The following is a 109,574-nucleotide window of genomic DNA, read 5'->3' as shown; positions in this document are numbered from 1 at the left end:
GTCAGCGTTCACTCGTTCTAACTAGTGAGTCTCGGCTCAACAGAGTCACTTCCAATGAAGTTTATTAAGCTTTACTTAAGAAATATTCACTTTTATTTAAATATAAAAATAAATCTTTCATCAAACCGAATCATATTCGCAAAGATGAAAACAGCTTTATTAACAATCCCGGCAAGTATTGGACAATATTACTGTACAATAATAAATTTACTTCCGCTAATACGATCGGAGTGCATCCACTTATAGAATCATCTTGCAACTAGGTACTTCTTTGCATTATTTCAAGGGAACTAAAGTCCAATAGAATTTAACAAAGCTCTCAGTTTGAACTTGAAGTATATTACCAGCTAAGCGAACTCGTTATCCTCTTAAGCCCTTATTACTTTAAGCCTTGAATAAATACAAGATTTTATATCTGTACTCAGTGTATAAATATATAGGAAAGTTTTCTTTATTTATTCTTGTAATCAAAATTAAAAAAGCTACGGTCTAAATATGATCGCCTGGCGCCTGCAATGGTGATATGAATGCTTCCAGCATTTCCCCTTTGAATCGCAATTCCGATCCCTTGGAAAAATGAACCAGCCCTGTCAATAGTGGAGGTAATAATAAGGGATGTATAATTTTTTTTTCAAAGTTTTTGCGCTTTAACTCCCTTAGCACATAGGGCGGAATTCATTCATTTCATGAAGGTTTCTGTACTAGAGACTGTACTAGAAATGAATTAAGCATTTTGTACCAGTTTGAGGATAAGTAAGCCAGTGTAATTACAACTACAAGTATATCACCTTAGTTCCAAATGTTGGTGGTACATTGGTGATCTAAGGAGTGGTTAATATTTCTGATAGCGCCAATGTCTATTGGCGATGGTGTTACCATCAGGTGGCAAACTTGCCCATCCACCTTACTATTTAAAAAAAAATCTTAACCTAAATAATTCTTATGTAACATAAATACTTCGCATGTTGTTCCTTTTTTCAACCCAAAAATGTTACAAATAGTACTAGAAATATATAAGAGATTCCAACAATGGCGTAAATTATATTTTAACAAGATACATTGTCAGTCTACCTGAAACACTTCCCCACATTTGATTCAACACTTATGTAAATATAACATTGAAAACGCAAATACTTTATAGTTAAATCAACGAGGGTATTGTTGTATTCACAAAATGTTTGTTGTATTGACAACATTGTTGTTGGAAATATAGAATAGTTTAAAATATTTATTTATAACGAATTGCGTATAATTTCTTATATATAGAGAAAATATATTTTTCTTTCCTAATATAATATTATTCTAACTGTATAAAATTTGAATGTCATGTCGATTTTTCTAAAAAGTATATACATTTCGACCCGATCATGTAAAGTGACGTTACAAGGTGCTAATAAGAAAATGCTGTATCATTTTTTTACAAGCTTTTATTCAACCTGCAATGTTTGTTAGTGTGCGTCAAATCTTGTAATCTAAATTAGAACTACTTCCTCTACTACGGGGTTGAAATTTTACATGTTGGGTCAATTCCGGTGACACCCTATTGTTATGGTAAGCATGACCTTATTCTACACCCAGAATTGGCTTCAAACGAAGGAAATCCTGAACTGTCAGAAGCGTAGTTTAAAAGGTTTTTTTTTTTAATAATTTAATTAATACATATTTCATTATTAAAAAAATAAAGAAATACAATGAAAATTAAATTAATTCACTAATAAGTAATAAAATAATTAGAACATAATATGAAAATATATATATATTTTGATTTTTATGTGTTTTTTTTCGAATATTTTCAAACACAAATTTAACGAACTCTATATATTATTATTAATTTTATGAAATGAATAACGATATTAAAATGTAAATAACTGCTTCGTTGGCCTAGTGCCTAAAACTTGAACTAAAACCCCGGATGCGGCCCATAAAAAGTTATTGGGTTTTTTGTCAAGAAATTCTTTGTAGCAGCCTATCACTTCCGTGCCTCGGAAAGGACGTATTCTTAGGCCCCGAAACTCTTCCGTTGTACCAGTCGTCCACTCTTTATCATAAATAAAAATAAGGGAACAAAAAGTGCACTTGTGCGTCTCTCCTGTGCATTGTACATGTCCTACGCATTTGACTAATCCCCGATTGATCAGTCCTCGTGTCCTACATCGGTCAGGACCCAAGAGATCATCGCGGAAATATTTATAGTTAATATTGACATAATATTTGGTAAACAATTAAATATCAACAGTTGCCCTATTGAGCCAAGGTGAAACAGTGATCAAACACGTGACTTATATCCGACGATTGCTAGTTCAAAGTAGAGCTTGCCCTGGGGCAAGTTCTACTTAAATTTCATGTATTTAATTTGTGTTTATAATTTATGTCGTGCTCGACAGTAAAGTAAAATAACGTGAACAAGCCACATGTGTATCCACCACCCGCATTGGAGCGTGGTGAAATGATCTCTAAAACGTTCTCCTCAAAAAGGATGTAGGCCTTAGCCTAGCAGTGGGATATTAACAGGCTGTAGCCTACTTGCCCTTTACAAATTAATTTTTTTGAATTAAGATGATATTTTGGACATTAAGTCGTAACTAATATAATAATCGAGTGTGTTTATTACACGTTGTCGGAAGTTCAGGAAAGGAAGTAGGGTACCGAACACATTCCCTACCAACAACCCTCCCCCCATAAGCTAGCAAAGCATCGGGTGGAAACTAGTTTCGAATATTTTAAAAAGTTAGCAATTCCCTTGCTCTAATTTATACTAAATATGGTTTTTATTATACCTATATGTATAAGGAAATATTTGTTTAATTGAATATAATCTGCTTTAAATCGCTTGTTTCTTTTCGATACTATAAAGCGTTACCTTGGAATCATATTAGCCTGGCAACACGTGCGTCGATGCCCAAACAAGATTAGTCATAATAATTCATAAACATATTCATATTATATTACTCCAAAATATTGTTTTAAATTATTTGTTTCTCTAAAGAATTCGAATTCATAAGCCGAGATGGCCTAGTGGTTAGAACGCGTGCATCTTAACCGATGATCGTGGGTTCAAACCCGGGCAAGCACCACTGAATTTTCATGTGCTTAATTTGTGTTTATAATTCATCTCGTGCTTGACGGTGAAGGAAAACATCGTGAGGAAACCTGCATGTGCCTAATTTCATTGAAATTATGCCACATGTGTATTCTACCAACCCGCATTGGAGCAGCGTGGTGGAATAAGCTCCAAACCTTCTTCTCAAAAGGGAGGGGAGGCCTTAGCCCAGCAGTGGGACATTAACAGGCTGTTACTATAAAGAATTCGATATGATGGAGTTGATCACATAAAGATTACATAGCAAGCAGCTTCAAGTTTATTACATGATTTCTTAATCGTCGGTATAACTATTAAACTAGTTACACAAACATTTACTTGTTGATCGGGCTTCGTTTACATCAATTAAAAGAGATGAACGAGTGCGTGAATATGATGCCTCGTGCGCAAAGAAAACTATTGGATACGAATTCGTCGTTTGACATAGTTAAAAGTCGTAGAAACTTCGAAACTCACTAGAGCTACGATATGTAGATAAAACTAACATAGACAAAATTAGTAATAAATATAAAAACGTATGAGAATAAAACATTTACATATATATCCGATATATTATTTACCATATTTATAAATCCAGCTACTCAATCACAAATGACGCGAGCCGCATTTGCGTGAGAGCTGTCTGATTTTTGCGAAAAAAATTAATGGTGAGGAAATATATTTAAGGTTGATATAGGGAGAGAAATGAATATATACGGCATTTATATATACTCCCTCACATCGCTACCACCAAGCATCAATACTTAGTATTATTGTGTTCCGGTTTGAAGGTTGAGTGAGCCAGTGTAACTAACGACAAAAGAGACATAACATCTTAGTTCCCAAGGTTGGTGGAGAATTGGGAATTTAAGGAATGGTTAAAATTTCTTATAGCGCTAATTTATATAAAGGTCACCACTTACCATCAGGCGGCTTGCCAGTCTGACTACCTAATACAATAAATAAAAAATTAAAATCATACGAGATAAGTTTATCTCTTGATCAGATTCTTATGATGAGTGTAAGTTGTACAAAAAAGTTGATATTTAACGTTTATGATTACTCCACTCCTGAGGGTCGAAGCTAGAAGGTCGAGCTATTAAACCTTCCACTATAAACATGCTATATAACACATAACTATATCTTTAACAGACTCGTAGTTACTAAGATAAGCGCATTAGTAATATAAGCTTCATAATGTATAGCCGTGTGTTTTTCTGTGCCTCTACTTTTTTTTATAGAATAGGTAGGCGGACGAGCGAATGGGCCACCCGATGCTAAGTGGACACCAACGACCATAGACATTGGCATTGTAAGAAATGTTAACCATCGCTTACATCGCCAATGCGCCACTAACCTTGGGAACTAAGATGTTATGTCCCTTGTGCCTGTAATTACACTGGCTCACTCACCCTTCAAACCGGAACACATCAATACCAAGTATTGCTGTTTTGCTGTAGAATATCTGATGAGTGGGTGGTACCTACCCAGACAAGCTTGCACAAAGCCCTACCACCAGTCCTGCTTACTTGTAAGTAAAATTTCGTAATAATCGATGAAGTAGTTAAGATGTGAAAGCGGAACAAACAAACACATATTCGCATTTGTAACATAAGGATTAAAGTGCAAGGATATTGTGTAAAACTAAGTCAGGTTGTAATGTATAATATTAGATGTGATACGAATTATTATTAAATATTACTGGAGAGTATCTGTCATTTTTTATATTAATTAATAATAATGTATATTTTTAATCTGGCAACAAGAACATTGACAAGATATTTTTTATTGCGGGAATTATTTTTACGAGCATTGCGGATTGCGTGTTGAGATCTAGTTCCTACAATTGTAAGCGACTTAAAAAAATACAATTTTGATAAAGAATTCGATCATTTTATACTAATTTTTAATAATTTAGATATTTTGGTACATTTGCCTTTAATTTTATCGTTCGTTCGTTATGTAATAAATAGTATTTACCTATCTACATAATTTTATAGGAGACAGACTATCAACACACACCTTAAACTATAATAATAGAAATTTGATATTCTGAAGCGACTATTGTTTGGTAATGAGAAAGCGCACCAAAAATGATTTAGCATTTTTTTTATTTATAGTTTTGAGGAATCCTCATTCGTCAACTTGTACAAAATCTCAAATTCAATTAATAAATCAAATTGAATTAATAAATATAATTTGTACAAATTTCATAAATCGACATTAAAATAATTTGTTTTTATATTTCGAAAAATCATTTATTTAATCATAAGATTCATACAAATTCAGACAAATCATAAGAGTGAATAACCTATGGAGTTATAATTTTTATTGTTATATATAGGTATGTAAAAGGTCAATACTTTTATGAAACACCGTAGTACAAAACTTTATTATATTTATGCTATATCATATATTTAGACACGTAAATATTTAAAATAAGTTATTTAAAAATCAAATTAAATAAAAGTATTATAACTTTATCTATATCAAGACTATATCAAGACATTTACAAGGCATGTAGTTGTTTTATATATTCTATATCGAGCAATAAAAACAACATTGTTCTATATTTAAAATAACTATAACCATAATGGCAGTAAATGCTGTATATTTTAGCAGTCTTCTATATTAATTATATTTAAATTATTTTAATTTTATTTAATCCTGTAACACGAGGATCCCGATTCAGTAAGAAAGCCTACTTTAATAGGTATGTATAATTTGTTTCGTATACATACAAATAATACAAGTATTTTTAAGTTTGTTCGATTTTTTTTTAATAATAATTAATTATAATCTACGGCGACGGGTCATTCATCCCACCTCACCTCGCATATGAATTTAATTAAATTAATATTAATTAAATATTCATGTATATATAATTAATCTATTTAAATATTATGTTAAAAAAACATTCATAAATCAATCATATTACCTCAATACAAAAGTATACAGGTATATATATATAATGAAAAAGTAATATTTGTTGCAGTATTAGTATTTTTTATATACCTGTTTTCTTTAAGCAGTCGATATGTCCCGGTGGTTTGAACACTTGAATCTTAATCGATGATTGCGGGTTCAAACTCAGGCACAACTGAATTTTCATGCGCTTTATAAAACCTTGTTAAATTTATACTTGGCGGTAAAAAAAAACATAGTGAAGAAACCTGCGTGTGTAATTCCACTGAAATTCTGCCACATGTGTATCCAGTCGGCATTGGAGCAGCGTGTTGGAATGAGCTCCAAATCTACTCATCGAAAGGTAGAAAAGCCTTAGCCCAGCAGTGGGATAATTACAGGTGTTACTTTTTTATTATTATATTGCTGGTTAAGGGTATTGAGTTTGTTTGCCGGGTTTTCGTTTTTTTTTTAATTATTTTTTATTTTGTTAAAATTTCAATTACAGTTACAGTTTATCTAGGTACCAAAGATATTAAAATTATAATTAATATATTAAATGTTAAGTTAAGTTAAAAAAAATAAGTATATTTTATTGTAATTTAAATCCAAAGAGGTTAAACGAAATACTTAAAATAGAAGACCAAGTAAAACCACAAAAGTTCAAATGCCGTCTGTCGTTTCTTTTTTTTTAAAGTTTAATTAATCTCTACCTTCAGAGAAAGATTAAATTCTTTTTACTAGCGATCTTTTTTTTTATTATAACCCTTTGGAAAATTTTCAAGTTTTCATTAAAAATAGCAATAAGTTAGGAATCATATTTTGAAACATGTTTTAAAATAGTTTTTGAAATATTTTTTAACCTTAAATTGAATTCAGTGATTTGTAAAAAGTTTGGTATAATTAAAAAAAAAAAACATGAAAATGCTAGTACCTGTTTGAATATGTCAATAATAATTTATGCATTTCATAAATCGAAACAAAATACATAAAGGTAAATTTTAAAGATATATTAGCAAAATAATTGTACTTAATTAAATATACATTAATTGTACGTTTTTGAATTATCAAAAAACTTACCTGCAAACAAAGATTCCCTTTTTGGTTATCAAAATAAAAACGCGTTTAATTATACTACTACCAAATCACTATTTAATTTATCGATATAATACAAAGTTTTAAGTGCAGCACAAAGCGCCCGTGCGTCTCCAACGAGGCATAACACGCGACTGGAACTAAACGTAAACGTATGTACCCGTAAGTGAAGAAACCCAACCTCGGAGTTGGGATGCAAGGGCCTTTAGTGTTAGCTAGCAGCTCTGTACTGCGTTGAATTTTTTCAATTGTTTTTTCTTTCGACTTTTAAGAATTTAAAATTTTTCTTTTTTATTTAAATAAAAGAAATATTATTTTTTTTCTTTTAAATGATTTCATACTGTACAGCTTTTTAAGTTTGAGAGGTGAGCTGTTCGATTAGAATACGTAAATGTGAACCGAATATTAAACCTATTCTAAACCGGACAAGGGCCAATAAATTTTCATTTGCTTAATTTGTTTTCAATTCATTTCCTGCTCGGTGAAGTAAAACGTCGTGAAGAGCAGGAGCAGGGTGGAGGGAGAAGCTCCAAGCCTTCTTAGGAGGAGCGTCTCTGTCCAACAGTGGGACAGTTACAGGCAGTTAGTTTTTTAAACTACTTTGATCGTGTGGGCGTCACGAATTTGAAGCAAATGTGTCATAATGAACGTGCTACGGCGTAGCTACTAAGTTGTATATATATATATATATATATGTTTTCATTTTATTTAAGCTCGCGACTATTTAAGCTCGCGACTATTAGATATGAAATTCTCTAAATGTTATTTAATTATATTTTCATGTCGAGGAGTCGCCCAATTTGTTTACTTGGAATTGTAACAAAATTGCTTTGAATATTCATTTAAATTAAAATGTATTTAACATTAAAGAAATATTGCTATTTTAATAGCTGTTTGAGAAATTTAAACATAATTATATTCATTTAGAGCTCATAAGTTCATTAGTATACCGAGAAGCTTTGTTTATATTTTTTAATTTATTTTAGGCAGACTGACGAGCAACTGCACTCCTGATTGTAAGTTACCTTCACCCAGAGATTGACACTGCAAGAAGTATAATCAAACCTTCAACTGTTAATGCATCGCTGACCCTGGGAGGTTTTTTTACGCCTGCAATTATATTGTCTCACACCAATATATATTAAATAATGTTCGACGTACACCTCCACAAATAAGTTGCACAAAGTTACCGTTAAGTCAATCTCTTTCTAAGCTGTTTATTGCAAAAGTAATACAATATTATTGACAATATCGATGGTATCTAAATCGAAGCTTGTGGACTTACAACCAAGCAAGTAAGACTGAGTTTGGTATTTATTCTTGTAATTAATTCCGTGACGAAACCAATTTGAGCCGGCTGAAATTCTATCACATGTATATCAACTAGAGTAGATTTTTACCCAGAAGCAGGAAATTGTTACTTTAATTTTTTTTCATAAATGTTTGTGAATGAACTGATACTAACGACATTATAAATCTTATTTTAAAATGTGTTTGTTTCATTCATCGCGTGTTTTGTTTCGTTACTTCTCGATAGAGTCTGCTTCCCAAAACGGTAGAACGCTTTATTGTAAATCTTACTGAAATAAACACATTTGATTTGATTTATGTTTCATTAGTTCAGGCAAAACTCTAAGCTGTTTAAAAAACTTGTTGTTTTTATAAATACATCAAACGCAGAGCATTCAAATTTTCTTTCCAAAAAGAACTTTTAACAAAACAAAGCCGATTTAAAAATAAAAGACAAAACAGCCGATTTTTTAGTCAAGCTTAGTTTGACATTGACGACTATTGACAAATTGATTTTAGCGTTACTTATTAAGGAGTAAAGCACCTGGAATGTAGTAGTAAAGGTAACTACTACACTAGTAGTAGTTTGACCAGCACATTAGGACTATAAAGTTCCAATTTATCGGATTAGGATAATGAGCAAAAGCTAAGTATTATAAGAAATATATTAGGAAATGTGATGTGTAAAAAATTTAATCTCGAATATTCTATTCTTTCACTTCTCCGTATCACATTGAATTCAAATGCCGACTTACCTGATTCTCATTGCGAGAATGTTGACATTAAAGATTTGCTGAATCTAACGTTGAAATGAAAAGGTCAAGATCTATGAATTAATTTTCTATGAATAACAAATGCTATACAAGAATATATATGGTATACAGAAACTTAAGAAATCTTTTTATACATGTTCTCTAGTTTTTAGGGTTCAGTTCTCAAGCCTATATTGGATAGTAAACATTTGGCCAAGAATTAGATTATCATATCATTCTCCTTGAGTCGGTAATTTATCATTAAATCCGGTACCAGTATCACAAACTATTGATATTTAATGGTTATGTATACATTAGTTATGTTACAGTTATACATATATATATATATATATATATATATATATATATATCAATTGTCTATTGGATTTTGCGATAGCAGAAATAATTGACATGATATCGACACTACTAGCTTGTAGCAATACCTATTTAGAAGGGCATGCATGCACGTGTCACAACCACTCTGTGGAACCAGCTTTAAAACACGAAGCACTAGAAAGAGACAAAAATTTATTATAAATTAAAATGTAATTGTAACAATTCTTCCAATTAATTTTCAATTTCTGTTTAGTTATTATTTATGTGCGCTTTTTTATATTTGCCGGGAAAGCAAGTGACCACTCTATCTGATGGTAGGTAGTAGTAGAGTCCAAACGCGACGACGGCCAGTACAGTCGGGAAGAATGTATGCACTAGCCGCCTTGCCAGCCCACAAGATGCCTCTTCACGCCTCGTTTGAAGGATCCCGGATATTTATTGTTATTATTTATTTATGATTGCTTTAATTTAAGGAGCACTATGCATATTTTAAAACATTATTCCACGATGTAATACTTTCGTAAGCGTGTATCCTTTGTTGGAGATCCTTAATAAATAAATAAAATGATGGCTTTGAAAGATCTATTACACTGAGGTCATAGATCCTATATATATAAAATTATAATTAAGGAATTGCTCAAATAATTTCGTTTCTGTCGCGCTTGGAGGACCGGTGTCATGGAGGTTATAACCCACGGAACTATTGAATTTTTTTACTCACTCAAATGATACTTCGATTGATACGAATCGTTTGTCTGAATAAGCGATGTCATCATCGATCAATTAAATAATAACACAAATATTGTTTGCTAAAATACTGTCTTTCTTTTATTCAAAATCTAAAGTTTCTAGAAAAACAAAATTCTTATAAATTATTTCAATAAATTCTGAAACATCTATTCTTCGCGCTTGGTGGGAAGACAGAATCGTATCCCGCATGCCACGACGGGAAACTGCACAACGCTCTCTTATGCCGTGATGCCCCCTGCTGCCACTTACTACTCCCTTGTGGGTGCATTGCGCGTATGCTATGTACTTTGTTACTATATAATATTAAGAAAAATATATTTATTCTATTAACTCTATGTTTTTACATATTACTCCTCAAGAAAGCATAATATCATTCAAATTAAATTAATCAAATTATCAAAGTTAATAGAAAAACTTATAAATGTGAGATTATTAAACTATTTAAATAAATTTAAGCTTTTGTCAGACTCTCAATATGGTTTTCGTCAGGGCAAATCCACGGAGGACGCTGTTGAAGCTCTAACCTCGCACATTGTTAAAAGTCTTGACAGTGGTAAAAGGTCTTTGGCTGTATTCCTTGATTTAAAAAAAGCCTTTGATACGGTCTCTGTCCCCATTCTTGTGAAAAAGTTAGAAAATTTGGGAATCAGAGATACCTCGCTGGCTCTTTTTAGGGACTACTTGAGCGACCGAACTCAAGAAGTCAAAATTGGACAGTTTGTTAGTCGTGCCTCAAAAATAACTTATGGCGTACCGCAAGGTAGTGTCTTAGGACCTACCTTGTTTCTAATTTACATTAATGATCTCTGTAATTTAAAAATAAACAATGCTAAAATATTTTCCTATGCAGACGATACCGCAATTGTTTTTACAGATACTAGTTGGACTAAAGTTAAAAATACAACAGAAAGAGGTCTCTTCACTGTCTCCTGTTGGCTGAAGTCAAATTTACTGTCTCTAAACACAACCAAAACAAACTACATGCCTTTTTCCATCTATAATCGAACCCAGCCAGATAGTAACTATAATATTACAGTTCATGTTTCCAATAGCATTAAATGTGAGGACTGTAATAACTGCTCCATGATCAAACGAGTGAACTCTTTCAAGTACCTTGGTGTGTTAATAGATCAAAGACTATCATGGGATGCACAGCTAGAAGCTATAGGATGTAGATTGCGTAAACTAATTTGGATATTTAAGATGTTACGCCACAAAGCCTCTTGGGCCTTATTACATAAAATATATAAAGCTTTGGCGCAGTCAATATTGGAATACTGTATTCCTGTACGGGGAGGAGCTGCTAAATCTAAGTTCATTGAAGTTGAGAGAGCGCAAAGGCTTTTGCTAAAAGTTATCCACTTCAAGCCATATCGCTTCTCAACGGACACGCTATATTCAATGAGCCAGATACTGACTGTCAGACAAATGTATATCCAACGTATCATTCTTAAAGCTCATAAATCATTAAAATTCATTAAATCCTAACACACACACACACACACACACACACACACACACACACACACACACACACACACAAACACACTAGTAAAATTCATTTTGATATAATGTTAGTTTACCTACTGATTGTGAGTTTTAGTATATAGTAAGATATTGTTTATTCTTTTTAAGAACATGGACAGAATTGTATGTTATGGAAAACGGGTCCTTCTGTCACGAGTATTATATTATACTCACTAGAGGGTCCCAACCTTTATTTGCTATGTACAACTTGATAAAGAATAAACTATTTTTTCATTTTTTCATTTTTTTCATTCTATCACGGCATACGAGCCGGTCATACCCCAAGTCGTGTCAATAGATATAAAATCACATATTATTGGCCATATTATTAAAACAATGAATTTTATCATCTCTACATTTTTAGTTAATTATAATTTAAAGTAACGATAAAATTACCCTTTTTTAAAAAAATTGTCGGACGAATACGCGGGCTATGGGATGGTAAGTGTTCATCACCGCCTATAAACAGTAGCGTTATCAGATATTAACCGTTGCTTACATCGTCAATGCACCAGTAAAATTTCAAGTAAAATTTACATTTCACAAATACTTCTAAAATTAATAAAAAATATTTCTGGACTCATTTACACGTCTCAAATTAACATTACGAACGATGCCCCGGGGGCAACAACAGTTACCGTTTCCTTCTACGCGTAATGATACCTCATAAGCTGCATTACTTATAAACGTTGCTTAACGGCTGTTTAGTAAAACGCTGATTTCTCTTTTCTGTCATTATTAATTTGACATTTAAAAGAAGAAAGCGAAACATCGTTTATTTATTTATTTATTAGTTCACGAACAAACTACACACAGATACAAGATAGCACACAGTTCATAAATTAAAAAATTAAAGAAATGCTACCTCAATTACAGGTGATATTACTGCATGAACAATAAAGCAACATATACATTATAGCATAAAAAAAAACAAATAAAAGACAAATCAAAATTTCAAGTTACAAAAAAAACAATGAATCATCGCTTCAAACATTAAAAGTAGAAGCATTGCACTTGGTCATAAGTACTATGGCTATGTATACAGTGATTTGTAAGTAAAGCGAGTTAGTGAAAACGTTTTATTTTCGTAACTAATTAAATAAAACGTTTTTAAAACAAATAATAAAGAAATATTTTATATAATATAGGAATTGATTTTTTCAATACGCTGTTTTTTTACAAAAATCCAATGGAATGTAAATAAATATAAATAATTATAAAAAAAGTATTTCAATTATAACTTCTTCTGAGTTATTTTCAGGCATAAAAAGAAATGTATCTTGTTGTTGCCCCTGGGGCATCGTTCATGATCACTTAGAACTTTTAATTTTTTACACACATACATACATATAATTACACACACATTAGACACTTATCTCTATACTTACATTAAGCATAGGCACCTTTACCCGCGGTGCCAGTTCTATAATATACACGTCACTAGATAGCGCTAATTAATTAAGGTGACCGTCACGGGACGGGTTCACAGATGTAAAAATTGAATTTATAATTAGAGAAAACAAAAAAATAAATATGGAGTAAAATTAAATAAACATAAAATTTCATTAATGAAAAATATAACCTCATTATTATAATGATATGTAGCATATAGTATGCGCCCCACAAGGGAGTATAGAGGGTAGGAAGAAAGGCATAACAGCATATGAACGCGTTATGTCCTTTGTCGTCACGTCATTCGAGTCGGTCTTACTCCCAAGCCGCGCCAATAGATTCACATCAGTACAGTATAGTACAGTAACAGCCTGTTAATGTCCCACTGCTGGGCTAAGGCCTCCTCTCCCTTTTGAGGAGAAGGTTTGGAGCTTATTCCACCACGCTGCTCCAATGCGGGTTGGTAAAATACACATGTGGCAGAATTTCAATGAAATTAGACACATGCAGGTTTCCTCACGATGTTTTCCTTCACCTTTAAGCACGAGATGAATTATAAACACAAATTAATCACATGAAAATTCAGTGGTGCTTGCCCGGGTTTGAACCCACGATCATCGGTTATTCTTATTATAGATTCACATCAAAAACATAAAAAAACTTCTATGATAATATATTTTCACTCTTTAAAATATCCGATAGTGCATAAGTCATGGAAATTATTTGAATTGATTCAACCCAAAATCTGTTGTTAATTGTTCATGAAAAATCAAAATGTACGTATTCAAACTCTAATTGAATGAATTCTAGAAAATATTCTCATTGTTTAATACAAATTACAATCTAATTTATAGCCTGTGATTCATCTTGGACGATGAAGTTTAAAAGGATTTTCGACTGAAACCTAATGATATCTATTAACTTGATTATGATTACTTACGTACTTATTGATCACATTTTTATGTTAACTGTACTTTAAATTGAAACTTTAAGTTGAATTTGAATGCAAGATTTCGAAAGATGAATTTAACGTTTCTAAACAAAAAAGATTTTTTTTTTTAGAATAGTAAGGCGGACGAGCATATGGACCACCTGATGGTGAGTAGTCACCAACGCCCTTAGACATTGGCATTGTAAGAAATGTCAACCATCGCTTACATATCCAATGCGCCACCAACCTTGGGAACTAAGATTTTATGTCCCTTGTGCCTGTAATTACACTGGCTCACTCACCCTTCAAACCGGAACACAACAATACCAAGTACTGCTTTTTTGCGGTAGAATATCTGATAAGTGGGTGGTACCTACCCAGACTGCTTGCACAAAGTCTTACCACCAGTATTAGTAGTTTTATCCTGTCTCGTATGTGGTATAAATCAAATCAATTGTATTTATTCAAGTAAGCATTAGAAAAAGCGTTTTTGATTCGTCACTATTTTACCTACCACCTTTTGGTTACGGTTTTACTAGGACAGGAATGCATGCTATTCCTTTTTTTGCTCTGCGTACGTACTCTGTGGCGTACTAACGCTGTGGCCAAGCGGGCACGTGGTCCGGGCCGCAGTTGCCCCTATATTCGTTGCCCACTTTTTGTTACTTTTTGATTTGACTTTTCTAAAGGAACTTAGACAACCTATCTAATCGACATTAAATAAGTTCTCTATATACATATACATTCTCTATATATATGTGTAAATTTCTAAGACTAGCATTATTATGACTCCTGGATAATAAGCTGAACATGAGAGATGTTTTTTTCCATATACGTCTTACTCTTTCGCACTGTGATACTCGTAATCGGGGATCAATGATCGTGAGGAAACCTGCATGTGTCTAATTTCATTGAAATCCGGCCACATGTGTATTCTACCAACCCGCATTGGAGCAGCGTGGTAGAATAAGCTCCAAAACCTTCTCCTCAAAAGGGAGAGGAGGCCTTAGCCCAGCAGTGGGACATTAACAGGCTGTTACTGTTACTGTTACTGTTATACATAATATTAATTACCCATCTTAATTAACCACAAATAAATAATTTAAGGGGCGGAATTATTATTGTGTCTGAAGCGTCTTCCAAGCCTTATAATATGTTACTCTATATAAGTTTAATATTAATTAAATTGTAACATAGCTTATTAACTGCCTCGTACGTCTTGCGGCTCCCTTATACGGCTGCAGATCTTGAAGGACTGGATTCAAATACCAGGCGCATGCAAATGTATCAGGAACTTTGTTACATTCATTCCATTTCCTTATATAAATTGATACGGGGACACATAATTTTCACGAGCTATATAATTTAATACCGTTATAATCGAATAAAAGTTTAGAATAAAACGATGCACTTACCCTGGGAAGAATGGCTTATTACATTAATAATACTATACTATGTTATTTATATAATAAATAAATATATACTATATTTTTTGCTTCACTTGTTGTTACTTAAACAATACACTTAACTACATATATAAGGTTATATGCGTGTGTATATAAACAAGCTTAATCGAGTTAAGTCTTGAATCTATTCAAAATCAAATTACAAAATCAATCTGCGTTGAGATGGTAGTGTAAATTGTATGAATAATCACAGACAGGTTGCTTACCACCTGTCCATGCTACAGGTGCTCATTAAACATTGCATTGTCTCCCTTGCCTAGAAACCACCTTACACCCCCTAAGGGCGACCGCATAATGAATTTCATTTAAATAACAAACACTTAAAACTCACCAATTTGATGATTATTATTATAATCTCCACTAACTTATAAAGCTTAGGAATTAGGAAGATGAGTTTTACTTTTTTATGATCTAAAAAAATCATATTTAAAATATAAAAAAATACTGGCGAAAGAATTTTTACGAGATCTGCAAAATCAATTATACAGTACCATAATAGCATACTAATTCAACAAATAGAACTCGGGAAAAATACTTTTTATATTATCAACAAAAACAAGTAGATATTTTATATTATTAGTAGTAAAATTTATCGTATTTATGAGTTTTTAGTTTGAGGATCAAACAATTAATTTTTACAGGCTAGTTATTTTATTCGTTTAATATAAACATAATTCAGAATGTTCGTAATATGGCCTTGATACGTTGAATATCGATAGTGTTGTCATAAGAGTTTGTATCGATGAAAAATGTATTTCAACGTTAATCTTAAGTTTATTGTTAATCTTGAAGATAATTTGTAAACAACGCCGTATCGCCAATGGTTCGATTCTGATCCGTTGAAAAGATCGTTAATGACTGTGACCCATTGAAATTGATTTTTACCGTTGATGTCAAATATGTAGTCTATATACGTATAGTACGTATGATACAAATGAAATCAAATAATTCTTTATTCAAATAGGCTTATAAGGGCGCTTTTGAATTACCATGTTACGGTATTGAATTAATGTAAAGCTACCAACGATGATCTTCTAGTTTACCTGACCGATGGACTGTAGCAATTGAGTCTAAGAGGCCACCTCTTTGTCGACGGTGCATGCTCTTACTTAAAATTCGTCAATTCTGGTGTTCCACAAGGCTTTGTGCTATCACATACTCTGCTTCTTCTGCATATTAATGACATGTGCAAATTAGCAATATTTAATGTTGGCAGACGACAGCACCGTAGACGCCTTATACACCAGTCATGCTAATATTTGTCGGGAACACGTCGATGAGTATAAACTTGTGTCTGAAATCACAAGTTCTTATTAACCAAAGCCTTGGATTGGGGCCAACCAAACATGGTACTACTCAACCCCAATACGACACAAGTTTGCGCGATGACTTCTAAAATGTCACCTTTTGTCATATCCTCATTTTGAGAATACTGCCTCGCTACCAAATCCAGTATTGGGACGTTAGGTTCCGCGGTCTATTGGAAGGTGAAGCCAAATTAGTCTCTAAAAGCTTTGTATGCTCAACAAGGTAAGTCAGTACTTCACGTCAGCTCTTCGCCTAAAATGCTACAAGGCGAAAATTCTGCCCCACATGCTAACATCTCTGGGCGGGAGAGATGTTATCACACTTAATCTTGTATCGCATCCTTTACGGGGAATGCTCTGAGGAACGGCATAGATTAATCCCATGCGCTGAATTTCACCACCGGACATCGCGTCTAAATTCTAAATTTTCTATAAATAATATATAATATAATTCTAAATTTCATCCATACCATCTATAGAATCTATGTCTGGAAACCTACTACTACAGCGCTATTTTTAAAGCATTTTCTGCCTCGCATAACCATTCTTTTTTTTATATATGTCCGGGATGGCAAATGACTCTACTCCACCTGATGGTAAATGGTAGTAGAGTCCAAACGCGACGACGGCCAGTACAGTCGGGAAGAATGTTCTGTACTAGCCGTCACCGCCTTGCCGGCCCGCAAGATGCCTCTTCACGCCTCGTTTGAAGGAACCCGGGTTGTAAGAGGAGGGGAACACGTGAGCTGGTAAGGAATTCCATTTTTTGGTAGTGCGACAAAGAAAGGAGTTGCCAAATTTTTTTGTGCGCGATGGAATTGATGTCACAGTTAGGCGGTGACATCGAGAACCAGCTCGCGTGGACTTAAGAAGGAAGGGGGAAGCAGGAATTAGAGAGAATAATTCCTCAGAGCACTCGCCGTGATACAGTCGATAGAAAGCGCTCAGTGCTGCTATCTCGCGACGCAATTGTAAAGGTTCAAGGGTGTTTGTGACCTTTACGTCGCCAATAATGCGTACTGCACGTCGCTGCAACCGGTCCAAGGCCTCCAGTAGGTACTTAGCGGAGCCATCCCAAAGGTGCGAGCAATATTCAACGCAAGACCGTACCTGTGTTTTGTATAACAGGCACAGTTGTTGAGGCGTGAAAAAACGCCGCACCTTGTTCAGAACTTTGAGTTTCCGTGAAGCTGTTTTTATAGTAGCCTCAATGTAATCCCTTGGACTAAGGTCGCAGCGAACGTCCATCCCCAGCATGGCGATTTTGCTTTGTATCATCAGTGGTATGCCACAGAGGGAGGGATGAGGGTGAAATGGGGACTTTTTCGCTGTGAGAGCGCATACCTGTGTTTTCTTGGCATTAAACTCAACAAGATTATCAGAACCCCATTTGGCGATGAGCTCTAACGTCCTATCGAGTTCAATGACAAGATTCTCCCGCCTCTCCTCAGTTTCCGCCCGCCCAGCCACTGCGCGTCCGTGGTATCCACCATGCACTGTACTATCATCCGCATAGCAATGTATGTTCCCAAGGGAGAGCATATCATTGATATGCAAAAGAAAGAGTGTGGGAGATAGCACAGATCCCTGGGGGACCCCAGCATTCACTACATAGAATTGTGAAGCGCAACCATCTACTAAAACACGAAGGCTACGCTTGTGTAGGAAGCTGGCAATCCAGGTGCATAGCTGAGCAGGTAGACCATATGCCGGTAGCTTGGAGAGAAGACTTCTGTGCCAGACCCTGTCGAAAGCCTTGGAGATATCGAGGCTGACAGCCAACGATTCTCCATGCTTGTCGATAGCTTCACCACAGAGGTGTGTTACTTACGCTAGAAGATCACCTGTGGACCGTTTTGGTCGAAACCCGTACTGACGATCATTAATTAGACATTTTCTTAGATCTTCTAGGTAATGGATCAGTTGGTTGTTTAGAATCCGTTCCATCACCTTACAAAGTACTGAGGTGATAGCTATTGGTCGATAATTTGCCGGGTCAGACCGATCCCCTTTTTTGGGAACCGCTTGCACATTAGCTCTTCTCCAAGCCTCCGGCACACATCCCGAAGAGAGAGAAAGTTGAAACAGGCGCGTTAACACAGGAGACAGCTCCGCCGCGCACTTCTTCAGCACAATGGCTGGTATTCCATCAGGACCGCTAGCTTACCGTATATCAAGTGATTGCAGCTCCACACGCACATCACGTTGCCTGATTTTGATGTCAGGCATCGTGTGGCCACATGAAGGTATTGTTGGTGGCTGCGCACTACAATCATCGATCATAGAGTTGTCGGCAAAGAGTTTAGCCAGGAGGTCAGCTTTCTCCTGCGGACTGTGAGCTTGCGATCCGTCCGGATTTCTGGGCGGTGGCAGCGAAGGTTGGCAGAAATTGTTTTGCACAGACTTGGTCAGACGCCAGAAGCTACGGGAGCCCCTAGGATGCGAAATAAGGTCATGACCAATCTGTACAATGCGCTGTGCATCCGCTCTCGTGTATGCCTTCCTACAGGACTTGGAATTTTTATTGTAGTTTGCTTTCAGTGAGTCAATGTTAGATGCCCCGCTAATGCAGCCGTTGATCCACGCGCTATATGCCGCCAGCTTAGATGATACAGCGTCGGCACATTTCAAGGGACTGACGCATAGTAATCGCGCATACCGTCCCAATCTGCCGACTTATAGTGCCAAACGCGACGTTTGCATACCGCTGATGGGGGCAGCTTGGTCTGTGGCACTTTGGTAGATATAAGGCCGCGATCCGAAGAACCAAGTGGAGCTTGAACCACAACCTCATATTCCACCGGGTGAGAAGTCAGCAGAAGATCCAGTAGAGAAGGCGCTTGCCCATCAATGTCTGGGATCCTGGTGGGCTGATCAACCAGTTGGGTCAAGCCGTGTGTGAGAGCAAAAGCATGAGCAGTTCTTCCAGCATGGTCAGTTTTGAGGGATTTCAACCATGATTCATGGTGAGCATTAAAATCCCCCAAAAACACCAATTCCGCGTTAGGAAACTGCTCTTGCGCAGAATCTGCCACCCGACTAAGATGGTCAAATAATCGGCTTGTCTCCCAGTCACCATTGTGGGATCTGTAGAGGCACACGTAGACTCGACTCTGACGAACCAGGTCCACACGTACCACCAACATGGAGAAGGAGGGGTCCTCCAAGCAGCGCAATCGGTGACAACAAACATCCGCCCTGACGAACAAGCATACTCCGGCTTTCGCTTTAAAAGATTCTTCAAGCATGTAGCCGGGATAGTTAAGGTAGCTGGTGTCGGCAGGGCGAAGTATTTGCGTCTCCGTGAGAAACAACATTGCTGGCCGTGCTGTCTCGAAATGGTGGTGGACAGCGTTAAGGTTAGCGTGGAGTCCTCGGATGTTAGAGAACTCGACCTCAAACAGCGTGGGTATGGTGGGGGTGTACACTGCTGAACGACCGTTATTTCTTACTTGCGCTACCATTTGGAAAAATAAGGAAAATAGACGTAAAGCGAGCGACATATTGCCACGATAGGGATGGGCAAAGTATGGAGGCGTGTTTTCCCAAATGGTTGCCAAAAGGGAAAATATACTGATCCGCCGGACGGAAGGGCCCCCGAACCCCCCCGGAAGTGGCCGCCGGGACCCCACCTTCCGGTCACCAACCGGCACGACGGTCCACGGTTGACGGTCTGGTGGGGCAGCCTCGCGAGCTGGTTAGGCACGCTCGGGCCCCTATACTATGCCACGGGCGGCCAGCGAAACAGCCGTTTCTTCAGGTCTCCCTGTCCGGCAGGTCAATACAGTTTCCCCCGACATTGGTTCAACAGCCGCCTCCACTGGACCAACACCCATCGCGGCAATACTCGCTCGGGCACTGGCTGTACGCTGGCTGACCTCGAAACGCGGCTGCAAGCCACTTCACGAGTTTTTCACCATGCGTACGTTGGTAACAAGCCAGGCGGATGTTTAACATCCTACCACCAGATGAGCTGATGGTCGCTCAGATATCCCTTAGTCGCCTCTTACGACACCCATGGGAACGAGAGGGGCAGTGAAATGTATTCTTTCTCCATCACTGCACGGATAAATTCTTGCGAAACCATATTACCCGGTGACTTTTCCGACAATGCACCTGCAAGCACTCCGGTGTTGCAGGTGTCCTTGGACAGTGGTAATCACTTTCCATCAGGTGAGCCTCCTGCTTGTATGCCCCCCTTTTACATAAAAAAGGTTTCTTCCAGTAAGTTTATTTCATTACAAGTAGGCTCCTCACATCGCTATGTGACCAATGCCATAGTATGTTTGCATCCTTCACATTCGAGATTGTTAATTTTATTTGCTCTGGCTCTGTATCGTAACTATCGCGCTCCGAATTGTGTATGTAAAATAAAATATAGGAATGTATATTACATTCTATATCGATGTTATCTTCTATCTGCGGAAAGCATCTTATTGCCGATCACAGTTATGATCAATCTGCATTAACAAAAGATTAAAATAAACAACAATAATAAGCTCACTAATATATTTCGCGTGATTTGTGAAGAATCCGCAATCATAATCGACTTTCGGTAGATTATTTGTTAGTCTACGTGAAAATACTGCTTTGATTTTAGCATAAAATAATCGTTCTAATATTATTATAAGTGAAAGAACGTATTTGGGGCGTCAAATCACAAGGAGGGATAAAATAAGTACGAAATTATCAACGCGCGTATCGCAAAAGAGTCGCGCGCAATGACGTCTAAGTGACGTCACAGTCAAAACTCGGACGGATCAGAAATTATACGAGAGCACCCATATATAATGATATTTTTTTCACACATGTTACACATAATCATTTAAAGATTATAATAGTACAAAAAAAATAACATTTTTTTATTTACATCTTCCTAATTGTTTTTTTTTTTATAGAATAGGAAGGCGGACGAGCATATGGGCCACCTGATGGTAAGTGGTCACCAAACGCCCTTAGACATTGGCCTTGTAAGATATGTTAACCATCGCTTACATCACCAATGCGCCACCAACCTTGGGAACTAAGATGTTATGTCCCTTGTGCCTGTAATTACACTGGCTCACTCACCCTTCAAACCGGAACGCAACAATACCAAGTATTGCTGTTTTGCGGTAGAATATCTGATGAGTAGGTTTATTTCAATGTGCTAATCTATGGTCCTATATACTGATCCTATTTAAAAACAATTATATTAATATTATAAATTATAATTTATAATATTTTAAAACCTATACGTTAGATAGCCCATTTATTAAGAAAGGTAATAGACTTTTTTATGAAATAGGTAGGCGGACGGGCAAATGGAGAACCTTATGGTAAATGGTCACCATCACCATGGTAATGGTCGCTGTAAAAAATACTAATCGTCAATGCGCCACCAACGTTGGGACCTAAGATGTTATACCCCTTGTGCCTGTAGATATACTGGCTTACTTACCCTTCAAACCGGAACACAAAAATACTAAGGGAAACCTCGGGATCTGCGGCCTTATATCCAGCCATTGGAACAACGAGGCTGTCTTGTACTATATAAAAAGTATTTTTTGTAATTTATTTGTAAAAATAAAAAACAGTTTTTAATTAAATCGTTATCAAAGTAGGTATAATCCAAAATACATATTCTCTCTTTATTCTTAAGTAATCAACAATATGGCCGCGTCCTACCCCCATTAGGAACGAGGGGGCATTTGAGGATATTTCAATTATACGCCTTATGAAATAGTTGTCTCGGTAGATGTCGATTTCATGGATGCCCGCAATATTGGTGCGATGCGATAGGCGATCGGAATTTTCCTTTGGCTCCACACACAACAAAAACGGAAGCGTTTTGCTACTCTAAGCTTCGAGTTGTGTTTAAAGGCTACATATTTTGATTCGTTCTCAAATTTAAACGTTAGTCAAAATTGATGTTTGAGTATGAGAAATTTTAAGTTAACGGCCTCTCAAATAATTGAGGTGCACTTAAATGTTTAAGTGATGTTTCAGTATTCGGCCATTTAGAGAACAATTAATAATCCTAACTAATGTTATAAATATGAAAGTGAGTTAATTTGTTTGTTACACTTTCACGTATCTTACTACTCAATCGATCATCATGAAATTTTGTATACACGTTGGGGGGGAGGGTATGACAAGGACATCACTCAACCTCTCATCACATCACAAGCTCAGCTAGAAACAAATAGGTATAAAAAATATTCCAAATAGATATAGCATAACCAATTTTGAAAAGAAACTTCGTTGTGTGCGTTGTAAGCTGATTTTTAAAAATTGAAACGTTTAATGTGTAACGAGTGACTCCTGACTTGATTAAATAACTTAAAACCCAGAAGGGATCTGCAGAGACTATCGAGGCAGACATTTTCGTAAAAGGTTTCTGATGCGAAGAGTATTCACTTCTGTAAGTTGTACAGAAATACACATGCTTTTCTTTCAAGTCATATCGAAATATTTTTATTCAAATACACTTACGAGTATTTTAGAATCGTCAAGAGTTAGTTCGATATGTGGATTCTACCGAGACGAACAGATAAAAAATCTTAATAGTTACTCTTTTTAAAAAATCAAGTAATATAGTACGTTTAACATACAACAAATTTATTTTTACACGAAATCCAACAAACATTAAATCCATACATTTTTTATCAGGTAAAAATATTTCTAATACGGAGTAATAAGCTGTACCAAAGTGTTTGTTTTACAACAAACTAAAGTTTATTGTGACAGCTTATATAAGAACATATAATAATTGGGTACACTTCGGTCTAAAATGAATTATAAAAACGAAAACTTAGTGCGATTAGTTTATTTTTATTTCTACTTTTAAATTGATCCGCTACCAAAAACGCTTCGCTAAACACCAAACCACAATTCTAAAGTGCTTCACGCGCGTCGCGGTCGCGTTAAGAATGGCAGATATACCGAACGGAGCATTTTTAAATTCCTCGCAAGGTTCTTCATCGGGAGGACTTCATTTATTACATTTTTATACGCGTCTATCGCTTACCTGTTTTTGAGTACTATTTGGTTATAAATGTTTTCAATAAACGCATAAAAATTAGGACTTTTCTGAAAAATATTCAAAATAATTAGTTTTTTTTATTGTTTTTAAATAAATTAAATTAATTAAGTATTCAACAAGATGTAGGTATAATTAATTGTATTCTTTTTTTAAACTGTCTTATCGTTTAAACTTGAGTGAGAAATTACTAAACACACAAATATAATAAGATTAATAACATAAAATAGTTTTTATGTTATTAATCTTATTATATTTGTGTGTGAATAAAAAGTTGCTTCATAAATTTATTTTAAAGGTTTTTTTTATGAAAGAAGGGGTCAATCGAGCAGGAGGCTCACCTTATAGAAAGTAACTATCACCAAGTAGCCGCCGCCCATGGACATTTGTAACACCCGAGGGCTTGCAGGTACGTTGCCGGCCTTTAAGGATTGAGTACGCTCTTTTCATGAAGGTTTCTATGTCATATCGATTCGGAAAAGTCGCCGGCGATGGCTGGTACCACAGAATGGTTGTTCGAAACACGAAATGCCTTAAAAATCGCGTTGTTGTATTTATGTAAACTATGTCTTTAAATGATTTCTAATAATTAACCAAATTATTAATAAAAAATAATAATGTTATTTATATATAAGTAATAAGTATTGATTATCTAAATAAAGCAATGATTAATATTTCTTAATAAAAATTTTATATACCAAAAGCTTAATCTTGTCAGCTTTAACTATAGGTAATCTGTGGTAAATCCATTCTCATCTAACACTAATCTGTTCCCCAGCGAGCAACTAAGCTAATTACACAGCCATTAAAATTACCTCACCTGTAGATTACAAGCATTAAATATCTATAACAATTTTATACCTAATCACTAACAACATAAATGAAGGTTATATTAATATAAACTAGGAGAATAAGGTATTTAAACTGCTACCCGATTTTTACAACTAAAAAAAAAACTTTCAAATTATTTCAATTTTTATCGGTATTTTATTTTTATCCCAAGAATGTATTTGTAACTTTGACCGTTTTTAAATAGAACAAAATGCCGTTTTCGTCTTGTAATTAAAAATAAATTATAATAATACCTACTTATTACGATGTCTTCAGGTTATTTATATTCCAATAATAAATTAATTTCCTAATATTGTACTTTTTATTACAATCGCTCATCACTGTGTATCAAAATTTTAAGTTGTCATTAATGTCTTTATTTTGACATGTACGTGACATTAGAAGAATATTTTGCACTCAAATAGAGTAAATATTAGCCCAAACATTACAAACATTAACATATACATATGTTCCAATGTTTTAACATAATATACATAATATTATGTTAAAAGTTACAAAAAAGTATTTATCACCATAAAAAAACTTTTATGTGTTTTTTTTACTCTTCCCTCGAAAGCAAAATGTATCACACCACACATCCTTAAATTAACATAGTGCATACACTCACCATGTCTATACCTATTGTATAATATTTTAAACTTATTTTAAAAGTCAATGACAAACTTGACAAAGTATGTCAGTCAAAATTTTTAAAAAAATATTTCGTACTATTTTATGCGATTTTCGCAATTCATATCCGCAGAGTTCATTGATTATAATTTTGACGACATTCGCCGCAGATTTTAGATTTTTTCATTTCAGATTCACAATCAACTAAGCACTTCGTATCATATAAATTTAAAATAAAGTAACAATTTTTTTAAATGTATGTATCCATTAAATATTTAACTAATTAAATATTTTGTACTAATTATTAAATAATGTAAAAAAACGTTATATTTTAGACATTTGTAGGAAATGGGCAGAGACGTAAAATGTACATTTGGTACTCGAATGGCGATAGATATCCATATGCTAAATGAGATCATACACAGAGAAGTCAAACACTTCCGTAATTACAAAATATACAGACCTAATTTTGGATGTAAGTAGATGAAGTTATCAATATTTTATTTATTTATAAACTTTATTGCACACAAACATTGGTACGCAATTCTGCGGATTAAAATAATAATGTTCTCCGATTTCGGCCGCGGCGGCCAATCTCAAGCCAGTTGGCTAATCTGCGCTGTTGCGCAGGACATATTATAGTGCATGTGCGCAAACGCAGGTGTGCTCTCTATTCCCTAACTCTCATAATCCAATGGGACGGCAATCCGACACGACCGGAATGAGTTCAGGTCTTGCGCCTGCAGCAACGGTTTTACGTGCTTTCCGAGGCGCGGGAGTGTACACACTTCCAACTTCCCGACTCCAGGCTGCTACCGACCTAGGATTTGAACCCAGTACCTCCGGGGTTATGGCTTTACATGCCACTAGACCAACGAGGCAGTCAACACGCACATCAACACCGAGTCTATGACCAGAGACAGAGCCTCAGTACATGACCGTACCGAGGCTCTTCCAACGGTGCATGTCAGTCCGTATCGGTCATGAGATACAAACCCACAATGTCATTCCAAAATGCAAAGTAAAAAAAAATCGTATCGTTGCTAGTACGGTTCTCACACCGCACCCTTGAAGCTACCGACTCGCAGCGAATCCGACGCACCGCTACGGACTTGTCTGCAATTCCGTTCGTAATATTATGTTTAATCATAAGCTGTTTTTACTTATCATTAGTGGTTACACTATTATATGTATTTTTTTAAAATGAATTAAGTGTTATTAGTATAACTCTTGGGAAACCTTAATAAATATTTTTTTTTAAAAAAATGTTGCATCAGTCACTTTTAAATGATAGCTTCAAAGTCAAACGCAACTCTAAATCTTTACTTTCCAATGGCTAGTAAAACCTTCGAATTTGGCCTCATTATCACGAGTCCCTTACTGGAAAAAGCGTCTTAAGTTTTTTATCTATATATTAAATTTTTTCTCTACAGCGATTCCAGTAACCGGTAAATTCTATGCGGCTCATGATCAGTTGAAGGCAGAATCGAAGGAACAGACCGAGAAAGTTGATAATTACCACTTCAATGTCGCTCAGACAAGGGCTAAGGGTCCGCATAGCAAGTACCCATCGCCAGCCACCGAGAACCAAGCGTTCGTATAGTCCTCATTTTCTCCTTAAATCAAGTACCCACTACGTATTTGTTCTATCCTGAAGTTTCCGAGCCCAAATCCTGGATCAGACACAAAAAAAATTGCCTGCCTTATAAAGCGAAACTTTGTTAATGATAAATTACATTTTACATCATATGATATAAAGAAAAAAAATTGAATATTTTTTTTGAAATTTATTTAAGGTATGGTTGGTACGATAAACCTCTAGTTCCAATTGATCGCAACGATCGACGCTTCTATCATCCCAAGAGAGAAAGTTTACATACAAAAATTGAAATAATCATCCTTATGTCAAACCCTAAGAATAGAAGTTAAATTACTTATACATTACATATCTTAAATAAATTCAAAAGAACACGCCGCAGTGTAAAGTGACATACGCTGCTGAATGCTGCCTTTGAAATGATTGGATATTGGCAAGCTGGATATATCATGGCCGTCGCTGATTGGTTGGTTGCTGATAAAATTAATTGCAGTTCGACCGCATCGATCAATCTCATTCGTGGAATATGCATTTGGCACGGCATGTCAAGATCATGTAGCGATATTAAGCAAAATAATTGCAACAATATATTTTATTTAGGAAATGATTATTAAAATTATACATTATTAGTTATTTGGATTTCTAATATTAAAAGTATTGATTTTTAATTATATTTTTATTAAATCATTGGAAATAATTATTCTTTTGGGTCTCTGTCGTTTGTGGCATATTGATTCCAACCCGTTTTTGCCTTCTTCGTAAAATCGCTTTTGTCCAGGGGGCGTAAATGAGCAGCGGCAACACGATCTCTGAAATTATATATTTCAAAATATATATAACGCATTCATAGGCTTATTTAAATAAGTACATTTAAAGATTAAATAAGCCCCAGTCATCTAAGACTCCATTTGAAAGAGAACATTTATAAAATAACGGAACCAACAGTCGTATGTATCAAAATGTTAATTATAATTATATATTTTTTATATATTATTATTTACATTAGCAAACGATTTATATTATTCACGAGTACCGGGCGTCCTATAACGGACATGTTTTGTTTATTAATGTAAATTACAAACTAAATGCCTGATCACCGCTAAATACCGGAAACCGTTTAATACGATTATCTAAATATCCTATTCATCTTACCCGCCATGACATACGGTCTCGAAACGTGGACACTAACGGCGAGACTAGAACACAATCTCAAGCTCGCTAAGCGTCCTAAATTTAATAAAAAAATTTATAATCAATATTTACATTGAGAATTAAATCATAAAAACAGCTATTGCACATATCATGATCGCCTGAAATGAAAAAGTAATTTAAAGCTGCAAAACCCCAAACAATGAGTACTAACACTGTCTTTGTTCTTTTTCTTATTAATAATATGTAGTCAGACAGGTAAATGGGGCAACTGTAAGAAATATTTACATCGCCAATGCGCCACCAACCTTGGGAACTAAGAGGTTATGTCCCTTGTGCCTGTAGTTACACTGAATCATTCACTCTTCGAACGAGGATACAATTCAATGTATTGCTGTTTGGCGGTAGAATAAGTGATAAATTATATATATTTTATGTATATGATCGTATTGATTCGTTTCCATATTATAACTATACAGCGCGTTAGCCCACTGTCTTTGTAATTTAGTCATAGTAACTCACGCAAACTCCTCATATGTCTTCGCCGTATGAATAGCATCGCATTTAACATCGTTCACCCTCCAGTAATGACGGTCCTTCTCCACGCTTTCTTTCAGCTGATTCTCCATAGCTGCTATATCCTCTTGACTTAAAGGTTTATCCATTTCGAAAATGATTACTTATTATATAGTACAAAGCAAGTATTTTAAAGTTTAGCAAAATGTAGAAAGAGCGATTGTTGTCAAGTCAATTCTTGTGAATTCTTAATAAACAATGGCGTTGCTATGGTAATTATTTTAAAATGGTAAAGCAGTTACGACGCATGTTCAGAAATAGATTAGCACGGTAAACTTATAAACTAAAGGTCTTATTTACAAACGTTGCTAAGCAACTGTTTGGTTAAGCTTTGATATCTCCCTGTTATTATTGATTTGACATTCGAAAGGAGAAGACACGAGATTGTTTAGCTAATCACCGGCAAAACAATGTTTCTAAGTAAGGCCGTACGTATATTATAAAAGCAAAACTCGTATATTAAATGTATGTACACCAATTATCATGGCAATCGTTTGAACATATGGTGGGGTTTTATTCGGATCTCCTAAGATTTTACATGATGATGATGGTACATAGAATAGCAGAGCTACTAGCAAATAACATGAAGCAAGTAAAACTAAGGTTAATTTATATATTTATACCCATTCTTTGATTTGAATTTTTTTTATATAGAATAGGAAGGCGGACGAGCTTATGGTCCACCAGATGGTAAGTGGTCACCAACGCCCATAGACATTGGCATGTCCCTTGTGTCTGTAATTACACTGGCTTCAAACCGGAACACAACAATAGCAAGTACTGCTGTTTTGCGGTAGAATATCTGATGAATGGGAGGTACCTACCCAGACGACCTTGCACAACTCTCAACCACCAGTAAGTAATTATATAAATTAAAAATATAAATTTCGCTTTCTGCTATTCGCCCAATTTACTAAACCTGTCGTTCTCACGACCAGGCAATGAAGCATATACAGCTATGCTCCGCTATTAAATTAAAACTGTAAATAATTATTTATTATTCTTAATTATTTTTAATTTTATTAAGCGTAAAGATATACGCTTAATAAAATTAAAAATAATAATAAGGAAAATTAATCCGACCATGGCAACCTGGCAACTTCCAGTAGCAATGTTCGTAACAAACATTTAAAATGAAATTTTAAATTGAAACTTTTTTTTATTTGTTAGAAATTATACCTCATTTTTCTTGTCCAGTTTTTACTCTTTAATAACAAAACGGCGAGTACATCTCACACCTTCGGTTTGCCGACGATATCGTCATCATAGCAGAGTCGCTGGAACAACTCAACGAAATGCTGCGTAGCCTAGGCGAGTCTTCCCGGTGTGTCGGTCTCGGTATAAACTTGGACAAGACCAAGGTCATGTTCAATAGGCATGTCGTGCCGGGACCGATATACGTCGAGGGGAAACCTCTCGAAGTTGTTAGTGAATATACCTACCTAGGACAGATAATACAAGTCGGTAGGAACAACTTCGAGAAGGAAGCCGATCGAAGAATTCGCTTGGGATGGGCAGCATTTGGCAACCTTCGTCAAGTCCTCAAGTCGTCTATACCGCAACGTTTGAAGACGAAAGTCTTCAACCAATGCGTCTTACCTGCCATGACATACGGTGCCGAAACGTGGACACTAACTGCGCGACTAGTCCACAAATTCAAAGTCGCTCAGCGTGCTATGGAGCGAGCTATGCTCGGAGTATCTTTGAAGGATAAGATCAGAAATGAGATTATCAGGAAAAGAACCGGAGTCACCGACATAGCTTGCAAAATTAGCAGGCTGAAGTGGCAGTGGGCTGGTCACGTATGTCGTAGGACTGATGGCCGTTGGAGCAGACGAGTCCTAGAGTGGAGACCGCGAATCGGCAAGCGCAGCGTAGGGCGCCCTCCAGCCAGATGGACCGACGACCTTAAGAAGGTGGCGGGCACCAACTGGATGCGGAAGGCGGAGGACAGGGAGCTTTGGCGCACCTTGGGAGAGGCCTATGTTCAGCAGTGGACAACGATTGGCTGTTGATTGATTGAATAACAAAACAAGCCGCCTATCTAGAAAACACCTCTTATTTATTGATCACATACCTAATTAGTATATATGCTGTTTATACTGTTGTCTTGTTAAGTATTAAAAAAACTAAAGTAATTTAAAAAAAAATCTATATTTAGTTTTACATAAAAACGTAAAATATATCAGATAACAAATTAATTTATGATCTTTTACGAGAATGTTATAATTAAGAAAGCTAACACTATTACATACTCGATAAACCTTGGAAATAAGATTTAAAATGTGAAAACAAAATATACTGATAATAAAAAATCCTTTGAAGTCTTTTACGTGCCATATTAATTTTAATAATCTTTAAAATATAAAATATTGTATAAATATTAAAAATATACTTATATATAATATTAGAAAGGTTAATATTACTTGGAACTGCTGAATTACAAAAGTAGGTACATAATCACCAAGAGTTTATCAAGTTCTGAGTGATGTTGACTAAACTCTTATAAACTATTGCTACGTATAACGAAGCCAGTTGAAACTCGTCGCTCAAAACAAAACATTTGAGGTTTTATATGTGCTTATTGTTTTTAAAACTATAATTTTGTAATAAGATTGAATTAATAAAAATAAAGTAGATAAAGAACAAATAAATTGCTTTATTTGTTCTTCAGTGTTCACAGCTTAGTTCATAATAAAATAAAAAGCGTTTCTACTTCATTAAAGTTTTAATATCTATTTTGTAAGAGCAAACTCGAAACTTCACTGTAAGTTAATAAAAGTCAAGTTTATTTTTGATTTTGTCTTTTATGTATCACCGCAGAAAATGGTCGTAAAATATCAGAAAGTGATATGCGACATTGATCATAATAATTGTAACATTTTAAAAATAAAAATAGTAGTTATATACTAACGGGCGAGTAATAAAATGAGTTCTTACATAAAAGCACTGCTGATCATCATTTACTTCATTCAAATATTTTAAGATTTAAATTCTAAGATATTTCTAATTCAAGCTTTTATTAAATTTTCATTTAAAAGTTAGGGTACGTAAACATAACCATATCTATACTAAGCACTCGACACACTATTCTCGTCCGTGCTTCACCTTTTACTCTTAAAATAAACATTCGCAAACCAAAAACTGTTTTGTTTTCCAAACGCGCCAATTTTTATTGTAATAGTTAAAACGAATTCTCGTAAAAAGAAAAAATGTTTTACATATTAAAGCAACAGAATATCTATCAATATCGTTATCGAATGTGCTGCATTTATATGGACGACGCTATAACACAAAGCGTGCCTCCTTTGAGCCGCCATGGATTTCCACAAGACTTGCTAATGCTAACATCTACACAACTATGAAATTCAAATGCATTATGGCCAAAGACAAAATGTATAAATGTGAGTTAATTTTTAATTGTCGTTCATAATTATTTTCAATTGTTTTTTTTTTATTACACTCCGTCTTAATCCGAACGCATTCTCATGACAAAATAAACAATAGTATATTATACCGTTCAAAATGTAAATTCTAAAAATTTTAATTCAGTATTTACTCTCTTTTCCACCCTTAGATATAAGACAAAGTTATTTTAATTTAACACAATCATTTTTTATCATCTATACATAATCGTGTTTTTTATTAATGTTTTTTAACAATATATCTAAATTTATTATCATGCATTAATACTTATATTTTTAATTATTATTTATATTACTTAAATAAGTTCCTTCTATTATTGATTATCTGTTACTTAAATAAATAAATAATTATTACTAGGTACATTATTTTATAAATTATTTCTACGATGTGTACATAAATATCAAATCTCCAACTAGTTTGTCCACTTGACACAATACGTTAGCGTGTGAATAAGGTGTCCTAACTCCTAAGTACCGGTCTCTCGAGTGTGTGCGTAAATATAAGATTGTATTTTTTATAATGAGTTTGTGTATACGTGATCAACAATTGTATTAGTAGTGATTTTTTTTAATGTGTGCTATCTCACCTCCCGTTAAAAATTACTAGACTTTTTCGTACTGAGAATCCTCCCATGATGATTCCGTTTAATTAAAACTAAAATATGAAACTCTTCATTCATCACAGAGACTGCATGTGCCATGTATCATCTGGTTTATCTTAAAAAAACTAATCTCAATTTAAAACAATGGAAATAAGATACAATAAAATATACATTAAGCATCCAGAAGTGAAACTAATTTTATAAAAACCTTGAATTGGTCTTTTTAATAATAGACCACCAAATCATACAAATTGATGTAAATAACTCACTCAATTATTCTTAAAATCCGAACAACACATTTGAACACATTTAACAAATCACAAGTCGCGCAAACAATGTACTTTACCTTACATTTCAGTCCACTAACAAAATGGCGGTCTTAAATTAGCGCGTGTCTTTTTTTTTAGTAACGTATGGATCAAGGAATCTTCTTACTATATATCTAATCTAAATATTTTGAGAATAACATAGAATGTTTCAACAGATTTGCTGGTCATCTATTTTGAATTAACATGTGGATTTTGTTTCACAAACTATGAATTATTTCAAGGCTTTGACGTTGGTAATTATGTGAATACCACAGCTACAACAGACACAACAACAACAACAACAAAACAACTAAATATAACACAAATGAAATCCAATCCAATTTTAAGTACAAGCTCAATCAGTTTAACTACGATTACAGTAAGTTCAATAACTTATAACATTGTTATTGTAAACACAACTTTATATTAAAAACTCCTAAACGTGCATCGTTACTTCAAATCTGTCACAATATTTAAAATTCTAATGAATTTAATTATGTCATATTCTATACATAAAAAAAACATGTAGCAAAAATTAAAGAACTAATCAATCTACAAAATTCGATACATTATCTTAAATACTTGCACCAAGAGACCAATTTTATAATGCAAATAGGCTTTATGGCTGACTGGCGTAGCGTATTCGTGGTATATTACTCAATACTTATCCGAACATGACAATGTATAAAATCTAGGAGCGACCAATACTAATATTATAAATACGAAAGTAACTCTGTCGGTATATTACGCTTTCACGGCTAAGCCACTGAATCGATTTTGATGAAATTTGGTATAAAGCAACTTGAACCCCGAGGAAGGACATACGCTACTTTATCTGATACCTATCCTCTTTCCGAAACCGCGGGCGTAAACTAATTAATTATATTCGTGTTATTTGTACGAATACCGCAAACGTCCAATACTTGTCTCCGTCCAAAATCAGTTTATAGAATAGTGTGGACGATCATTCATTCGATTACATTGCTGATCTTGCCTACATTATACTGTGGATAAGCACAAAAGTTTATAAATATATTGTGTGTACACAAACAGAGTGAACCCAACGTGCTAGTAACATGTACGAACACGCTTAATGAATTAAAGATAAATTTAGAGCATAATATATTATACATAGCACATAAATAACGGAAAAAATCAACTGCATTACTAACAATACTGGTTATATCTAAATAGATCTGGCTATAATTGCTTTTAACAAGAGACAATCAAAAGAGCTTGCAAACATATTTAAAATTATATTTATATTTTTAGAGTATACCAACAACACTACAATATCTTCATACAAGAAAGTTTAAAAACGAAAGGAACCATTTCATGAATAAAACCTGCATCGAAGAACAACCCTCGAACATCGGTTCCTATGAAGTGCCAACGCAGAAGGATGTCGTACTTTTTACCAAAGATCTCTTACTAAACTTGTTCGAAACTTATAAAAGAGATGCTATGTCACTACTGAGAGATATAAAGGAGGTAATTGCGGAAATGATAGAGTTGATTGAACTCATCACTCTTAATACAATGTCTATTAAGAATATATTGGGTCATATTTAAATAAATAATAAATAACGCTATTTCTATTTACTGGATTAATTATTATTAAGTAATCTTTGATTGTCTCATTGGTATATTGGCTACCTTGTATCTAAATTCCTTGTAAATAAATTCAAACTCCAAGTCGAGCCCATAAAAAATTATTAGGTTTTTCCGCCGAGAATTTCTCAGTAGCAATCCGGAGTTAGGCGCTTGACGATGTTATGCAAATTCATCGTACAACAAACTGTTAGGTATTAAAAACAACTACAATTTTTTTTTCGTTTCATCACAGATAACGAAAGGAACAGAATCGATAGAAAAAAAATGCATGTACAACAGAAAAGGTTATAAGCAATGTGTTAAACTTGTAAGGGGGCAGAGTGAAATAATCACTAAGAGCCTCGTCACGTCTCTCGAAATGAAGACAGTTAACATCGAAGATCTCACAAAGGTAAAAACACTAGAGCAGCGATTCCTAAACTAACATCATGGACAACTGAATGAATCTTTTTTACCGATCCATAAACCAAATAATAACAAATCGTTTTACATTTTTAAAGATTCATACAAAACAACAACGTAAACATTTAAAAGTTTTAGTTAGTTGGTGAAGACTTCTAATCTGAAAGATTAAAAGTACTCTCCATAGTTTCTGAAATTAGTGCAAACATACATAAAGACACACGCAACATGACTTTCTAAAAAAACTAAAAAATATATATATATAATCAAATCTTGTCATAACCCCTGATATATTAATTCAAATTAAAAAAAGAATGTTAGAATATTTTTAAAAAGTCAACCCATATATTTTACTACTACTATCGCAATTAACAAATCAACGTGTTTTCCTTTGATAACTATTTAAATGTAAGCTTTTTACTTTATACGCTGCTTCATTACTTTTTGTTTTAATATTCCTTTTTAAAATATATATGTCGTTCATTAATTAATTGTATCTGTTTATTATTTTAGTTAAAGATTATAAGCCTTAATTCTAAATTTTTCAGAACACTATATGTAATTTGTTTGAAATGAAGAAAGATCCTATGTCGTTGATAAAACTACTAGCACAGGAGACGACAATGTTGAAATTTGCTCTGCCAGGATTTTTAAGACTCTTAAACTCTTGCTCTACACATTGTGATAAGTATGACTTCGTTTTAATAATAATACTATTTTCCTTCGTAATCATTCCTTTTAATATATAATTTCAATGATCTTATATGTACCTAATAAAAGTATTCTACTTAGATCTCAACACACAGTGAATACAAAAAAACCGTTACGCCGTATGACGGATCAAGATCTCGTGGTAAAGTATTTTTTAACAAAAAAAGAATAATATTCAACTCATAAAAGATTCAAGACGCGCTGTCTAGCAAGAATTCAAATTGTTAAGCTGGGTGCGTTCATTCTAATCATGCTGAGCCTGTGAGCTGTGACTGATGTTTGCAACAAAACAATCGATCGAGCTTTCATGAGTACACATACCGGCCGCTAGATGGAACTCTAGTCTGTGAACTTTTGACGTGAACTTGACTAAAACTTTTTAACAACTTAACCAAAATAATTGAGCTTTTTATAGTTTTTAAAGTGTATTACTTGAATTAAAATATTTAATAATATAGTTCAATGTTGAATAAACAGTTTAATTGCATTTTCATTAATCCCACGCGTCAAAGTGGCTGTGTGAAATTTGTGTACATACTTTCTACATAATTTAAGGAATTCGACTGATTCAGGTAAAAAATATTTGTCATATAAACTAGTTTAATTAAGTAACTCACGAGTCATAATAGTTTTTAGGAATTATTATACTCTTAAATGGAAAATAAACTATTTTAACAACAAACTTTCTATTCAAGTCACATAGTGCTGGGTTAACAAATTGTAATTCAAACTTTAAAACATATGTATGTCATTAATATTAATATAAATATATAAAGTGATCTTCCATATAAATCATCGTGTATCCCGAAAAAGACAAAATGTATGGAATAAAATTTACCATAAACTTGCCGATAATTAAACAAATTACTGCAGTCATTGAAAATAATTTTATATCATTCCTAGTTCCCCGTCAGTCAAATAACCAGTTTCTAATTTAATATAAAAATAATTTTAAAATATTTAAAACCAAACTTAATTATGTAATAAATGCTTTATTACCAATAACATATTGGATTAAAAACGTTGCACATTTAGAAAAAACTAAAAAGGAAATTAAAAAAGTATTCATGTTGGTGTACTTTTAATGAAAAAATAAATAATATATAATGAACAACTTAATACCATTATATTGGTGTTATTTATTGAAATAATTAATTGTGGGATGAAAAAAAAAACAAATAAAAAAATACAGATCAATATATTTATGGCAATTTATTATTGAACACAATCTTAAACATTGTTGCAGAAACATTAAAAAATCTTTAATCAATTTTTTAATCACTTTTTACTCTTTTTATGAGATTTTTTAGACTTTTTCGTTTTCTTCTTGTGTTTCTTCTTTTTTTTATCTGAATCGCTGCTCTCTGATGATGATGAGCTACTGCTTGACGAGGAAGTACTTGATGATCTATAAAGAAAATATATGTTTATAAACTTTATTGTACACATATGCAGTACTTCTCCTCAGAACAGAATTTTCAGCAATTTAAAAGTGCAAACACACTTATCTCAAAATAGATATCTTCCACGCCACCTTCTTGATAGAATTTTTAACTATAAAAATGAAAGAAATTTTTGACAAAAAAAATTAAGCCATGAAATATAAATCAGTTTTGAAGAACGAAACTTCACATATATTAAAATAATGCAGTCAAATGTCATTTTATAATGATTAAGTAATCATTTTACATTGAAGACTATTGTCTATTGAATTAACATGTGACTTTCTTGAAGCAATGAAGCAAATATTATTTATAAAAAAAAATCTAAACATAATTGGTAACAAATATATTATTGAAGAAATTAATAATACACAAGAAAGGTTAAGGCTACATACAACATAACAAATTATACCTAGATCTCTTTCTTTTTTTACTCTTCTTTTTTTCTTTTGCCTTCTGTAACTTTTCTTGCAACTTCTGTCTTAATTCAGCTTCTCTTAAAGTTTGCAGAGGAGTAGCATATTCTTCCTCAGTGTCGCTACTTGTACTGCTTACATCTAGAACGATCTCTTTGTTGGGGTCCACCTGTGTTACAATTCCCATTATAACAAATGAAATATTTTTAGAAAAAATTCAGTTAATGGACTATTTAAAAAAAAAATGCAAAGCTTCCGGTTAAGACTGTTCAAGAGCCTGCCACGGGGTCCTAACATCCACCTAGCTTTCTGTGGCACTGTATGATACAACATGCAATTATAATAACTTTTTATTCCCTTATAAATAAAGACTAGCAAATATTGAACAAACCAAAGTTACATATTGGCTCGGACACAATTATATAAATCGTAACATATCAATCAATATACTGGAATAGTGACACAGTTTTTTTAAAGTAATAAGTGTTAATAACTAACTTTTATTCATTTGCATAAATAGGAATGGTTATTATTAAAATTTCCTACTGTGAATGTCCCACTGCTGGGTTAAGGACTTCTCTCCCTTTTTGAGGAGAAGGTATTGGAGCTTATTCTATTCCATGCTGCTGGTCGGGTTGATGGAATACACATGTGGCAAAATTTAAGTGAAATTAGATACATGCAGGTTTCCTCACAATGTTTTCCTTCACCGTCCAGCACAAGATTAATTATAATCACAAATTAAGCAAATAAAAATTCAGTGGTGCTTACCAGGCCATCAATCTTAACCGATGAACGTGGGTTGAGATTCATCCTTTGAGTTGGTTGACGGTCAACCCACGATCATCGGTTAAGATTCAGGCGCTCCTACCACTGGGCCATCTTGGCTTTTTTCCTGTAACTTTATATTATTTTAAATAGTAAAATATATACATTGCACATTGTTAAATAATACAAATAATAATATGTTAAGATTTCCATTATATTTGTTATAAAGTTTAAGCTTTAAATAGTATAAATTTACGATAAATAACTACTTCTAAAGTCTATCAATAACTTGTTTGTAAATACTTACTTTTATAAAGTTTCTGCATTGGAAAGTTAAGTGTCCTGCATAACCGCACTTCTTGCACGCTGCCCTAGAACTATCTTTGCCCATTTTACTTACTAAATCTGTATAATTAGACATTTTTAATTATATTATGTTAAAGGCACTGTTAAATGAGTAATTTAATCGCAAACAAATTCAAGTTGCCCACTAACAACTTTTTGACGTTTACTATTTGCTGTCAAGTTGATGACGATTGACGCGACTTGTCAACGTAAAATTATGGAAACGTTCATTTGAATACATTTAAATATTATTCTTTGTATATTAAACAGTTTTTGAACTTAAAAGCAACTTATTTTATTCAAAAAATAATACGTTAAATTTATCCATAGTATTCTGTATATACGTGATCTTTAATATCCTATAATTATTAGCTGTTTGTTAACTTGGAACACTTGTTTTTTCTTTCAATTTCTTTTAAATTATATTTTGCTATTGTTTTTTTTCATTTGAATATTGTTACAATTATATACAAATATGAATATTAATTATAAAATCAAAACTTTCGATTCACACTTATAATATTTTATATGAAAAAAAACTAATATTGCATTGATTCTCGACAGAAATGCAAGATTTATCAAGATAATAGAAGAAATGTTAGAAAATGGCAGAGTTTTTACCCCTATGCGACGTTTTGTTCAACGTGATATCCCTAGCCGGATACTTTTGCGACGTCGTGTTCGATCTAGTGATGGGCTATGCACTATTAGAACGAGGATATAAATGTACATTTGCAGCCACTATATCGATAGTTGTCACCTCTCTATTAATATCACAGGTATGTTTAAATATTTAAGCAAAGCGATTTTCTGTTTTCATTTTTAATGTCGCACAGATAATTGTATGTAAGCGTAGTATAGACAAATATTAGGTCCCTACATATGAAATTAGCGTTTCGTCGTACTGACCACTTTGATCTGAAATCCTCTTGGTTAAGAATTTCAAATTCAAATTTATAAATTCATTTAGCTGGTACATTTGAGTTTTGAAAACAGTCATTCATTTGTTTTTTCCTCATTATTTTTTTCTTTGGCGTCGCTTATTACCGCGCAATGGAAAACATGAAATATCGGTATATTTACGAGTACGAGTTCTACCGTGGCACCAGTGCTGCAGAAACAGCTCGAAGGATTAATGATGTGTACGGCGCTGGTATCGCAAAAGAAAGCACGGTACGTGCTATACGGAGACCAATGTGGAGAATGAAGAATTAAAGGCTATTGTGGAAGCAGATCCATCAAATAGCACTTCAGAGATAGCTGCAGACTTCGGGGTAAGTGATAAAACTGTATAATTCCACTTGAAGCAAATTGGGAAAGTAAAAAAACTTGAACGATGGATACCTCATGAATTGAGTGAATCGAACTTGCAAACACGCGTCGACTGCTGTGTTACTTTGCTCAACCGACACAATAATGAAGGGATTTTAAATCGAATCATTACTTGTAATGAAAAGTGGATACTGTACGATAATCGGAAGCGCTCGTCGCAATGGCTGAACCCTGGAGACCCAGCCAAATCCTGCCCTAAACGAAAATTGACTCAGAAAAAGTTACTTGTGAGTGTTTGGTGGACTAGCGCCGGTGTCGTTCACTACAGCTCTCTAAAATCTGGCCAAACGATTAAGGCAGATATCTATTATCAGCAACTGCAAACCTTGAAGGAAAAATTAGCTGCTAAACAACCGAGATTGGTCAATCGCTCTACGCCACTGCTGCTTCACGACAATGCAAGACCACACGCTGCACACCAAACAACCACTAAGTTAGATGAGCTACAATTGGAATGTCTGCGACATCCACCGTTCTTCCCGGACCTTGCTCCAACAGATTACCATTTTTTCCGGAATTTGGATAACTTCTTACAAGGAAAAAAATTCAACTCCGATGCGGCAGTCCAAACCGCCTTCAAAGAATTTATTGATTCTCGGCCCCATGGTTTTTTTTAGTAAAGGGATCAATGAACTACTTATGAGATGGCAAAAGTGCATAGATAACAACGATGCATACTTTGATTAATTAAAGATATTTTACAAAAAAAAATTGACTTTATATTCCTCCCGTACAAAACGCCAATTTCATATGTATGGACCTAATATTACATAAATTATTATTTTACACTTTATTTTAGTAAATAATATTGATTATCAAAACTAAAGTTCAGACTTTAGACTCATCGATAGAGACTTTGTTAAATAAAATTGATGAAGTTTTTGAATGACTTCGAAAGTATAAATCCGACATAAATACCCAAAAAATCAAAACCGGCTTTGCTGTCGCGCAATCCGGTTAAAACAAACGAATGCTCTTATTTTTTTAGGTTCTATCCCTCCGATGGTACCTTCACGTATGGTGGGCAAGTGAAGGACGAAAAGACCGGCCACCCTGGCTACCAATTGTCCTGCACTGCTTACAAATGGGTGTGCTGTGGCGATATGCGCGACTTCTCGTGCCGGTAGAGTTACGAAGGGTCAAGCATCAAGTACGCGATCTTTGTAAGTATTCTCTAGACCAACAGCTTATAAATCGTGAGCCTTAAAAAAGGGCTAACCACTTTTTGAATTTTATTTTTTTTTGTTATTGAATATAGGTCATCAGACTGGCAAATGTGCCACTTGATGGTAAATCGTCACGACCGCCCATAAAAACTGTAAGAAATATTAATCATCCCTTACATCGTCAATTTGCAAATAACCTTGGGAACTAAGATGCTATGTCCCTTGTGCATGTAGTTTCACTGGCTCTCTCACTCTCCAACCGGAACAAAACAATACTACGTATTTTATTTTTGGTGGTAGGTTGTATTTATGTTTGGTGGTAGAATGTACGACAAACCTACCCAGAAAGACTAACACAAGGCCCAACCACCAAGAAACAATAAATTGAAATACGCTTTATGCAAGCTCGCCTGGGTGAGAACAACCAACTCAGTAGTCGTTCTGCCGCCAAACCACAAATAATAATTAATTTGTATTTATGTGTTTCGGTTCAAATGGTAAGCCAACATTATTGCAGGCACAAGTTTAACGGCGTTAAAAGTTGTTTATATTTCTTAAAGTGTATATTATGTGATATATATCATACATCGAGAGCCATAGTTTTTGTCATAAAAAATATATAAAATAAATTATTTTCTTTAGGTATGTTACGTCTAGTCCATGCGTTTTGTGAGGCAGCGCCGATGTTGCTCCTGCAACTCCACATATTGCTTAAAGACGCAGACTTGCAGTCAACCAACGAGTTGATTGGAATCACTCCTGAACCAACTGTTGATGAGCCATCAGGTAGGCTTGCAGGTTTGTAATTTAGAGCTTAGTTTTGATATTCTTACTACCTAGATTACTATGACTCATAGATTAATAACTTTTTTTTTTGGTCTACTGATAATGTTATAAATCTAAAAGTATGTTTATTTGAATGTTTGTCCTTTAGTCATATTATATGGAAATCGATTATATCGATAAAAATAAATATATTATGTTTATTTTTTTTAATTTATCAAAGATTACCTCGACTTTAATTTTTACTCATCGAAGCAAGTTATAACCTCCGTGTAGTAAGTAAAGTAGAAGGTTTAGAGTTTATTCCAATACGCTACTCCATTGTGGTTAGATGGATATACACATGGTAGAATTTCAACCGAAACATCCGTCATCACCGTATTATTCTTCACTACCGAACACGAGTTGAATTATAAACAGAAAATCACATGAAAATTCAGCATTTATATGTATTTTCCTGTACTTTCATCTTGGCTCAAATGAATTGTCTCAAATAATAAATACTTCGAAAATATTCAACAACTTTTTCATATTCAATTGTTTGGTTTATTTAGGCATTGGAATAAAATTTTCCACTTGTCTACAGCAAATAAGGCATTCGCGGAACTCAACGTGATATCCGCTTCGCTGTCGCTGTTCTCCGTGTGCTGGGCGCTGGCCAGCTTCAGCAAGAACGTGCGCCTGCAGAACGTGCACCGTCTCGTACTCACCTGGCTAGGAGTTATCTTTCAAGTGAGAAACACGTCTTACTTAATGAAATATTTAAGTGTAGCTTCTTTAGATATGAGATTCATTCTCAAGGTCGTATTTGAGACCAACGTTTGCACTATAACGTTTTTCATACTAAAATGTTCACATGTGTCATCATAATAGAATATATACGCCTTATTGTACACCAAATTATTGTACTTCAAGTTGTTTAGCAATTTAAGTAACGTTCTACTTTTACTTCTTTACTAAATGCTTTCGGTTTTTGTCATCGTTAACGATTGAATTCCACTAAAAACGAATACAAATTTGTCTCTGATTGGCTTATCAAAGTTCTAATCTAAAATTTCGAAAGGTATAATAGCTTTGTGCCTTTACCATTATTATTTTTTTCAGTTTTTATGGCGTTTGGGGACCGTGTCGGCTCGGATATGTGCTCTCAGCGTTTACGCTCTAGTCTATGAATATTGGGTGTTTTTAGTTATAGGTATGTCACACATAGACTTAACTAAAACTAAATCATATAATATTTAATTTCAACCATTTTTCCAATAATTTCTATCAAATTGACATAGCACTGTTGCTAAACTATACACATGTAAAGTCATAAATAGGTACATAAATAAAATTGTTTTTATAGAATAGGACGGCGGAGGAGTATATGGGCCACCTGATAGTAAGTGGTCACCAAACGCCCTTAGACATTGGCATTGTAAGAAATGTCAACCATCGCTTACATAGCCAATGCGCCACCAACCTTGGAAACTAAGATTTTATGTCCCTTGTGGCTATAATTACACTGGCTCGCTCACCCTTCAAACCGGAACACTATAATAACAAGTACTGCTGTTTAGCGGTAGAATATCTGATGAGTAGGTGGTGCCTATCTAGACGAGCTTGCACAAAGCCCTACCACCAGTAGAGCAATATCTTATGTAGACTCCGCAAATGGGTAATGAGTAAACAGAGAGATGTTGAAATAATATCCTACATGTACCCATATCGTCCGCTTTGTTAGCGGGCCTCATCCACCTCATATTTTTGAATATTTCCATCAGGTCTCCATTGGGTATCGATGTTCCTGTGGCTGATATCTCCAAAGAACGTGTTCCACGGTGAACGTATAAGTCGTCCGCGCAAAGCATACCTCTCAGCTCTAATCGCCTTTGTATACGTGTTCGCGTATATCAATCTGCAGGAACACAACCATAGGCAGAAAATGGTAAGACAATTGTTGTGACGTAAGAACTTTTTTTACATGGCAACGCTTCGTCCTGCAACGTAGGCGGTATTATAATTTCCCGAGTTTATTTTAATTTTAGAAGCCGATATGGCCCAATGGTAAGAATGCGTAAATCTTGCGTGAAGGAAAACATCGTGAGGAAATCTACGTGTGTCTAATTTCACTGAAATTCTGCCACATGCGTATTTCACCAACCCGCATTGGAGCGGCGTGGTGGAATAAACTACAAACCTTCTCCTCAAAAAAGGAGAGGAGGCCTTAGCCCAGCAATGGGACATTCACAGGCTGTTACGGATTTTAATCTTTGCTAATTCAGCTGTTATTAAAATATAAATCTTTGTCTAGTTAAGTGTATGAAAGTTTTTTGTATAACAATAGAAACATATTGCTTAAATTGGTTTATAATGTATGTCTCGATTTTCAGATGTTTTTAACTTTGTTCACAAATTGTTTACGTGGTATAGGTATTTACGTGGCTTAGTGACTACCGTATAATGCTCTAGTGCCCAAAAACCTAAAGAGTCTAAAACATATCTGTCATATCGTCATTATATTTAAGTTCAAATTCATCAAAAATATTAATATTTACTACAAGGGTGTTTCACAGGGCACAATTAGGAAGATGAGCTTATTTTTTTATGATCTCAATAAATCATATTTAAAATATAAAAAAATACTGACGAAAGAATTGTTACGATATCTGCAAAAATGATTTTTTTACAAATTTTTATAGTTACGAGTTCTTAAATTCTTTTCTGGAGCGACCGATCGACGCGTGACGTCACATCGCCCAACGTCGCTCGCTTGCCCAAACAATTTCGCCTATATTTTCGCGTTATTCTTGATTTTATTTATATTTCGGTTAGTATAAAACAAACTTTCTTATATTTATTATACAGTACCATAGCATACTAACTTAACAAAAAGAACTTAAGGAAAAATACTTTTTCTATATATATTATCAACAAAAACAAGTAGATATTTTCGTGATGAGCATTTTAATATGAGTACCTTAGTAGTCAAATTTGTCGTATTTATAAGTTTTTAGATTTAAGATCAATCATTTAATTTTTACAGGCTAGTTATAGGTATTCGTTTAATATTAACATAATTCAGAATGTTTGTAATAACGGCCTTGATACGTTGAATAACGATAGTGTTGTCATAAGATTTCACTAAAGCCTGTGAATGTCCCACTGCTGGGCTAAGGCCTCCTCTCCTTTTTTGAGGAGAAGGTTTGGAGCTTATTCCACCACGCTGCGCCAATGCGGGTTGTTGGAATACACATGTGGCAGAATTTCAGTGAAATTCGACACATGCAGGTTTTCTCACGATGTTTTCCTTCACCATCAAGCACGAGATGAATTATAATAACAAATTAAGCACATGAAAATTCAGTGGTGCTTGCCCGGGTTTGAACCCACGATCATCGGTTAAGATTCACGCATTCTTACCACTGCGCCATATCGGCTTTATCATAAGAGTTTCTATCGATGAAAAATGCATTTCAATGTTAATCTTAGGTTTATTGTTTATCTTGAAGATGATTTGTGAACAACGCCGTATCAGCAATGATATAAGTTGAAAAAATCATTAATGACTATGACCCATTGAAATTGAATTTTACCATATTATGTTTCTTTGAAAGTCAAATACGTCGTCTAATAAAGTACATATGATACAAATGTCATTCAAATAGGCTTATAAAGGGACTTTTGAATCGCCATGTTATAGTATATAATTATACTTAAAGCTGCCAACTACTCTGCTTCTTCTGTATTTTAATGACATGTGCAAATTAGCATCATTCAATGTTGGCAGACGACAGCACTGTAGACGCCTTATACACCAGCCGTGCTAATATTTGTCGGGAACAGGTCGATGAGTATAAACTTGTGTCTGAAATAACAAGTTTTTAGTAACCAAAGCCTGAGATTGGGGCCAACCAAACTTGTAACAACTCAACCCCAATTCGACACAAGTTTTCGCGATGACTTCTAAAATGACTCCTTTGGTGAATGAAGGTGAAGCCAAATTAGCCTTCAAAAGCTTTGTGTGCTCAACAAGGTAAGTTAGTACTTCACGTCAGCTCCTCGCCTAAAATTCTACAAGGCGAAAACTCAGCCCCACATGGAGTACTGCTCTCATCTTTGGGCGGAGGAGGAGGAGACGGAGATTGATCTGAGGAACTGTTTAGATTAATCCCATGCGCTGAATTTCACCACCGGGCATCGCGTTTATATTCTAAATTCCATCCATACCATCTCGATGTCTGGAAATCCACTACTACAGCGCTATTTTTAAAGCATTTCCTGCCATTTCTGCGGAACCATATTACCCGGCGACTTTTCCGAACCGTTATGTCATAAAAACCTTCAAGAAAAGCCTAAGCCTACTTATTCCTTTAAGGCCGACAACGCATCTGCAATCACTCCAATGTTACTGTCCTTGGACAGTCCTCCTGCCTGTTTGCCCCCCTTTTACATAAAAAAAGGTAACAGATTATTTCATTAAAAGTAGGCTCCTCACATCGCTATGAGCGCTGCCAATGACATAGTATGTTTGCAGCCTTCACATTCGAGGTTGTTAATTTTATTTGTACTTTCATTAGAGGAAAATTTACAATAATATGCCGTGGCTCTATATCGTATCTATCGCACCCCGAACTGTGTACGTAAAATTAAAATGTAAGAAATGTATATTATATTCTATATCGATATAATCTGATGGCGCAGTGGTAAGAACGCGTGAATCTTAACCGATGATCGTGGGTTCAAACCCGGGCAAGCACCACTGAATTTTCATGTGCTTAATCTGTGATTATAATTCATCTCGTGCTTTACGGTGAAGGAAAACATCGTGAGGAAACCTGCATGTGTCTAATTTCACTGAAATTCTGCCACATGTGAATTCTACCAACCCGCATTGGAGCAGCGTGGTGGAATAAGCTCCAAACCTTCTCCTCAAAAAGAGGAGAGGAGGCCTTTAGATTCCCAGCAGTGGGACATTCACAGGCTGCTACGGATAATCTTCTATCGAAAGCGGAAAGCACTAGTATCTACATGAAGAATACAGACTTATTGCCGATCCAGTTATGATCAACTGCATTAACAAAATATTAAAATAAGCAATAATAATAAGGTCACTAATATATTTCGAGTGATTTGTGAAAAAATCGACTTTCGGTAGATTATTTGTTAGTCTACGTGAAAATACTGCTCTGATTTTAGCATAAAATAATATATTAATAATCGTTCTAATATTATTATAAGTAAAAGAACATATGTGGGGCGTCAAATCACAAAGAAAGATAAAATAAATAAAAAATTAACATCGCGCGTATCGCAAAAGAGTCGCCCGCAATAACGAACCGGTGATGTGACGTCACAGTCAAAACTCGGACAGAGCAAGAATTATACGAGAGCGCCCAAATTGATTTGCTTATAAGTTTACATGATATAATCATATTTTTTCACAAATGTTATTATAATTGTGTAAAGATTATTTTAGTACAAAAAAATATATATATTTTTTAATTTACATCTTCCTAATTATACTCACATTATTTTTTTGCTATTGTATGTGTAGTAAATTATATTTGCACCTCACTGACATTATATACATACGAGAATATACTATTTCCTATATAACTTATATAAATACTCATATAAAGATAGACAATTAAATTATATTTGTTATAAATTTTCAACACCGACTTTTGCTTAACCATCTTTAGTCATAGTATCTCATACTAGTCTACAGCTACACTCTCTTGAAAGATTCCCAAAAATTTGTTATGAACTTAAACCATACATACAAACGTCTATATGGAATATGAATATATTTAACAACACAAACACAACTCCCCCAAATTAGTCTTCCGTGAGTAAGTAGAGGTCTCGTCGGCCAGGTGGTGTTCTACTGCGTGATGTGCGTGGAGAACTGCGTGCTGGTGACGGCGTGGTGGTGGTCGTGGCGCGGCGCGCTGCGCCCGGCCGCCGCCGCCGCCGGGGCCGCCGCCGCCGCCGCCGCCGGACTCGCCTTTATGATGCTCTACTACAGGTACTGCCCGGCCCTCCGCTTGCTAGTTACAACGCCTTGCCCAGTTTGAAATCCTACTAAAAGTATTAGCTTAGTGGATCTCCGCAGATTGACCGCAGTTTTGAAAAAGTAAACGTCGCCAACCGTTGCAAGTCCTCCTTTTAGAAAATTAATTCTTATGTTCTGTAAACTAATTAGCCGAGATGGCCCAGTGGTAAGAACGCGTGAATTTTAACCGATGATCGTGGGTTCAAGCCCGGGCAAGCACCACTGAATTTTCATGTGCTTAATTTGTGATTATAATTCATCTCGTGCTTTACGGTGAAGGAAAACATCGTGAGGAAACCTGCATGTGTGTAATTTCACTGAAATTCTGCCACATGTGTATTCCACCAACCCGCATTGGAGCAGCGTGGTGGAATAAGCTCCAAACGTTCTCCTCAAAAAGAGGAGAGGAGGCCTTTAGCCCAGCAGTGGGATATTCACAGGCTGTTACGGTAAACTAATTATACCCCTTTTTATAGATATTTTCACGTTCGGAGACTTGGCTACATGTTAGGAGAGCACCAACAAGGAACGAATAGTACAAATGCTTCATCGCAAAATAAAAACGGTATTTAAAAATTATCCCTCTAATTTTGAATATGCTCCAGTTTTAAAAGGTAAAATATATTAAAGAATAATTTACGATTTTTAACTTTTATTTCAGGTAAACCCAGCCAGGCAGACAATGCCGCTATACCAGGTGTATTTAATTGTAGGTTCTCTAACCCAGTAAATAATAGGTAAGAATTAAGCCCGCGTATTTTTTTGTATCTAGCAATATACACATATACACGCGCACGAATACATACAATACACACTACAGATACACACGAATGAAGATGCATGGGTATTATACTAGTGTCAGATGTAAAATGATGTAAAGGTATACCTCCCACAAGCATTGGAATACGGCAGGATGTATTCATGGTGAAATAAGAAATAATTTTGCAATACTGAATGCGAGAGTTCACTGGTGGTAGGGCTTTGTGCAAGCTCGTCTAGGTAGGTACCACCCACTTATCAGATATTCTACCGCAAAACAGCAGTACTCAGTATTGTTGTGTTCCGGTTTGAAGGGTGCGTGAGCCAGTGTAATAACAGGCACAAGGGACATAACATCTTAGTTCCCAAGGTTGGTGGCGCATTGGTGAAGTAAGCGATGGTTAACATTTCTTACAATTGCAATGTATATAGGCGTTGGTGACCACTTACAATCAGGTGGTCCATATGCTCGTCCGCCTACCTATACTAACCTGTACTATAAAAAAGAGTATAATCGAAGATTCCAAATGTGTGGGGAAACTATATAACACTTTTCAAGAAGTTTTCAGCGAAATAAATATGAAATAACTTAAATTAAAAATGAAATAACTTCGATAATCTTTTCGATAAGCAGTATCATTTGGGTACCTTTAGAATGGATGTGAAGAAATTTGTTTATTGATTGTTTTGTATGTGTTATAGCGCAGCGGGGTGTCGCAAGAAGAAGAAGCCAACGTCTTTCGTACCTCCCCCCGCCGCGCCTCCCACTGTACCTCCCGCGGCGCCCCCAGCAGCCTTCTGGCGTCGACCGTTGCCTGCCCACCACCACCACGTGAGATACGCTTTATTGTTTATACTATGACAAGGTTTATGTGCTTTAACCCTTTCTGCTTGGTCTATGATATGAGTGGTTTCTGATACATGTCTTACGACATACCAGGGGCAAATAACCTCTAAGCAAGTCATTCATATTATTATCACTAATATTTTTATCTGGAGTAATGTTAAATTAGATAAATGAGAAGACTTAAAATATTTCAATAACAATAATTTATAAATAATTTCAAGTAAAAGAGACTCATTATAAAATTTCATCTGACTTATGTATTATACAGTTCCCTAGCATCTGATTTACCGTAGACTTAATAAGCGTTTACTCTTCAGGGTGGCTCATCAGAAAACGAGGGTTCAAGTGTAGGGTCCCGCGTGAACATACAGCAGAAACTTCAAGAAAAGAAACAAAAGCAACTTGCCGAACTGAGAGTTATTGAAGAGGAAATTAAACAAGGGAAATTAGCCAAAACAACACCAGTGGCCGCTGAAGAAATATACAGTAGCTTACAGAGACAGCCGATACCCAGAGCTAAAACGCACGCTGAACCGCCCGCATGGCCTAGTATAGAAATGACACATTCTTACCAAAATTACCCAGTCTTACCCCACACGTGCAACCTTTACCCGACATACACGGAAATAAAACCAGAATACAACGTCTCAAATTTTCAAAACAACGATAATTCCAATACTGACATCAAGATACGCGTCCAGAACATGTACAGTCAAGATTCGAGAACATTCTATGAGAATCCTTCGAATCTTCGCAGCGAAGTTAACAGAGCTCCACTGAGATCCCCAAACTATTTAGCTATCAGCGAAAATAGGAAATACGATTCGAACGTTTGTCGAAGCCCCAGAAATGTTCTGAACAGTAGTCCAAGAAATTATCTACCAGATGTGAGCACGAACAATTATGAAACAGCAGCTCAGAATAATAACAGATTACAAACACAGAATCCATCAAACATTTATTCAGATGACAGACAAAACATTGCCGATTTTTCCGCATATTGTGAAGATAACGGTCAAAACGTATATAGAAAATTTGGTGAAAATAAAGAGGAATATGTATCAGCATTACAGAGTTTGGCAAACGTCCAGGGTATGGAGAATATAAGGAGTATATACAATGAGGTTGGCAGTTGTAACCAGTACAATCAAAACTGTGATAGGATGTTCCCTTATCCAGGGTTGGGGGGTAAGAAGATGGAGCAGTTACGAAAGATGCAGCGGTGCCGGACGCCGGAGATATTACTGGCGCCGCATTATTTAGAGGGCTGTACTAGACAAGTATGCTGCAACTGGGGTGGTCCCTACTCGTAAGTTGCTCCTGATATTTCAATTTTTCATTGACCGATTTATAAATAACTATTATTTTGGCATAAAAAATCGTTAAATTAGTATTCGTTAATTTTCATATAAATCAATTTTTGTATGTAATGATATAAGGGATAATCCTGTGATGATGAATGGTAACGAATATTAAATTTGCCAGTTCTTCCGAGCGAAGTGTGTTAATTGTTTAATTATCTTGTAAAATGATAATTCAAAAGTGCTTTTAAGGAGGTGCTGTCGTGGAGGTACTTGAGTGAAGTAGTATACTTTTATTTAAAGGAACGAAAGATTATTAAATTTCATCGATAAGAAATAATAAAGATTTTCTTAATTTCAACAATAACAGTTCGAAATAATCTATTTTAAAGTTTCCAGTGACATTTTTATAAGACTTGAACCAAGGAAAGGACAATCTAGCAGTGCTTAATGTTTTTCATCAAAGCGCTGTTTCGTGTCGCTGCAGCAACAGGAAGAAGGAGGAGAGCGGGCTGGGCGCGGCGGGGGGCGCGGGCGCGGGGGCGGCGGGCGCGGGCGCGGCGAGCAGCGGCTCGGACTCGGGCGAGCGCGCGCGGGACACGCCGCGCCCGCCCAGCGACATCGACAGCCAGGTGCGCCCCTACACCCAACGGACTTAGTATTGATGTTCGATAGACTAACTCTATGACACGGCGCAACTAGGTTGTACGCCTGTGTCGACTTGTCTTTTGCAATAAGGACGTCCATTTTATATAAAATACATTATCTCGATAAACTGTATATTCTGATGGTTGGTGGTGGTTTACTGGTGGTAGAGCTTTGTGCAAGCTCGTCACCACCCACTCATCAGATATTCTACCGCAAAACAGCAGTACTTGGTATTGTCGTGTTCCGGTTTGAAGGGTGAGGGAGCCTTTGTAGTTACAGGCACAAGAGACATAACATCTTAGTTCCCAAGGTTGGTGGTGCATTGGTGATGTAAACGATGGTTAACATTTCTTACAATGCCAATGTCTATGGGCGTATATATATATATATATAAAATTTTAAAACAGAAAATCACCCCACACGTCAATTTATGTTCTTTATTACTATTTTCCAGTTTGAACGGTAAATGACCTATTGTAATTTCAAGTACATCACAAACATCCATAGATTCCTTGGTTGGTAGTGCGTTGACGTCGAAGAAATGTTTATATATTTTTCAGTACCAATGTCTTAACGTTCGAATATATAAACGTATCCATGACATTTGTTTGAGTCGAACATACAAATGTTTAACTAAATAAACTTTAAGTATCTCAATAATTATTTTTTAACATTATTACATTATACATATTATTTTTCTCGCTTTATAAATATTGTTTTATCTTCAGATATCTTTGCCGCGGTCGTACACGCTCCCGCGCGAATTCCGCTACTGGCGACGGAGACCGCGACTGCGGGACACGCACGTTCCCAGCAATAATAGTAGTGACGGTAATTTTACTTTTATTCGCGTATTATATTTTCACGTACTTTTTAATTTAGTTTTCATCAATCGTAAAAATATGTGATTTTGTTCATGCTAGGAATAAAATTTAAATAGGTTTTTAAGTAAAAGTAATGTAAATTTATCTAATTAAAATAAAAAGTAATTCATTAGTATATCAAGCATAGTTAAAATATTATTAATATTAAGTAATTTACAAAAAATACTCAATTTTTTCTTTTCTGACGTGGTATCTTATAATTAATATCTTATTTCATATAATCCAGGTGACGTTGACAGCGCTGACAATGACAGCGATAATCGTTCTAATTGTTCAGCGTCCTCACAAATACAGCCCCCGACATACGGCGACGGGTTCCAGTACCGACCAGATATGAGACAGGACGAACGATACAATGAAAACGTATACGCCTGCCCCGACAGGAGAAGACGAGGCTTTAGGAAGCAGGGCCCCAAGCCTGAGACTAAACTATGATAGAGAAAAAAAAGTTGAAATTGGCACCAATTATCATTATTATTTACCTGTGTCATATAGAACCACCGTGAAAATGCATTTATGATTCAAGTTGTTTAAATTAAACTTAAACATTTCTGAATTGTTTATCATCATTTTAATTTGTCATTTGTAATGCAATTATAATTGTCAAATATTCTAATAATCGATTAATTATTATAGATAAAAGTTATGGGGGAATCTTAATATTTTCCACAAATATATAAGATTTATGTATTTCTAATATTATTATGATACTAACACATTTGGACTGTTTTAATGTATTGTAAAGATTATTAATTATAACATTTGATTTTTAAGGGAAGAGATTCTCAAATGTACAATAATGTTTTAAATTAAATATAGTTTAGTATGATTAAATATGAAGTCATTTAGGTGTTATTTTTTATGTCTATATTAACTTAAACATAAAATTGTATTTACTAATATTATAATATAATTTTAGCCATAGTTAAAGTCTTCTAGATTCATTTTAATGTCAATCGTTTTCAAAAGCTTTCTAAATAAAACTAATGAGTTTTGAATCGGTAACATTGTACGTACTATTGTATGATACTCGTGTATATTTATGTACCTATATAACTGTAGTGACGGAGAAAAGAAAGAAATATAGACATTACAAACTTTTATTTGATTTATTATCTATATCCCATTTGTGTAATAAAACTATTTTTTCTTGATCTTTCATGTATATATTAAGGGATACACGAGGCAAGATAACCTGTACATTTTCGATTCACCGAGTCCTCGAAGGTCCGATTCTCGTAGATAAGTTTAGGACCCAAGATACTTACTCTGCTTGCACAGAATATGTTATCAGAAGTAATGAGGACGAATGCTATCTTATTATAAAGGCATTTAATCTATGGCCTAAGTCGAGTATGGAAGGTTTCTAAGCACATTTTTTTGCTTTCTCCCGTAGAATGAAGAGCGTCTCTGAGAGGCTGGTCGTTTCAATCTTAGATTTTATGAAGAGTTTGTCGGGATTTACATTCGTTTTATCGTTTCCTAAACCTATCGCCTATTTCATAGCTCAGAAAAATATGTATATCGTTCGTGTAAAGCACGTACAACAAAGGGACTCGGACGGCGCCTCGGCGGACTCCTCAAGCCCTCTACTCGAAAACGAAACATTTATAGAAGTTGATGTTTATTTTTTAAATCTCCTAATGTATTCTTATTAAAAATTGATAATAATTAATATTTTCATCAATTATCACCATATCAAAATCTAGAAAAATGGGAAAGAGAAAAGAAAAAAATACAGACATTTCAAACTTTTATTTGCTTTATTATCTATATTCCAATTGTAAAAGGGGGAACCAGTCATTCTATCACTCCGTGTCACTACGTCTCTACTGATCTCAGCCATTTACACAATATAAAGAAACAACCAAAAATAAGGTTAAAATTCACAAATACACATTTAATGTTGATTAAAACTATCTTATAATTAATCGGTTTGAACGCACCGAGAGTTTTATGTAAATAGTGAACAAAATATAACCAATCAATAATAACTATTCTATTAGAATAAACTAATAGCAGTGATATACGAGATAATACGAGCAACGCGTTGCTGCAGAGACGACGCACGACGAACACACGTACGCAGTCTCGATACGGGAAGGCGTTGCATTGACAAAGTCTAAATGCGTTCAGACCATTTTAACCTAGAGTGTTAGCTCACCCACGGACTTAGCGACAGTTCGGCCACAAGTTACACATAGGGAAAATATATCAAATGCTATTAGGCACCTTAAATTAAACAAAATAATATGAAATTTTACAAATCAAAGAGTACAAAATTATACTTTGATAAGCTCGGATGCGCTGTGTACATTTTTTATATATTTAATAGAAGTTGATTAACATTATTGCACAAATCGTTAATTAAATTATTTCATTATACAATTATAGCTGCATTATATAATTTACGGAGAATTTTAATAAAAAAATAAGTGCTCGGAACATCCAAAAAAAAGTTAACGTTCCGCTTCAAACCCGGGGCTAGACCAAAAAGTTTTGTATAAGAATAATTTTTACTTTATCATAACCCTAATCCGATGTTAGCGAAGCGCGGTTCCCAAACGGTGCAGTCCTGTGTATATACACATCTTAAAAGTACACTTAACCGAACCTTACATAAGTTTTGCGATAGTGTTTTGACTGCAAATAATATAGTTTACAGCCTACATTAGAAAAATAATCTTACAATCCACACCATTAAAACCAATTAACAACGTTTTCTTTTTAATATACACAGACATACAATTACATTAAGATGATACGATACTAGGCGAACAATAACGTTTCTCGTATGTCTGCTGAAGCCGAATCGAATTTGCTGAATTTGTACAATATTCGATGCTTAAAAATATGAAAATTACAGTTAAAATAGCTCTAGAAACGAAACAGTGGTCCCGACGCGGTACTCATCCGTCAACCAATATATAAAGTACAAACCATATATTTAAAAGTCGAGCTTCATTAACAAAGTATACAAAAATAGTTCACAAAACAACAGTGGATTAAATTAAAAAAAAAAAAAAACGAGTTGGCTTCTCGCGGATTATCCTTAGTCTATGTTTTTATTTTAATATAACTTGTTTGAAAATGTAAACAAACTTTATAGAATGAAATATTTTAAATCGTCTTAGCGACATTCTTACACGGAATCTTCTTTAATCGTAACTGCAATAAGCATCTACGTGTGGTTAGTTATAATAATTTTAATATTGTTTACATTCACTACAAGTTTTATCAAAATAGATATAATGATGCCTACAACACAAATGTGAGACGGACCGCGCCGTGAGCTCAGCGGACTCCGCGGGACTCAGCGGGACTCAGCGGCACTCAGCGGGACTCAGCGGGACGCGGGTCACAATTAGTCTAACTTAACGTGGTGTAGCTTACTTTGCTAAATTTTTGCGGCCGAGGTCACCGCTCACGATGATATGAGCTGAAAACATATTTACTATTTAAATCAAATAATGTTCATTTTAACCTAATTATGAATCACTAATTAAGACAATTATCATTTTACTATTATCGGCGCAAATAATAAAACAAAAATGAAATGAACTTTAATAATTAATACTTTTACAGTTAGGGCTTGCCATATACATATATAATATAATATTTTTAGTGAATTCTTGTATTCAAATTCATATAAGCCGAGATGGCCCAGTGGTTCGAACGCGTGAATCTTAACCGATGAACGTGAGTTCGAACCCGGGCAAGCACCTCTGAATTTTCATGTGCTTAATTTATGTTTATAATTCATCTCGTGCTTTTCGGTGAAGGAAAACATCGTGAGGAAACCTGCATGTGTCTAATTTCATCGAAATTCTGCCACATGTGTATTCCACCAACCCGCATTGGAGCAGCGTGGTGGAATAAGCTCCAAACCTTCTCCTCAAATAGGGAGAGGAGGCCTTAGCCCAGCAGTGGGACATTTACAGGCTGTTACTATACTATACTATAAATTCATATAAATTAAATATATACTTGACGGCAACCATCATATTAAACATTGACTGGATTTCAACTAAATGCAATAGGCTAACTGTTAACATAGTTTATTTTGCTTTTTTGTCGGAAATTTGTTAAAAATCAATCAAACAAAAATGTGGTCGCGGAGGTGCATCTCATATTTTCTAGCATAAATATTAAAAAAAGTTTATAAGAGCATAGGTTGATTTGAAAAAAAAAACAATAATGTAACGTGAAAATATACGATTTTTTTTTCGGAATATTCAAGTATGTTTACAATAACAATGGAAACCAAGCATATAGATTCATAGTTATGAAGTTTATCTATTTTAGTTTCATATGCGACGTTTCGACCCCGTATTTAATAACCCCTTTAACATTTACTGGTGATAGGGCTCTGTGCAAGCTCGTCTGGGTAGGTACCATCCACTCATCAGATATTCTACCGCAAAACAGCAGTACTCGATATTGTTGTGTTCCGGTTTAAGCGGTGAGTAAGCCAGTGTAATAACAGGCACAAGGGACATAAAATCTTAGTTCTCAAGGTTGGTAGCGCATTGGCTATGTAAGCGATGGTTAACATTTCTTACAATGCCAATATCTAAGGGCGTTGGTGACCACTTACTATCAGGTGGGCCCTATGCTCCTTCCTATTCTATATAAAAAAAATCTTATTGTGCTTAAGAATTCGAAAATTGTTTTGGTTACATTTTGCGAATACTGAATTTCACTGATATTATTTAAATTTATTAACTAATAACGTTAATTACAAAACAAAACCTTTGCTCTTATATCAATAGATTAAAAAAACATCAAAATATATTAAAAAACAATAATCATGCATAAATAAGCGTAAAATCTCTACCTTGAAAAGAAAAGCGGGTGTTTATCCATTCCACTTCATTTCAGATAATTAATTTTTTTTTCATAATATATTATTATTGTAATAATATATAACTATGTCCGTTTATAAACTATAGGTATGCTACGTAGACATCTACACTCCGCCCTTAACTCCTAAACATCTTAAATACACTGCAACAAACAAAAAGAAAAACAAATAAAAATAAACGAATAAAAAAAACGCGTAAGACATGCAACGAATTTTGTTCCAAAATCAACTTTCACAAATCCTATATAGATCTTTTTAATATAGATAAAAAAGCGGTGTAAGTTTATAAATAGAACAAAATTTTAGTTATTAATTTAAACTAAAATTTTCAACTTCCGAATTATTAAGAAAAGTGAAAATGATTTATAAAAATATTTTACTATAAATATAAAATATATGATTACAAAATGATAAATAAAAAACGATATTGGTACCTGTTCATTTTTTATCTAAATATTTTTATGGAAATTGCAATCAACTAATTTACAAATGAATATTAAAATAGAAACATTTCTTAAAAAAAATATCAACATAATATTTACTGTTGAAAACGTTGGCTAAGAAATAAGGAGGATTCACTTACATAGAAAGTAATTCGTTAGGTCGATTAAATAAATAAGATACTGTAATCAGTTGGAAAATTCACAAAATTTTAAATGAAGTACCTATTATCTGTTAATATAGGATGTAATTAAACTGAGAAAGGTAACGGCATTCTGCAAATCCACATCTGTGAAAATTTTACTTTTCATATAATTCACTTTTATTAATACATCTTTAATCTGTTATTAAAAACAAGCACCCTGTCATACTTCATCTTATTAGTAATCGCCAAATTCATATATTACCAGGATTGCTTACTGGCTTCATTTACGACATTTATTATTATCTTAGACCTTTTTGCAGTTAATGCCACAATATGAGTCAATCCTCCTTAGACAGGTACTCCATAGAATATATAAGATAATTAGCTTTTTTATTCATTGTCTTATGTGATTTACACAATGATGGTCCTATAATTAACCTACAAACTAAATCTATATTAAACATGTTTATTTTTGTTAAATGAACAGGAAACTATTGATATCATTTAGCCAAAAAGATCACAAATCTTTTATATTTCAAATTCTTCTTTATGGGTGTGTGTTTGTTTATGAAACTGAAGTCCTAAATTGCTAGACCGATTTTCACGAAACTTTTCGTTTATTTGAGAGAGGCCTGGATATCCACATGATCCACATATAAACCATATTGGGTTACTTTGTAATGAACTTATCAAATAGATGTAGCGCATACATCTACTCTATTTTTTTCTCTGTAATGTGTTTACTAACCGATTTGACTGTTGCCTTAATAAAGTCCTTCTTGTGCGCGAGATCGAAGTCCGGGTAGTGGCTGTACACCTGCTTGCACACCGTCTTCATCGTGATTTGCTCGAGGTTTGCTCCCTCAAGGATTTGCTTCACGTACTTCTTAATCTCCTCGTCCTAAATAGTTCAAGTCTTAGATAGCAGTATGTATTTGTTAAATTCATGAAACGTGAAAAATGCAGAGATATATAATGCAAATATGGTACAATAAAATAAATGCTTACAGTAGGCGGCCGCTTGGCCTTCTTGTCTGCGGGAGTATCAGACTCCTCTCCACTCTCCTCCTCCTCGCTGCCCTCCTCCTCCTCTTCTTCCTCGCTGCCCTCTCCAGACTCTTCGGACGACGCCTTCTTTCCCTTCTTAGCCGGTCGGCCTACTGGCTTGGCACCACCCTTCTTTTTACCTTCAGATAAATAAATATTATATAGATTATTTTTGCACGAAATGAAATTGTCTTGATAATTCGCTTGTTCTACAAACAAGTGCGACAACAGACGCACGCTTAATATAAAGTAAAGTCACCTGGCGGCGTGGGAGCTTTCCGCTTGGCGGGCGTAGCCTTGGCGCTGGCCTTGGCCACGGCGCCCTTGCGGCCCTTGCCCACCGCGCCCGCCGGCCGGCCGCGCTTAGACTTCGGTTCCTGCTATAAGATTGCTTGTTAATTATCTAACATTTTATCTAATAATTAGATGCTACTAATGTCCATCAATGTTTCCATTATGTCTTGTATAATAGTATGGTGGATTTATACAATTCATTTAGTTATATCTACTAACTAGCTGCCTCTCCGCTCTTGTGGCAAGATACCAAATAGTCCCAGTTCAGAGTTAACAAGTGTTACATTCCTGTGCCTCAAACATACATAAAGTATAAGTTTAAAGCCTTAAAGTTGAATATTAAATTAAAGTCAAATAGGTAATACATAATCGTAATGCATTACTATTAATTATACTCACATCGGATTCTTCCGCGTCACTGCCGGACTCTCCCTCGCTTTCACTCTCCGACTTTTCGCTTTCATCGTCACTCTCCGACTTGGCCTTTCGTCCGCGACCTCTGCTTGCTCCCTATTGTAAAAATTGCGTTACATTTGTAAGTTATTATATGTTAATAAATTATAATTAATATATTACAAAATTTACTATTAATAGCGACAATAACTCAGGCAGTGAAACCTGAGTAAATGAACTAATATTTTATGTTAATTATGATTTATTTCAAGTCTATAAACACACTGTCATACTAGTTACACTATATTGTATATCTGTAGGTATATTTATACAAAAGTATTAATTATTTATTGTAGATTCTTGAATTGAAAAGAAACATTAATATTAGTGTATATGTTGTAAAACGTTTCGGTAGAGTGGTAGAAAGTTCACTTTTTACCTTTCTACCCTTGGCCTTCCTTCCCCTTTTGCCGGGCTTGCCGGAAGAGCGACGTCGTCCAGAGCTCTTACGCTTGCGGCCCGGCCCGCTGGCCCCCTCGCCAGCCTCCGGATCGAAGTCAGAGTCCGCCTCCGAGCCGCTCGGGTTGAAGGAGCCCTGCTTATATCATAGGTCATGTCCGAGATACCATTGAAAGTTCTTTGAATGATTCATTGTAATGTTATTATACTTAAAATCTAACGAAGTGCATCCGATTTAAATAGAGGCGACCTATTATTCGCTATTTGATATTAAATGTAATAAAAAGATACTCGAGAAAAGTAAATATATAAAAAAATTTGTGACACAAAATTTATTTTAGACTTAAGGAGACAGTAGACGATACGGACCGACAATGGGAAAAATTAGTGACACTTACATCGGAATCTTCGGATCCGTCCTTCGCTGGCTTCGGCCCCTTGACCTTCGTCTCTGGATCGGTCTCGTACTCCTCGTCCGAGTAACCTGTGAACGAGGACATAGTATTATAGCGGCCGGAGACGTGTCGTGGCGGCGCGGGGCCCGGGGCGCGGCTTTTTTTTTTACTATTAATGGGCCAGCGTTTAACCGTTGACTTGCCTGATGTTAAGCATCGACACGGTCTAAGATGTAGCACGCTCGCCTATAAGAAACCTGTTTACTCTGGATTTGAAGACACCAACATTGTACCTATCAGGAAATACGGACTCGGGCAAGGCATTCCATAGTTTCACAGTGCGAATGATGAATGTGGATTCAAGGCGCTTCGTACGTAGGCTCGTACCTCTGTTGTGTATCTTGACGGCGGCGGAGCGGCGCGGGCGGCCGCCGGGCGCCGACGCGGGCTGCGCGGCGGCGGGCGCGCGCGCCACGCCCCGCGCGTGCGGCGAGTTGGCGGTGGGCTGCTGCAGGAAGCTCACCAGGCGCGCCGCCAGTTCGCTTGCACCCCCTGCCGTACGAAGGTTTATTTTTAAATTTATTTGCCTCTTAAATCGAACCTGGAGAACATTTAAATGTCGTACAATCAAAGTGGCCGAGTATACTTTGATTATGATTACGTTAGATTTGGACTTTTATTGTACTTTTACTAACAATACAAATTATTGATATATAAGAGTAAATGCGGAGGGCTAGGATTAAATAACTTCAACTTTAACTCTCAAGTTACATATATACATATGTCCTGCAATTTGTAACATATATACATAATAACATTTAGAAATATTTCACTGTGATTGGAAATTTTTAATTTTTTTTGTCATATTAAGGAATAACTATCTCAATTCAACAGTAATTTTCTCTAAACATGAAAGTTTTGATAGAAATTGTTAAAGTATAATAAAAAAGAATGTATTCATAAAAAAATAATTACGGCAAACCTTTTTTATCTAAATCGAGCATTTCACACATTGTCCTGAGTTGCTTAAGCTCCATCTTAGCTGTCTCCTCGAGCTTAGCCTTGTATTCCGTGGAGCCGATGGCCCACTCGTAACCTTTGAACTTCTTTATGTTGCGTTTCACGTTACGATCCAAACAGAGTTGCTGGAACGAATTATTTATCATTGTACACTTAATCTCGATTTGTACACTAATATGTTGATCATCGTTTTTAACAATACTAATTCCCCATATCATTAATTTCTCATAATATTAAAAAAAACATATTTGTATGTTATATGTATTGAAAAATAAACATTCAGTATTAAAACACCACTATGTATAAGTAAAGAAATACCATGAAACATATGAAGAAATACCATAAAACATATGAAGAAATATGGTTTTTAATCCCTATCACAAAGAATAATATTACCCCTACTACACACTTATCTTTTCAAATGCTACAGTTATATGTTATTACACTGAAGTTTTATTTTATTCATATACACACAGCAATTACAAACAAAACTCCCAAGAAAATACAAAACATTTTTTTTATATAGAATAGGACGGCGGACGAGCATATGGGCGGATGGTAAGTGGTCACCAAACGCCCTTAGACATTGGCATTATAAGAAATTTCAACCATCGCTTACATAGCCAATCCGCCACCAACATTGGGAACTAAGATTTTATGTCCCTTGTGCCTGTAATTACACTGGCTCACTCGCCCTTCAAACCAGAACACAACAATATCAAGAACTGCTGTTTTGCGGTAGAATATCTAATGAGTGGGTGGTAGCTACCCAGACGAGCTTGCACAAAGCCCTACCACCAGTAAAACATTTGTTTATTTAATATTTTTTTCCCTTTAGTTTAATGTTCAATTAACTAAATACATTCTATAACACTCACCCCATATAGATACTGGTGAAGTATTTTCTGATCTTGAGTTTTGAACCGAGACAGTGAAACTTCTACATTGCTGATGTGTCCTAGAGGTATACCCTTGCCTGCTGGCAACGGAACGGGCGGTTCTGTTGGCTAAATAAATAGAACAATATTAGTAACAATTTTTTACATTTAAGTAAACAAATTTAAAAATAATAAAACCTACGTATGTTTTTTTTTTTCTTTAACCGTATATAGTGCAATAGAAATTCAAATGGTATGCGTGTAAATAAACGGTAAGAAATCGAGCGCTATTTAATACATTTTCTTACACTTTTAGCTTTATGTTATTTAGTTTCATGAAATTAAGAAGATTTTATAAAACGCACAATTTAACATAGATACATTACCTCTCTTTTAGGTTTGGGCTTAGGTGCCTCCTCCTCTTCTTCTTCCTCTTCCTCCTCCTCCTCGCCCTCCTCTTCACCCTCCTCCTCGTCATCACCTTCTTCGTCGCCTTCTTTAGCTTTCTTTACTGATTTCTTTACTCTATAAACATACTTTAACTTATAATACAAGTAAAAATGAGTCTGAATATGTGTTAACATACATAGTTAGTCAATTCCAACAAAGACGAATTCCACTAATATTTATTTATATATTTTATTCGTTCATTACATCCATATTAAATCCAAAATCAATTATTTGTTTGTCAATAAGATTATGACAAGCAAGTACGACACTTGATATTTGAATCTGTATTTTAGAATATAATTCTATATAAAACCTTAATCAAATGAAAACAAATTTTACTTACTTGTCTTTAGGTTTCTTCTCTTCCTCCTCGTCAACCTCCTCTCCCTCCTCATCCTCCTCCTCTTCTTCTTCTTCTTCGTCCTCTTCTTCTTCTTCAGTATCCTATATTAAAAAAAAAACATTACATCGATTGTTCAACATCCGCAAACTATTATGTCGCTCTTTTTAATGGTTATCTAGAAGAATTTTAAGCAATGAGAATTATTTGGCGATTTTTATATACCATAAAATTTATTTGTGTTGTATCGTCTTCATACCCTACTAGTGATTATTTTATACTATCCTTTTTTTATTTATTACTATAAATCAATATCAACAACTACAGTATACTAGATAGATGACGAAATTTATCTATAATATATTTTTATCTTACAAATTCAGATTACCTATTGATGTCATCTCTCAACACAGAACGCGAGACGAATTGTCAACATATATACTATAATTTCCACTTGTTTTATCTACTTCGCTAACCATTAAAAATGTCTTCCTACATGTAACTGTCCTTTCTTACCTCTTTCTTAGGTTTCTTCTTCGGAACTACCTTCTTGGCTGCTTTGTCGTTTTCCTTTATATCTTCTTTCTCATTCTCCTCATGAGTTTCACCATTTTCTTCCTAAAGTATCGAAATCATTTTATTAATATACGGTCATATATAATAATTATAAATTTTACGCATTTTTTTAATAAAAATTAAGGAATTACTTGTCGCTTTTGTAAATTCAAATACTGACAAAGTATAGTAAAGATAAATGTGAAAGTGAGTTTGTTTGTTACACTTGACTATTCAATCAACCATTATGAAATTTTGTATACATGATGTTCGGCATACAGAAAAGGACAGATTATCTGATCCTGATCATCTTTATCTCAAAGATGTGGGAAAAAACTGGTAGTATTCTCTACCAGCTTAGCTAGTGGTACGTGAGTAAAAAATAAATCAATCAATCAGTATTACACTACAGACACTAAAAACATCGTATGTAGTTGTATGGCTACTTATTATTACTCGCAAACGGTTCGAATGTTGTTTACATACTGATACCGAGGAAACATGATAATTTTTTGTTATTCTCATTTATTAACACTACTTGAATGATGCATCGAATATATGAATGAATGGATTAATTTTTACCCAGCTTAGGACATATATATTTTTTTTCATTCTAAATAAACTAGTTATAACAAATATAAATGAAACTGGAATATGCGAAGTCAACTGATAGCGAGTTCGCGCGAGCTCTTACTAATTGACGAAAATCTAGCAAAAGAAACTCGGTATCAGGTTATTATTCTCATTTAGATTTTAATAATTATGCCTTACAAAATTTAAATTACCTTAATATAAAGATATTTTTATTTGAATTTTTGCATTATCGTGGCACTGATGGCTAAGTTCAACCTATTGCGTATCATTCGGGCGAGTAAGTTCGAAGTTGGTAAATTAGCGTACATCGAGGAGGTTTTGTCACGACAAAGTTCGTACGAGCGGCAACAGGATTTTTTTTCCGTTTTATTGTTCAGACAAATGCAGCATATATTAATTATTAAGTAAAAGTCAGAATGTATGGCTACGCAATTCGATACCAGAACAAGTTTCTATCGCGGCAACAAAACACGAATCTTCGACCGATAAAGGGGCTGTGGTATTAGGTACAAATAACAAGGAGCTGGGTGTGTGGCAATGTTGGCCGCTGCGTCTGTGCTCGTCTCTTGTTTGCGAAATATAAATCTTTTACACGTAATGTGGATACGATGACGTTTGAGAATTAAATATATATTCATCGAGAAATTTTATAATATAACGATAATTCGAAATTTCATGTTTATAATTTATTTTTTGTTCCACCTTGAGAAGAGATCTGTACCCCACAGTGGAACTTTTGCTTTACTTTAAAAAGTATTTATGATTTAAGAATAAAAAATTAAATTGATTTAATATAAATTCTGGATCATTTTCTCTTTCTCTATTCCATAAATTTCATTATTTCATAACACATCATGCGTGAAGTGGAATTAATCAAACGTCACCGTAGCCATGCCATGTGAAAAATATAAAAGCAAAACTTTTTTTTTCTGCAATTAATCTACTTGTGCTTTACATTTTGATAACTGGAAGCATTATACATATTAGCCCTGTATTGGATATAACGAGGCTAATTTTATTTGTTTACGATTCCAACTATGCAACACTAAGTCTATATTTCAAAAAAGAAGAACTAACAAAAATGGGCCTTATCGCCCATTTTTAAATTAATTGTCATACCAATTATATTATTTATCAGCCAATACTATGATTGTCTTCACATTGTAAGACATCATTATCCGATATAACTGCCATATATGATGTTCCTATTAAGTCGTAAGACATTTTAACATTATATGGTTTATGGTCTGCTTCGTTGGTCTAGCGGCTTGATGTAAGGCCGCAGACCCGGAGATCCTGGGTTCAACTCCCAGACTGCACGACGCTCTCTTATAAGGATAGGCCCCTCTCCGCCGCTGCTCTCTACTCTTATCCCTTCTGTGTGCGTGGCGCGTATACTAACTTAGTTACTATATGTTATAATAATTAATTAAATAAGAAAATAATAAGGCTGGGCGTCGTGACGGACACATTTTTTAATTAAAAATATTACTTTTTTTATTTTCTAAATTGCTCTAAACTATACCTCTATCTTAATAAACATATCAATCTCTCAAATCTTTATTCGTAGGAGGAAGGCAGATAAATCAAAAGGACCACTTGATGACAATTGAACACTTTGAACGAGACCTCCGCGCATAGCGATTACCGACACTGTAGGAGCCTTCAATACGCTGCAAACTATGAAATCTATGTGATGGATGTCTTCCATAACTATACCATAACTGATAATAATAATTAAGACCATTTAAAATTTAGCACACAGCTCTACCTTCAGTGATATATAGTATGCATATATATATATATATATATATATATAAATATATATAATTAATGTCAATATATCTGATTTTTAAATTGAACTGAATTCATCATTGTATGAACGATTACAATGAATGTTGGCACATATATTTGTTATTGATAAGTTTCTTTTACTAACCAATTTGTCGTAGCTCGACACTAGAATATAACTTCTATAGTTGCAACAATATAGAAGTTGAAAAAGTTATGTTATCGCTATGACAATTTGTATACATATACATACACAGGCAGAATATCCTCTGCCAGGTTTTGCTAGAAGTATTACGAGTACATTAATTTTCACTAAGTATATAAGTCCTTGACGAAATTAAATAGAGGTGACTCAATATTAACATTTTTTTAATATTTTTTTTTTATAGATTAGGAAGGTGGACGAGCATATGGGCCATCTGATGATAAGTGGTCACCAACGCCCATAAATATTGGCATTGTAAGAAACGTTAACCATCGCTTACATCACCAATGTGCCACCGACCTTGGGAACTAAGATGTTATGTCCCTTGTGCCTGTAATTACTCTGGCTCACTCACCCTTCAAACCGTAACACAACAATACCAAGTACTGCTGTTTTGCGGTAGAATATCTGATGAGTGGGTGGTACCTACCCGAGCTTGCACAAAGCCCTACCACCAGTAACAGTAGTAATATGTCATGATCCAGATAACATTACATCAAACGTTTTATTATGAAGACATCCTATTCAAGAAATATCCTCCTTTCCATCCCTAATAATAATATTCAATGAGGGACTCGAAACGGTCGCGCGAATGAATAACCTATGCTAAGATGAAATTGTGCTACTTACGGTACAAAGTATATATTGGATAAGTGCATGGACGAATTGAAAGATTTTATTGTTATATATATACCTACATTATGTAAGTTATATGTATAGTTACTGGCCGCTGCGAGTGATAGCAAAAACCGTTACTTTTAAACAAAAAAAAATAAAAAAAACTAAAATGTTTTTGTGACAAGCTGTCAAAAGTTAAAACCAATTATTCAATACAAAAGTACACTTCGGTTGTCAAAAATCTATCACCGGTCGTGCGATTCTGTAAGGACTCTTCTTCGCTCACGCGTGAAATGTTGACAACCGACTTATGGTTAAATAATATTTTAATGCGTGTATTCTTGAAATGTTATAATTATTATCGTCAATATCGCTAATCACTCTCCGAGATTTCACGACCGAATATTAACATTTGAGGCGAATTGCACAAAATTGAACTTCACATTTGACATACATAATTTTTTAAATTGCATTTACGTTTCCAGCCAAGGCGTTCAATTGGCTAATCCTAATAGCCCCAAAGTTGTTTCAGATCGTTTCACACTTCAGATTACCATTATACAGAATCGCCTGCACTGAACAACACAGCGGATATTGCACAAATAGATATAAAACACAACACTAACCTTTTTAAAGTCTCCATCGGTTTTTTCATCCTTTTCATCTTTTGAGTCGTCAGCGGGACCGTCGTCTTCTTTACCATTTGCCGTCGTTGACTTCGAATCACCTGATTTATGGTAAAAAAAAAAAAAATATAGCAATCATTTAAATTATATTTTTGCACACACTTCTGAACTATAAAATTACTTTTATTTTTTAACTAAATTGTACTTAAGTAGTATTTTACCACTAACAGGAAAATCTGTTTTTAACAACAAAATATACTAATGACCTAAAAAAAACACTTGATTGCACATTAAAATGAATTAAAATCAGCATATATATTCAATGCTCGACGCAAAACACAAAACCTGTTAATACTATAAACGCACACCCCATAATGATACACAAAGCTGTTAATGTATTATAAATTGCGTTTGATCCAAATGAACTTATTTATTAGTTATAACCTAATCTCCTACTTAATCAGATATAAATTAGTATTTTCCGTATAAATTCAACACGATGATGTCAAAGTTAATCCGATTCGCTTCTTTGACCTAGAAGCCAGGATTCTATGTACTCTGTGGTAGAAGCCCGTCTGGTTAGACACCACCCACTCGTCACATATCCTACCGCCAAACAGCAATACTCAGTATTGTTGTGTTCCGGTTTGAAGCATGAGCGAATCTGTGTGAACTACACGCAAAAGGGGCATATTAACATCTTAATACAAGGATGTCAATGTCTATTGGCAGTGGTGAAAACTTTACATTCGGGTGGCATATTTTCCAGTCTGCCTATCTATTAAAAAAAAAAAAGATAAAACCCTGCGTTTCTCTTTTTTTTTCAATAGATGGTTGTACGAGGTTTGATAGCAAACTACATATTAGGCGCGTATTGTCATATAATTGGTGCTGTCGTAATTTAAATATAGGAGACGACCGACTATTAACTACCTACTTTATATTGCTAAAAACGTGAAAGGCAAGTTTGACAGTATGGTCAAAATTGCCATTTGATAAAAAAAAAAAACATATGACTAAACGTCATTTTAAAATTTTGTAATGATTCATATTTCCTTATATACAAACGACCGCTTCTGTATTAAATTCATTTGACCAATCTCCATTTCATAGAATTTAATTTGACAAACAAATTTACTAATGTAATGTAATGTTATATAATTATACTGCTTAGATTTTGAAATGTCGTATAAACTTTAAGTCGAGATGGCCCAGTGGTAAGAACGCGGGAATCTTAACCGATGAACGTGGGTTCAAACCCGGGCAAGCACCTCTGAATTTTCATGTGCTTAATTTCTGTTTATAATTCATCTCGTGCTTTTCGGTGAAGGAAAACATCGTGAGGAAACCTGCATGTGTCTAATTTCATCGAAATTCTGCCACATGTGTATTCCACCAACCCGCATTGGAGCAGCGTGGTGGAATAAGCTCCAAACCTTCTCCTCAAAAAAGGAGAGGAGGCCTTAGCCCAGCAGTGGGACATTTACAGGCTGTTACTACTACTACTACTATAAACTTTAACGTTCAGCATATTTATAAAGTTAAACATTTGCGTATTGAGTGTTTGCAGAATGTTTGTCACCTCAAAAGTTTCGGAATTTTTTTTTCAACTTTATGAAACCTTATGTATGTATGGTTTCATATTTCAAAACGCTAATCTTATTAACAGATATTAAACATTATATAAATATTTCCATATTTTTAAAAGATCGTTCTAACAAATTTTTACTTTATAACTGCGAATAGTAACAATGGTATATTAAGAAAAACTTAGTAGGTATATGTTTGTAAATAAACGGTTCCGACCAATATAAAAATTGTATTACGTAATACGATAAGTACACGACAAACCGGTTCACGAAATACTAGTTGGTTAAAAGTTAAACCGATGTTTATAATCAAGTCATTATAAAATAAATTATTTATACCGAAATCGATACACGTTAAATTTTTTTTTTTTTTTTATAGAATAGGAAGGTGGACGAGCATATGGGCCACCTGATGGTAAGTGGTCACCAAACACCCTTAGACATTGGCATTCTAAGAAATGTCAACCATCGCTTATAGCCAATGCGCCACCAACCTTGGGAACTAAGATTTTATGTCCCTTGTGCCTGTAATTACACTGGCTCACTCACCCTTCAAACCGGAACACAACAATATCAAGTATTGCTGTTTTGCGGTAGAATATCTGATGAGTGGGTGGTACCTACCCAGACGAGCTTGCACAAAGCCCTACCACCAGTAAAGTACCACCAAATTATCACTTTATGGATAATGTATTTCATGATGTTCGTTCGCAGTTACAAAAAAATATTAATACATTAGTGCGTTTTCAATAGACTAGGTACGTCGTGATACCAGATGTCGACTGTGACAAAATACTAGACGCTAAAATTACACACATATTCAATTAATTTACACACACAATCATAATATTCGTTAATATTCATCATTTCTGAACCAAATAATTCACGCATATTATGATAATGAACTTGAAAATATAATAATTCTATCTCTCTCTTTGTAGTTATTCATTCATATACGTGTATGCGTAACAAAGATGAACGTATTATTATTTTTCAAGGACTACCGTCATACAGTGACACATGATACTCGTTAATGTAAGTCACTGTCACAGGTAAAAAAATATCGCCATTGCATAATGATATTTAATATTAATATTATTTTAAAATTGTTTATTTTATCGCTGGTGGTAATCACGGTCTCGGGTATGGATGAAATCTTGTCATCGATTTCTTTTATCTGTGGCGATAAATACGCTTCAAGTTTTCAGCGTGACACATTCGTCTAAATGCAAACGAATGTTTGTGGAAAACATATTCTCATTTAAAGCTATCCATATTTAACTAAAAATAGTAATACTTACAAGGGGGCGTTAGGATTAAGTTAGAATTGTAACAGTAACAGCCTGTTAATGCATTCACTGCTGGGCTAAGGCCTCCTCTCCCTTTTGAGGAGAAGGTTTAGTTGTAGGAAGCCTATCGCCTCTAGTAACCAAATTTCGCACAATATTGCGTAGTCACGATATTTTATAATTATACACGTGCGTCGATAGTTAATCAATCAGTTAAAACATGGCCTTATAAACTCCATTTATTTCAAATATGTTAACCTCAAAAAATATGATTAAAAATATCTTGGGTTGCATTTGTGAGTGCAAATTGTCAAGTCGCATTTTACTTTCTTAGTAAATATCGTCTCATAATTAATTGGTTTACGATATTCAGCTTATGAAAAGTTGAATAGAACAATCGGGTCTTCATAATAATTACGCACTGAACGATAAATTGGTTAAATGACGATATGATTATTTGATCTCGACATAAAATCTAGCTTCACAAATATACATATATATATATATATATATATACAAACAAAAACAAACACCTACATCCTTCAATAAATAAAAACAAAAATATAACTTAACATACATAAAAATGTGTATATTCTGCAATATTTTAGGAATAATAGTTAATCTTGTGTTAAGATTGGTGACCACAATAGCCCAAAGGGTCAAGATCGAGCCAGCAAAATTTTCTTTCATTCTACCGCAGAGTTATTCAGGTTTCCAATTTATTATTACTTCTCTCGTGATGTCGGATGATGACAACAATAAATGTTCTTATAATAACAATGTATAAGACTTATGTTAATTTATGAACAAACATGCATATTTTGAACATGCACCTTAAACGCCAGTGAAATGAAGCAAATTTAAATTAACCCAGATTGAAGTGAACCCTTATGGTATTCCCATAAATAGATTTTAAATTATTTATAAAAAACATTTTATTTTATAGAATAGGAAAGCGGACAAGCATATGGGCCACCTGATGGTAAGTGGTCACCACCGCCCATAGACATTGGTATTGTAAATGTTAACCATCGCTTACATCACCAATGCGCCACCAACCTTGGGAACTAAAATGTTATGTCTCTTGTGCCTGTAATTACAAAGGCTCACTCACCCTTCAAACCGGAACACAACAACCAAGTACTGCTGTTGTGGGTGGTACCTACCCAGACGAGCTTGCACAAAGCTCTACCACCAGTAATTCTAATGATTAGGTGTTCCATGCCTACAATAAATAACATAATATTTAAAAAATGTATATTTAGAATTTGTTGCCTATGCGTTATATCCTGTACAATTGATTGAGCCGATATAGTGTGAACGTACTTACAAACAAATAATAAACATTTCTTTTTTATTATATCATGGAAAGGCTTTACGAAATTTTCTTATACAAAATATTGACAATGTCATGACGATATACTGCCATCTCTTTCACACGCGTGGGTTTTAACATGGGGTTAGTGAAGAATAAGTTAATCGTAGTAAGTCGTAGACTACGCAATTATTCCGATCGCACTATAACCGATTTCAGCTTCAATCAAGCAGCTCGCGTGCAGCTCTAATGCAGACTGTGTGTGTAGACACCTAAAGTAACATCCTGTTAATGTCCCTCTGCCGTTTACTTGTTCCATAACGCATTGTTATAATAATAATAATATCCTGCGACATTATTAACACACGATCATCTAATCCCAAACTAAGCAGAGCTTATGCTATGGAAACCAGACAACTGATATACTGCATATACTACTTTTCTTTTTTTGTAAACACATATACATAATCACACGCAGAATCAGGACAAACAGACATGTTCATGCACACAAATGTCTGTCCTGGTTGGGTATCGAACCCACAACCTTCGGCGTGAAAGGCAAGCATCTACCAACCACGCCAACCGGCCCGTGTTAATAAGTGGATACACATGTGGCTGATTTCCACCCGACACATGTTGGTCTCCTCGCGAGCACAAATTAAGCACTTGAAAATTCCGCGGTGCTTACACTGGTTTTCAATCAATCCGCGAACTTCGGTTGAGGTTCACGCGGCCATCTCGACACTCCTAGTAGCAAGTATATTCAAAAAAACTTTTATGTTTTTATATTTATTTCTTTGAGTTTTGAGAAAACTTATGTCAAACTAATCAAACAAACGGATTTTTTTTTTGCAAATGTAATATTTTTGAAATTATGACTGAATTATACAAAAAACATTACTTAGAGAGTTATATAATTTGTAAATAATAAAGTTTTTTATTCAATAAAAATATTATTTTATAAATAATAGTTCCGTTGCAGTTACACATGTGAGTGAAAGTCAAATTTAATCATTTGCAATACAAACAAGAATTTCACATCGTAAGAGAAAATTGTGCAAATTGTTAAACTTACACTTATCACCCGACTATAGTGAAAGGAGGGTAATGAGTATACCGTTTCTTTGTATAGGCCTCTATACTGTACATAAGTTTATGTACTTATCATCATAAATATCTATCACCAATTCGACGAAAAAGGATGAAGTAAAAATGTAAAAAAATAATGGCAATATTTTGAATTATTTTAAGAATGGTGTTCCAAATTTAAAAAAACAATTTTATCTCGTGGTCCATATGCGAAATCCATATAATGATATATATGTACGACCGACCCGCCTTTATTTACTTGAGTAGTAAGGCAAGTATTGCTGCAGTTTTAAAGATTAGCTTTCGCTTCGTTTTATTCCGAGTTCACACAATTATTTACAATTAATCTTATAGTGTTCTGTTATACAAAAACAGTGCTTGTCAAGGCCTACTTGAATGTTCGGCAGAGCGGCACAGTTGCATGCGCAAGCGATCCCGTGACGCTCCTCTTTAAGACGGAAAGGGTACCACCGTTGGTTTTTTAGTGGGTATTTCGATATTAGGGCCGCATTCGGCGCCGAACACCGAAGAGCCCCACATACCCCCCACTGTTCCCGTTCCCCCAACTCCAACGTAAAAAAAGGCCTATTTGAATGATGTCGAAATTTTATTTTGATATTTTCGACTCGGTAAAAGTCTATTTTTGTTATGAGATGTGGTTTTCTGAATAAACGGCCTTAGAAATTTTTCTTAGCAACTGTTTAGTTAAACACTGATTTCTCTGTTTCAACCATCATTGATTTGACATTCGAAAGAAGACAGAGCATCGTTTAAAATAATCAACCTTTTAAACATAGTAAGGCCGTTAATAAATAACGGAATCAAATATATGGCTTTATTAGTTAGACATGAAAATTTCCCAAAATCCGTCACCTTAATACATGAACGTAAAGAGATCGTCGATAAGCGCGCAACAACAATAACTTTACTGATAACGCCGAGATAAAATATTGTAAACGTTATTACATAGACAATTTAATTATACTTTTTTTTTATCATCTGATATCGCATTCAAACTCGACGTTGAAACACGATCGTGAATCGACAGGAGATATGCTAATATATACTATACAAGATTATAAATGCGAAAGTTACTTTGTTTGTCTGTTACGCTTTCACTGGTAAACCATTGAACCTATTTGGATGAAATTGGGTATAGGGCAAGCTTGAACGTCAAGTAAGGACATTTGTTTTGTTACTTAATACCTGACCCCCTTAACCCAAAACGCGGGCGAAATGAGAAGCGAAGACCGTTAGTTTCGACAACATTGAACTGATGAACTGCAAACTAACTTCAGCACCATTTATATTGCCGTCCCTCTTATTCCTCATAAAAGAGACAGAGATAGCGTTAATTTTTTAGTTTTAGTTTAGTTTTACAAATTAGTGCAAGTGCTGATATTGTGTACAATATATCTATGGATTTAATATTTCGATAAATATTAAATTGTATCATTATAGAATACAAAAATATATATAATTATTAACTTTGTTTAACGGGTGTTTATTTAAACCCTGATTTATCCCTTTCTTTCGTCATGGATTTGACATATGAAAGAAGAGCACCATTGTTCGTAGGCTCATTTAAAAAATATATATTATATTTAATAAAAAATATCTAATAAAACACTTGATTTCTTGAACAAATATGCATTCGTCATGTATACAATTTATATTAAACATAAATAAAAATATATAAATGTAACAATATTTTTATATTATTTTAAATGATCCATTGATGACCGTAACCGTAACAGCCTGTGAATGTCCCACTGCTGGGCTAAAGGCCTCCTCTCCTCTTTTTGAGGAGAAGGTTTGGAGCTTATTCCACCACGCTGCTCCAATGCGGGTTGGTAGAATTCACATGTGACAGAATTTCAGTGAAATTAGACACATGCAGGTTTCCTCACGATGTTTTCCTTCACCGTAAAGCACGAGATGAATTATAATCACAAATTAAGCACATGAAAATTCAGTGGTGCTTGCCCGGGTTTGAACCCACGATCATCGGTTAAGATTCACGCGTTCTTACCACAGGGCCAACTCGGCTTTTTTTTTTTTTCATTGATGACAATGAGATAAATTATGAATATATTTTTTTAATGACAATTAATGGCTTGTATGAATAAATACGAATGAATGATGATTTTTTTGTTATTAATAAATTCTGTTTTATAGTGAAGTAAATGTAATATGACGTGAAATGTAAGGAGTCACACATATAAAAAAAATTTAATACATACAAATTATGACATAACATAATGATATTAGTGTATTTGACTAATTATGTAAATATAAAAAAAAAAAGAAACAAAAAATATATAATCAATTATATTGTGATTATGTTAATGACATTTTATTAATTAAAAAACTAGGCTAACATAAAAAAAAGTTGTTTTTTTTTCCTCGTCTATTTTTATTTTACCAATTAAATAATAATTGACTGTAGGGCACAATAACAAGAGTTATTCTTAGAGAATCTTGATAGATTCGTTTTCAGTAATAATACTCATTGAATGAAAGTTATTTACCTATTTAATAAGAAGTCAAATACCCTATATATAATAAGTGTTTTTTTATATTGGCAACACATGAGTCAAGCCCCAGGTTAGTGACGATGTAGATGACAATACAAACACGGCTGACCTTGCTGCTTGTCCTCGTGATCTACATCGGTGTTACCTTGGACCTCCGGCTCTTGGTTCAGCGACTCACCCTTGGAATCCTGTGAGGATTCATCTTCTGTTGTCTGGCCATCGCCTGCACCAGATTTCTTGTCTTCATCCTGTACAAGAAAATAAAATTAATATTAGTTTCAATTCTTTCATTGCTACACTATCATTATGTTTTGATTGGACGATTTCATTTCATTTATAAAATTTTACATATATCACATTATATTGAATATTTTTGTACTAAGGAAATACAATTTTTCATTTGCTCAATGTCTTCAATACAGAAATACTAGACTAATGCAACTTATAAGGAATAATTTAAATATTTATACAATGAGGTTACTCGTGTAATTGTATATGTCTGTGTTTTATAAGTTAAAATTTGATAATTATTGAGAGTTCTTGATTAAATGCGTCATTGAAAGTATGATATTTTTATAATATTTTCCTATATTTTCATATAGAATGATAGAGACTTTAATAATTTACAACCAACAATAACGTCAATTGAAACATGAGAGAAATCATGATAAGTATGAATGTATCATTTAATTATTATTACTGTATACATAATTAATTGGCAATTATTTTTTTATATATAAACATTATTTTTTTATTTACTTAGATAAAGAAGATTGATTGCATTCTGCTAACAATTCTAGGTTAAAAACAAAATTTTAAAGGTTATAATTTATTGATATTTCGTTTACTTCAAAATAACACGAAATATGGAAAATGTACAGAAAATTTTACTTCGCAATCAATTCGAAATGTACACCATGTTTCTACTGGCGTCAACTCTTTACCGCGTCAAGCAATTATCGACTCTGATATCTTACACTGAAGGCACATAGTTCAATACAACAATACTCACTACCGTATTGTCTATGTCATATACATAGAGCTGTGTACATAACAACTATGCACCGATAGTTGTCCAAAATATGAATTTTATTTTAAGGTCAAATCATTTTGTTACGTCGAATTGCTAATAAAGTGTTCGAAAATGATACGATATTTCACTTTTGCGCATACAAAAATTACAAGACGCAAAAAAAATCGACTAGAAAAACTAAAGAGGTCACCAATAAAGGCCCCAGACTCGGGTTCTTTGGTTTTATTTACATCGCCCGTCGCGTTCGCAGCGTAAATAAGTAGGCGCGAAGCGACGGTTCAGTGGAATAACATCTTATTACGATACATTTGAATAGAAATTTCGCAAGAAACAAAATATCAAGGTCATGCGGATTTCCTATCAATGTCATATTATATCGTGCACATTTAACAAAGGCCCTGCAATGAAATGCAAAGGGGCGGGGGTGCGAAATATGCGAAATATTGAAAATTATCCCATCATAATCAGTTTCGATAACTGATTAAAACCGCATTCACAGTTTTAAATAAGATATATTGACTAATATCACAACCCTTCGTGGCGTAGTTCCCGCGTTTAGCGGGAAGCGAACGTTCTGTCAGCCATGTTGAGACGCAGGCAAACATTAGTGATATAACACGGAAATAACACCACTTCACAGCTCAATTAGTCCTTATTAGATGCACATTAATATAAAGAAAATTAATATAAATACATTTTTCACAACTATACCTGATTATCACTGATTTTTGCTTTATCGGTATCACCCGACATTTTTCCTATGAAGAAATTGAAAGCGAATTCCAAGCGTCTTCAAACACCGGACAACACAAATGCACGCACCCACAACATAGAAAAAAAAGTTTGCGTTTGGTTACTTTCAATGTAAATAAACATTTTAATTTTTGTAACAAAGTATTAATAAATTCTACGGTAATGAAATTGATTTTAATCTATAATATGAATAAATAAAGTTTACTTTTCGAGATTTAATATCTTAAAGACAAAAAATAATAATTTTAATAAAAAAATAATAGAAATTTTTCGTAAGTCTATATTTATTAGTGATATATTTTTCTGAAATTAATTGATTATTATTAAAAATATAATTAATTGAATATATAAGAGTTTTGTTTAATAGTAATCGGAAATGTAAAATCAAAACGCCACCTACCATAGACAAGATTAAAATGATTTTTTATAACGTCACACAACATGGTAGCTTTCTCTTTTAATAAAAAGCTATTAAGATTTTGAAACGAAAATCGTGTAAAGTTAGGTAAAGATTATTTACCTAGTAAATTAGATATAATTTCGCAAATAATATAATGTACGATTTTTAATAAGACGCTTTTAGCGCTCAACCAATAGCATTCCATAATTATGTTTGTGCTTTAACGGGATTGGTCAATTGTATATTGTAATTTGTAAATGACATTTTTGACAACATCTATAAAATACTTCTTTTGTTTATGGTCCGCGTCTTCTCTGCTAGTTTGTGAGACAACAGTGATATATTTTTTGGATCTTTTGATCCGTTTTAATGGCTGCCTCATTGCGCGGTTGAATGGTTGCTTTAATTTAAACATGAGTGATTATTCTTCTATGGCTACGCTTCAAAACAATAGCAAACCGGTGGGATTTGCGGCTGCTGTACAACGTGCTAGATTGGTGAGCGGATATCCATTATCTGCATAATCGTTATACTTTGACACTATGCTTTTATTACTAGTTAATATTTTTAATTTACCTCCACGAATCAACGTAAATTATCGCGTAATCTACCCCCTTTCTGAAAAATTGTACTTGTAAAACATTAGAATTCCTTGCAGTGCTAACCTACTTTTTAGGCGTTGCGTACGTTTTATTAACTGTACCATGAAGTGATTGTTAAATTTTAAAGGAATTTCTCATCTCATATGTATTTAACCATTATTTGTAGGTTGCAGCTAAAATTGAAGGTAGCGGCAGTAAAAGATCATTGGAAGAAGGACCAGAGCCAGTTCCGAAAAAACAAGCGGCAATTGAACCTTATCCAATTCAACAACAGCAGTCACAACCACAACAATCAATGAGGTATATTCTGCTCAAATTGTTTATTTAATGTAATTCGATTCCCGCGCATTTTGATGTAATTGCAGAAATGCAATTAAAATTATAAAAATCATATAAAATAACTATTTATGAACATTGTGACAAAATATGAGTTACTTTGTATCTCTGTATTATATTTTTGCTTTTAGTATCTATTCATTAATTCTTTATTTGAACTTTGCAGTGTTGAATGACATACATATAATAAAAAAAAATAACTAAGGAATAGGTAATGGAAATATCTTAGCAACATAAAATGGATGTGATTAATACAAGTTCTTGATTACATAGAAATATTAGCAATGGAAGCATAATATGTAACATCATTGTAACTATATAACCTTAAAAAAATCTGTAACTTCCTGTAGTAATCATGTATTTATTAAAATATTAGTTTCAATAAAACCTTTTTGTTATTACAATTGACATGTTCCATCAAACAATGGAATGAAATGAATGCTCATGCTATCTTTTAAAATGTCGAAAGAATTAAAAAAAAAATATATATATATATATACACAACTATATACTAGTAGTTTAGCTATATATTATATAAAAACACTTTGTAATTTTACTGCCAAAATTTGTCTGAAAGTAAACGTAAAAGATTGTGGCTAATTACCAGTATGCGATCAGTCTTTCTGTCAAGAACAAAGGTATAGAGAGAGAGAGGGGTATAGAGATTATGTGAAATACAAAATTTTATTTTCTGAATTAATTTCGAATTTCCGAAATAAAATATACATATTACTAGTAAGTACACAGAAAAACTTGCAATATTTGAACAGTTTTATTAAACAGTAGACTATAATATGGTAATTTGTTTATGGTTATGAGTTATGTGACTTTGAGTTTTCTATGAATCTATTAATGTTTGAATAAAATTACATAACAGTTATAATGTCATTAATCCTTTTTTGTACTCTGAAGGTGTTGGTGTAGGTTTTTGGGCTGCATATATGTATAATTAATTTTTATATTAAATTTTACACATAAGTGTCCAATAAAGAAAATAAACTACTAAACTTACATTTTTCTCTTGATATATAAAACTTCATTAATAATATTCATATTTTTATTACAATAAGATGCTGTATGTTTTGTAATTTTTAACAGCTTCATTCAAAAACAATCTATTGGTTGCTTTAATCGAGATTATTTAATATATTTGCATTATAATTGTTTTAATTTCTACCACTAAAGCTCCGTTTACTCAGCTTTCACTTAACCAGAAACCTTCACATTATTGACATTACAATAACTTCATATGGATTCGAAGTAATCTGATACATGATGAATTAATACATACATATATAAGTATATTTTTCATGTTTAATATCTTCGAAGAAATCTTTGCAAACATCTATTTGTTTAATTTTGATATGCTGTAACTTACATTGCAGACATAATCACATTGAATAAACTGTATGTGAAATCATGCTTACTAATTGGTTAGTCAAGTTGTACACACCTTGCTTTATTTAAATAGTTTCAGTGTTTAGTTGCATTATAGGATACATGTAAAGTATTAAATTTAAACTGCATATTCATGGTATCAGAAAATATAAGGAACAGTATTTATTTTCTTCATAATTTTTAAGTATAATAATAAATGATATCTCTTAAAAGTTGATAGGTTGAAGTTGTTTCTAATTTCTCTTTCTTTTAAGAGTTTAGTTTGTGTTAGGACAAACAGTATTCCCATTGGTCAGGATCCAATCATTGACTAACATTGTCAATGAGCCTGTAAGCCATTAAGTTAATGAAGTATTGAGTTTATTTTTCATATTGTGTAGATTAAGGAAATCAGCCGTCTTACTGAACATTGTCATTTGAAGTTAGTAAATCGGTTAAATGAGACTCTTTACACTGTTCACATTTATGTCTGTGTATAGTTTTGAGCTATCGAGCCTTTGTAGAATTTTATATCTGTTTTGTTTTGATAGTGCTACAACGGCGGTTGCGACGCGCATCGTGAACGCATCAGCGGCACCTGCGCCGCCCTCCGCCCCCCCAAACATGATGCCCGACCAGGCCATCAACGAGTACATACGGGTGCCGGATAAGATGGTTGGACTTAGTAAGTAGTAATTAATATTTGACTAATACGCACTGGAGTAGCCTGTTGGTACATACCAAATCCATCTCCTTGGCCAGACTGTTTTCCAGCTGTGGGATGGAGGTAACATGAGTTCTTATCATGTATAAGGAGTTGTAATGTACTTTTTTTGAACTTTTGTGGTAGGGCTACCTGCAAGCTACTCTTAAGTATGTACTACTTATCAGAATTTCTACGGTAAAACAGCAATACTTCGTATTGTTGTGTTCTGGTTTGAAGAGTGAGTCAGTGTGACAGGCATGAGGGATATAACATCTTAGTTCCCAAGGTTGGTGGCGCATTGGCGATAGATGGGATATATTTCTTACAAGGCTAATGTAAGAAATGGGCGGCAGTGACCACGTACCATCAGTTAGCCCACCCTATTCTTTATATAAAAAGTTAATCTACTAGTAGTGTTATGGTTTAAATCTTAATAGTAATCTCCTTAGTGTTACTACTAGAGAGTCAATAAAAAAACTGAGGTCGAGTTATTTTTTCTTACATTCTGTTGTTGTCTCGTTCTGATTTTCATAATTTTTTCTATTCCTTTTGATAAAAATTAAACTAGCATTATGAATTTTATATTAAATAAGCGACAATGCTAATTTCAGGTAAATTGTAAATAATATATTAAAAATAATCTAGAATAAACCGAATTCTATTCGCATTTATAACACTAATTCATATTTATAAACCAATTTTTAAACCTCAAGGTTACTGTTTATATTGAATCTTTATAGTTCCTATGACCTTTTGTTTTATTAACGATTGGGTTTATATAACCTAAGAGTTAAGCATAACCTAAAGTTAGAAGACGTGAATCTTAACCGATGATTTCGAGTTGAATCCCGGACAAGCACCACTGAATTTTCATGTGCTTAATTTGTGTTTATAATTCATCTCGTGCTCGGCGCTGTAGGAAAACATCGTGAGGAAACCTGCCACGTGTATCCGCCAACCAGCATTGAAGTTGCGTGTTATATAAGCTTCAAAACTTCTATCCCAAAAGGGGGGGACTTAGCCCAGCAGTGCGACATTTACAGGATATCTCCTTTTTTTTTTTTTATAGAATAGGAAGGCGGACGAGCATATGGGCCACCTGATGGTAAGTGGTCACCAACGCTCTTAGACATTAGCATTATAAGAAATGTCAACCATCGCTTACATATCCAATGCGCCACCAACCTTGGGAACTAAGATTTTATGTCCCTTGTGCCTGTAATTACACTGGCTCACTCACCCTTCAAACCGGAACACAACAATATCAAGTATTGCTGTTTTGCGGTAGAATATCTGATGAGTGGGTGGTACCTACCCAGACGAGCTTGCACAAAGCCCTACCACCAGTAAAAAACCTTTTCGCGTCTAAGTACGAAAGACATGGACACAGGCGGTAATTCTGAGATTAAGAGCCGACCAAATGAATTGTTTATGTTAAGAACATAAAGACATGATTACATCAGCAGTAATTCTCAAAAGAGATTAGCTTACTGGATACATGATAGTGCAGTATTATGTCCTGACTCTTATGTTTCGATAGGACGGCAAATCCGACACGACTGGAAAGAGTTTGCGCGGTATCAATGGATTTAAGGGCCGCTTAGCTATGTAAAAGTCGCGTTTCCAATCCTGAGTCTTGGGCTCTTGTCGTAGCTACTAACAAACTACTCTTACTTGGAGGGATAAATAGGAATATTAGTAATTCCATAATAAAAACGGGCATAATAACAATAATACAACATTCAACATTATGCTTTAATAATAAATATTTTACAGTCATAGGCCGTGGTGGCGAGCAAATAACGCGTTTACAAGCAGAGTCAGGCTGCAAGATACAGATGGCGCCGGACTCGGGCGGGCAGCCGGACCGACTTTGCACGCTCACCGGCTCACGGGAGGCCATCACGAGGGCTAAGTATGGACGGTTTTATCTTTATTTCACAATAATTCACCTGATCATATATTATTCAATAAAATAACAAAATAGTGAATGTTATATTTTATGACATTCTAATATCATATCAAATGTCAATGTCTAATTTTTATCGTGATAAAAAAGCTTATAAAATTGTGCAACAATTTGCGGCTAATCTTTAACAAACATTTGTGCCTTGCGCAGTAGTTATTGGCTGTTACTTTCTTTTATAATAACACTCTTAATTAATATGTGATTTATTACAACCGTCTTACAAATAATTCATGCATCCTCATAAATTATTAATCATCAATTTATAATAAAAATGAGAAACTGGCGTCAGTTTCGAAACGTTTTACTGTTGTTATGAAGTTTAAACATTCCTCACAGGGAACTAGTTAACCAGATCGTCAATCACCGTGGTCGTGAGAACGCCCCACAGCATCAAGACAATCCAGGTGGTGGTATGCCACCCATGAACAGGGGAGGCGGTGGTGGCGGCGGGCTTGCAGTTACGGTCAGTATATCAAATAAGTCGAATAAATTCGTAAAGATAAGAATAATTTAATCTAGAGCAATTTCTTTTTTCTAAATAAATGTAAAGAACTCATAGTGTGTAGATAGATAGATAAAATCCAAACTCCAAAATACCAATACAAACTAAATATAAATCCCAAATAAAAGGACTTTCTTCTTTGATATGAAAGGCATCATAAAGAAATTTTAATATTTTCATGTTGTAGAAAATAAACAGCTGAACCTAACTATTACTTTTAATTAATAAAATGTTTAATTTTGTCATTTTATTGTTATAATTATATACAGAAATTTTACAACTTGAGAAGTGACGTGAAATTATGATTAAAGACAAATTGATTGAAGAGATATTTTTATATTGAAACCAAATTACTCTTTAACAGGAAGAAATAATGCTGCCCGGTCCTAAAGTCGGTCTGATCATTGGCAAGAATGGTAAGACTATCAAGCAACTACAAGAGCAATCCGGCGCTAAGATGGTGGTCATACAAGATGGACCTAATACTGAATATGTGAGTTTTCTTAAACAATATCAGCCTTATTTATAAATATTGTTTACGAAGTGATTAGTCAAACAATGCTGTCTTCTTCTTTGGAATGTCAATTTAATGATGACAGAGAGAGAAATCAGTTTTTAAAAATAATGCTTATAAGTAAGAACGTCATATATTAACTACTTATATATTTTGATTAGTCTTTCTAAAGATTTGTTGTTGTTTTTTAAATATTATATGTAGCTTATTTAATATTTTGAAAAATGTTACATATTTTCTATTTCAGGAGAAACCTCTCCGTATATCTGGAGACCCGTCGAAGGTGGAACACGCGAAGCAGCTGGTCTTTGAGCTGCTGGCGGACAAGGACATGCAGCAAGGCGGCAGTGGACCACGACCTTACGATGACGGAGGTTACCAGCAGGAGCAGGGCAACGGCCTTGCCACCAACTCCACGGAGGTATGTCACTCTAATAACTAAGAACATTATTTTTCAAACATGCCTTTATAGATTGTTGTATCCTTCATGTACAACATTCAACTTAGAAATCTAAAGAAATAAAAAAGTCATCCTGATAACCTGATACTTTCCAAATCCAAACTCATAAGAAATATTTTTCATTTCATTTGAATATTTCAAGATAAAGAAGTAATTTCACAAGCTTGCCCGTGTTTGAACCCACGATCATCGGTTAAGATTCACGCGTTCTTACCACTTGGGCCATCTTGGCTATTTTTATATTATATTTTTATATTTCACAAATAAATAAATTATATTGTTGTATGTGATTAATTATTGTTTTATTAGGTCTTAGTGCCTAAAGTGGCAGTGGGAGTGGTGATCGGAAGAGGTGGTGACATGATTAAGAAAATCCAGGCTGAAACAGGCTGCAGGGTTCAGTTTCACCAAGAGAGAGACGATGGACCAGGGGATAAGAGGTGAAAATATATTAATTAAACTTATATATTATTTTTTTTTAAATATGGACAAAATTAAGATTTATATCTTTTGAGCCTTTAACTCACTTTACTGTCATACTTCACAATAATGTAATAAAAAGTACTACACTTTAGACCTTTTCAAATTAGTCGTAAACCTGTTGTTGGTACTTATCTAATTATGACATGAAAATAGAAGTTAACTATGTTTAATGAGGACCAAATATGATTAAAGTACCGTTTTCAAACTTTTTTTTTTTTCATTATTAATAATTTATCTATGAAAGTCTTAGTAATATATGTATGTATATATTTGAACCGAACAGGTGCTATTTACAAGGCAAACCTCATCAAGTCGAACAGGCAAGACAAATGATTGAAGATTTAATTGCAAGTGTAAATGTAAGTATCACATATACTATTAAATCGTATCTGTATAGTGTATATCTATCGAGATAAATGGAAAATTTCTAGAAACTTCTCAGTGGATTTGATTTTTTTCTTTCAATTGAAATGTATTATACATTTATTGGATGGTATGGAATTGGGGCCCAGTGGTCAATGTGAATCTTATCCAATTACTGCACATTCAAACCCAGGCAAGCACCACTGATATGCTTAATTTGTATTCAATTATTATTTTTACTTTTATGGTAATCAGGATATATACTGAATAAATATTAATTGCTATAGTCATTATATAATTATATAGCATTTATGATATAATGTTATATTCTATTTTTAAGTGAATTCATTTCTAATTGTACTAAATGACTTTCTATTGAATAATTTCTCTGGTAAGTGTTAGGTCTCTTGTTAAATCGACAGGTTTATAATAAGTGTTATTAACCCTGTCGTGTTGTAATTACTGACTGATATTATTTTTATAAATTACCTACTTATTATTATATTAATCTTCATTTTTGATTTCTTTTTTATTATCATTTAAATGATCAGTCGAAATTTGCACTGATAGCATGTTTTGAGTTACTTTCTTATCAGACATTGGTCTATTTTGTTTAAACTTATATTTACTGTAAAAAAATTAACTAGTTAGTACTATAAAAATTAATGGTTTTACTTAATATCTTATCTATTAAAGAAAAATCTTGGACATAAAGAATAGAAAATGGTATTAATAAAGATTTTTTTTTAATCACGTTAAATTTACAAAATCGTCTTTCGAATCGGTGTTCGATTATTCCATGTTAGTGTGTGAAGCGACGTAATCGATGGCGAGTTACGGTCATCCCAGCTACCTCCACAGTTGGCGATCCGATCCGGGCGCGGGCGCGGCGGCGCTCAGCGCAACGGCGGCGAGCGCGACTTCCAGCAGTGGCCCGAGCCCGGCCAGGAGGTGCGCGTCACCTTCACCGTCTCCAACATCAAGTGCGGCCTCATCATCGGACGCGGTAACGCTCACACCCAGCCGTGCATCTAACGGATACACGTTTTGGAATGTTTTTTTATTTAGTAGGAAGCCAATATAATATGACATGGTAGGACTTTGTGCAAACTCGTCCGGATAGGTACCACCCAATCATCATATATTTTACCGCTAAGCAGTAAAATATCTGATATCAATACTTAACATTCTGGTATGAACGATGAGTGAGCCAGTGTAACTACAGGCACAAGGGACATAACATCTCAGCCATGTCTATTGCCGATGGTGACCACTTAAATTTAATATTTTTGGTCTTAAATTAAACATCTTTTTTGAAATTGGATAGAATTTATTTCCTTTTTTTTTATTACAGTGTAATATTTTTATAATTCCTGTGTAGGTGGCGATGTAATTAAACAAATCAACGCTCAATCTGGAGCGCACTGCGAGCTGGATCGTCGGACGCAGAACAACGACCGTAACAATCGCACATTCTACATACGCGGTCACCCGGAAGCAGTCGAGCATTGCAAGCGGATAATTATGGAGAAAGTTGGGACGGTGAGGATTAACTATTTTTATGCCTAAGTTACTTATGAAATTGTACAATTTTGTTACTATTATTACGCATAGAGTTTTCCACGAAAAAACCTATGAATAAATTAGTGGCATTATTCTCATCTAAAAATTCTTACTTTATCTTAAAAATTAATGATGAATCTCCCTAATAACAGCCAGTAAATTTTTTGCCTGACAACGGGAATGGCGGTAATGGTGGCGGTGGTGGTAACAATGGTAACGGCGGTGATTACTACGGAGCTGCACCTGCGCCCGGCCCACCCGCCTGGGGATACAACCCGCACTGGCATCATCAGCAACAGCACCAGCCACAGGTAATTATATCTGGCACAGATTATTAATTACGTTAAAATAGACTTCTACAAGTACAAAATCTTAAGGTTTCAAAACCAAAATCGTTATATCTACATTTTTATTTATGCAGCAACAAGTCCAAATCAATCCGGCGACTGGTCAACCAGACTACTCCCAACAATGGATAGACTACTACCGTTCACTAGGACTAATGCGCGAGGCTGAAGCGGTGGAACAACAGACTAAACAACAACAACAACAGCAAGGTAACTTTGCTCGACAATAATTTATCGTGTTATCGTCAAACTTACTATTCGTTCATATTGATATAATTGTGTGATGTGATCCGATAAGTTGGGCTTTTGAAAACAATTTGGAAAATATCCATTAAGTGTGCTGTCAATCAATTTGAAAAATATCTTTATGTGTCAATATAAATACAATAAAAAAAATCACTGTTACATTTGTACATCCAACATACATTCTGTTTTCGAATGTTTCACAAGTGACGTAGTTTTAGAGATTATATTTTGAAAATATCCTCCAACAGGTTCTGGTTCCGGAGGCGCGCCCACTACGCCCACGTCTGCGCCGGCTAGTGCGCAGCCCACCTCGCCCGCTCCTGCCGCAGACTATAGCGCGCAGTGGGCAGAGTACTACCGCGGCATCGGCAAAATAAAGGAGGCTGAGGCTATTGAGGCGCAGATCAAGATTAAGGTACACCTTGCATTAAAACTCGTTTGAATGCAATGAGAGTAGATTTTTAATACACAAATATGAAACCCACTAAAATATTTCAAGTGCGTTAGTTATTTTGACGTAAACGTAATACAGTATGATAGTACGACAATTAAGTACCTGCCTCGTTCGTCTAATGACCAGCTAATAAGGCCACAAATCCTGATTATGGATTTAATTGCTTGGTTGGAGTAATTAAATCTCCTTAGGTTTTGTACTTACTAGTTGGAGTAATCAAATTGACAATATTTACTTTCCCGTACCTTAACGCCATAATCACTTACGCGGCCTCCCGTCCACAGTCGCAGCCGGGCAGCGCGCCGTCGCAGGCCGCCCCGCAGGCCACGCCGCCCAACCCCACGCCGCCGTCGTCCAGCGCGGGCGGCGTGGTGTCGCAGTACGGCCAGTACGGCGTGTACCCGCCCGTGTACCCCGGGTACCCCTACCCCTACCCCGGCGTGCCGCCCGCGCCCGAACACGCGCCGCACCAGCACCAGTAGACGAGTGAGTACACGACGATAGGATACCACACTCGTCACGGCAGGGGTCGAACTCGTATGCCTCTTTTGTAGTCGAATCTTTACGATAATCTTTCCTACTCAGTTTATCTTTATTATTATTTTATTACGTTCGTTTTTATATTCTATATGTTCCGTTTGTAATTATCCAAGGAGGTGCTGGTTTGACACTTGCCGAGACGCATTTATGTATAATTTGTGCAGAGTGCTTGTAAGAAGTTGTTTTGGGTGCGAGAGAGCCAATGTTTTTCAAATGATGCTTGTAGTGTTATTTAGTTTCATATAGTGATTATTTAAGTTACATACCCTTAATGTTTTACCGATTCTAATGTATGTGTGACTACAGTATTTATTACAAACAATGAATAATTATTTTTTAGTGAAAAAGACAATCTCCTTAAATATGTTACTTCATTATTTTCTCCTATATATACTTTTATAACAAAAATGACTAATAGTGACTGTATGAACTTCTAATTAATTGTAATAATTTCCAAGTTACTTATTTTTTTCAATTATACATGCTGTTTTCACAATATATATTTTAAAATGTGCTTTGTAGGAACATTAAAAATAAACAATTTTAAGCAGACATAATAAGAATATGTTTCTTGATTTAACGACTTATTTATGAATGACATTATATTGTTATTATTAAAATGATAAGTGTATTAAGAAATATACTGTGTAAATTTTATACTCATAAAAATGATCTGTTTTGCCTGAGTATATTTATCCTAATGATATATAAAACTGAAGTTTATTATTATATACAATTCTCAAAAATATATGTATATATTTATTAATCTACACTTTTTATAACGGACAGACCATATTTACAGTAGAAGACAGGTTTTTTTTTAGTATCTTTGTTGTAGAATTACATACATATAATATATATATTTTTTATATTGTCAGCTTAATGCAAGAACTGAGTACCTACTGAAATTGTTATTAGTTATTTATTTACTTAATTTTTTAAATTAACCACTAACACAGAAGATAGATGTCGTTACTTTTTGAAATAATATATTTTTACTTTTCTATACAGAGTATAGAAAAATGTGAGCATGATACAGTTTTTTTTTTTTGCATTTAATACGTTCTTGCAATATTCTGTCAATATAATATGCAATTATTATTTTTATTTGGCTTGAAATTACAAATTATTTTTTGAAAAAGTTATATTTTTCATCTATATCACTCTATATATATTTTTTTACTATTAAACCAATTTTATATTAACACCCGAGTCTGTGTCTTACATTTCATATGACGTTGACCATCCTATCACTATTGTCAGGACCGGCATTTATTGTTCATCGAGGCTCGGGTGAGTTACGCATTTGGCGTCCTTTATAATTCGAAAAATTTAAAAGGAAAAAAACAATTAAAAACTTTTTTTCGATTAGGCTGATAGATATATGTATTAAAATTAAGTGGTTACGTTAAGCTGGTATGCGGGGCTCTTCACACCCTTCAGACCTTCGCTTATCAGGCAACAAGCATTTATTCTCATTTATGATTTTTCATGTACAAAAATATATATATATATATTATATAAAGATAGCCTTTGCTTCGACACTAATGTCCCACATGAATAATACCGTTATATACAAGCCTTATTACATTTACGTAGAATGTAGACGCCATCTTAAGTAATAATAAGATCAATTGATCAATATCTCGAGCAGTATCCATTTAGTTTGCCAACTAAAGTTTTAATAATAAAATAAATTTAGTTAAATCATTATCGTTCACATATTACTAATATATTTTTGTAATTAATAATGTATTGCTTAATTTTTTATGTATTTGCAGCTACACTAGATATTACAATGAACATATTCCACACAGTATATAAGTGTATAATGTTACAGGGATTTTTTGGTAATATATTATGAAAATGCATGATTAAATATATATATATATAGTTGATTCTCTTTCAGTTTGCATGTGATATATAAAGATGTTTATTATTTTCATTATTATATTAGTATATTTGAAATCATATGAAAAGTTATTGACGTGTGTGTGTGAGAGATAAGTCAGTATTTAAAAATGAATACGATTTGTAGTGTGTGTAGTGTTGCAGATGTATTTAGGCTCGCCAGTGCCGGGGTGCCGCTCGACGCTATACAGCGTTACTATATTACCTGTGATTTTGCCATGTTCGTTTGTTTGTCTGATTGCAGAGACCCGCCGGACCGCCCGATACGGAACCGAGAAGATACCTCTCCATTGTAGATTATAATAATATATTATAAGCAGCGTAACATTAAATCGTATCACCCACAATAAATAATACGATTATACGTTATAAACAAAATGTTATAATTTGCACACGAATACAAATATGTTATGTATCTTTATTTCTTGTGGGTACTTCAATAAATATTGTCAAATTCAACTAGACTATGAGATTATTTCACGTCAAACTTCTTTCCATATATAATATGATAAAAAAAAAATTCACGGCCGTGTGGTACTTTCTTGATTTTATTATTGCACCTGCATATACACTCGTATTGAACGTTGTAATATTTTTGTATAATTCTGTGCCGATATTGATGATTGACGTGCCAGTTTGTCCAGGTTTTAACATTAGAATGCCACACTGCCTAAAACGATGTATCAGAGAGATCCGACGGAGCAATAGAATGAGACAGAAAGAGAAAAATGAAAGCGTTATGAAAGAGACATTGCTTCGCCGCAGCGAGGACTCGAGGTAAATGCACTGTATCGAGTGACTAGCTTATTACACTTTAAAAATGTTATCCCACTGTGTATTACGACATGTGTAATATCAAACTACGAATGCGGAGACGATACAGTTTTTTTACGATCGATAAAATGATCTTTATAATATAATTCAATTGTAGTTTTAATGTAAGCGTAAAACTTAAATATAAAACTCCACATTCGTCGTCTGTCGTACGACGAACTATGTCTAGTTGTAAGTTAGGTATCACTGGTTAGGGTGTCGTCGTGACCTCTCTCAACAGCTCATTAGGTAACTTTAATTCGTCTTACAGAATTATAGAATCATAATTTTAGTATATGTATTTTTAATTAATAATATTAGCTTTGGTAATAAAATAAGGTATGAAGGGAAGTATCGAAACTCGATGAAGTTGAAAGCAATGTGGAGCGACAGTCACGATGGATCAATCGTTCAGAACGGGGCGTCCCGATTTAATTGTATTAATATTAAGATATAAAGTGTATGTTTATTGATGTGTTCATTTTATTTATAATCATTACTTCTCTCCACAGACCCTTGAGGTAAGTGTCCCTAATTGATTGATAATTTATTAAATTGAAACAATATTTTGTCATAATTTTTTGTTTCTGCTTCGTTTTATGATTTGTTTGTGTATTTTAGCTCTAGAGTGGGCCCTTTCATTATATACGCGAATGATAAAACTACGAAAATATACATATATATTTTTTAATTTACACGGGTTTCCCATTTTATGATGTTTCTGAATTGAGATGTCAACAACAAAAGTGCAATGATGTTTTTGAATGTTCACTTAAAGAGCACGACCATTTTTTTCTGTCATATGAGAGTTTGTTTTTTATTTTATGTGATAATCAAATATTTTGGTGTTATTTATATTTGCATAACGTATTTCATCTGATATGTCACTGTCTTCACTGTTATCGATCTGTTGAAGGTGACAAGCTGAAATATTATTAAAACATGTTAAAAAGGAGCTCGATCCTTATGGCATGGCGATTGGGAATTCCTTGACGATATTTAGGTAAGTATGATGGCGATCGCTGTTTATTCGAGTGGTAAGTTTATTATGAAAAATAAATCCTAAATATTTCATTAAATTACTAGAAAGAGTACTCAACTAAAAATATAACTTTAAAAAAGTCTAGGATTTTGAAAGTTTTGTTAAATATATCGATCGATCTTTATTTACAATGACAAGCAAATAACTATTACTGAATAATAATAAACGATTTGATTATATGATTATACCTAAGAATTTTCCTCTGAGGACAAACTATACTTAAAACGGTAACGGTTTTATATGATTAATGAATCGATTTTATATTAGAATAAATTGACAGGGTATGTTATTATTTTTTTTTAATTACAATTGCTAGAAATATAATTAACAAAATCGCATATATGTACATAACACTTTTGCTAAATAATATTGCGAAAAAAATGACTGGCGCCATTATATCTTGTATTACACAGATACAGTAAAATAATTCAATGTGCTGATGAATTCCTAGTTGACTTTAATTAACATATATTATCATTATAGTATGTACGTTTTATGTGTAATATTTTCTTGGTAACACGTTATAATTTGTAGGGATTTTAACCATATTATTTGAATAACCATTACAAGTGATCCATTTTCTGACTTATTTCTTGACATCAAAGGAAAGAAGACATTGGCAATAAAATATATTAATTAAAGAGTTGTTTTATTTTAATAGTATATATATTTTTTGCTATATACAAAACGTTTGAGGTACACACTTAAACATTAAATAATTATAACTAATTATCATTTTCTATTTAAAGTTCAATGTTTTATTTGTCAATTAAAGCTACGATACTAATTAGGAAACAATTCAGTACTTTTCTGACGAACTTTCTCCGGGTGTACGACTTTCCATCGACAAAGAAGAACTACTCGAACGTATCATACGCGAAATCTTCGACAATGAGGCTGTCGCCCAAGGCTCCAGCGGACTGCCCGTTTCTAACACCGGAGACACTCTGAAATTAAACCCATTAACATAACATTATATATATATTTAAATAAAAATTTCCAATTATTAAAAGAAAACCAAACATACTAAATCTTTGTAGGCATGTGAAGTGGATGTGTAATTATTTGTTGATATGCCAGTAACACCGGTGATACAAAGTGAAAATTTCTATTCGTTTATTGCATTTTTATGTCAAAATTAGAGCAAATATTGCTTATGTGTAAAAATTACATAGCTATTAATGAATTATATCGGATTTTCAAATTTGACGCTTAGTACGTCCGGTTTCTCGTTTCGCAAAGAAAATCGATCAGCGTCCTTTAGCAATTGCAGCTTCACCTATCCTGGTTCACTGCGAGTGCTTTCTATCTTTCTATTTTTGTTAGTTTGATTTGTAAATAAACTACAAAATTTATCGATTTTCGAATACACACCATACAAATGTAATGATTATTGCTTAATATCAAACCTGTTAAATCGAGGTCGAGCCGTTTTTGGACGTTTTTTCTTTGTATCTCTAACTTTACGAATCGGAGCAGCGCCTTCTACTTCCGCTCCACTACCTGGATCTGTAAATCAATGATTCAAATAATTCTGCAACATTAATATTGTAATGATAGTTAATAACACTTTAATGCTAATATAGTCTCGTAAAACAATGAGTAATTAGTAAATACCTAATAATTATTTAAAATTGAAGAATATTTTAGATAATTAATGAAAAAAAAACCTTTTTTATCTGTAATGTCTATTGCTAATAGAAATTAAAAAAGCTGTTTCTCCTTTAATTACGTCATCGATAGATATTAAGCATTTACCTATAACAAATAATGAATATTCGTCTGGGGCTTGTCCTGCAGCATATTGAATGCACAAAGGCCTTGCCGCCTTCATTAGATGGTCACGCCTTGTACCCAATGCACTAAAATTCAATTACATAGACTATTAATATTGGTACAAGATGCGTAATACACAATATAATAAAAAAATCTTTTTAAAATTGAGAATAAAAACCAATTATTAAGTAGGTATAATAATGATAAATGGTAATCTCTATCATTTAAAAGTTATCATAAATTGAAACTCATTATTTCATAATTTTAAGTTTACAACAATGTGAGTGCTCTCTTCGTAATTTAAGAACTCCCCTTTGTAAAACTGAAAAGAAAGTTTATGTTGTAAACTGTTTGAAAATAAGCATCAAAATCAGGTGTTTATTGTGGTTATATTGTTATATATAGTAAACACAGTAACAGCATGTGAATGTCCCACAGCTGGGCTAAGGCCTCCTCTCCCTTTTTGAGGAGAAGATTTTGGAACTTATTCCATGTATATGACGCACTAATATTATAGTATAGTTATACTGCTATATAACTAGACTATAATATTAATTGTCTACTATAATGACGTGTCGTCTTCTTTCAAATGTCAAATCAATAATGACAGGAAGAGCGTAATCACTATTTAACTAACACTAACACTATTAAACAGATGCCAAGCAACGCTAATAAGTATGGTCGTTTGTGTAGGTATACAAAGTTTCCATTAAAATGTATGTAATTTAGATGGTGCTGCTGGAAATAGAGAGCGAAAGAGAGCATATTAGACTTCCACCTTCAAAAGGCGATACTTTCAAATAGTTCTGTAAATCAAATTGATTAATCTCAATAAATAAACGGTAATTTCAAGTAATACTCTATTTTCGTATACACTTGGGTGTGAAATATTTAAGACATTTCTCCTTACCTCTACACCAAAAACCAAAATTGTAAGAATAATATTTCAAAACATATTATCAAAAGGTTGTTAGAATTTATCCATTTTTTTATTATTATGACATTAAATCTTAAGCAAATCAATGATAGTAAATATTTACTGTTTTAAAAAGAAAGAAAAAAATGTCTATTCCTTACGAGTTATTTCCAGAGCTGAGTTGATCCTCAATAGGTACATCACTTTCAACTGCACTACTCTCCGATGCCACTAAATACATGGATCTGTAAATAAAATGCAAGACCCTTCATTTCTGTTATCCGACAACAAATTTCTCTTTGTTTATAATACTATATAAAATTATGAAATTATCTTAAGGAAGGTTTATATGATAAACATTATATATAAATGAACATTTAAATGATAAGACTTGTTAAGGACTCAAGGCTGTTTGTATAATTGACATCACAACACACCGCTCATTTTTATCGCAGATTTTTGTCTAATGTTGTTCTTTAAGAATAAATGCTTAATATTTATCAAAAAAAGGTTTTAACTTGATTGGAGGACTTATATCACGTGTTAACCATGTTTTTTTAGTAAAATATAAATTCTTGATTTTCTGAAAGTAAGTAATTATATTAACGCCCTATTTTATAGAATAGTAATATATCGTGATTTTGAAATGTGAACATATTCTACATTTTTATATTTGCTATTCAGATTTGTGGAAAAGTGGCCAAAATTTTTACCGCATTTTTTTTAATCGTCTCAAATAATACATATAGGCAATGCTAAGTTTATGTTGCCAGTCCCTTTGACTAGCGCGTAAAAACGCTTCCGGTTCCGATGCGAGCTTCACGGTTACGAATGACGAACTAATTCGCGAGGGAAATGCTGACTCCAACGGATCGCTTTACAGCAGCCCACGTTGCAAGCGCACATGTATAGATTTGGAATAAGAAAAATCTTACAATATTTCATACAAGTGCGTATGTAAGTCAAGTAACAGTTCGTTAGATGTTAAAAGTTAGTGAATGATATATGTTAATATAAATGAATAATAATTATCCCGTGATTCGCATATATTAATTTAAGTTATGAAAATAATGATCGTTTTATCTAGTATACCTGGCTGGCACGTAGAGGTGTGGTGGTGGCGGCAGAGCTCGGCGGGAAGCGGACCGCGCCCGACGAGCTCGTGCAGCGCGACCGAGCACTATAGAGTCTAAAAAAAGTTGAGTATGTTACTTTTGTACTTGTTGATTATTGAAAATATAACGTCTAGATTATTCTGTTGGCGTACTAGTTGGTTCGAAAAAATGGAGGAGGCCGGTGGTAACAGCTAATTTAGTAGTTATAAAAAGTATAATTTTAGATTATACCTCTAGTCTATGGCACCTGTAATGTAGGTAACTACTGCCATAGATATAGTATAAAATTATAATTAAAATTCATTAACGGTATAAAAAGCAAGAGTTTAACGAGTACGATGTGAAAACGGTCAAAAATTGTTAATAACCTGGTACTGGATCACTGTCGGTGTGTTCCTGACGATCTCGTCTCCAACCAGAATCTAGGGGAGGTATGTCAGCCGCTACTCCAAATAATCCGGATACTGCGCCTGCTACCACTAGACGAGCCGATTTAACCGCAGTCTGGATAAATCGAATAAGTTTATAATTTAGTTTTTTGGTTATGTATAAAGAATATGAACGTATATTTTAAAATACATATATGAAAAAAATAAAACACTCACGGACATGTTTATATCAATTTCCGGAACACCGATGAGATCAGCCGCTTTTGCTGCTAATATTTTTAATTCCTCATTATTAGGACCGACTTTCTGTTCCAAAGCCATCAACTCACGTAGATAATCTCTGTATACCTCTTCGCTTACAAAAACTAAAAGTAAATCACCAAGAGTTTATATAAATATTTATCAAAATCAATGGCTTTTATGGGTGTTTTCCACTTCGCAAATACGATTACGCATCTTATAAATAAATGCAATTTTGTTTTTTTTTAATTTAAATAGGAAGGTGGGATGATGGCAGATGGGCTGCCTGGTGGTAAGTGGTCACCACCGCACATAGACATTAGCATTGTAAGAAATATTAACCATTTCTTACATCTTCAATGCACCACTAATCTTGGGAACTAAGATATTATATCCCTTGTGTCTTTATTTACACTGGCTCATTCACCATTCAAAGCTATATTAATTAATATTGCTGTATAGCGGTTGAATACGTACGTACGTACTGGTGGTAGGGCTTTGTGCAAGCTCGTCTGGGTAGGTACCACCCACTCAACAGATATTCTACCGCAAAACAGCAATACTTGATATTGTTGTGTTCCGGTTTGAAGGGTGAGTGAGCCAGCGTAATTACAGGCACAAGGGACATAAAATCTTAGTTCCCAAGGTTGGTGGCGCATTGGCTATAAGCGATGGTTGACATTTCTTACAATGCCAATGTCTAAGGGCGTTTGGTGACCACTTACCATCAGGTGGCCCATATGCTCGTCCACCTTCCTATTCTATAAAAAAAAAAAATGATTGAAATTGATTAGTGGGATATACCCAGACGAGCTTTCACAAAGCCCCACCACCAAATTAACATTAATCTCTATTTATAGCGTCGTTTTATTTTTCGAAACCTCAACCTATCCTCAATTCTGTCAATTTGTGGCTGTAATAATAAATTATTAGATTGTGTGTACATATCATTACTTACCTGGAGGCTTTACGATTAGTGTATTCTGAAGATCTTGTGATGTCAAATCAACTCTTAGAATATCCATTTCTTTTGGTATTTGAGGTTGAAGAGGCGTTGGTAAATTAGGGGGTATTCTGATTTCAAGGTCAGTTTTTGTTTGCGTTTGGTTCGTCGTTACTGTTAATAGATTCTGTGACCTCATCTGGCTGGTCGCGGTCTGATCTTGCGAAGTAGGAAATGCTTTTGGAATTTGTCCATTAACTAGAAGATCAGGCGCTGGTTGCTTTTGATTTTCTGAAACTACAATAGATTTTTTTTATATATTTCAATAATCCATGTTATATTTTTTATTATATATTACATTTTATACCTATTAAATGTTTTGCCTTCTAAAACAAAGCCTTCCATATGTCAAATTACTTTTGACTTAAATTAAATTGACTAAATTTAAGGGACTACTATTTTAAATTGCCTATAAACAAAGCATGTCTCTTTATAAATTACTACTAATGCTTTGAATGAAAATACTTACTTGTATTAGTGAGATCAAGATCATGTGTAAATGCCATAACATTGAGAGCTGATGAGAGGGCTGGCCCCACTCCTGTTCCGGGAACTTCTTCTGTACCTACTAACTCTGGGGGTGGTACACATCTGTAGAAATCGATGGAATAAAGTTTAATATTATATTTAATTTGTTATTGCATTATCATTTCCATCACAAATTATATTTCTTAAATATATTAAGCTAACTAATATTCTATTTATTTTTTAAATTATAATTATACTGTAGCTAGTAAATGCAAATTAAATGAAAGCTCATTGTGCTCATCAAAACTTAAGTAACTCCTGGGAATATCTTAAATTAATTACCAGTCACAAAATATGAGTTAAGTATTACTCACGCTAAAGGTACTTTAGTGGGGGTAGATATTGAAACCCTACCCCACATAAGGCGTCGTAATTCTTCACCGCTGATTCCTCTTCTGCGCAATTCTGCGATAGTAACTTTTCCAACCCTCTATGGAAAATTAAATAAAAAAAAAATTAACTGTCACTTTTTTCCTTATTTATTATAATAATATAATGCTATTACGGTTTATACCTTCCAGTTTGCTAATGCGCCTTTTCTTTGCTTGGCTCTGGTCTTCGCTTTACTTTTGATGACCATAACTCCACGCTGCTCGTACCGTGGATCGTCTGATGGACCCAAACCTATGGAATATTCCTGAAGGTACCTGTGTGCGTCCTCTTGAGAAACTGATCGCTCCAGTGAGACTACTATTTTCGCCCACTAAAAGGATACAATTATAAACTCATTACGTCATTAAGCGTCTAAAATTATTATTAAGATGAGATTATAAAATTTTGAATTCTCTTTGCGTCTACTTCCAAAGGAAAGTACTTTTTTGTTACCAGCCTACCTGCTTCACCCACTCCTTTTCAGACTGCTCGATGACGTGCGCATACGTGTTGCCCATCATAGCTATGAGCATGTTCAGCAACAGTATCGGCACAAATACCATGAACACAGCGAATACTGTCTTAGCGAGATTCGGGTATGTCGTTAAACCGAGATCAGAGTACTGTATGGAATAAAAAATATATATATCCATGTCACACTATTTCAACAATTTTTTTTTATGTTAGTAGTGGCAAACGATTAGGAGGCCAAATGATGGAAGGCCTACCACCGCCCATGGACATCATGTCCATCATACATCAAAAATAAACTTTAATTTTACTTTAGGAATATTTTTACAATACATCAAATTTTTTCATGTTATAACTATTTACTTCGTACCTTATGTTGTATAAGAATCTAATACGGAAAATGAGACGGATTATACATGGAGTCGTTTTACTTCGGTTCATTTTTAAAAAAACCTTCTAAACTCTAATCAAACATCACAGAGAAAAAACTCACACTATAATCGCCCAATGTTATTTGAAACAGGGCCATCCACGTACTAGGATAACTCGAAAATAAAGTTGACTGTACATTAGGAAAACCTGTAATAAATAAAATGCTCTGTAAATACTATAAGGTATTACTGGTTATAGTACTTTCAGAAAACCCCACTATGCCGCACGACCCACCGGTCAGTTAATCTACGGACAAACGCCAACTTGGAAATTGGTACTAATGTGATCCGTTGCGAAAGGTGCGTCAGCCGATATAAGGAATATATTCTTTAAAGTATCGATGTTTATCGATGCTGATGGCATATGTTAAGCCCAGCAGCTATAAATTAAAAAAAAAGATAACAATTTATTTAATAAACTCGATATACCTCTATACAAAAAGTAGAAAGACTGTGAGAATCCAAATAGAACGATGCAGTAGATGATGCCGAAAGTGAACATGTCACCGGTGATCATACTATAGATCATAGTTACGAATGGACCCGTTAATTTTACTGCTCTGAAATATAAGAAAATTATTTTTTGCTTGATATCTGTTTTCAAAAGGAGACACTTGGTAAATACATTATTCGTTTTATTAGCAGAAGTTTTATATCTTTGTAAACTAAAATTATAATCATTGTTGCAAAGAAGCTGACATTCAAAAATTTTATCCAAATTGGATTTGAAAACTCCGTAATGAATAGGATTGTGCAAAAAGTAATAATATGAATTTTTTTTATCCGCCCTTTTTTTACAAAATACATTTCTCATGTCTATTTACGTATTTAACACGCGTCATTATAGAATTTTACTTTATTTATTTAATTAGCACACTACAATATACATGTTATACACACACACACACACACACCACATACATATATAAATAGTCATAACAATATGTATATCAATTATAAGTGTAGGTACATAAAATTCACAGATTATAGAATGACACCGTGAAGAATATTTGAAGTGATAAATAATATTAAAATACAATACCCAGCAAAAAACATAAGAAGAAACCACGATCCAGGTAAAACGAAAATGAGTATCGCTTCTTCGAGCGTTGTTCTTCTACTTAATCGTGCTGGAATACAGGCCAATAGAAGCAAATTCGAAGCCAAAAATATAAATTTTGCCGGTTCGTGAATCTGAAATAATAAATGTTTTATCGAAAACAACTAGTTTATATAAAAAAAAAAATATTCTACCATAATTAAAATCTTACCAACTGCTTAAAATAGGCAATAAGACCTTGATTCTTAATTTCATCCCCCTGTTGCAGGATAATATAACACAATGTACTAATAATGGTACCCAGTTCCGTTGCCAGACGTATACCACTCCTCGCGTCGTTCGCTTCGAGTCCCCAATCGGGATGAGCATCAGCTTCGAGACTACTGTGTCTGAGATACACGGAGATTGAGAGTAGAAGAAGATGAAGCATTAAAATGAGGAGACGCTTGAGAAATTTCGTCTGAAACAATGCAATCAATTTTTGTTATATGCTGTATAAAGTTCTTAATTTTGTTGAGACGATAGTCAGTCGTCCTGTATAAGGCTTTTAATATATTTAAATTTTGTTTTTCATCAGACATCGTATGTTATATTATTTTGTTTAGTTTATAGCGATGACAGCCAGATAGTAGAGCCAAATTTAGTTCATTGAAATATCAGCTCGTGCAGCATTTTTTCATGACACCGAAAAAAACTTAACAAAAAAAACATTAGCTTAATTATTAAAATATGAGAAAAAAGACGAACGTCGTCTGACGAGGGAAAATATCACAACACATAGAAACGCAGTCAATGCATGCAGTAAGACGTGTAGGATTATATTAAAACTATATACTAGTATTTACTCTTGCAAATGTTTTCCACTTTTCTTCCAAAAGCCTTTGAATAATTCCTCCATCGAGCATGTTCAAATGCTCTTGTTTTGTACCGTTAAGGATAATGAAGAGAGCTGAGTTCCAATCTGCAAAAAATAATTACCGTTAAAATAATAAAAACAAACCCCTCACAAGACTTTTAACTGCTTCTGTTATTCACATTTCGTCAATCTTGATCAATTGATTTCTAAAATTTGTTATTTGGTTTAAGCAATATTGCTAATTAATCCAAAAATATAACAGAAAAATGACATTTCATTTACTCGTTCGTCCATCCGGTAAAAGAGTATCCAAAGCATTTAAGGGATAAGCAGAACACGTAATGTTGGAATATCTCCAAAACTCTCTAGAAGAAAGTTCTAACATCTCCCTAAACACAGAGGCTCTACCCAACTGGCAAGCCAATGTCAACGGTGTAAAACCAGCTTTATTCAATCTGCCATTACTTGCTGGAAGCTTAGGGTGACGAAGCGCATAGCCAAACATGTCCTGCAAAATATAAATTTGTTATGACCCATGAACTGCTGACTAGGTAATGGAATAATGTGTTGGACGTATTGCATCGTAATCTTGGAAACGAAAAAATAGGGCATAATAAGCATGTACTTCAGTTATATTTTCGATTTATAGGCTTATATAAAATAATTTGTAGTCATTTTTATTATCTTTTGATTTTCCAAGGTCGTAATTTATGCTTATAGTTCCACGACATTTGGTTTTTTTTACCTAGTTTATGTAACAAAATTTGAGCAACATACCAATTTATCACAAACGACAACCATATGGAGTATCATGTTTCCGAATGAATCTTGCGAATCAGGATCTGCTCCAGAGTCTAAAAGAAGGTTGTATACTGCTTCATTAGCACAACATGCGGCCCAGGCAAGTGGATACTCTCCGAGATATGCTAGACCTTCGTAATTAGTCTGACGAGCTGGAGGAACACGCTGTTGATCCCGTGGAAGAAAAAAACTGCCTAAAACAAAGAAATGTTCCCTCACACTAGTAAAAATGTCTGTTTTGGACTATCGTGAATGCCTTTAAATTTATATCTTTTACCAATAGCTTTTTGATTGACGTCTGCTCCAGCTTCCACTAAGTCTTGTACTAATTCATTATTGCTGTAAGCTATGGCTAAATGCAAAGAACTTGCACCTGAAATTATGAAAACAAATATATCAAATAATTCATGTACAGGGCAATTATAATGACTTGACTCACCTAAATATTCTTCACCTTCAACAACGTCCAATGACAATTTAGGAAAACATTTTACGAGTGTACGCGCTAATCTCGTGTGTATCTGAAAATTTTAACCATAAGACGTCATACGGTTGTCATGTGTAAAAAAAACAATCTCGTCTAAATGAAAGCATTTAAAACCGCTAGACCTGCGTCTGAACTCATTCCGGTCGCACCGGTTTACTGTCCCATTGAATTACGAAAGCAATTAAGCAGTGCTTCTGTATTTACACACAATAATTGTGCACCATAACGTCTCCTGCCAAATAATCTCCGTTGAGAACCACAGTGGTTGAATTCGGTTAGGACGATATCACCTAAGTAACATTATGTAAATGTCCCACTGCTGGGCTAAATCCTCCTCTCCCTTTTTAAGGAGAAGGTTTGGAGCTTATTCCACCACGCTGCTCCATTGCAGGTTGGTGGAATACACGTGGCAGAATTTCGATGAAATTAGACACATGCAGGTTTCCTCACGATGTTTTACTTCACCGAATAGCACGAGATGAATTATAAACAGAAATTAAGCACATGCAGAGGTGCTTGGAGGATATCACCTGGATAGGATTTAATCCGGAAAATATGTTTTTTACAATTGTAAACCACATGGCAATATAAATTTAAAGTATGCATACAAACCTTAGTGTCGCATATGATAAGAACATGTAAAAGAGATTCTCCTAGCGCCCCACGGTAACTCATCTGCCAACATGCAGTGTGATCTTGCCATTGTGCGAGCGGGTCGTGAGGAGAGAGTGAGGCTTCTATTGGCAATACCACCTAATGAGCATTTAAATCGTTTAAAATTCCACTTAACGATTCTTGTTTATAATAAAACTCTTATGTATGTTTTGCAATACTTGTTCCTGGTCCCTAAATTTCCACCGTAAATATTCTGCCCTGTTGATAATCCTTCCTCTTCCACCTGCGTACATGTATGCTGCGAACTCTTCACGAATTAATCTCTCTGCTGCCATCATGCCACCTTTCGCGTAGGTCTCCAACAGTAGTCCACCTAATATTTTAAAACAATACGAAAATCAAAGATTTGTAAATTCTAAATAACTCCTAATCGAATAGTTGTTTGCAAAGTTAACAGAAGTAACTACCTAATTTATTTTGTATAAAATAAAACAGTACTTAGGATTGTTTAATATTTATGTTGACATACCTTTTTTATAATCAGCAAGTTTGTATAGAACTGTGTGGTCTTCGCTACTAGGTTGTGAAATGACTCTATCAAGAACGGAACCAACTGCTTGTACGCTCGAAGCTGAACAAAGCTTGCCCAACGCGTCACCCATTGCACTAAAAAACTATTAAAAATATTATTAAGAAGACACAGCAGGTAATTATAACATTTAGAAATTTATAAACATTCAATTTGCAACTATATAATAAAAAAATAAACTTACAAGTTTTCTTCGACGCTTTTAAAAAGGGCGAACAATTTTTTCATGTACATTAAATATATTAATTATCAAAAAAAATCCCCAGACTTTATTTTCTAATTTTTATATATTATTTTTCGATTTGGCGGCATCAATCTGAAAGTTGAAACGATTGAATTTGGATAGGTATAGAATGTGAAAAGGAAAATAGATTAAAATGTCAGTGACAGAAAAGTCAACAACAATAAACTTAGGTATGCGGCTAATTGAAGTGCTTTGAATTTATTTCTCCATAACTCTTAATTTACTTTATTGGATTTTATTAAATATAAAGACGTTTTAAAAAATATGATTTTTGGAAATTACTACATTATTTTCACCGAATAATATTCATGAATGTTCCTTGCAAACTTTTTAAATAAAGTTGAAAGTTCAGTATGATTAGATGGAAGAAACTGCAAAGATTTGTAGGATATAATAATGTAATAGATATAATAAACATATAAAATAATTTACAATATTCGGAAGTTAATTTTCAGGTTGGTTATAATTAGTAATGGTTATATTACTAATAAAATATATAAAAATACACTATTAAAACTATTTACTTGTGGTAGGGCTTTCTGCAAGCTCGTCTGGGTAGTACCACCCTCTCATCAGATATTCTACCGTAAAACAGCAGTACTTGGTATTGTTGTGTTCCGGTTTGAAGGGTGAGTGAGTCAGTGTAATTACAGGGACAAGAGGCATAACATCTTAGTTCCCAAGGTTGGTGCCGTTCAATGCCAATGTCTATGAGCGGTGGTGAACACTTACCATTGTGTAGCCTAATTGCCTATCCACGGTGGACATTGGTTTGCATGTTTAAGCCACATATTTGTGTTTACTTTTAAACCTTGTCATGTCAAATTAACATGATCAAGCTTTACTTACCTGCCAAGACTATAATATAATATCAAGTCAAGTGCAAACAACACTAACATTTGTTTTCACTGTTATTGCAATACCTTTTTAAAACCAGAACATCTTTTTAAGAACACAATTTTATTAAGACAATTAATGTACGACTCAATGTTTAGTTATAAACATATATTTTTTATAAAATGGGTCACTATAATTTACCACAAAAGGAAGTAAATATCGCAATATATGTAATAAAATTCAGATGTATATAATAATGAACACAATAATACTTAATTAAATTTTGTAAGACACTTAAATAATATGAAAAATATAACTTATGTTTGTATGCAGCACAAATTGCTATTGTAGTTTGGTGTTAACTATAAACAAAATCGTTGTCATGGCAACAAATTGGATGTTTAAATGAAAGTTACTTTATGTGTTGATAATTGTGTTGAGAAATTAATGAAAACTTATTACTCATAGAAACAATTTAAATAAGCTTTTTTAAGTTTCAATGAATATTCAAAATTTGCCTTTGATTATTAATGGAATGAAAATAATATTTTCAGTCACATTAGTTAATTGCAAAAGTGTTCTCTAGCTTTGTTAGCTAACCTGCAAGAAGAAAGGTTACAAATAAACATAAATGTGTAATATGAACACAAAATCAAAGATTTTAATACAAAGTTTTTTTTTACTTGTCTTATTTGTGGTACTTAAACTTGGGTCATTTGTTTTAAAATATATGATACTAATATATTAGAAGTTTTCCATACACAAAATTTAGTAATAATTAATTACAGGCACAAGGGACATAACATCTTAGTTCCCAAGGTTGGTGGCGCATTGGTGATGTAAGCGATGGTTAACATTTTTTATAATGCCAATGTCTATGGGCGTTGGTGCTCACTGACCTTCATGTGGGCCATATGTTCGTCCGCCTTCCTATTCTATAAAAAAAATTTAGTTTATTAATTTGTTATCACAAACATTTTGTACTAATAACATGCAAGTAACTAAAATAAATAAAACACATTCTTGGTAAAATCTTTAATTTTTACAAATAATCTAATAAAACGTCTATTTGTTCACAGGAAAGTGAAGATGTAAAAAAAGGTATTAAGGAAAGAATGGAACCATAGTATGCGCCAAAGAAAAATAGGTTGAAAAAATGGGTATGCTAGAAGAATTAGTGAATCAAATAAAAAAAGAAGTGGACAATAAGCTAATTTGATGAAAAAAAATGTTCAAGGTGATTCAATTAATAAACAAATACTGATTTACATAATCCTTTATTAAAAAGAAGCAAAACAAATGACCATGGTTAGTATTTTGAAGATAACTAGTCTGGCTTACTCTGGTAATATCGTTATAACTAGATGTTACAGAGCTAAGTCCCATGCCGAGCAATTTGTTAACAGAATAGCATATATAATATTAGCATTGTATGTGTATTTTTAACCGAAGTCTTGTGTGCCCACCTGGCTTTATAATTCTTTATAATTCTGCTTGATTCTAAAGTAAATAAATATATAGCGCCGATATAAAATCCACGGCTTTATTTCTTGTAGATTCACCAGATATAAAAGCGAATGAACTATAACCATATTATCCTGATCTATTTATATTTACAACAAGATTAGATGAAATGTGTATTTTTTAAAAGGGGTTTTAATAAATTAACCATATACACATATATGTATCAGCCTGTTAATGTCACACTGCTGGGCTAAGGCCTCCTCTCCCTTTTTGAGAAGAAGGTTTCAGAGCTTATTCCACCACACTGCTCCAATGCGGGTTGGTAGAATACACATGTGACATAATTTCAATTAAATTAGACAAGTAGGTTTTCTCACGATGTTTTCCTTCTCCGTCAAGCACGACGTGAATTATAATCACAAATAAAGCACATGAAAATTCCACGGTCATCGGTTAAGATTCACGGCGTCTAACCACTAGGCCATCTCGGCTTTTTTATATACTCTGGTTTCCCTTAAAAACGTATAAATCTTTCGCCTTTATACACATATGGGAAGAGATATTACGAGAAAGCAAACCAATATATTCGCAGCACAAACTCGACATCACTACCCAAACAACACTTAATGATAAAAACTTACTAAAATTATATAAAAATTTAAAAATAATCAATGATAAAAAAATTCTCAAAGCATTTGATCATAAAAAAATATGTCAAGCGAAATTAATGAAGGATGAAATGAAGAATGGTAGTATAAATAAAAATTATGAACAAATAAATGTAAATATGATTCCTGATAAAGAAACAAAAGAAACTTTAATGCTAAAAGTTTATAAAAGTAATTCCTTACTTATTGATGATATAGGATTAAATTATATATCGGAGGAAATATTTATTAATTCAAACAATCAAATCACATCATCAGATATATCAGAAGGATCACTTTTGTTTCGACCAGAGAATATTTCAAATGAAGAACTTGTAAATGTTAGTCCTAAAATAATAAACTTACATGAAAGTGTGAAGCTTGAACCGATTCAAAGTTTAATGGAAAAAAGACAATCCGACATTCAAGGTTTGTATTTGCATGAGTTAAAATATATTCTGTACTCCGTTTAGATCTAAATATAGAAATAAATGTACTATGTCTTCAAATCCAGAGTAAATAGGTTTTTTCTAGGCTAGTGTGCTACATCCTAGACCGTGTCGATGCTTAACATCAGGCATGTCAACGGTCAAATGCTGGCTTATTAAAGGTAAAAAAAAAATTTGAGTAGGCTTAATTAGTCATTTTACAATTTCTTTTAGTAGTTGTAATTTTTTTTTTGTAGAATAGGAAGTTGGACGAGCATATGGGCGACCTGATGGTAAGTGGTCACCAATGCCCATAGACATTGGCATTGTAAGAAATGTTAACCATCGCTTACATCACCAATGCGCCACCAACCTTGGGAACTAAGATGTTATGTCCCTTGTGCCTGTAATTACACTGGCTCACTCACCCTTCAAACCGGAACACAACAATACCAAGTACTGCTGTTTTGCGGTAGAATTTTCTACCAATTTAAATATATATGCTTATTATATTCTATTAAGTATACACTTTTAACCTTAACTTGTAATGAGTAATATATCTTATTTCATTAATGTCTTAAAAGCATATAAATTTACTACAAATTTATATTTATTTACTTAATTAATGAAAAACGTCTATATTTAAACACGATATAATTATAGTTTTATGTTACCTAACAAAAAAATGTTAGTATTTTGTGTATAAATTGTTGATTACGAGGATGAATCAAAAAGTATTTTGAAATGCTTATATGTTTTTAGGGTAGTTTGATATTTATATTAAAGAGTGTTAATTACACAATAATTATAAATAGTGTCACTTGACTTCATAATATCGTTCGCAAACAATAATCTGAATTAAAAATATAAAAAAAAATAAAGTTACATGCTTCGATAAATAGCCCGAAACAATTGCTATGATTTTTTTGGCCTTTTATAAATAGTGTTTTATTCTATTTATTTACGGTCGCTTACTGGATCCACCATCTCGATCACGGAATTAAAAAATTTTGCCTTGTCTTGAGAACGACCTCTGACCAACCCTGGTGAACCCTCGCAACCGTACGATAATAATCGTACAAGTACGATAATGGTACACTACTATCTTACGTAGATTGTACGATAATTTCCATTATGATGCAAAATTAGATAATTACATTAATCAAAAACAATTTTGTTTTTACTGTCAGCGCCATCTATTGTGGGTCATTCAATAATCCTTTCATTGTAAAAATACTGCCAATCAGCGATCGATTTCGATATCTTGGTTTGATGCGGAGTGTTAGCAGTTACTGTCTTTTTGAATTTGATCATTACAATACTTCGCGTATATAGTGCGTATATTTTGTTTCGTGTTGCCGTGTTTTTTTTTAAATATATTATTCTGAAATTTTTATGTATTATAATCATTAGTATCCTAATGTACGATAATTTTGTTTCATATACGATAATTTTACGGTTACTGGTACAATAACTGCCTGGCTTTAGGTTGGGAACACTGCCTCTGAACCTGACCATGAAGCAATTTCGTGTTGCTCCTATTACTGGCTAAGTTATTACCTAAGTGTTTTGGGATATTGAAGGAATACTCTCCATTAGCTTGACCATCCGCCATATTATCCAGGCTTGTGATTATTTTCACTTATACTCAAAATCAAAAGGACGTATTCCAGAAACGAATTTAATTACGGTGAAGCGAGTATGGCTTGCGTAGAGTTTTAAGATTTAAGAAAAATATTTTTTGTGGAAGGAAAGTTATAGATGCGTTATTCCAAATTTGATAAATTAGCAAATTAAAATAAAATATATATGTTTGTTTTGATTCATCCTCTTACATGAATCCGTAGATTTATGTACAATAGATTATTTGAATGTTATCATTTTTAATCAAATTGTTTTTTATATAATTGCTGATACAAATTTAAATAGTATTTTAAATTCCTCAATAGTTAAATTTCAAGTAAACCAAATTTAAATATAGTTAAACGTTGGTGCGAACTCCCCAGCCCTAAAACCCCAAGAATATTCTCTTCAAAAACTAAATATTCCCTCAAACTTAATGTTGCCATTTCTATTTATTTTGTGCCAAAAGACAAACTTTTCCCATTCAATGAACAATTCTGTATATAACTAATATATATTATATTTTAACTACATTTGTTGCAGATCCAAAAGCATTATTGAGAAGTCTTCAATAGTTTAGACAACGAGACTAAACGATACACGTCTATTGCGAAATAATATAAAATATCTCGATGGAAAGTATGCGCTGAAAGAAATAATGCGTGAAAGTAAACCAAATAAATATTGTAAACAATTAACATCGCCTTTATCTATGAATAAAAATAACTGTTTAAAACTTACATTACAAATCCTTAATAATAAAAACAGGCATAAATATGTTGATTTTAAACCAAAATATGTTAATTTTATCTTAATTCCTTCAGATATTTTTATTAAATCGATCCGTTTACGCTAAAATACTCGTAGATCCAAAAGTGTCTAATAACACGATAGACTATCTCTATATT

General features: G+C 34.0%; 7 protein-coding genes and 1 pseudogene across 14 annotated transcripts; 4 read left to right on the top strand and 4 right to left on the bottom strand.

The window, feature by feature from the left end:
- Positions 1 to 27,594: 27,594 nt before the first annotated feature.
- LOC126777292 (coiled-coil domain-containing protein 103) lies at positions 27,595 to 28,760 on the bottom strand. Its single transcript, XM_050500304.1, has 2 exons — positions 28,580 to 28,760; positions 27,595 to 27,717 (listed from the first exon to the last, which is right to left on the bottom strand). The coding sequence occupies exons 1-2, from the start codon at positions 28,720 to 28,722 to the stop codon at positions 27,606 to 27,608; spliced, it is 255 nt and encodes an 84-aa protein (XP_050356261.1). The 5' UTR covers positions 28,723 to 28,760; the 3' UTR covers positions 27,595 to 27,605.
- Positions 28,761 to 31,924: 3,164 nt separating this feature from the next.
- LOC126777251 (uncharacterized) lies at positions 31,925 to 35,919 on the top strand (annotated as a pseudogene).
- Positions 35,920 to 35,970: 51 nt separating this feature from the next.
- Positions 35,971 to 53,088, top strand: LOC126777158 (uncharacterized). The gene is made up of 15 exons (XM_050500091.1): positions 35,971 to 36,267; positions 39,231 to 39,445; positions 40,987 to 41,161; positions 41,807 to 41,950; positions 42,534 to 42,679; positions 43,052 to 43,142; positions 43,714 to 43,877; positions 47,809 to 47,960; positions 48,464 to 48,552; positions 48,649 to 48,724; positions 49,449 to 49,578; positions 49,911 to 50,902; positions 51,382 to 51,526; positions 52,271 to 52,373; positions 52,653 to 53,088. The coding sequence occupies exons 2-15, from the start codon at positions 39,272 to 39,274 to the stop codon at positions 52,859 to 52,861; spliced, it is 2,790 nt and encodes a 929-aa protein (XP_050356048.1). The 5' UTR covers positions 35,971 to 36,267; positions 39,231 to 39,271; the 3' UTR covers positions 52,862 to 53,088.
- Positions 36,889 to 38,833, bottom strand: LOC126777279 (protein SREK1IP1-like). Its single transcript, XM_050500287.1, has 3 exons — positions 38,629 to 38,833; positions 37,550 to 37,722; positions 36,889 to 37,103 (listed from the first exon to the last, which is right to left on the bottom strand). The coding sequence occupies exons 1-3, from the start codon at positions 38,740 to 38,742 to the stop codon at positions 36,974 to 36,976; spliced, it is 417 nt and encodes a 138-aa protein (XP_050356244.1). The 5' UTR covers positions 38,743 to 38,833; the 3' UTR covers positions 36,889 to 36,973.
- Positions 53,089 to 54,166: 1,078 nt separating the features above from the next.
- Positions 54,167 to 77,219, bottom strand: LOC126777181 (protein DEK). 5 transcript variants are annotated; one of them, XM_050500144.1, is made up of 17 exons: positions 77,105 to 77,219; positions 75,470 to 75,608; positions 67,542 to 67,642; positions 63,669 to 63,770; positions 63,156 to 63,256; positions 62,749 to 62,887; positions 62,363 to 62,491; positions 61,447 to 61,609; positions 60,852 to 61,016; positions 60,468 to 60,553; positions 60,050 to 60,208; positions 59,617 to 59,727; positions 59,183 to 59,303; positions 58,885 to 59,063; positions 58,625 to 58,777; positions 57,264 to 57,433; positions 54,167 to 55,865 (listed from the first exon to the last, which is right to left on the bottom strand). In XM_050500144.1, the coding sequence occupies exons 1-16, from the start codon at positions 77,144 to 77,146 to the stop codon at positions 57,425 to 57,427; spliced, it is 1,899 nt and encodes a 632-aa protein (XP_050356101.1). In that variant the 5' UTR covers positions 77,147 to 77,219; the 3' UTR covers positions 54,167 to 55,865; positions 57,264 to 57,424. The 5 variants fall into 5 exon arrangements, with proteins under 5 accessions (XP_050356101.1, XP_050356103.1, XP_050356102.1 ...); XM_050500146.1 differs by having other exon boundaries at positions 59,183 to 59,300; XM_050500145.1 differs by having other exon boundaries at positions 60,050 to 60,205.
- Positions 77,220 to 77,814: 595 nt separating this feature from the next.
- LOC126777349 (far upstream element-binding protein 3) lies at positions 77,815 to 91,205 on the top strand. 4 transcript variants are annotated; one of them, XM_050500366.1, is made up of 16 exons: positions 77,815 to 78,043; positions 78,315 to 78,448; positions 80,413 to 80,546; positions 82,344 to 82,482; positions 82,873 to 82,999; positions 83,403 to 83,531; positions 83,800 to 83,973; positions 84,322 to 84,452; positions 84,779 to 84,854; positions 85,708 to 85,864; positions 86,240 to 86,400; positions 86,574 to 86,732; positions 86,843 to 86,978; positions 87,263 to 87,429; positions 87,753 to 87,954; positions 90,164 to 91,205. In XM_050500366.1, exons 1-15 carry the CDS (start codon positions 77,960 to 77,962, stop codon positions 87,948 to 87,950), a joined length of 2,106 nt encoding a protein of 701 aa, XP_050356323.1. In that variant the 5' UTR covers positions 77,815 to 77,959; the 3' UTR covers positions 87,951 to 87,954; positions 90,164 to 91,205. The 4 variants fall into 4 exon arrangements, with proteins under 4 accessions (XP_050356323.1, XP_050356322.1, XP_050356320.1 ...); XM_050500365.1 differs by having other exon boundaries at positions 82,855 to 82,999; positions 85,720 to 85,864; XM_050500363.1 differs by having other exon boundaries at positions 82,855 to 82,999.
- Positions 91,206 to 92,406: 1,201 nt separating this feature from the next.
- On the bottom strand, positions 92,407 to 103,661 carry LOC126777391 (uncharacterized). Its single transcript, XM_050500438.1, has 25 exons — positions 103,608 to 103,661; positions 103,364 to 103,508; positions 103,053 to 103,207; positions 102,832 to 102,972; positions 102,172 to 102,253; positions 102,010 to 102,105; positions 101,709 to 101,926; positions 101,214 to 101,439; positions 100,921 to 101,036; positions 100,287 to 100,535; positions 100,058 to 100,209; positions 99,445 to 99,575; positions 99,078 to 99,163; positions 98,575 to 98,736; positions 98,256 to 98,444; positions 98,056 to 98,171; positions 97,683 to 97,804; positions 97,169 to 97,450; positions 96,187 to 96,335; positions 95,950 to 96,085; positions 95,559 to 95,655; positions 94,628 to 94,711; positions 93,533 to 93,636; positions 93,184 to 93,283; positions 92,407 to 92,721 (listed from the first exon to the last, which is right to left on the bottom strand). Exons 2-25 carry the CDS (start codon positions 103,494 to 103,496, stop codon positions 92,574 to 92,576), a joined length of 3,474 nt encoding a protein of 1,157 aa, XP_050356395.1. The 5' UTR covers positions 103,497 to 103,508; positions 103,608 to 103,661; the 3' UTR covers positions 92,407 to 92,573.
- Positions 103,662 to 106,755: 3,094 nt separating this feature from the next.
- On the top strand, positions 106,756 to 109,306 carry LOC126777389 (uncharacterized). The gene is made up of 2 exons (XM_050500436.1): positions 106,756 to 107,044; positions 109,210 to 109,306. Exons 1-2 carry the CDS (start codon positions 106,756 to 106,758, stop codon positions 109,239 to 109,241), a joined length of 321 nt encoding a protein of 106 aa, XP_050356393.1. The 3' UTR covers positions 109,242 to 109,306.
- Positions 109,307 to 109,574: the final 268 nt, after the last annotated feature.

This window comes from Nymphalis io, chromosome 22 (genome assembly GCF_905147045.1).
Source record: "Nymphalis io chromosome 22, ilAglIoxx1.1, whole genome shotgun sequence".
Classification (NCBI taxonomy): Eukaryota; Metazoa; Arthropoda; class Insecta; order Lepidoptera; family Nymphalidae; genus Nymphalis; species Nymphalis io.
The sequence above is the reverse complement of the archived record's forward strand: the minus strand, read 5'-3'. Positions and strand labels throughout refer to the sequence as shown.

Excerpts from the sequence above, each read along its gene's own strand:
- LOC126777391 (XM_050500438.1), bottom strand. The coding sequence starts at position 103,496 with ATGGGTGACGCGTTGGGCAAGCTTTGTTCAGCTTCGAGCGTACAAGCA. Across the intron at positions 99,164-99,444 it reads TTTCTACTTTTTGTATAGAG|GTTTTCCTAATGTACAGTCA; the intron begins GTATATCGAGTT and ends TATTTATTACAG. Across the intron at positions 95,656-95,949 it reads CGACAGTGATCCAGTACCAG|ACTCTATAGTGCTCGGTCGC; the intron begins GTTATTAACAAT and ends AACTTTTTTTAG.
- LOC126777292 (XM_050500304.1), bottom strand. The coding sequence starts at position 28,722 with ATGGATAAACCTTTAAGTCAAGAGGATATAGCAGCTATGGAGAATCAG. Across the intron at positions 27,718-28,579 it reads AAGACATATGAGGAGTTTGC|AGATCGTGTTGCCGCTGCTC; the intron begins GTGAGTTACTAT and ends ATATAATTTCAG.
- LOC126777349 (XM_050500363.1), top strand. The coding sequence starts at position 77,960 with ATGAGTGATTATTCTTCTATGGCTACGCTTCAAAACAATAGCAAACCG. Across the intron at positions 83,000-83,402 it reads GCGGCGGGCTTGCAGTTACG|GAAGAAATAATGCTGCCCGG; the intron begins GTCAGTATATCA and ends ACTCTTTAACAG. Across the intron at positions 84,855-85,707 it reads ATTTAATTGCAAGTGTAAAT|CTACCTCCACAGTTGGCGAT; the intron begins GTAAGTATCACA and ends CGGTCATCCCAG.
- LOC126777181 (XM_050500144.1), bottom strand. The coding sequence starts at position 77,146 with ATGTCGGGTGATACCGATAAAGCAAAAATCAGTGATAATCAG. Across the intron at positions 63,257-63,668 it reads AGAAGAAACCTAAGAAAGAG|GATACTGAAGAAGAAGAAGA; the intron begins GTAAGAAAGGAC and ends TTTTTAATATAG. Across the intron at positions 60,554-60,851 it reads CGTCAAGATACACAACAGAG|GTTACTCGGACGAGGAGTAC; the intron begins GTACGAGCCTAC and ends CCTCGTTCACAG.
- LOC126777389 (XM_050500436.1), top strand. The coding sequence starts at position 106,756 with ATGATTCCTGATAAAGAAACAAAAGAAACTTTAATGCTAAAAGTTTAT. Across the intron at positions 107,045-109,209 it reads AAGACAATCCGACATTCAAG|ATCCAAAAGCATTATTGAGA; the intron begins GTTTGTATTTGC and ends CATTTGTTGCAG.
- LOC126777279 (XM_050500287.1), bottom strand. The coding sequence starts at position 38,742 with ATGTCTAATTATACAGATTTAGTAAGTAAAATGGGCAAAGATAGTTCT. Across the intron at positions 37,723-38,628 it reads AATGCAGAAACTTTATAAAA|GTGGACCCCAACAAAGAGAT; the intron begins GTAAGTATTTAC and ends ATTGTAACACAG. Across the intron at positions 37,104-37,549 it reads AAAAAAAGAAAGAGATCTAG|ATCATCAAGTACTTCCTCGT; the intron begins GTATAATTTGTT and ends TTTTCTTTATAG.
- LOC126777158 (XM_050500091.1), top strand. The coding sequence starts at position 39,272 with ATGGCAGAGTTTTTACCCCTATGCGACGTTTTGTTCAACGTGATATCC. Across the intron at positions 48,553-48,648 it reads TTCATCGCAAAATAAAAACG|GTAAACCCAGCCAGGCAGAC; the intron begins GTATTTAAAAAT and ends CTTTTATTTCAG. Across the intron at positions 52,374-52,652 it reads CAGCAATAATAGTAGTGACG|GTGACGTTGACAGCGCTGAC; the intron begins GTAATTTTACTT and ends CATATAATCCAG.